Source organism: Gymnoscopelus braueri, assembly GCF_963280865.1.
Source record: "Gymnoscopelus braueri genome assembly, chromosome: 12".
Classification (NCBI taxonomy): Eukaryota; Metazoa; Chordata; class Actinopteri; order Myctophiformes; family Myctophidae; genus Gymnoscopelus; species Gymnoscopelus braueri.
The window spans coordinates 35,853,536-35,997,714 of NC_137614.1; the positions used below are offsets into that span (position 1 = coordinate 35,853,536).

At 41.6% G+C, this 144,179-nt stretch overlaps 8 protein-coding genes across 12 annotated transcripts in view; 4 read left to right on the forward strand and 4 right to left on the reverse strand.

Annotated features, from left to right (window-relative positions):
* Positions 1 to 10,326: 10,326 nt before the first annotated feature.
* Positions 10,327 to 12,699, forward strand: LOC308096524 (CSC1-like protein 2; the record flags this gene model as incomplete). Its single annotated transcript, XM_080443944.1, has 1 exon — positions 10,327 to 12,699. The coding sequence occupies one exon, from the start codon at positions 10,327 to 10,329 to the stop codon at positions 12,697 to 12,699; it is 2,373 nt and encodes a 790-aa protein (XP_080300070.1).
* An 11,593-nt stretch (positions 12,700 to 24,292) lies between these two features.
* dennd2c (DENN/MADD domain containing 2C) lies at positions 24,293 to 56,704 on the reverse strand. 2 transcript variants are annotated; one of them, XM_080445036.1, is made up of 20 exons: positions 56,173 to 56,704; positions 54,454 to 54,558; positions 51,149 to 52,247; positions 48,566 to 48,699; positions 45,814 to 45,932; positions 45,046 to 45,204; positions 43,787 to 43,859; positions 43,081 to 43,131; positions 42,428 to 42,612; positions 41,993 to 42,102; positions 41,524 to 41,593; positions 40,544 to 40,621; positions 39,794 to 39,934; positions 32,103 to 32,251; positions 31,208 to 31,385; positions 30,381 to 30,422; positions 26,818 to 26,926; positions 26,328 to 26,570; positions 26,154 to 26,240; positions 24,293 to 25,274 (listed from the first exon to the last, which is right to left on the reverse strand). In XM_080445036.1, exons 3-20 carry the CDS (start codon positions 52,006 to 52,008, stop codon positions 25,243 to 25,245), a joined length of 2,820 nt encoding a protein of 939 aa, XP_080301162.1. In that variant the 5' UTR covers positions 52,009 to 52,247; positions 54,454 to 54,558; positions 56,173 to 56,704; the 3' UTR covers positions 24,293 to 25,242. The 2 variants fall into 2 exon arrangements, with proteins under 2 accessions (XP_080301162.1, XP_080301161.1); XM_080445035.1 differs by lacking the exon at positions 54,454 to 54,558.
* A 1,675-nt stretch (positions 56,705 to 58,379) lies between these two features.
* On the reverse strand, positions 58,380 to 76,158 carry ampd1 (adenosine monophosphate deaminase 1 (isoform M)). 4 transcript variants are annotated; one of them, XM_080445039.1, is made up of 15 exons: positions 76,140 to 76,158; positions 70,532 to 70,697; positions 69,785 to 69,935; positions 68,856 to 69,027; positions 68,218 to 68,440; positions 67,868 to 67,997; positions 67,295 to 67,489; positions 66,914 to 67,045; positions 65,489 to 65,652; positions 64,659 to 64,785; positions 63,300 to 63,463; positions 61,717 to 61,837; positions 60,327 to 60,500; positions 59,416 to 59,526; positions 58,380 to 59,312 (listed from the first exon to the last, which is right to left on the reverse strand). In XM_080445039.1, exons 2-15 carry the CDS (start codon positions 70,681 to 70,683, stop codon positions 59,157 to 59,159), a joined length of 2,172 nt encoding a protein of 723 aa, XP_080301165.1. In that variant the 5' UTR covers positions 70,684 to 70,697; positions 76,140 to 76,158; the 3' UTR covers positions 58,380 to 59,156. The 4 variants fall into 4 exon arrangements, with proteins under 4 accessions (XP_080301165.1, XP_080301163.1, XP_080301164.1 ...); XM_080445037.1 differs by lacking the exon at positions 76,140 to 76,158 and adding an exon at positions 74,597 to 74,742; XM_080445038.1 differs by lacking the exon at positions 76,140 to 76,158 and adding an exon at positions 74,579 to 74,676.
* Positions 76,159 to 80,933: 4,775 nt separating this feature from the next.
* LOC308096525 (dehydrodolichyl diphosphate synthase complex subunit nus1-like) lies at positions 80,934 to 81,788 on the forward strand (the record flags this gene model as incomplete). Its single annotated transcript, XM_080443945.1, has 1 exon — positions 80,934 to 81,788. The coding sequence occupies one exon, from the start codon at positions 80,934 to 80,936 to the stop codon at positions 81,786 to 81,788; it is 855 nt and encodes a 284-aa protein (XP_080300071.1).
* Positions 81,789 to 86,217: 4,429 nt separating this feature from the next.
* Positions 86,218 to 87,225, forward strand: LOC308096526 (RNA pseudouridylate synthase domain-containing protein 1-like; the record flags this gene model as incomplete). The annotated part of the gene is made up of 1 exon (XM_080443946.1): positions 86,218 to 87,225. The coding sequence occupies exon 1, from the start codon at positions 86,278 to 86,280 to the stop codon at positions 87,223 to 87,225; it is 948 nt and encodes a 315-aa protein (XP_080300072.1). The 5' UTR covers positions 86,218 to 86,277.
* A 3,651-nt stretch (positions 87,226 to 90,876) lies between these two features.
* On the reverse strand, positions 90,877 to 98,281 carry LOC308096527 (uncharacterized protein; the record flags this gene model as incomplete). The annotated part of the gene is made up of 6 exons (XM_080443947.1): positions 90,877 to 91,029; positions 91,424 to 91,522; positions 91,962 to 92,125; positions 92,955 to 93,011; positions 94,914 to 95,276; positions 98,170 to 98,281. The coding sequence occupies 6 exons, from the start codon at positions 98,279 to 98,281 to the stop codon at positions 90,877 to 90,879; spliced, it is 948 nt and encodes a 315-aa protein (XP_080300073.1).
* A 35,166-nt stretch (positions 98,282 to 133,447) lies between these two features.
* Positions 133,448 to 139,722, forward strand: LOC308097317 (uncharacterized protein). Its single transcript, XM_080445048.1, has 8 exons — positions 133,448 to 133,540; positions 134,616 to 134,694; positions 134,905 to 134,981; positions 135,298 to 135,448; positions 136,822 to 136,937; positions 137,229 to 137,307; positions 137,396 to 137,504; positions 138,437 to 139,722. The coding sequence occupies exons 4-8, from the start codon at positions 135,347 to 135,349 to the stop codon at positions 139,387 to 139,389; spliced, it is 1,359 nt and encodes a 452-aa protein (XP_080301174.1). The 5' UTR covers positions 133,448 to 133,540; positions 134,616 to 134,694; positions 134,905 to 134,981; positions 135,298 to 135,346; the 3' UTR covers positions 139,390 to 139,722.
* A 3,515-nt stretch (positions 139,723 to 143,237) lies between these two features.
* The window catches only part of LOC308097314 (uncharacterized protein), a 5,393-nt gene continuing 4,451 nt past the window's right edge, over positions 143,238 to 144,179 (reverse strand). Inside the window, exon 6 of the mRNA XM_080445045.1 lies at positions 143,238 to 144,179. This exon is cut by the window's right edge and continues 1,377 nt beyond it. The gene's annotated coding sequence lies outside the window, so the exon portion shown is untranslated.

Below are 144,179 nucleotides of genomic sequence, written 5' to 3' on the forward strand. Positions count from 1 at the left end.
AAATGTACTTAAAGTACCAAAAGTAGAAAGTACCTACTCATTATGCAGAAGGTCCCATCTCACAAGTGTATAAAAATCTTTTGATAAGTAGCAGATCTACAAGCTCACAATGCGTCGCGTCGCGAGCTTGTAGATCGGCTATTTTCAAATGGATGAAATATATGGCTGAAGTGGGTAATGTATGTTTTGTAATAATAATCAAAACCTACAAGTACAAAGTAACTAGTAACTCAAGTTTTTAAATAATTGTAGTGGAGTAAAAGTACAATATTTGCCTCTGAGATGTAGTGGAGTAGAAGTAAAAGTACAGAAAATTCCAGTAAAGTAAGAAATACCAGAAAATGTTACTTAAGTACAGTACTTGAGTAAATATACTTACTTACTTACTTACTTCCCACCACAGCCGCCGTGCAGAATTGCACGGGTGTTACTTGACAGCTGAGACCTACAGGAGAGTTGACCGGGCAGAGCGGCCATCGCAAGCCTTGTTGTGAATCCTCATTAGCTACGGGCGCAAAGGACATGCCATGTCTCATAGAGCAGTGGTTCTCAAACCTTTTTGTGTCACAAGGACCCCAAAATGTATATATATATATATATATTTGGCCGCAGAACTCCCCCATCTGAAAATACTTTGTGCCAGCGACCCCCAGAAAAGAACATTTTGTGTTTAAAAAAATCTAAATTATTTGAAATTCTTCAAACACTTCGAAAATGTTCAAAAATAGCAGATGTATGTGATGAAGGTATGTATGATGAATAGCCAACGTATACAATATGGATAAAGGGGTTATTATATATGTATTAACAAATTTAGCTGGGGACCCCCCCAAAGGACCCCACTTTGAGAACCAATGTCATACAGTTCCACCCCGGGGTTGATGAGTCTACCGTTTCCTCTCTAGCTCGATTGCCTACAATCTCCCTGTGGAGGGAGATTGTGTAATAAGTGATCACAGACAGAGATGGAGGTGACACAATGTCTTATTAGAGATTACCCCCTGGGGCAGTGCTTCTCAGAGTGAAGTCCTTGGGGGACGGGGGGGGGGGGGGGGGGGGATACAGGGGTTCCCCAGCAAAATGAGGGACGGTTTCTTTCATTTATTTCGACGTAATTATTTCACAAGCTAAAAGTTGTGTTGTGAAGATGTGAAGTTGAGTAAAAGTGGTCCAATAAGATAATGTATACACTGACTATTCAGAATTCAGATCACTCTCTCTGCTTTCATCTCCTCAGTATATAGACGGTTGTTGAATGTTGCACAAAATCTTATCTAACAACAAAAATATATTCCCTGCATGGGACAAAATATTTCAATTTGGGGGTCCTTGACACAAAGATGTTTGAGAACCAACTGCTCTGGTTTAAAATACCCCCCCCCCCCCAACCCCCCCCACCCCCGCAACACATCCTTTAATTATGGGTCAAATGATTTCAGGGGTGTAAAACCACTAAGTACAGACAATAGAGGAAGGGAATTCTTGCATCTCATTTCAAAGTCAAGTTTCATTGTTGCAAATGGTCATCAGGTTGCAGCTGCGCATTGTGACGACTTGGGGATAGTGAAGGTGGCGCGCACAGCTGACATGAGTTAGTTAAACCGTTGGTTCTCAAAGTGGGGTCCTTGGGGGGGGGGGGGAGGGGGGTTCCAGGGGGTCCCCAGCTAAATTAGTTAATAAAGCGTCACAATATTTTTTAACCCCTTTATCCACATTTTATACTTTGGCTATTCAAAAATAGCAGATGTACAAGCTCATATGGCGGCACCGAGTGCCGCGCTATGAGCTTGTTGATCTGCTATTTTTGAAAAATCTTGAAAATGTGTACAAATCTTTAAATCTTTTTTTAGGTGGGGGTTTACGTGGGGGTCTGTGGCCACATACATATCAATTTGGGGGTCCTTGGCACGAAAAGGTTTGAGAACTACTGAGTTAAACCAACTCAAATGAGCTAGTTTCAACTTGGCCTCATTATAGGCAAAAGTGGTCACAAAATGGTCAAAAATAGAAAACGAAAATAGCCAATCAACAAACGAATGCTGCATCATGATCAGAGCTTGTTGATCGGCTGTTTTAGCTGTGTGACAACATCATCCGACAAAGTATAAAATAACAGGGCTTAAGTGGTTAATAATGTGTTGTGTTTATTTTTTTGTGACCATAGAAAATACAGTCTATCTTGCTGTAGGATGAATGTAACCTTTTATAAATGTATATGCAATTATGTAGGCTCACCTGTGCGCCTACATCAGGGGTGGGCAACTCCGTAAATGAATGCTGTACTTTGCCATTCTATGTCACACAAAAGTTGCAAAAATAGCTGATCTAGAAGCTCAAAACGCGTCGCACTGCAAGATCGGCTATTTTTGCTATTTTTTAATTGGAATGCTGAAAAGTAAAAAAATTATTTAATTTCAAATGCATTTAGTTATACTTATGTTAACTTTATGAACTTAAATACAAATACATTGGACATAAAAAAAAGACAATTACATTTTAATTCTAGTCATTAAACAACCAATATAGACTGAAGTAATTAAAGCGGGTCACGTTTGCACGTTTGGAATTAATTGTAATTGCAAATAATATATCAGTATTCCGATATTAACCTGCGGGCCGCATTAAGTGAAGGTGGGGGCCGCATGTGGCCCCCGGGCCGCCAGTTGCCCATGTATGGCCTACATTATACTACTTGGACCTTTCTGTAGAAAATTGGTGCAATAAACGGCAACCTAAACACGATTGTAGCCACTCCAGCCACAACAAACAATAAAAGCGATTGCATGCATTTGTGTTGTGAGTGTGACTGAAGGCAGCTAAATGAGGACTCCGGAATGTAGTGCATTTACTCAAGTACTGTACTTAAGTAGAGGTAGTTATTTCTATTTCATGCTATACGTACTTACTTCTAATACACGACATTTTCAGAGGGAAGTACTTTTTTAGTTTGAGTCAATAGTTACTTTGCAGATATACTGTAGATTATTATTACAAATTATAAATCAACTAATGAATGTTATATAAGCTAGCAGTATTTAGCCAATATTAAAAGGAACTCCACCTTAAGTAATGAACACATAAATAATCAATAATTATTGTCAAATTACACACATATATATATATATATATATATATATATATATATATATATATATATATATATATATATATGATTCTTAAATGAACATCCTGCAAAATGACTACTTTTACTTCTCTATTTAAGTATATCTTGATGCTAATAATCTAGTAATTGGACTTGGAGTAAGGAATTTTCATTGTAACAGAGTATTTCTTCACTGTGGTATTGGTGCTTTTAATTAAGGAGAAGACCTGAGTGCTTCATCCACCACTGCTCATGGTCACTGCTCACTAGCCTGGGACCAGACGAATCTGCGAGTGCAAAAAAAAAATTTCACTCTGGGATTTGGGTCTGGCACCGCTCCATAGAGAATCCATTTCCTGCTCCAGAAGACGTGGGTAACCAATCAGGGCCCAGTATTCGAATATGGGAGACTGTAATTGGTAGTTGGTTTGTAAGTCTAACCAATTGCGTCGAGAGTCATTGTTTTGATCCCGCCCCCTTGGAAAAAAAACTTCCTCATAGAAGCACCAGACTCATATCCACGCAGTGATATAGTCTGTCTACGCCAGGCTAACTGCTCACTGCTCATGGCCTTTGCTCAAGGTATTGAACAAACGCCTTGCAAAGGAGTTCAAAACAGGACATACATACTCATATCGGGAATAGTGATTTACAAGTTTACAAGGAATCAATTTAGGTCATATATGCCTATCTTCTCTCTTTAATCTTTATGACCAGCGGTGTCTGCAACTTGGAAGAAGGGGTGTGTGACTGTGTGTATACATTCCAACTAAGTCCCAATCAATGATTGATAATGACAAAAAGCTTTATTCTGTGTATCAGTGGTTCTCAAACTTTTTCATGTCAAGGACCCCCAAATCGATATATATTTGGCCATGGACCCCCATCACAAACATGTTTGATATTTTTCAAAAATAATTTAAAAAAATAGCAGATCTTGTAGATATGCTATTTTTACATATTTAACAATATTTAAGTTAGATTTCAATAATAAACATTGTACAATCATTGCAGAATGGTTACTGATAGGAACCCATTCTTACAAACAGATACCGTGTTTTCTATTCCAAATTTTTTTGTTTGTTATTGCTGCAACAATGTTGAGGAAGCAAAACCAAAGAATTTTACAAATCTGGAATCTTCTAGCAATCTTTGTCAGTAGCACTAGGCACAGAACATCCTGTACCTTTGTGTTGGTACAAAGCCAGTTTACTTCAAGTCTATGCTTTCACGTGGCCAACCCAGTGATTATTGGTCACAATGAAAAGCATACGCACGCGTGGGCAATGACGGGCATACTTGGACTGGCGTGATTGGGAGGAACGGTCTCCCTGATCTGAACCTGAGTGGTGGCTTGTTATTGCACTTCTGTGCTAGTCATGGACTGACAATAACAAACACCATGTTAAAACATAAGGATGCTCATAAGTGTACTTGGTACCAGAGTACCCTAGGCCAAAGATCAATGATCGATTTTGTAATCGTATCAGCTGATCTGAGGCCGCATGTTCTGGACACTCGGGTGAAGAGAGGGGCGGAACTGTCAACTGATCACCATCTGGTGGTGAGTTGGTTCAGATGGCGGGGGAAGCCTCTGGACAGACCTGGCAAACCCAAGCGTGTAGTGTGGGTGAACTGGGAACGTTTGGAGGAGACCTCTGTCCGGAAGGAATTTAACTCCCACCTCCGGCGGGACTTCTCTGGCATCCCTGTGGAGGTTGGGGGCATTGAACAGGAATGGGCAATGTTCAAAGCCTCTATTGCTAAAGCTGCGGCTGTGAGCTGTGGTCAGAAGGTCTTAGGTGCCTCAAGGGGCGGTAACCCTCGAACACCCTGGTGGACAGCGGTGGTCAGGGAAGCCGTCCGACTGAAGAAGGAGGCCTATCGGGGTATGATATCCCAGGGGACTCCGGAGGCAATTGCAAGGTACCGACAGGCCCGAAGGGCGGCAGCCACAGCTGTGACGGAGGCTAAGCAGTGGGTGTGGGAGGAGTTCGGGGAATCCATGGAGAAGGACTTTCGGGCGGCACCAAAGTTGTTCTGGACGACCATACGGCACCTCAGGAGGGGAAAGCGGGGAACCATCCAAGCTGTATACAACAAGGATGGGGCTCTGCTGACTTCAAGTGAGGAAGTCGTAGGGAGGTGGAAGGAACACTTTGAGGAACTCCTAAACCCAATGACATCAGACCCACCCTCCCTGACAGGAGCAGAGCCTGAGGATGATGGGGGATCGGCGTCAATCTCCCGGAAGGAAGTCACTGAGGTAGTTAAACAACTCCACAGTGGCAAAGCTCCGGGGGTTGATGAGATTCGTCCAGAAATGCTGAAGGCTCTGGGTGTTGAGGGGCTGTCTTGGTTGATACGTCTTTTCAACATCGCGTGGAAGTCTGGGACAGTACCGAGGGAGTGGCAGACTGGGGTGGTGGTCCCACTTTTCAAAAAGGTGGACCAGATGGTGTGTGCCAATTACAGAGGTATCACATTACTCAGCCTCCCTGGGAAAGTTTACGCCAAGGTACTGGAAAGTAGGGTCCGGCCGATAGTCGAACCTCAGATTCAAGAGGAGCAATGTGGTTTCCGTCCTGGTCGTGGAACAACTGACCAACTCTTTACTCTGGCAGGAATTCTGGAGAGGGCCTGGGAGTATGCATATCCGGTCTACATGTGTTTTGTGGATTTGGAGAAGGCATATGACCGGGTCCCCCGGGAGTTTCTGTGGGAGGTGCTGCGGGAATATGGGGTGAGGGGGACCTTGTTGAGGGCCATCCAATCTCTGTACGCCCAAAGCGAGAGCTGTGTCCGTGTGCTCGGCAGTAAATCGGATTCTTTTCCAGTGGGGGTTGGTCTCAGACAGGGCTGCGCCTTGTCACCTATCCTGTTTGTGATATTCATGGACAGGATCTCGAGGCGAAGTCGTGGCGGAGAGGGTATACGGTTCGGTGAGCTAAGGGTTGCGTCACTGCTTTTTGCGGATGATGTGGTCCTGATGGCACCATCGGTACGGGACCTTCAGCTCTCACTGGATCGGTTCGCAGTCGAGTGTGCGTCGGCTGGGATGAAAATCAGCATCTCCAAATCTGAGGCCATGGTTCTCAGCAGGAAACCGGTGGATTGTGCAGTCCGGGTAGGGAATGAGGCTTTTCCCCAGATGAAGGAGTTTAAGTATCTCAGGGTCTTGTTCACGAGTGAGGGGAGGACGGAGCAGGAGATCAGCCGGAGAATCGGAGCAGCAGGAGCGGTATTGCAGTCGCTGTACCGCACTGTGGTGACGAAAAGAGAGCTGAGCCAGAAGGCAAAGCTTTCGGTCTTCCGAGCAATCTTCGTTCCTACTCTCACCTATTGTCATGAAGTGTGGGTCATGAAAAAAAATAGCCGATCTACAAGCTCACAACATTTCGCGATGCGAGGCGTTGTTGTGACGCATGTAGATCGACTATTTTCACGACTTTTGCGCAACACTCTTGTATGATGAAGTAGGGCATTTACGCCAAAAAAAAACCCCATAAAGGTTGAAAAGGTTGAAAACGCTTCATGGGGTGTGTAATTGATAGAGAATAAGTAATCTTTTGGGGTGAACTACTCCTTAAATGTAAATTAAAATATCATCTCTGTCGGGTGGAAACCTCATATGTACAAAACTGTTACTTTTCAGGATTCAAAAATAGCAAAAGTAGCAGATTGACAAGCTCAAAGCGCGTTGCTTCACACAGCGTTTTGAGCTTGTGGATCTGCTACTTCTTTTTATAGATATTTTTGGGGGCTTTTTCTGTACTTATTGACCTCCACTGGTTTGACAGGAAACAGGGGGAGAGAAATGGGGAGTGACATGCAGCAAAGGTCGTTGGGATGGGGATTTGAACCCTCGACTCGCTGTCAGGCCGCATCAGAACCTCCTGTTTGTGGTATGGGCCTGGACCGCTAGGCCAGCGGGCAGCCCAGGATCTGCTACTTTTGATGCTGTTGTGTGATGCTGTAGTATGATCAAGTAGGGCATTCATTTATGAAAAAACTCAAAAAGTTAGAATATGGAGATAAGAGGTTTTTGCCCGACGAACCAAGGGCTGCGTAATGGCCAGAATTATGTTCATAATAGTACTAACCACTAAGATATTTGCTCCTTTGTGTTAACCAAGCCCACCTTATTAATAGTTAAATTAATTGTCACAATAGAAAAAAGGAAACAAAAGACCAAAATAGAGAAAACCGAGTATCAACGATGCTTCAAGTCAGATCAAACGAAACATAGAAACATATTTGGCTTTGCATCAATTACACAGAGAGAAAAAAAAAACATGACTGATAATGACTGGCCATCACATGTAGCAATTTGTAGATGTATTGGTCCTTAAATGTAATTACAGAATGATATGTATTTGGCCCCTCATTTGTAAAATAAATGTACTTATAAAATATATACAAAAATATAAAATAAATCAATATTTTGAAAAATGTTGCCCAGTGTTCTCAGGGGCCCACTGTTCCTGTTACACTGAAATCAATGCAGCATACACAGCATGTACCTTGTGAGACCTGTAGTCAGTGACATAAAGTAAACTATAAGGACATGACTTGAGTTTTTCAATTTCTTGATACTTGATACTTTTACTTCAGTACATCTCACAGGCAAATTGCTGTACGTTTTACTCCACTACATGTATTTGACATCTTTAGGTACCAGTTACTTTGCAGATATAGATTATATAATAATTAATCAAATTAGTAATCAGAAATAAATGTGAAAATGGGCAATCTACAAGCTCACAGCACGTCGTCCAAAATCTGAGTAGGCCTACTTCTTTCACCACTGCGTGTAGTTAATTTCTTGAAAATCCAATCCCATTACATAGAGTCAATGCTGACAGCATGTGGAGACACTGCCATCATGTGGTCATTGTTGGTATGTACTTTCAACATGCTTTTCTACAGACTTTCAGTGTGAAATTAGTTTTTGCTTTCATGAGCCTCCCAAGAGTCAGGATGTGTCTAAGCGCAACTTACTACGCTACTTAAAAGCCACCAAGCAGAGGTGGAAGAATAATAAGTGAAAGTATCACTTCAATGTACAAATACTCTGTTACAAGTAAAAGTCCTGTATTCAAAAGTTTACTTGGGTATAAGTAAAGCATATTGGCAACGCAAATCTTGTATGGGGTCCCTGGAACGTGACCAAATACACATTCATTTGGGGGTCCTTGCCCCAAAAAGGTTTGAGAGCCCACTTCTCTAATGATCTTCGCCACAGTCTTTTCCATGACCTTGTTATGGTGAGACAAGATAAGATATTATTCATCATATTATTCAGTCGCCAAAGGCAGTACAGCAGTTCAGATACAGTTACAGGGCAAGAAAAAGGTACTGGGTTGGTGACAAAATGGGCTTGACATTGACAAGATGACAAATTAAAACATATTTTTAATATCTTATTTTAAAGGCATGTATCAGGTTTGTTAAAATGTAAATTTTGTAGGTTGTTGGTTTCACTTAATTTGAAAAGACATTTGCACAATTATTGTAAAGAAAATGACAGAATGCGCCTGAAAATGACAAATAGTGTAACCACATAAAAATGATATTGAATATTTTATCCACTTGAAGTGAATGAAAGTTTTCTCAATTTTTTAAACTTTCTTTTATTTTAAAATATGAAATGTATTGTCTTGAAATGTTTTTAACAAGACTGTACACGTTTTCATTGTGTTTTGTTGTGTTGTGTTGTGTTGTTTGTTGTGGACCCCAGGAAGAGTAGTTGCTACTTTGGTGGCAGCTAATGGGGATCTGAATGAATAAAGAATACAGAATACAGAGTGCACGCATGCATTTATTTGCACAGCACATTTGCACTTTTAGTAATTTGCAGTTCACCTTAGTGCAATATGGAGAGAGTGCAATATGTTTGTAGTGTGAGGTTTTATTGTGGAGTTTGATTGAATGCTTAACATTACCTTTTGTGTTTCAGCAGATTGGGCTGGACCTTTATGTATTTATTGTGTGTTTATTTATGTATTTATGGTATGCTCTCTCATTTAGACTACACCCCGTAGAATGGTATAGTCCAGGCTCATTAATTCCAGCTGGGTATAAAAGGCTGCCATTTGCCACTGGGCTGGAGTTTCCAGTGTTTGTCAGTTGGTATTGTTCATTTGCTGAATAGATATACCGTCTGGTTGAACTTTACCATGCCTCTGTACTGAATTCCAACCGCTAAAATCGGGCATTCTCACTCTTGGATCTATGGAACTAAACATAGTAGCCTATATACTTTAAGTTCCCATTCATCGGTATCACTACGGAAACTACATATTTATTTTAATATAATAATGTTATATTATCATTGAAATCTTTAGTTTTGTCAATTATTTGGGGGCCCACCTGCAATATCCTCATGGCCCACAGGTTGGGAACCACTGTCATCTTGAGTCTCCATACATCTGGATAGCTCGCCAGTACTTTACATGCCTGCATCTTTAGTACGTCCACGTCCAGGGATGCCCTCATGATCGCTTGTTCCCACAACAACACGAGTTACTGACATAATTATTACTGGCCTAATCGGGGCCATGCATGTCGTGAACGATGCAATTCGGGAATACAATACATGTTATGACCTCCTCTCTCCTCCATCCCAACATTATTGCCATTCTTCCATAATATGGCCTTTGCCTACTTTCCGTTCTATTGCTTCGTTACTATCGGCTATGCGGCATAAACGGTACGCGAAGCTCGGCCAATCACTTAAGCCGACAGGTCAGGTTAGCAAATCTCTGTCAGGTCAGCCGATTTATACTGTTTAGCACCACAAACGTGACGTGACACACACAGATTACTAACTAGACAATATCACATAATTAATATACTGGAATATTATAAAAAAAAAACAATTGGAGTTAGGGGCCGAGCCGCCTAGAAGAGGGTTTGTGTGCGTGCACTCGCATGTGTGTGTTGCTGTAACAGCGCCGTCACCTGGGACAGTAGAGCATGACAAAATTGTGAAATGTGATATATTTGGAAACATTGACAATGTGTCAGCCAATCACAACGCAATCTCAGCCAATCACAACGCAAGGTCAGAACTATGTGTGACATCCGCTGCCTATATATAAGCTGCTGAATGAGCAGCTAGTGTTCTTTGAAGTTTCCATTCACTAGAGAGAGAGAAGAGAGTCATCAGCGTACTGAGGTTTCCAGAAATGGCTTATTTCCAGAGAGTGCTAATTTTGATGATGGGCATTTGGGTGGCACAAGCCCGCATTAACAACTCACAAGGCCACCACGAAGTATGCACCAATTCAACCAAAATCCACAGTGACCTTCTTAAAGGCTTGAACTTTGGAGGGGTGCTCACTGTCCTCGCGCTGGACTTCATAGTGTTCTTGTTTTGCTTGGTTGTGTTCTCCTGCATGCAAAGACTTGGTGACCATGGACGTCTTGCATTGGTGCGTGATGCAGAGAACGTGGCCTACTCCACAAGTTTAAATATACCTCAAGAATACGAGGAGCCTAAAGAGGTCGGCAACTCGATCTCCAGCTCAGGAAATGTAAACCAAGACCAAAACCCAGGCTTTTGTTCCTGGCTAACTGCCATGTACTGCATCAGTGACGAACAGATTCGGGAGAAGTGCGGTGAGGATGCGGAACACTACCTGTCCTTTCAGCGCCACATCATTCAATTGCTGGTAGTGTTGTGCTCACTGTCTATTGTCATCGTCTTGCCAATCAACTTTTCCGGAACAATATTTTCAAAAAATAACCCTTACAATTTTGGACGAACAATGATTGCTAATTTAGATGCCCAAAATCCACGACTATGGCTGCACACAATCTTTGCATTATTTTACGTGTTACTGACACTGTACTTTATGAAACGGCACGCATCCAAAATGCACTACAAAGAGAGTGAGGTGGTGAGACATACTTTATTCATCACTGGACTCCCTAAAGATGCAACGGAGGCGGAATTAGAGCAACACTTTGAGAAGGCGTATGAGGAGGATGGATGTAAAGTTGCACAGGTTAGTTTATGTTATGATGTGTCTAAGCTGATGAATCTACAATCTCAAAAGAGGAAGGCAGTGCGCAACAAGGTGTTCTACAAAGAAAAGGAGGATAAGCAGGGCACGCCTACCATGCTCAACCCAAAGTTATGGAGTCTCAACCCAAAGTTATGGATTCTCAACCCAAAGTTATGGACTCTCGACTCCATCTTCGACAAAGGTGTCGTAAAGGAAGAGGCTGTGAGCTACTACACCGAGCTGGAGAACAAACTGGGAGAGGAGTTTACGAAAGAGAAAAAGAGAGTAAAAAAGAAACCCATAGGAATGGCCTTTGTCACCTTCAAAAGCGAGGCCATGCCTAACACGATCATGAGGGACTTCAATGCTTGCAAGTGTTTTGGCGGTTACTGTCGCTGTTGTCGGACGCCAATTTCCTCTCAGTTCAGTAGCAAACTCAACTTGAACAACCCGAGTGTCTGTGTTACCTATGCCCCTGATCCGCAGAACATCTACTGGGCGAATCTGTCATGTAATAAGTACGTGTGGTGGGTGCGCTGGCTTGTCATCAACCTATCCCTATTCACCATGTTGTACTACCTCACCACCCCAGCCAGGTTTATCACCAAGCTGGACGAAATTGCTGTAATCGATGACCTAAATCCAATTCTCAAAATGTTTCTCCCCACCATCCTTATGGCTGTCTTATCCTGTACTCTCCCCATCGTCGTTCTTTACTCTTCTGATTTGGAGAATCACTATACGCAGTCGGTAACGAGAAGGGAGGCCATGTACAAAGGCTACATTTTCTTAATCTTGATGGTCCTGGTGCTACCCTCATTGGGAATCTCCAATCTGGAAGTGTTCTTCAAATGGTTATTTAGCGACACCCTCGCAGAGGACTTAGACAGATTCGAGTGTGTGTTCCTTCCCCACATTGGAGCCTTCTTTGTGAATTACGTCATTGCTTCAGCCTTCATTGGTATTCCCTGTGAACTGTTGAACATCATGGGTTTTATAACATACATGATCCGCCTTTGTCTGGCCCGTTCTGATGCTGACCGCAGGCATGTCAAGAAGCACCAAGCCGAAGAGTTCGACTACGGGACAGCTTACGCCTGGATGATGTGTGTCTTTACTATAGTCATGGCCTACAGCATCGCCTGCCCAATCATCGTCCCCTTTGGACTGATATACATGCTGCTGAAGCGCTTCACTGACAGGTACAACATGTACTACGCATACCTGCCCGCCAAACTCGACAAAAGGATCCATTCTGCCGCCGTGACCGCCGTGGGGATGGCCCCCATTATCTGTCTGTTCTATGTGTTTTTCTTCACCTTCACCAAGGGGTTTACGTCTCCGCCGTTCATATTCACGACTGTAGTTCTGTGCATCGTCTTCGTCGTTGTCATCATGCATGTCTGCTTTGGGAATTTTACATGCCTGAACGTCCCAAAAGACAGCAAGGCGAAGGATTGGAGGATCCTGGACGACTCGGCCACCGATACGTACAAGTACATTCCTCCGATACTAATGGAGCAAGATCCAGATGATGTTCGAGAGCCAGACAGCGAGGAACTACTTGTCAGCAGCCATAGCTAGATACAGTAACATTGACAGGTCTCCAAATGATTATTAAACAGTCAGGTTTCATATTCCTCCCCAAGGGCTGTCAATACGATGGATCTATCTGTACATTCCACCACTTCATAAATCTTACTAAAGTCTTCATAAATAATGATATATGCGACAGAGAGAGACAGAGAGACAGAGAGAGAGAGAGAGAGAGAGAGAGAGAGAGAGAGAGAGAGAGAGAGAGAGAGAGAGAGAGATTTTGCAGAAAGTCACCCAGGCAAGATGTCCTGCTTGCCACTGTCCAAGAAGCAGAGCTTGTCAGGAACAGAAACGAAGTCAGTGTTACAAACCAACCACGTGACACAAGAAAATAGCAACACTGCATACATCCACTTAAGCCCTATTTAATTGTGAAAACTAGAAAAAAGCGGCCTCTGGCCGTTTACCCCTGTCTCGGCTCCACCCACTACCTTCTCTAATTGCAGTATAAAGATAGCTGATCTAAAAGCTCACAATGTGTCGCTATGTAACGTGTTGTAAGCTTATTTTTCTACATTTATGGATTTTAAAATTTTATTTCTGAAATTATTTTGAAAAAAAGATTTGTAAAAGGATTTTGCCAAAAGATTGTATGAAATGTTAAAAAACATGGATATTTACTTGCGACCCATAAACATGGGTCCCGACCCATGTTTTAGGAAACAGTGGCCTAATCATTAAGAAATATGATACCTGGCAACTTTTACCTCATTTGCAGGAATCTCCCATCTCACATGATTCAATGATTGATTATCTGTATGATCTCACACACTCTCTCACAGTAACATTGCGAGGAACGCTCCTATTTACTTGATTTATTTATTTTGAAACCTTTTTTTTTCTACAGCGTGGCTCTGCAGGAGTATAGCCGTCTAGAAGAGGGTCTCTTCTTGACCAGCTGTTAATCAATATCAGGTGTGTGGCAGGGCTTACGGGTCTGTAACTTAACTGAGTCAAGGGAGCACTGAGGATTTTACAGTGTAGTTTGGGGTTCCAGTGTAGTTGAGTTGGATGCGAGAAGAGTGGACACCCTAAACATTGAGGGCACCTGAATGTTAATAAATTGGCTTTTTATTCCCCCAAAATGTAAAATTGATAAATAAATGAAAATAAAAATAAATGTAGGCTATGCTTTGGAAAATTGTATAAATTAAGGTAATATAGATGATTTCAACATAAACGGTACATCATTATCAGAGCTAAATTTACCTTGTTATTGCTACAAACTGGTCTTGTAGCTATTTGTAGCAATTGTAGAAATACTAGGCCTTAAATGTCAAATGTTCAAGCATGTTCAAATCATGTATACTTTACATTATTTCAGACCATGTTCCAAAGTTAAATGAAAGGAGCTTGCGCACCTATTCCCCCCCCCCCCCCTTTTTTTTTTTTTACATTTTAGAAGGATTGTGTCCACAATGTTTAGGTGCCCACTCTTCCGGTTATCGTTTAGCTCAGTAATTCTCACACTGTTTAATTTCAGGGACCCCCGGTTGGATATGCATTTGGCCACGGACCCCCCCATTTGGTTCCATTTCTTTATCTCTGGGACCCTAGCCTATACTGTAGAATCCTCAGTGTTAATTTAACCCTCAGAGGACCCCCTGCTGGTCCCTGTGTGTGTGTCTGTCTGTCTGTCTGTCTGTCTGTCTGTCTGTCTGTCTGTTTGTTTCCGTGTAACGTGTAAATGGCTAATTTCTTTTCACGTTTAAAATTTCAAAAAATATTTAAATTGATCAAATTAAAGTTACACTGAATAAAAAATAATAATAAACTGCACACTGTCTTCACATGCTCAGTAAAAAGCTCAGTTCGGATGCCTGAAGAAGGTGTTTTGAGATCCTTTGGGTTACCTATCAAATTAAAGTTAAAATGTAATAGATGAAGGCTGGCCATATGAAGTCTGAGAACCATGCTGTTTCTGTGGGTCCCAAGATCCACATGATTATTTTATTATTATAATGTTTTTATTATCTGTAGATGATATATTCAATGACTCAAAATGTATTAATATAAGAAATCCTTGATTCTGAGAATTAACTCATCTTAATACAACAAAACTGCTAATGATTCATATCCCAACTAGAAAAGTGCGCTCCTCAGAGTGCAGATCCTCGCCAGGCCAGGTGCCTACCCAGACTGATACATCTTGATCACATGACCCCACAGCTAATATGTACCCATTTGTGTGAGTTTTGTACGTAATTTGTAGGAGTAGTAGCCAAAAGTGGGTTTTGAAGAAAACTGAAAATGTAGTCTTACACAAATGGCTGGAGTGTGAAGTCATATTCTAAGGAATCCATAGAAAAAGGATTATGATTGTATGACCTACGGTTCAAGAGGTATAAGCCAAAAGTAGTGAGCTGTTATAGCGCCACCATGAGGCCGATTTGAAAGGATTGGTGTGACGGTTCTTCCTTCAATCGCCAATCAGAACAGATGCATTATGATCACGTGACCACAGCCATGATGCGTACCGATTTGCGTGAGGACAAAATCTGTAGGAGCAGTAGCACAAAGTGTGTTTTGAATAAAACGCAAAAGTGACGAATATTGTCAGGCGGAAATGGGCGTGACCTATGTGGGAAGTGCCGTTATGATCCAATGATTGTTCGCCCTATGGTTCTAGAGTTATAGGCCAAAACGTGAATTGGCCTGTAGCGCCACCATGAGGTCGATTTGAAGAATTTGGGGCAGAGGTTCTTCCTTGGCCTACTGGGAGTGTGCGTGCACAGTTTCACGTGGATCGGTCCAACAGCACCGGAGATTAAATGTTCACAGACGGACGGACAGACAGACAGACAGACTCGCATAAGTGAGTACATTCCGGCCTTGTTTCTGACATTTTCACTAGAGAGAAAGAGAAGAGAGGAGAGAGTGTCTTCAGTCAACTGAACAGAAATGGTTGATATTTTGAGAGTGTTGATTTTGATGATGAACATGGGTGCCACAAGCGTATACAAATAGAGCCCTTATCAGACATGAAATGCAGGCGTGCACACAGGCAGGTTGCAAAAGAACAGGACCGACCGCTCAAAGAAGTCCCGACACTTAAAAATGCATTCCATCAAACTTTCTGCTGAAGTTTTCCTCCCAGTGCAGAGGTAGAAGGCTGTTTACAGTGACCTCTCCTTTACATGATATAGTAGGCAACTTTATACTCCTTGGTTTATGTTGTGTGTAAGCGAATAAGCGATTCCCAAGCCAGTTGTCATCAAAACCCCACCTCCAGTCGCTGTGATAAGCCATACGCACAGAGGGAGCGCTCATCAGCACACGAGGCAGTAGGCCCTGTACAGTACATGACTGTAGTTCCCTTTTCCAGAAGGTGGCCTTCCTGTTTCCTGATCCAAGTCAGTTTCTCATAACCACTTTTGATTGGCTCAGCAGCAGATTTGAACTGGAAACACAGGACACCTTTGTGTGTTTCCGGTCCAAATGACTACACGCTCACAATGTGTCGCACAATGTCTGTCTGTAATCAGTAATCAGTGACGAACAGATTAGGGGGAAGTGTGGCGAGGATGCAGGTTACTACCTTTGCTTTCAGCTGATGGCAGCCATTGCTACTGCAATAGGCAAGGTAAACAAGGTGCGCTATGAGTTTGCAAATGACAGGAATGGGGTTTCGAAACATACACGATTGAATCACCCAATCACAATGCAAGGCCAGAACTAATTGTGACATCACCGCCCCGATATAAAATCCCTTTATAAACCCATTTAATTATTACTTGGGAACTTGTAAATTTGTACTTTTTAGCTTGCATTTGCTAAATTGCAACACAAGTTTGTTGATACCGTAGTTTTGCTACTTCCTCAGTGCAATCATCATGGTGTTTGGAGAACATATAAAAGAACTTAATGTGACAGAGGACGAAATCAAGAAATTCACAAAAGAACTTAATGTGACAGAGGATGAAATCAAGATATTCACACAAGCTTTCAGAGATGAAAAGTTCAGAGGATTGTTATTTGATTACGCTAGAGAGTTATCGGACCCCAATAAAAAGAAAAGATATGAAGAAGAAATCAAACAGTTGGAACAGGAGAGAGGAAATGACATAAGTTTTATCCATGTAGAACCATTTAGAGTTCTCAGGACAAGTCTGAACGGCAGTCAGAAGTGCTTCATCAACATCTGTAGCAGCGAAGAAATTGGAAAGCCTGAATTCAAAAGGGGAGTGACAGAGGATGGCAGGAGGGGGCAGCATTGGTCTCTGCCCCACAGTTTGGTCCCTGGAAGACAAGAGAGAGATTCAAAGGGAAACAAGTTCATGATCTATGATGTTGTGCTCCATCCTGACAGTATGCACCTCGCTAGCAAAGACAAACGGTTCATGAGTATAGTAGACAACACAGCCATTCAAGGAATCCAAGATGCTTTTAAAGTGACTCTTGATGAAAATAATATGAGAGAGTTGAACATCAAGTACAAAGGTAGTCCTCATCCTTGTATGATTCGAAAACCCATTTCTGGCTTTATACCCAAAGAGCCTCCAACACAGTCCGACCCTCTTGCTTTCCCATACCCTGAAAAATCCCCAGCAACAACTGAGTCAACAGAGGCTCCCAAAACAAAAAACAATAATGACACCAAAACCAAGACTCTCCACATCCAACCACAGACACCCAAGGAGATGACGACACCCATCTACACTTTAAAATACAGATCCTTTATTGATCTGCAGGACTTCCGATGTTCCAGAGACTCAGCCCAAAGCCCAAGGCCCAAGGAGATAGTTGTCACTGTTGACGTGCCCCTACTTAAGTCAGCCAGGGATGCTAACCTGGAGATAAAGAATAAAACCCTACTGCTGGAGTCAAACAAACCAGCCTACAGACTGGAGCTGCCTCTAGCATACCCTGTGGATGAGGATAAAGGCTATGCCAAGTTCAACAAACAGAAAGGACAGCTCACCATCATACTGCCTGTTTTGCCCTCCACGGAGGCTTTAAGTATTTGTCAAACTGACAGTGCTTGCAAGAGAGATGAGGAGGAGTTTGAGGCGGAGGCAAGTGGAGTGGAGGAGATTTGGAAGGAGCAGGAGAAAGAATGTGAGAAAGATGAAGACGAGGGTAAAGGGGAGCAAGAAGAAATTGTGGAAAGAAAAGAGAGCAAATGCGAGATATGTGACCGAGCAACACAATACAAAGATGCCTGCTGTACTGTTTGCCAAGGGGACGGTACTATCCATCATATAGGCCTGTCTACTGAAGGAGGAATCGCTGTTGATAATGGGAACATCCCTGCACTCTGCAATGACAATTATTACTATTCTGAGTCAAATGCTTATGTGAAAACTTCAGAGATCAATGAAAAGAAGAAAGATGAAGACAAGGTTAAAGGAGAGCATGAGGACATTGTGGAAAGCAAAGAGAAAGGAGGCAAGATTTGTGTCCAAGCAGCACAATACAAATACACCTGCGGTACAGTTTGCCAAGGCGATGGTACTGTCCATCATATAGGCCTGTCTACTGAAGAGGGAATCACTGTTGATTCTGAGTCAAATACTCATGTAAAACCAGAGATCAATGTGGTCGCAGCAGAGAACGATTATTCAAATGGAAAGCTGAATCAGGTGGAAACACAGGCATTACTTATGAATCAGATACCAAGTGAAACAACACAAATGGCATTAGCTGTGTCTGCCATGGCACTGGTCCCAGACCACAGCAAACCGACTGAAGATGGTAGCGTGTCCCTGGGAACAGATGACATCACAGAGATGCCAGCTGAGGAAAATGAGATTGATGAAGATGACCTGCTGCCACTAGGGCAGACCTTCCCATCACTGGACTGCCAAAGGAAGCCCCCGCCAGCCGTGTTGAGAGAAACCAAGAATGAGGATGGAGAGGAGACTGTCATCAATAATCATTCTGCTAGGATCACATTCCAAAATTACTTCTTGTATGAACTTGACTGACTCGTGTCTCTGTCAGTAGGTGTGATAGAATGTTTTTGTGTTTCTGATTCCATGTGTGTTCTCTGCCCCACCTAACTATCAATCCTTTCTCATTAGTGATATCATGGACTCGTCAGAACAGCAGGGCGACGGGCAGCGTTCAGAACTTGTTAAACAATCTGATGGTAGCCATTTGGAAATCTGGTGGTGAGGCATTGGATAGATTCGGCAGCGCTTGCCTGGCCCTAGTTGATTCGCTCAGCCTTGACACTCTGCCTCTCTTATATTTGTGATTCCTCTGCCAGGCTGTTGATGTATTTCAGCTTGTCCCCATAGATGCTCCTCTTTACTGTTCTGTTGACATCCGTGTACTCTTGTGCGGCTGTTTGTCACTGCTTTCTTTTTTCGTACTATTTAATCCTATGTAGAGTTTCTGTAGATATCCATTTTCTGTTTCTGCCGACCACTTGTCACGTTTATGTTATTGTATCTTTATGTCGCCACTGGTTGTAAATGGTGTCCTGCTCAAGTAGATCTTGGAGAACTTCAAATGTATTGGAATTTCAATCTATTGTTTTTCTGCTTCCATCAGTAGACTCATGTTGTATTTGTGTCTGTTTCCTGTTGCCTCTGTCTTGTTTTTACCAGGTTGTACAGCAAGCCGGTATAGAAAGACACAGCAAAAAAGGGGAGTGCCTGTGATGCTTTGATTGGTTTGAATGACAATGGGGGCGTGTCCGTCACTTTTTGACTATTGGTTCGAATGGCTGAATGACAGGCTTCTTTTCCCATTGTCCGCTATTGCTTTTCCATGCTCTGGAGGGGCGGTCACAGATTCCGCGCTCTGGAGCTCAGGCGCTGTAAGCGAGCTATTCTGCCTACTGTGGCCGTTCACAGCGATCCAACAGTGCCCGGCCCGGCTCCCCGGCCGGTCTGGGCGTCAAAGACCGCCTTCTGCAGAGGTCGAAGGACGGTAACAGGAAGAGTGGGCACTAAGGAAGAGTGGGCACCTCGATGTAAAATTTTAAAAAATATAGTATATATATATTTGGAAAACTGTCTTAAGTAATGTGAAGTATACATATTGAACAAATTGTCTAATATTTCTACAATTGCTACAAAACCTGTATATCCAATAATTTGGAGCGTAAAGAAGTTGAAGGGTATAGTACATTTAAGTATGATAATGATGTACCGTGCATGTTCAAATCATGTATCTATTATTACATTGGAGAGAAATCCGTCCTCGTTTTTCCTGTGTCATTGTTTCGCACTAAACACAACAACAACATATCACATGTCACTAACAACACAAGCCACAACCTGCGCAATTAATTTACGGGTGGCGTAGGCTACTTTTCATTGCTCACCACACATTTGCCTCCTCGGAGCATAATTAATTGCGGCCAGCACAAACTCACAACATTACGGGTCGACCATGTTATTCCCTAGCGTCAGCACCGACCACCGCCGAGCGCAACCGAAACACCGCGAGCCGGACAACATTACGGGTACACCATTTTGTTCCCTTTAGCGTGAGCACCGCCACCGACCACCGCCGAGCGAAACCGAAAGCAACACCATGCAGTCGCTATTGAAATCTCCCCACAACAATAACACACGCGACGCGACCACTTCGCTTCGACCCCTGCCGTTGCTTTCACTTTGCTCATGTCTCTCTATCACACCACACTCACGCTAATATGTCATGCACATCCCACACAAAACATTAAAACACGCCAGTGACTCAACGCAGCCGCTCGGCAGTCTGGGTTGCCACGTTGGGGGCAGACAAGCAGACAGGTCAGTGTTGCCAGATGTGCGCCAGAAACAAGCAACCACCTTCATGAAAGAAAAAAAAACAGCCGAAGGAGTCTGCGATGTTTCGCGGGGGTCCCAAGACTCCCAGGGGGTCCGCGGACCCCCAGGGGGTCCCCCATGTATTTTTTTTTGGGGGGAAATTTTTATCCCACGATTTTTGTACCCCAAAATAAGCGAGCCCTCGCTAGAGCCCCGTGCGCGCGGGCGCCCGGACCTCTAGTACTTTACATTACTTAAGACAATAAGTCCAACAGGACCCAGGCTATCAGGGATGGAGATATTAAGTCCAACTTCTTAGAAGTCAAAAAAGGAGTCCTCCAAGGATCTATACTTGGACCTATCTTATTTACCATCTACATCAATGACATCTCTAAGAATATAAAACATTGCAAAACACATTTCTATGCTGATGACACAGTACTTAACACCTCAGCACCAACCAGCAGCCAAACTATAACAAGGTTATAATCTGCTTTTAATATTATTCAGCAAGCTCTTGCTGGTCTTAAACTGTCTCTAAATGTAGGTAAGACAAAGCTTATGGTGTTTTCAAACAAAAGAAAGGTGGAAACAAGTGACCCTATATTGTCTCTGAGGGGGGCACAGATTGAGCAAGTCTCATCATATAAGTATTTAGGGGTTTGGCTAGATGAGGACTTTTCTTTTAAAAGTCATTTAACAAATCTAGCTAAGAAAATTAAGTCTAAAATTGGCTTTCTCTACCGAAATAGATCTTGCTTTTCTAAAGAAAACAGAAAGAGGGTCATTCAAGCTACAATCATGCCAATATTTGACTATGGAGATATTTTATATATGCATGCCACAGACAGCACTTTAAAACCCTTGGATGCAATCTATCACAGCTGCACTCCGCTTTATTACAGGTGCAGGTTTCAGGACTCATCACTGCACATTGTACACCTCAGTAGGATGGTCTTCCCTGGCTCTTAGAAGGAAGCAACATGTCACCCTGTTTACATACAAGGCACTACTTGGCAAACTGCCCCTGTATTTGACAAAACTGTTAGAGCCCAATACCTCAAGTCATGGTACCAGATCGCAAGATAATAACATTTTGCTGAAGGTGCCTACAACCAGTACTAAACTGGGAGATACAGCCTTCAGTGTATATGCTCCATATATATGGAACAAATGTCAAGAAAAACTGAAATTAGATGCTCTTGTCTCTTTTGCTATTTTTAAAAGATTTTTAGCTGACCTTATTTTGGAAGAAGATTTATGCACCTGCTTGGTGTAATTATGGTTTTAATATATAACTTTTGCAACCTTTTAATTTTTTTATATGTACCTTGTTGCCCACATATGTAAAACCATTGTTGTAAATGTATTTTTGTACACAGGGCACCATTGAAAAAGAGACCCTGGTCTCAATGGATTTCCCTGAAATAAAGGTTTCAATCAATCAATCAATTTTTCAAATATCAATTTTTTTAACACTTTGGACAAAATCAAATGGTGCCCACTCTTAGTGCCTACTCTTGTATTCCGAGGCGGACAGGACAAAAATACAGGACTGGCGCAGCTTGTTTCTACACAAACAATTCATTTTAGCCGATAAATAGCTTCACATGAACAATGCTGGTGTTAAGAGATTCAATAGGGGATATATGTTTTATATACACAGATTTACAAATAAAAGAGCAAGAGTTATGACAGTATAATTTTCAAGGGTTTTAGCTTACCACAAGCTGGTATAATATGACATTTCTTTATTTCACAAGGATTATTCCACACTTTCTCCTCTTCCGTCTGTGGATTACGGATTTGTATCTTAAATCATCACAGAATTTACACCAGCTGGAGATGGAGAAACATGTACGTGAAATGAAGAAATTCCATAGCGCTTTCTACGTGCATGAAGGCACAACGATCAAACACCCAGGCCATTCACACTACGTTGACTGCAAAGTGCAAACCCGAATCGTAAGAATAAGCCCTCAAAAGGACGTATGGATCGTAGGACTATAATCTTCCTATATCTATTAACTTCGGGAGATGTTCACTGCAACCCAAGCCCAGTTACCACAAGACAAACAAGCGCCCGTCTAGCGAGGAATCAGCTGTTGCCTTTCCAAGCTAACCCACCAACTAAGAGCTTCGGGCCTATTACACGAAAGGAGAATTAAATAAGCCTGGATTTAAGTCAAATCCAGGTTTGACAAAGTCTGGTCCGTACAGCCTGGTTTATTCCGTTCCATGAACGCCAAGCCAGGCTGAAAAGGAGCGACTTTGTCGAGCTAGACCTTGTCAAGCCAGGCTGTGTCGAGCCAGGATAATGAAGCCAGGCTTCACGTATTTCTATAAGACCATGAAAGTCGATAGCAGAATCCTTGAACTTGACCAATCATGGAGTCCAAAACCAGAGCGGCGTTCTTCTCTGTGGCTGAACAGCAGCACTGCAGCAGCTCATGAAATCATACAAGGAAGTAAAATGTGTGTGTGTGTGTGTGCGTGTTTGCGACGGGACGGGACAGGGGGCAACGGGACGCCCGGGGACGGGGGGTGACCGCGACGGGGGCCGTGACGGGATGCACGGAGGGGGGGGGGGGTTAGGGGGGTACCCAGATACACCATGTACCTGGGTTGACACGCAATAACCCCACATTTGCAAGACCACTTTGGTAGAGGTTTGGGTTGTGTAGTTACCTTGCCATCATGATGTAACTCCAAAGGTGGACAAGAAATACAAAATAATTTCTCCATTGACTAGAAATTGATAATTTAAAATATGCTCCTCATTGACTTACAATCAGTGAGGCTCTTTTAAACCCGTAACTAATAATTTATATATTTATATATATATATATATATATATATATATATATATATACGTCAGACATTTTTTATAATATTAAAGAAAATCTGTAATATATTATCAAACATCTAACAACAATATGAACTATAGTGTTAACAGAGTGACAATGACATATCACATGAGTCATTGTGAAACAACTATGATTCATGGTCAAACACTATTTCAGTAATATAATTAATTTGATTATATCTTATTGTATTTATTTCATTTTATTTGAATGCAGCCAGGGTAAATAAAATGAGTCCATATACAAACAAATGTTTTGAATTAACTGTGGAAAAACTTGAAGAACAAGGCACTGGATTAAGTAAGCTTGGCTGTTAGCCTGCTCCTGACCAGGCTAACTTCACAGCTAAATTGCCATGGTAACTAAGGTAGGCTTGCTTCAATTCTCTTTCGTGGAATCGGGTCATGGCTAAATTTAGCCAGGGTGAACTGGCTAAACTAATCTTCAAGATAATTCAGTTTTCATGGAACCGATTCAGCCCTAATCCTGGCTAAATTAAGCCAGGATAGGGGTTAAACCCAGGCTTTAGCTCTAATTCACCTTTCGAGGAATAGGGCCCAGGCTGTACGGACCCGACTTTGTCAAGCCTGGATTTGACTTAAGCCCAGGCTTATTTAATTCACCTTTCGTGTAATAGGCCCCTGGAGGTATAATTGGGAACACCAGGACTATCCTGAGCCAGACACCACATGGAGCATGCACACCATGCCCACCATCACCGGGGACCGACTCGCCCCACTCTCTAACCGTCTATGAGCACTCCTACTTGGCCCACAAGTGCCCCACTCTAATAGCCTTGATGGGACGTGTCTATGCCAGCTGTTGGAGGTTCTTAACTTTGGACATGGGAGAGGGAAGAAGCCCAGGGCCTTCTTGGCCCACATAACATTGCTCTTCTATGCTCTTGTTCCCAGGAAGCTATCCAGTGACCGCCAACCCCCATACTCCCCTCTACCCACCTGAGTGGCACCCTGGGCCCACCACACACACACACACACACACACACACGGAAACTATGAAAACATTTATTTAAAACATATGGCAGAGACATGCTTATAAAAATAATAAAAAATACTGTACATTATTTCCACATTGTGCAAAGTGTGAAGCTTTTACAGATCCAGTTGATAGAAAACAACTAAGAAGATGACTAACTTCTGGATGAATAAATCAAATGAATTTTCCCAAAAGTTTTTCTTCAAATTAATCTTGGTCCACGGAAACATTGCATTTATGAGATTTAGCTGTAGTCCAAAGAAAAATACCATCGCAGCATAGAGGATCTCAATATTCTAACCAGAACACATAATAACAGTAAACTTTTTTTTTTTTTTACAGGATGTGCTTAAAATGATGGACGACAAACAAGTAGAACTGAGATGTATTACAACAAACTTCCAATTGCATGGAATATTATAAATTATTTTTGTGTTCCTTAAGTACTTTAAAACATCTTCTTAAAAGTGGAGATCATAAACATTAACTGAAAAAGTCAACAGTCGAGCTGGTACTTCCTTCCAGCTAGATAGGTTTACATACATTCAAAACAAAACAGAAAAGAAAACATCTATTTGAGTAATACTTTGACCAAACAAATGACTTAATAACACTAGCATGAATAATGGTTAGTTACGACAATATGTGTTCAAGTTAATAACTTTAAGTAGCTGAAATGTTTCCTGTTGACTCATAAAGACAATAGTGTGCAGTCTAAATGTCATCACACGATAGAAATCAAATATTTGCCGTTTCTTTCCAATCACAAGTGCACCGAGCATGTTACACGTTCATGGGTGGCCGTGAGATCTGTCACCTGACAAATGAAGCTAGCTGTTAAACCAAACAGCCAGTCGACTGTGCCACTGTCCCCTCCAGTGAGATCACAACACTGCCTTGTGCTCTGATCTCCATTACGTTCCAAATGGAAATCATTCAATTTGACGAGGCTGCTGGAATTTCTCTCACTTAATCTGTAGGAACTTCATCTTGTTTCCTGAAATAGAACACACAATGATTACATGAACACTCCTAGCAGTAAGCAGGTACAGTAATTCCATGCTATGGACTATGTCGTCCAGTGTAAAACACATTTAAAAAAATGCCAAAAATGACACATGCTACACTATGTCGTCCAATGTAAAAAACATTTAAAAAATGCCATGCTACACTATTTCGTCCAATGTAAAACACATTAAAAAAAGAGACATGCTCAAGAAAATGGCTGGAAATGGTGGAAAGCAGATCCTCCTGGACAGGAACATTGATTTGATATTATTGAAGAAATATATGTCTCATGGAAAAAATGACGTATAATCTGAACTAAAGCAGTTATTTGAAAAACGTTGGGAACAATGGTATTTGTATAAGAGTAAATAGTGTATACCCCCCCGCCCCCTTGTATTTTCATTTCCATGTTATTGTATTGTATTCTATTGTATTGTGTTTGTATAGTTTTCTCTTTTTTTTGCGTCCATTTTCAATGTATATGGTGTTCTTGTTGTATCTGTCTGAAAAATAGACAGTTTAAAAAATAAAAAAGAGACATGCTACACTATGTTGTACAATTTAAAAAACATAAGAAATGCCCTGCTGCTCTGTCATCCAATGTAAAAACCATTAACAAAATGGCATGCTACAATATGTCATCTAATGTAAAAACCATAAAAAATTGCCATGCTACACTGTCATCCAATGTAAAAGCCATTTTGAAAAATGGCATGCTATACACCATGTCATCCAATAAAATAAAAAAACAATGCTACACCATCTCGTCCAATGTAAAAACCATAAAAAAGACGTGCTACACTATGTCGTCCAATGTAAAAACCATTACAAAAAAATGCCATGGATACTACGGTAAAACATGACTAACCTAGTCCTTTGAGGAATTTGTTCACACTGCTCGGTTCTGGCTCCTGACAGGAATCCAGATATTCTGCAGCTCTTGATTCAAAGAGACCTATGGGGACAGTAAGAAAAAGTTTGTGATCAAACTTGACACAGCCTGGAATAGATACGTCCAAAATGTTCTCTTTCTATTCTCTACCTTTGCCCGCGCCCTTGCGCAGCTCCTTGTCCTGGATGAATCCAGCGAACATCTGCGTGTCCATGAAAAGCTGCAGGAACTGGCGGACTCCGCGGGAAGGGTGAGACTTGCGGAAGCTGTCGCGCTGAAGCTCCCTGGCTCCGCTGGCCGACTCGGCCATGTGAAGAGGGTAGTGTCCCACGAGCTCGACAAAGAAGCGCACAAAGGCCTCCGATATCAGAGAGCTCAGCTCAGTCTGCTGACCTGTTAACACATTCATTTACTTCAACCTTGGTGTCTTCATTTTAGGTGAAACTTTTAAATAGGGCTTAAGTGGTGATGAACTGGTGGATATATTTTCATGAAAGCTCATCAGTAGGATCAGTAAAAAAATTATTTTGTTTTGAAATTTGTTCAAAAAGGACAAGGTCATAATCAAGGTTGAGACCTTATTTGATGGTGAATCATGCTGCTGCTACTGTATATATTACATGTGCAGTATGATACCAACCTCCAGAGCTGTCTCCAACCTCCTGTCTGAGGATGTCATCCTTCTCCTCCAGGACCTGCTGTAATGCTGCCTGGAGTTTATTTGGCAGAATGCAGTCTTCATCACCCAGCTGTCACATATATAAAGAGTTAATATAAAATGCATTTTATTTTTTAAACTGCTCAACTCCAAGTCATACCTGACCTGACATCATCTGACCTTCTTTATGACACGCACCCTACAGTTCAGTAAGTTTAGAGGACTGAGTGATACATCTTTTCTTGGCATGATCCAGTGGTGTGTTCAGGGCATTAGACTGAATGTTTTACTGACTAGCTCCAATTTCTGTTGACAGAGGACACGGCGTGTCACCGTGTGTGGTGAGGAGATTGCTTACACAATGCTGAACTCAAACTATTCACTTCCTACCTGCTTTAATTTATTTTTGCATTTATTCATTGAACTATTTATCTTCTAGAGAATCACACAAACTATTTTCCCACAACAGCAGGCTTATCATTAAGAAAAGCTCATATATCATTGATTACAGGACAATATAGGTTTTCACATTGCAGCTCATTTTCACTTCTAAGTCAGCATGAAATCTGCCCTTGGTAATGTGCTTTAATCCACAGCAAATAACATTTTATTTATTTATTATTTATTTAACCTTTATTTAACCAGTACAATCACATTGAGACCATAGTCTCTTTTACGAGTGTGCACTGGCCAAGAGAAGAGGCAAATAAATGTTACACAGCTCTGCCAGTAACAACAATACCATGTTCGTCCTTCGCGTGCGAAGATGACCATTGACTTCACGATGTCTTGTGGGTGCGAAGATGGCTGATGAGGCCGATCCTCGCACGAAAGGACATGACAAAGACAAACATATGACATCCGTAATACCAAAAACCTACTACCAAGGGAGGCTCAGAGAGAGTCTAAATATGTGTTTGAGACCTTATTTTATGGTGAATCATGCTGCTGCGTGTGTAACATATAAGTTAAACGGTTGTACCCACTGAACTTTGCCCTTTCAGATCTCCACAACTATTCAGGCTCGGTGGCAGTTAAACCTGCAATCTGTATGTATGTACAGTATGGGCTTCATGCAATACCACTTGTCAACCAGTAGATGTCCTACCCGACTACAGTATCAGGCCGGCAGCCATATTGGCATGAAATAAATGTGTAATGTTACAGTACTTCATAGGTGGTACCAATTATACTGATTAAGGTATTGTTCCTTTAAAATATTTCAAATTACATTTTTCTGCCTCCTCCCTCCTCTAGCTGTCACCTGCTAACTCATACTTTTCTAATCAAGGAGCCGAGAGAGAGAGGACAGGGGGGCTTGGAGCGAGGATACATCAAATGGATCCTTTGTGAAGTTTTTTGTCAGAAAGAGTGACGTAATAATTGAAATCTGTTTAGTTATTGGATACGGAAGCAGGCCGTCTCCTCTGGCTATGGGATGTAAACTACGCTGTCTGGGAGATGGGATCCAAAAGCTGCGCCGAATCGCAGACTTCAAAGTGATGATTTAGAAACGTTTATTCTGCTCGTATTCGAATAATGTAAACATGTTTATTTTAAAAGTCGATTGATGAATGGCCAGAACTAAGGGTATGCTTTACAGAGAGGAATTTGCGTGTGTGAAAGTGTCCCACTTGATTAAACTGGAAGAGAAATGAGCTATACTGTATATCTCTGAAAAACAGTGATCAATGATGTGGAAACAGTTCATTCATTCAGCAGTTTTTATAGCAGTTGCAAATTTCACTTAGATACAGATACTATTACTACAATTGCAGCTTTGTTGTATTTCAACACTGTTCATATCTTTATTTTTACGATTGTTCTTTTTTACTACACAAGTTCCCTCAGCCTTATGCTCCCTCAGCCCTATGTTCCCTCAGCCCTATGTTCCCTCAGCCCTATGTTCCCTCAACCCTAAATTCCCTCAGCCCTAAGCTGAATAACTTCCAAACAAATTCACACAACTCCACAAAACAGTGGTTGAGTATAGTCACTTAACACCACACCACACAACTTTGACACAAGGTTTGTCATGGGGCCAGGGGAAAACTGACTAATATCCACCCAAATTCACCAAAACGGGACATGGACATAATTTTCTCACTGATTGGTCTTAAAGGGGGTGTGGCCTATCACAAGAAGTTACATGATTTCATATCAGATTAATTGAACATCCATCATAACACCACAATATTATTGTGAAAGGTTTGTCATGGGGTACAACTGAATAACTGTTCAATGTTCATGCCAATTTTTTTACTTGCGCAGGCGCCACACAACTCGGGAACAATGCAAGTCAGGAATACATGCCCACCTTGCAATATCCCTCTACCTGATGTAGTCTTTATGCAAGTTGTCTGACATGTTGGAGTCTCAGGCTTATGATTATTATTATATATTTGTTTACCTTTATTTACCCACGGTAGGTATGCTGAGCACGAGTGCTCTTTTTCAGCAACGCTCTGCATCACATTCACACAGACACGCACACATTAAAACCTGGGAGCTGCCCAGTAGCACTTCAAACGAACATCCTATTAACAAGCATTAATTAACAGTTAATAATATATCATAATAATAAATATAAGTCCTTATCAGATGCTTATTAATCTTATTTGTTAATAAAACCTTCAAAATTGTTTATAATATTGACAGAATTAACAGTTAATAAGGCACCTATAAGATGTTTATCAACCTCATTTAATAAGGCTCTATAAGTGTTAATAAGTGTATTGTTATATTATAAGGCCATAATAAGCATTAATGAATAGTTAATAAGGCACTTATTAAGTTAATAATAGCATCGTAAGCATGTTTATTGTTAGATTATTAGACACTTTTTGGGTGCACCCCAGGTGCCAGTTTTTGTGTTGCTTTATTCAGTATTTAGATATTTGATATTCATTTTATCAGACACTTAACAAACCCATTGTAACTTCAAACTCCATTTTAACCCTGTTAAATTCATTGAAAACACGTCCTTCGTGGTTCTGGTGACTGATATTGTCATAATGCGTGAGAGGGACATGTTTTCTCCGTATGTTTTTTCATTAGCAGGACAATATCACCAGGACCAAGAACTGGTTTTGACTGGAATTGAGTCTAAAATGGTTAAAATGGAGTTACAATGGGTTTATATTATGAAAAAAAAATGAATATCAAATATCAATATTGATATATATTTTTGTTAGGGATTGAGGGAACATTGGGCTGAGGGAACATAGGGCTGACCAATGAAGTATACAGGGTTGACACTTTCAGTCATCTATTAGTTGGCTGCCAAAGGAACAAGCCTTCATGTTTGTCTCATGTCGTGATGGTAGAACACATTCTACTCAGCTATAAACCAACGTCCTTGAGCGATATTGCATCACATTGAGTTCTACACTGGGTGGATGGAATGTCGTGTTTTTCCGATGCTTGTCACAGAGATATTCTAGGCCAACAACAGACAAGTAGAGACCCATTCATGTATCATATATTGACACAGGGATTCGGAGCCACACCTGTCATTCGTGTTACATAATGATGTGTGTACACACCTGAACGATGAACTTGTCCGCACACAGATCCACTATGAGCACCTGGAGGAAACAAAAGAACCGTTTAATGGCCAAAATACATATCTGCGTGCCTTTCTATAATAGATCTAAAACAACTAATAATAAGTCCCTCCAGAAAATGTTTGCCACCACGAATACGGCATTGTCAACCTGGCGTCCCTAATTTGGGCGGTAACCGGAACTGTCGGTACAACAACTTAGTCGGACCCTTTTTCTTTCTGTGGAACGCTCGGTACAAGTGGCCCCCTTGGTGAGAACAGTCGGCACCAGTGAGGCGGAACACTCGGCCCACTTGTTGAGAACAGACTACAGCCCCTTATATAAAGTTGGTGAGAACAGACTACAGCCCCTAGGAACTAATTAGGCAAAAACACGTTTAAAACGACCGTGAAGCGGACTTGAGCCACGAGAGGCCGAGTGATCTCACCGTGCCGAACGTTGCGAAGTATAGGGACAGAATTGTAAATCATCGCCTCTCCCCCCCTAGTCTCTGTACCCCTGTGACGGCAAACATGGCCGGTGGTAGGTTCTGTTGGCCAGAAATACCTGGTGGGTCCGACTGCTCCGAGGTCACCGGATTTGTGGGTCCAACCATTCTGAGGTCGCCGGATTTTACTGGCTCGGACTAGGTTGTTGTACCGACCGTTCTTGTATTCTTTTGGGCACGTCATTATAGGCAAAACATTTTTTTAAATGTCCAAAAATTGCCAGTAACACTTAAAAACTGTCAACCTGGCGTCCCTATTTTGGGACAACATTAGTGGTTATTACTGTGCACGGACGGAAACAAGCGTATTTTAACTGACCTCTTCGATGGGCAGTTCCCACAGCTGGGGCAGGCAGGGCGCCAGCACCCCCATGAGGAAAGGGGTGGGAGAGCAGGTGATGTCCAGCATGCTGGTGGGTAACACGGGTATGAAGGTATGCTGCCAGGTGAAGGGGTAGAGCAACGCCAACACTGCATGACCACAGTGAGACAGAACACTGTGCAGAGGAGGAAAGAAACATGACCACAGTGAGACAGAACACTGTGCAGAGGAGGAAAGAAACGAATACAACACTTCATTTTACTTGATCGTCTCTCACAAACAGTTATAATAGCCAACTAAAAGATGGGGGGACTGTTAATTAAAGAAAAAAGGAAATAAATACTAATATGTCACAAAACGGCACAGATTAAGCCTGATTTATAGTTCATCTTACAATGGTGTCAAGCACCAAACAACATAGCCGACCTAGAATCTCACAACGTATCACACCCGCGATGTTCACCGCTTTCATATGTTGTTCACCACTTTAATGTTAATTAAACAGCTAATGTTTTGTAATAATAATCTAAATGTGCAAATTACTACTGGTAATTGAAGTTTTCAAATAACTGTAGTGGAGCAAAATGTTCAATATTTGCCTCTGAGAGGTAGTGGAGTGGAAGTTTAAAGTATTGTAATGCCGAGAGTTGATTAAATACAGTGGGTTCCCTTGATTTTATTGGAGGGAGGTGTGCAGGAGTAGTTTGGGGATAACGTTGATTAGAGAGTTCAAAGGGGGTGGGAAAAAGCGGTGCTGTAATTGCATTTGTTATTTTTGATTCTTTTGTTTTATTGTATCATTTTATAATTGTGTTTCCTTTGCTTGATGTTTTGTGTAAAGCACATTGAATTGCCTTGTTGTTGAAAATAAATGTGCATGGCCTTGCCTTACCTGAGCTTGTCGGCGATGAAGATGACCCTTCGCTCCAGCAGCAGAGATGCAATCACTTGCAGCAGCCTCCCCACACTCAGACACTGCAGCAGGCTCTCAAAGTCCACGTGCTCCAGTCTGGAGTCCACCGGCCGACACAGAGTCAGCACCTGTAATGATAATGAATTTATTTATAAAGCGCATTTCCAAACAAGGTTACAAAGTGCTTTACAGATAAAAGAGCAGCATAATAATCATACAGGTTTAAAAAACATACAAAGGGCCCACTCTGTGTGGAGTTTGCATGTTCTCCCCGTGTCTCCCAGGGTAGTTAATACCCTCACAAAAACATGTAGTAATCCTGGTCACTATACTGCCTCCCCCTGGTCAGCCAGGGCGCCTGATGGAGGGGAAAGGAACTGGTTGGAATAACGTGTTCCTTCCACGCGCTACGTCCTACCAGGGAAACTCCCCCCTGTTAGGTGATAAGAAGGTCAGTTGGCTCTCAAGGAGGCATGAGCTCGGCCCTGGGCTCCCTAGGCTGGTGGGGGGAGTGAAGTGCCCAGGATCATTTAGAAAATTGGCACGGGTGAAATAAAAGGGTTACAAAAATAGTGGGATAAAATATTCATTTAAAAAAACTAAAAAAACATACACAAAATCAACACATAAAATCAATCTGTAACAAAATTAAACAGAAATAACAGAGAAGAAAGAAAAATGAGGAGGAAAAGGGCAAAGCCAATAGGAAAGGCCTTAACATAAAAATAGGTTTTTAGAAGTGATTTAAAGGAAGACACTGAATTTGCTAGCCTCAGCTCTACGGGCAGGGCATTCCAAAGCGTGGGTCCCCGGACTGCGTGACGAGGTGAGACGTGTGGACTTTAAGGGGAGCCTTACCCGAGGATCTAAGGCAGCGCCCAGGTTCATAGGGGGTTAGCAAGTCTTTTATGTAGCTGGGGGCCAGTCCCTGGCGGGCTTTAAAAGTTATCTGTAAAATCTATTCTAAATCTGACAGGTAACCAGTGAAGTGCAGCTAGGATGGGTGTAATGTGATCACGTTTCTTAGTGTTGTGACACGGGGACACGCATATCGAGAGTTATGCATATAACTAAGGTTCTACGAATTCCGGATGACCGCCAGAGGCAGTGTTTTCAACACCTGGATATCCATCACGCGCTCGCGTATGGGTCGAATATTAATACCAACAAAGTCACTCGTGACCTGTGTGCACGCACGCCACCTATATAGGGGCACACAGCGTTCATCCTCCTGAAATCTTTTCGTCGAGAATGAGATTCCGAGTGACAGTCAACTCTGGCGGTCATCCGGAATTCGTAGAACCTTAGTTATATGCATAACTCTCGTTCTACTTCATTCCTACTGACCGCCAGAGGCAGTGTTTTCAACACCTGGATGACTAATACCAACATAGTCACGAGGAATCTGCGCTTACCGATGTCGGTTTGCAGATAGAATAAACAGACAACACCACAGCCGTCGCCACAGGATGCGAGACGGCCAGGTTGACTATATATAGGAGCGGGCAAAAGCCCATGAAAGATGAAGCCCATTCGGCTGCATCTCATGGCCTGCTCCAAGCCTGTATCACTGAGGGAGAGGCTCTGGCAACACCCGCGGTCAAGAAAGGCCTTGGGGGAACCTAGAGGCCCCCTGAAGACGTACATTTGCCTGAACGCAGCAATGAAAGTCTCCATTAAGCCAAGGCACAGCTGTGCCCTTCCTCACAGACAAATACAACCAAACTCCAGCCATCACAGCTATGTCCTGCCACAGAGCCCGGACGGGACACAATAGGCAGGTACTAGAATGCAGTTGCTCCACCTCTGGTTGAGGAGCAAACTAACAAATCAATAGGCTAGCTGACGTGAAATGCAGAAAGCCTCTGAGGACGTAAGGAGGGGTCGGCCATATGGTAAACCAGACCCATCGGAATCCCACTTTAACAGTCTCTGGCAATGGCCAGGGCATGAAGCCCATCTACTCACTTTTGCAGATGGAGCAGTGAGGACAAAGAGTACTAGCAGATAGTCATCTGAGAGCAGCCCGATGTACCGGCTGGGGACAAAGCTTCCAATACCACAGGCAAGCATCATGAAGGCACCCATGCAACCTGTGGGGGCCACACGCGGAGAGCATCTCAATGGTAGAGAGGCTGAACCCTCTATCTAACATCATCCGCAGATATCTAGGGCAGCATAAGCACAGAGCAACGCTCCAACCCATGCAGTGGCCCTTGTCCCGACTAGAGCACAGTCTACACTCGCTGGCGTGCAACGCCCTGGTGTACGATGCACAAAAATCCAGTAATTTCTGGACATTAGTTTTGAATTTCAGTGGTCAATGACGCAGCCGAAGGTTAGGAGTGAGGATGCCCCATGCACCTCCCCCCCTAACTGTGACAGGAGATCTTGTCTCTGTGGAGAGGCCAAGGCACTTCATTGAGAAGCTGCAGTAGGCCAAAGCATCTTGCCCTAACGGACTGGTCTGTCCCGGAAGGGAGAACTACAGTCAAGCACGCGTTATGCCCTCAGGGCTAACGGTACTACCGCTCTGCCATACCTATGCACGTGATCCGAACTGCTATCGGATCCAAGAGGCTTCCAGTGGGAAACAAGTCCGCAGCCTGGACTGTACACCCAACAAGCGCATTGCTATGAAATTTGCAAGATGAGGCAAGGTCCACGAAAGGAGCTTCCAAGCCTCCTGCAGAGACTGACTGGGTCAAGCGCCCCAGAAGGCAGACTGTTGACATATTGTGTTATTGAACACGGCATAAACATCCTGAGGGCCAGGTGCACTGCACGCAGGTCCAGTGCATTAGCGACACTGGCTGGAGACCCTCATCATTCTGTTGCAGTCTTGGGGTTCGAGGCCCAAGCCACAAATATATATGCACATTTGTACATGAGTGAAATTTGTCCGCTGTATTTATTTACCCATCCTAGAACTACTAGGAGCAGTGAGCAGCCATTCCCCGGCGCTCATGGGGCAATTAGGGGCTCAGACAGGGACACACATCGACCCACTTCTGGCCTGGCGTCGAACCCGGGACACCCAGAGGCTCTGGCTCATTACCAAAGTAGATAGTGCCAATTCTCTAACCATGCAAGCAAACGCCTAGAGTGACAGGCGCTGTATAGGCGCTGGATAGGCGCTGGATAGGCGCTGGATAGGCGCTGTGTCTGCGCATCAACACTCGCATGCCGGAGGGCCAGGGCGAGGTAGTCAAGGGAATGTCCAATACGTCACATTCCAGCCGCTGTGGCATGGCCCTAGTTTGCAGATCAGAGACTAACACCGTGGCCATGAGCAACGGTCATCCAGCTCGACAGCTTCATCTAGTGACACCACCAGAGAAGCAATGCTCACAGTTTACCGTTTAGGCGTTTAGCAGGCGCTCTTAATCCGGATCGACTTACAGTAAGGTAATGTAAGTAAAGTAAGCAATGTTGGCATCAACCACCAGCCTTAGGTCTAGCCATATTGGGCTGTACTCCCCATGGCTGACAAGTCCTTGGTAAGAGGTTCTGGAACTGGCCCACATGCCAAATCTCATGATGTACGGCACCGAGGGTGTACAATGACGATAGTTGTTGGACGCATCCATCTAGGCCAAGCCGTTATATGGCCAGCTGGGCTATGTACTCTCAACGCTTTCGTCCAGCGACAAGCAGTAGCGGAGTGGGACACACTTACTATGCTGAAGCTATGTTGCGGTGGTCCGCACGTGGTTCCTCAAAGCGGCAGAATGGGATACATTCTCAACGCTGACCCCTTTTTTTTTTTCCTTCCGTCCAGCGACAAGCAATAGCGGAGTGGGACACGTACTATGCTGAAGCTACGTTACGGTGGGCCGCACGTGGTTCCTTTCCTTTTCCTCTGGCCAGCGACCAGCAGCAGCGGAGCGAGACACACTCCCAATGCCAGCGGTATATTCCAGTGGGCGCACGCCGCAGTGGCGTGGTACCTCCAAAAGCGGCAGAGCGAGACACACTCTCAACGCTAATACTTTCCACTCCTTTCGTCCAGCGACAAGCAGTAGCGGAGCGAGACACACTCCTAATGCTTACGCTATATGGCGGTGGGCCGCCCGCCATGATTTCTCAAAGCGGCAGAGCGAGATGCACTCTCAACGCTAATCCTTTTCCCTTCTGTCGTCCATTGACAAGCAGTAGTGGAGCTACCAGCAGCAGCGGAGCGAGACACACTCCCAATGCTAGCGGTATATTCCAGTGGGCGCACGCCGCAGTGGCGTGGTCCCTCAAAAGCGGCAGAGCGAGATGCACTCTCAACGCTATATCGCTGATCCTTTTCCCTTCTTTCGTCCAGTGACAAGCAGCAGCGGAGCGAGACACTCCCAATGCTAGGGGTATATTCCATTGGGGGGCACACCGCAGTGGCGCTTACAAATGCAAAATACAGCATGCAGCTGGTATAACATGACTGTCAGTCATTATTTCTTGTTTCCTTTTTTCCTGTCCAGCCTCATCATGATTTGTGTGCATGGGGATCTCATCTTAAACAAGCTCAGTGCTTAATGAGTTTTCCAATTTAGTAGACCTTGTACTGTGAATTTGTACTTCCATGTACTGCTTTCAATTCAGTGGCCCAGAGTTCGTCATCCTGATAATTCCTCTAGCTGAGAAAGCATCCTGAGGGCTCAATGCTAGCATCCCTGTGGGAGGCAAATCAGCCACAACCACGGCCAACCCAGTCGACCTTTCTGCCAGCAGTATGCTGCTGCAATTAGAGCCGAAACATTCACAGCCATAGCCTGTGTCAGGCACCATAGTCGGGACATGACCGGCACAAGTAATGGACCTTCTCTTCTGGGACCAGAGGGGACCAGCAATTGTTGCAATAATCCATGGGCAACAGCAACAGAGTGAGACACTCAATACTACTGATGACGTAGCCGTAGCAAAAGCGAGAATCATTCAGGCTACAGTGTCAAGGACACAGTATGATAGTCAAGAAGTGGCAAAGCGAAACCCACTTCAGTCGTCATATAGAATTATTTAAGAATATTTCACTACCAAGCACATAGCACAGTATACTGCATATGTTGAATAGCCGTAGTGAGTACCAGGTACACACAGTATTAGTGGGTAACAGCAGCAGAGTGAGATACACTTAGTGCTATTGGTAACGTAGCCATAGCAAAAGAGCGAGAATTGTTCAAGCTACAGCGTCAAGTACATATGTACTTGTTAATGTATTGCGTCTTGGACACAATTAACACAATTAACAGTAATGTTAATTAATGTTGTCTTGGACCCCAGGAAGAATAGCTGCTGGTTTCCCTTTTGCCGCAGCTAATGGGGATCCATTGCCAATAAACAAAGCTTATTGATTATCAGTACACAGAGTACAATGTTACTAATATGTAACTTCGTCGTAGCAAGGAGCAAGAACCACTCAAGCCACAGTGTCAAGTCATGTGTCAAGTACCCACAGTATGATAACCAAGTGATGGCAAGCAAGACACACTTGAACCATACCAGTATTATAATTCCATTTTACTACCAAGCACAAAGCCGTTTAACCTGAATAGCAGCAGCGAGTCACACTCAAGCTATGATACACACTCAAACTGTGAGGTTAAGCACCCACAGTGGCAGTATTGGCATATCCCTGTATGTCACGGGCAAAATATGCTGCTTAAGTCAGTAGGCTACTACTGAGCAGCGTTCTACCACTTGACATGTGTTCTGGCGCTCAGGAGCTGGGACATGTAGCACACATCAGCTTGGTAGTGTGTTACTCTCTGAACATAGCACCAAGTACATGCAGTAATAGGTACACAGTATATCGTCCAATAACGACAGAGTGAAGCACACTATGGATGCTAAAAAGCATTATTTTACACTTTGGGCTATTCAAAAATAGCAGATCTACAAGCTCATAGCGCGGCACCAAGTACATGTAGTAATAGGTACACAGTATATCGTCCAATAACGACAGAGTGAAGCACACTATGGATGTCCTTTATTAGCTGCAGCTAAATTATATTTGGACTGGTTAAATTGGGGTTTGAACCAGGGACCTACAGACTTGCAGGTAGACAGTGTACTGACTGAGCCATTGGATAGCAATCAAGCTAACAAGCGCCATATGTCTGGTAGATAGAATGTCTGCGTCAGAGTGAGAACCACTTCCAGCAAAAACATTCACAGAAGCGCTCATATAGTGGTGTAAAGTAACTAAGTACATGTACTCAGTACTGTACTTAAGTACAATTTCGAGGTATTTGTACTTTAATGGAGCCCAGTTCTCTGCCACTGCGCTCATTAACGCTTTGGTCGTCTCCTCGAGGCGAAAGAACACCTTCTATGAGACACAATAACCAGTCAATCTGGCTCCACCGCCGTCGTGTCATCGAGGCGAGAGAGCACCTCCTGTGAGACATTATTCAGGCAATCAAGTTTCGTCGCGGTCTTCTCAAAGCGGCAGAATGGGATACATTCTCAACGCTGAATACTTTCCCCCCTTTTACTTTATTTGTCTGTAGACAGCACAATACATGCACTCACCGTCGCCAATGCACAGCTATGGCTCCCAACAACGGTGGAGCGGGGAAAGCCTGTTATTGTCGTTAGCTCCAATGCTAGCAAGCCGCCCGTCGCGTGCTTTTTTTTTTTTTTTTTTTCCTTGTTCCTTTCCGACAGCCCCTATGAACGGGGTAACGTAATTCCATGGTAGCAGGCTACGCAGTCTCTGGAGGACGGACCGTAGTCCGTAGCCCCAACCGTGTTGGTTACGAAACTTTCACGCGCAGCTGCAAGTATCGACCTACGCTTTGGAGGCGAAAAGATGAAAGAGGATGAACGCTGTGTGCCCCGCCCCTATATAGGTGGCGTGCGTGCACACAGGTCACGAGTGACTTTGTTGGTATTAATATTCGACCCATACGCGAGCGCGTGATGGATATCCAGGTGTTGAAAACACTGCCTCTGGCGGTCAGTAGGAATGAAGTAGAACATTGCTGTCGGGGGGGAACCTTGTATGTCCAAATCTGTTACTTTTCAGGAAATGATAAGAACCTGCTGTTCCAATGGGCATTATTTAGTCACAAGCTCTTCTTAATACTTTTCATTGGTTTAATATTTATAAAACAAGGATCAAAAGAGGCACGCACATCCATATACCATTTAAAGGCAGGAGCTGAACTTCAAAATATCAAACAAATAATAAAAGTTTGTTTGTGAGCTTGTAAATCTGCTATTTGGAGATGAGGTTTGGGCCCTACAGTAACGATATACACATGCAAATGTTTTACTTAAGTAATAGTAGCATTACCAAAATATAGAAAACCTCTGATAAAAGTATACGTCCTGCATTAAAAACGGACAAGTAATTGACATTAAAAATATTTACAGTACCAAACTTTAAAGTACTCATTATGCAGAATGACCCGTTTCCCCATCATTAGTACATGAATGTGTTCAACACTTTAATGTTGCCGCTGGTAATGGTGGGGGCTGATTTTAATTACTGTGCTGCTGGTTAGCATAACCTATAATAATATGACACCCTCGTCCTCCCCCTAGACAGCTTTTGTTTTCATCCGTGTCCACTGTCCACATCCGTGGGTCTCCGTGGATCGTCAAAATAAGGTAAAACGCTGGCAGTGGCGGATGAATGAATGAATACCTGGCAGTGAATGTGTTAAGTACAACAAATTTACCTCATTCCCTGAGCCGGGCAGGAAGCTCTTGACTGTGATGGTGCGTCCGGGGGCGGGGAAGGGGGCCTCCATCACGCTCCGCATGAAGGGGTGCACCAGCGCCGGGGACATCTCCCTACGCCTCTCCACCTCCTCCAAGATCTGCACACATCCACATAGAATGATGATGGAGAGGGCCACTATATTTCCACACTCACTCCAGAGGGACACATTTTAGCTATTTTTTAATTGGAATTCAATTCAATTTCAAATGCATTTAGTTATACTTATGTTAACTTTATGAACTACAAATACATTGGACATAAAAAAGACAATAGAATTGTAATACTAGTTAATAAAATGGTTCCATACTTTAACCCATTAAGAAGACCGGGAACGCATCTTGTGTCATTTTAGATTTCTGGCTATTCAAAAATATTGTTTAAAAATCGTGACTCAAACATTTGTAACTCAAATCTTTGCTTCTGGGGGGGGGGGTCCCTGGAACAAAATATTTTGAGATGGGGGTCCGTGGCCAAATACATATCATTTTGGGCAGTCCTTGACATAAAAAAGTTTGAGCACCACTGATATAGAAACATACGTTTTTCAGAAAACTGTTAGGATTTAGAAGACATTTTGTAGACTCGGCCCTCAGGTCTTAATGGGTTAAAAGGAGCTGCCTGTAAGTGATCATTTTTGGTTCAAAAGTTCAATTTTCTGATCTCAGAGTTCATGCTATCTTGGTCTGTTGCTGTCATGTTGCGTTACCTTTGCAAACAGGTTGAAACATCCCAGTCTGCTGACAATACAATGCACTTCAGGAAGCCTCTTGCCCTTCCCGCTGGGCTGGAAGAGAGAGACACACACACACACACACACACACACACACACACACACACACACACACACACACACACACACACACACACACACACACACACACACACACACACACACACACACACACACACACACACACACACACACACACACACACACACACACACACACACACACACACACACACACACACACACGTTTGATGGGGACTCATAAAGCATTGACTCATGAACTACGTCTTAAAAGTAGCCTATAATCAAGACCCGTGGTTCTCGACCTTTTCTGGATCAGGGCCAACGTGAAAATCTTGAAAGCGTTCGCGGCCCACCCATCTGACCACTTAACACGGCGACCGAAGTGGTCATATGGGTGGGGCCGCGTGCGTTTTCAGAGCATGTTTATTCTAATGATCAATCCATCGACTGTGTTCCGGCTTGGATCAATGGAACTAACGTAGTGTACTGTAAGTTCCTATTTAACGCCGTCACTATGAAAATTCATTTGTCAATGTTTTAAAGGAAGTATAGCATATTACAATGCTGATTGGGCTCACGGAGATTTAAAAAACAAATCATATAAAATGGGGGTCTGTGGCTTAATGCATATAACAGGGAGTTCCTTGAACTAAAGAAAAAAAGAATTCTCCATCAGAGAGGGAGGGGGATGTGACATTGGAGAAATCATGAGATTCTTCTGGCTCTCTGTCATCAACGCACAAGGTTTTTATGGCCAGTGATTTAAAAGCCCTGGTCCTCTGAGGTGCTGAGTAAGCACTTGGCCGCCATGCCGTCTTCACTCATACACACAAGCGCACATGCATGCATGCACACACACACACACACACACACACACACACACACACGAAAGGACGGTGACTCACACACGCACAGCTAAACATACACACTCACCAGGATCTTACGACAGTAACCAAACCACCGGCTGCCGTCCTCTCCGGTTAGAACAAAGGAGAAGGTCTCGCTGCAAAACAGTTGACGACGCAGAGATGAGACAAGCAGTTGATTTGGTTCATTTAACCCATTCAATCCAGGAAGGCACATACTGTAGGCCTACTGTCATTTTAGATTTTTAGCTATAACCATTTATTATTAAATTTATTATTAAATATCTGAGTTAAAGATGTTCGCTTGAAAAAGTACATATATTCAAAGATTTGCACAAATGTTCAAGATTTAAAAAAAATAGCAGATCTACAAGCTCGTAGCTCGTAGCTATGAGCTTGTACATCTGCTATCTTTAAATAGCCAAAATATAAAATATGACTAAAATCTAAAGTTACACAAATGCGTTCCCAAATTGAATGGGTTAAAAAAATATATATACACTGTGGATCAACAGGCTGTGCTGTGCTGTGCTGACCTTGGTGCGTCTGCTGAGGGCCTCCAGTCCTCGGCATCGGGGAAACAGAACATAGGAATGACCCTCAGCCGATCCTCTGCCTCCCTGGAGTTGCGAGATGCCTTCTCGAACTGGGGAAAGAGATGGGAAACCGGTTAACAAACACCCTGAATATAAAAATAACCCAAGAGACAACAACATTAAAAAACGGCTTCCAAGTTATTTCTTCAGCTGGCGGAAACACCGCTTTTACTGGATGCCCCTCTCCAGACGTCGACAGTACATATTTGTTTCGTACCGTCAAATGAGATTACATCTAGTTTGGACATGGAATCGTACTCATTATGTACACAGAGGTTCCACTCAGCTAATGTCATTTGACCAAAGCTCAGTCTTCGCTGAGCTGAGGTGGGGGGAGGGGAGGGGTGGTTGTGGCTGTTAAAAAGTCCATCTTACAAATTTGGGGAATTGCTGTGTGATCTGTGGGGAGTACGTGTTCCCCGGGGAGCCCTTCCGCAGAGACACCACCACGAACAGCTGGAAGAGCTGCTGCTGTTGGAGCTGGATCAGGTCTCTCTCCAGGGTGCGGTAACCGGGCCGTCGCTTCAGCGTGGACTGGATGTACACCGACCGCCTGGAGCCTGGTGCACAACACGTGGGAACAAAACGGGAAAAGAACTCTCAACCACATGAACTCCAGCATCCCTATTCTGGAGGGAACATTCAGTAGTGTTTGATAAAGCACAAAATCAGCATCGTAAATGCATTTTGTAATAAATATTTCTATTCAAGGCTACCAATGTACGCTATTTTTTAACTATGCTTTATTTCAACTTTGAAATTACACTATACATCAAGTGTGGGGCTGCCAAAACATTTCTCCCATAGAATCCTGGTATAAAGAAGTTTGAGAACCCCTGTTCTTGATCCTCTAGAATTCAGTAAGTAATTTTCAAAGCTCACATTTGACTACCGAATGATCAAACCGGGCACGAGGGAAATATCCGCCATTGGCATTCAATATAAATTTATATCAACAGCGATGTGTAACTTTTGACCTAGATGCAGATTTGATCTCTGCCGAGATACTGTACATGTCATTGTGGTACCTCTTGTGCCGTCCTCGGGGTCGCTCTCCGTCCCGCTGGTCTCCTCCGTCTCTGTTGACAGAGACAGTGAGAGGAGGAAGAGATCAGGGAGGGGCAAACAGATGGAGGGGGGAAATAAAACGGGATGAGACGCCACAATCAGCCGCAGACAACCCGTCTTTGTTCGATAAGCAGGCGCTGGCCCTGTTGCGGCTGGCCTTACACACATCATCAAAAGCTGGGTATTTCCAAAGAGAAGCCCCACTTAATCACATTAACCCTGCCGTCCTAATTTGGGGCAAATTTTCTAAACGTCTCCAAGATTTTCAACATTGTTCAAAAATGTCCCAAAAAAAATATTTTACATTTTCTATTTTTATTTATATTCTTTCCCCAAAAGAAATAGCCAAATTATTTGTCATACGACAAAGTACACCGACAGAACACAATGATTACATTTAGTCTATTTTCGATAAAATATTTAAATATGGGTTTCTCCCCAGATTTTTCTGCTCAACCGTAACAAAATGTAACGTAACATAACTTACTGTGGGATCCAATTCTAAGTTGTGAGGTGGGTTTTGCATACAGTATTATGTAATTGTGGATCACTTCCCGTCATTTTGTGGGCAACATTGTGACTTCCTTCTTATCTGTTTACCAAATTTTGTCCAATGTGTGTGTGTATGTGTGTGTTGAGTAGGTACAGTATGTACACATGTCACACCTCGTACGGAGCCCTGGCTCTTTACTCTCTTCCCTCGCTTGGCGTCGAAGATCATCCGAATCCTGCTGACATACTGGGACACACGACACACATGCATGGACACAAAGGTTCATTATTAGAACAAATGACATGCCATCATGATCATCATAACCTGGTGGTGTCCAAAATGTTTAAAAAAAAATAGCGAAAATCTACAAGTTCACAATGCATCAACGTGTTGTGCCCTTGTAGACTGGGTATTTTTGCTGCGATACCATCACACAAATGAAGTATAAAATAGGGCTTAAGTGGTTAATAGTGGCTAAGTACATAATGATATTACGGATGTCAAGCATACTTCACAATTACATTCCCACATTTTTGCTGTTGCTTTTCTTATGGCATCAGAGGAATGCAGTAGAATGGTTGATGCTTGGTACAGGTCATGACACAACAGGTCCTGCACTGCTGCTCACAGCCTGGGAAATTAGTTCACTAAACATGCAGAAACTATGGCGCACACAGGACGCTGAAACATATCTTGAAAGGGGCACAGGTGCCTTTTGAAAGCTATCAAACTAGTCGATTAAATGATAAAATATGTATGTATTGATTTAAATTAATTCAATTTAAAATGTTCTTATTTCATTTTCTTCTTCTTATTTATCTATTTATTTAAATGTTTTAACTACAGCAGCATAGATGGGCCATGAAGTCAAAGATTTTCAAAAATAGCAGCTTTAATTCTTTTAAAGCAATTAACCATCCTTGCTAGTATCAATTCTATCTGCATTACACACGGCCTCACAACTCATCATATACAGTACACACACGCGTACACGCCAGAACTCCTGTGCTGTTCCTTTTCTTTTCTTTTAACCGTACCTCATCTTGTGCATTCCGTTCTTTCCACACCCTTTCCACGTCCATGGGTTGTGCATCTGAAATCATGCGTTCTCTTCCCGCTCCCCTACAGTCTCTCTAAGAGCTATCTATTTCTCGCAGTTTCCGCTCCTTCCTGCACTGCAAGTCACCACCGACTGCAACACATTCCCATTGCTTCACGTCATCTTCTACACAAACTGGAGCGCTTGTAGATCTGCTATTTTCAGCGCGCAACACCCTCACGCAACTAACTAAGGCTTAAATGCTATCTATTTATCTCAGTCTCTTCTCCTTCCTGCTCTACAAGTCAGCGCTGTCACATGGGTTCACAAACTAGACAGCAGTCCAATTTTGCCAATTAATAGCAGATTCAAAAACATGGGATTATTGCTTACCAGAGGCTGCCTTTGTGTTTTTTGCGTGCTTGTGTGTCTTGGCGTGGCTGGTTTGGAGGCATCTACCAGGGTTGAGGGACTGGGTGATGTTACCATGTTGGGCTCCTTCCTTTCCACTTTACCAGCATAGTATTGCAACGTCTGGGGCTTTGGTGGGAGCTGTAAGACATGATGTTGCAATAGGATCTTATATGAACATATGGCACCACTGGACTGGGCAGTTTTGTTTGATTTTGCCGACATGGTTGATTTGCACAGACTGTAGCTGTCTGCAAAACCGATAATCTAAAGCGCACATTTAACACCATGCATTTGCTCAAAGCACAACACAAAAAGTTGGACCACCAGTACTAATACAAAATAAATACATTACTACAACAACAACAAAAACTACTACTACTAAACAAGTTGAGGAACACTGGTTTGAACTGTCGATTATTTTTGATAATTAATTTAATGTATGCAATTAATTTGAGACCATAAAATAATTGTAAAATAAGATAATAAGTACCAAATAATAGCAAATGCTCATCACATGTTAACTGAATACAACAGACAGCATCAAATTGCGTTTACCCAACAGTCAAAAACATTACTTTCCATTGTATAATATTCAACAAAGAGAAGCATTCATATTTTGTTTACGTAGACATCACTAAACCCATTATCCAATTGCAAAGTTGAAACTTTGATTGTTTTTCTTTTGAAGGATTCAATGAATCGTTTCACCCCTACTATGTAATATCAAGCTATTCTGATCTCCATTACTTTTGGTGCCTGGTGGGGGTTCAGCCTTTGAGAAACTGTCCACGGTTTGGGTCTCCCAATTTGGACACACGTAGGGGAAAACTTGACATCCTCATAGGGGTTCTCTCTGGTCACGTCACCTAAGGGGAGATGGGTGACAGTCAATAGTAGTTAAGACAGAAGAGATCAGCAGAAGTAAATACTACATAGGTTCTCCGTTTTGAAAAGGAAAAGGCGACCACACTGGCTTCCAGTATTTAAGGCAGTGGTCCAGGAAGTTGCCAGCTTGATTTATAGTTAGGAAACCAAACGGACCCTTACGGGTCTGTAACTCTGGGAGGGTACAGATGGACGCAATTCCATTTGTACACTCCCAGAGTTATGGGGGTCCTTGGCCTTAACGCAAATCAAACTGGGGGTCCTTGAAATGTTTACGTTTGAGAATCCTTGATTTAAGGAGATACACAGTGTTGCAGTACATACTGTCAGAACAGTGAAGGAGCAGATTTTGTATCTCTTGACATGGGATAATAATACATAATTAAAACATCATTGTCATATCTTTCAAATTATTCAATGCATGTTAACTGCTTATTTGGTTCCTTTCGTTGTTTTTATGTTTGCACAAATATAACCGGATAGAAAACAAGGAACCCCGTGAATTAAACAATAAACAATATCATGGCTGCAGCAAGAATCATTTTTGAACTGAAGAGGAAACTCTATCCATGATTACTGAAATGAAGAATATTATGAACATCCTTCATCTCCGTGAGATCAAACTCAAGTGACACCATGTAGGACAGGACTTTGGAGTTTTACGTCATGTCCTTGACGAGAAATTAAACTATTGACTGAATCGTATAATTTAGGGCTTGTTCTATTTTCTTGTTTCTTCTATTTTCGCATTACTAGAGGGCATGCAAACGCATTAGTTGAATTATTGCCATAACCTGATTATTCCCAGTTATCGGATTTATTGTGTGCATTGTAAACTTCCCTGTCAGTGCCCTTAAAACGCTTCGCTGTAGCAGTAAAACAAGATTTATAAATGGAACTTTTAACAGCAGTTGAAGCTGTGTATTCGGCCCCCGTGACTAGAAGCCAATGGTCTTTATGGCTTCCTGTCTTTGTCTGCTTTTAATGAGACCCCTGCTAGCTTCGGAGGTCAGAAAAGGTGACAAGTTGGCATTAGAGCTGGGTGACATGACGCAACCGATTTTAAACCTGCCGTCCCTATTTTGGGCACGTCATTACAGGCAAAAAATCCAAACATTTAAAAAAAAACAGCAGATTTACATGCTTGCATGTGGCGAGCCGCGTTGTGAGCTTTTAGATCGGTTATTTTCCTTATCTTGTAAATGGGGTTTTTGAAGTGTTATGAAATGTATATTCAATCTGCCTCCATCACTGACCGTTTTGTCTAAACGTCATTAACTACACACTCTAACAACGTATCACCGTGTTTGTTTACGCCTTCATCTACTGAAATCCCTCCCTCTTTGCAACACAAGGTAAAGGGGAAGCATTGCAACGCAGACAAAAAAGGATTTAGCATTTATTACTTTCCCATAAACTGTAGAAAAGACACTGAATCCTCCATAACCTAGCCTATCACGTTGGAGGATATGAAATATCGCACAGCTCTTGGCATTCTGTGAATAGTCAGTCAATTCGCAACGCCTCTAAATAAAAATACATTTAAAAAGGTGTTGAGGATTAGAGCTGCAACTATCGACTATTTTCTTAGCATTTCTTTCTATCCATAACCTTTTTTTTTTTATAATCGCAAAGTGCATCAAATAAACACATCAAAATTGTGACGCTTTGTGAGTTTGTAGATCTGCAGTACTTCAGCTATTTTTTGACAAATACTAAATACTAAAAGGGTTAGTAAAAATGGGTTGCTTATCTTTTATAAATCAGCTAAATTGAGTAGTTAGATTAAAGCCGCACTATGTAACTTTCGTCTTCTACCCCGGATTTGAACCCGGATTCCTGCGCAGACATTTTGACCATTGAGCTAGCAAGAGTCTGCCTGCTTGCTCAGGGGATGAATTGAATCTTTGACCATCAGGTCAAAATTCGTGTCAGGTCCTGTGTCTATAGGTGAGACATGACCTTTTGACACGATCTAAATGTCTCGACAGAAGAGCAGGGAGACAAAATACAACCACCCCAATTGTATAAGTTATATTGTGTTAGTATACTCTACCATACAGATTGGACAGAATTACATTTTATTCATAAAAAAAAAGAGTTACATAGTGCCACTTTAACCCATTCAATCCGGGGGACGCATCTCATTTTTAGATTTCTTTGGGCTATAAAAAAATAGCAGATATACAAGCTCAAACTTGTAGATCTGCTATTTTTGAAAAATCGTGGAAAATATTTGCAAATCTTTAAATATATATAATAAAAAAAGATTTAAAAAAAAAGAACATTCGTAACTCAAATCTTTGCTTCTGGGGGGGTCCCTGGAACAAAAATATTTTACAAATGTTAAAAAATACATATATTAAAAGATTTGCGCACATTTTCACGATAAAAAACAAACAAAAAAAAAAACAGATCTACAAGCTCATAGCGCGGCACTCGGTGCCACGCTATGAGCTTGGATATCTGCTATTTTTTTTGAATAGCCCAAAGAAATCTAAAAAATGACATAGATTCTTTCCCGGTTCTAAATGGGTGAACTGTCGCAGCCATACTGAGGACTGCCACACTCTGGAGCCCACGGCCCCGGTGTGACAGAGGAAGTGAAACTCACTGTCAGAGACTATGTCCTCATAAATGCTGTCGTCGGAGAAGGCGTGGTAGAGGCCGGAGGAGCGCCTGTCCTCGCCTCCCAGCATGCCCTGCTGGCTCGTCAGATGCACCGCGTCCTCGTACTCAAAGGACTTCCTGCGTTGGACAGAAGGAGGGGAAGAGGCCCGGGGACAATGAGAAACAAAAGGCCTGGCTGTTGTCCTAAAAGATAGCCTAGATCAGTGGGTTCACAACGTGGGGTCCAGGGACCACCGGGGATCCTCGGGCAATACAGCATCACAATCATTTTAACCACTTTATGCATTTATACGTTGGCTATTCAAAAATAGCGGATCTATACAAGGTCACAGCGCAGAGTCAGTGCGAGCTTGTACATCTGCTATTTTTGAAAACATTTGACAAAACCCAAAACATTTTGAATAATTTTGCATTTTTTAAACACAAAACATTTTCACATGGGGGTCCGCAGCCAAATACTACATCCTTGACATGAAAAGGTTTTAGAACCACTGGCCTAGATCAGGGCTTCACAAACATTTTCAGCTTGAGGCCCAAAAAGGTACATTTGGCGTCTCCCTGAGACCCAAACGTACCAAAATATTTTATGAATTCATCAATTAAATTAAATTAAAAAATGTGTTAAAAAAGCCGATCTGCAAGCTCACAATGCGTCGCGATGCGACACGTTGTGAGCTGGTAGATTGAAAATGTATGGAAATGTAGTCCTTTTGAACATTTCTGAACTTCCTTTAAAAAAAAAATATTTTTTGTAGAATTATTATTATTGAAAATCTTTTGAAATAATTTAAGAAAAATTGTAAGGAAAGATATTTACCCATGACCCATAAAAATGGACCGTGACCCATTGTTTGGGGAACATTGGCCTAGATAGATGCTATTGTTCCCTCTATTGTCTTTGAGGTTTGTCCAAAGAGCCACTCTATTGGCTAGACTTCCATATGTTGATATCCAATCCAATTCAATCCACTTTATTTATAGAGAACATTTAAAACAACAGCGTTGAACCAAAGTGCTGTACACTCAGTAAACTAAATATAAAATACTGCGAGTAAAACAACAAACAATAGACAGGGGGAAAAAAACACATGGAATCAGCAACTCTCATCATGGAGCACTAGTTTGGGTTGGGCTGGGTTATGTTATCATAGGCAAAGATTTTCTAATATTTTCAAAAGTAAAAAAAAGCTGTGAGCTTGTAGATCAGCTATTGTCGCTGCACGACACCGTCGTGGGACGAAGTATAAATCAGGCTTAAGTGTTGGTTAACCACATGAACCCTAGCATCCCTATTCTGGGGGCGAATATTCAGCAAAATGTGTCGAATGTTCGCAGATATTTTCGGCAAAGATATTTAGTGTAGAGGGAAAAATTAGGGGGCTAATTTGACTCCTGCGGTAATCCAGTCAACTATAAAGTATAGAGGGTTTAAGTGGTTAATACACATTCACATTGAGGCTAAACACAGAACTTAAAGGAAGCAATAAGCCTCAAGAGACCGTGGTTTATAATGAATTTTAGACCAGTACTGATACATGCGGTCCGGATGTGTGGTTTACAAACGGTGTGCCGTGAGACAAGTCCAGGTGTGCCTTGGAATTTTGTGACACCACACATTAGTACTGCATTAATATACATCTATACAAAAGTTATTAATAATTCTTTAATTTACAACGGTATATCAATACTTTGTGTTGCCCATTTCCCAATACAGAGGCAAATTATCCTGTATCTACAAGCTCACAATACATTGCATCCCAAGAAAAGAAAACATGTTGATGGCAATGATACCAGCAGAGAGTGGAAATGGCCACAAAGCAGGGAACTGTACTGCTGGAAGATGAGTCACCAAATCAGAGTCATCTGTGTATGAGTGACTTAATGCCCATTTCCCTATGCCTTGATGGTATCAGTGGCTAATTGAGTGACTGAGTGTGTCTGTGTACATGGGACGAAACGACCAAAAGTGACCCCGGTATCCTTGGCTGCTCCACAACTAGGCCATGTCCAGACAATGGAGTGCGATGCTGCCACAGATCATGTGACACCGCTCCTGGAATCCGGCCAGCAGCCAGACTCGGACAGCACTGTCCCTCACAGAGCTCTCGACCCCCCCACCCACCCTTTTAAACCAAACAGGAGTAGGATAGACCCCAGGGCCCCTGGGGCAGACCAAGAACCATATGGGGGGGATTATATCTCCACGCTGGCCTTGGAACACCTTGGGATCCCCCAGGATGAAGTGGCTAATGTTGCCCTGGAAAGGGAAGTCTGGAACTCCTGGCTGGAACTGTTGGCCCCGCGACCCGACTCCGGATAAGCGGTTGAAGTCAAGATAGATGAATGGAGTAGGATAGAGGTGATATTCTGGTGCGTGCGTGCGTTCGCGTGCGTGTTTCTTTCAGCATGTATTTTGTGAAAAAACACATAATCCAGATCAAAATGACTGTGAGAGTTCCCCCTCCACTAGGAAATGTTATACAGTCATGTTTCCTTCATAACAACCAATATGAAAATGCCGTACTACTTTTACCATACAGTACTTTACCAAAGCGTCATCGCTCACCTGTTCTTTTTGTGTCTCGAGAGGCCGTTGGTCTTGCCAGCAGGACATGGAGGCGGTGGGAAGCTAGGTGGCTGAGCTATTCCACCTCGCTTAGGCCTTAATCTGCGGTCCCACTGCGCCAAACATTGCGTCCTGTCGCCAGCTCCCCGATACTGGAAAGTTCGTTGTGGTTTGCGTGGAGGAGGCTGAAGTTCTCCAGAGGAATCTCTAGCTTTATCCCATAATAATTTGTCCCCCTCCAGTCTCCGCCAGAAACCCCTAGAGGTGTAGAAATTCCCCGAAGGCATGTTGTCCTCTTGGTCATCCGCTAATGGAGGCAGGAGCTTCGAAACTACCTCGTCATCCAAGACGCAGCCAACCTTTGGCTCGCCGTTGGTTGTAATGATTCGTTTCACAGAACAGTTAGAAGCGTCTGTGTCCACTTTGGGAGAGGACTGTGAATGTGCTACGAGTGGCTTTATTTGTGGAACCGTGGTTGCGATTTCGTTGGGACAGTTCTGTGGCGGCTCAGACTTTCTGACAGGTCCAGTTCGAGCTTCCCGGAAATCTAAACCTAGGCTCTTTGCTTTAGAGAGGACAGCTTTGCCTTGGGGTTCCCTTCCCGAGGCGTCAGCGCAGAGTCCGTCCCCCAGCCCGTCCCCCGATACAGTTCGCGATAGGACCGGAGCGTGCGCTTTGACGTCGGCGTCCAGGCCGCAGCGGCCCTCCCACTGGGAGATCTTCTGCCTGATGTTCATGGCCTTGTCGTGAGCATGGGGCTTTGCCGTGGGAGGGGCCTGCCAGGCCAAAGTGGTCCGTACCTGCAGGCCACTGACCCCTCTCCCCCCTCGCCTCACCTGCTCAGGCCCCAGAGCCAGCATGTTGAGAGGGGGCTAGCAGCAAGCTCACCCTCACTTCTCCATTGCTGCACGCATGGCGATAGTCCTTTAAAAAAAAAAAAGAAGCTGTACAGAAACACTGTTGACCCAGTGTGTCTGTCTGCTATCATTTATTCCAGAGCAGAGAGGTATGGTAAGTACCATAGGGTTTCAACTTTTTTACGTGCAGCTTGTTGTTCTAACACACGTCGATCTTCCCCTCGTCTCCGTTCACAAGGAACCTGAAAAGCAGACAAGACACAAAAATTACTCATCGATCACTCACTGCACTTCAAAACAAGTCACGACAGCATGCTGGTGGGGGCCGGCCAACGGCATTACACTGCGATCTAGGAGGAAGCTGCCAGTCTTACAAGAGCACTTGAGGCCTTGTGTAGGATGTGCATGGACCCACAGTGGACACCAGGAAGGATGGACTCCTGTCAAGGTCATCAGCCAAAAATAAATCCAAGCGGCCGTGCGGCAAGAGTGACATGCGACCGTGTCTGTCTGTCTGTCTGTCTGTCTGTCTGTCTGTCTGTCTGTCTGGACTCTGGATCTGACCACAGCCTCCTCTAACCCATGAGAAACAGGCCTCCCTGTAACTACTTCTCAGAAGCCACGCAGCTGGCCAATTATGCAACGATGCCAATGATAAAATAAAATAAAACATTTAATCAAATTTAGTCTTCTCTCAAAAGATGTCTTTCAGGCAATTTGTTACAGTGGCTTAAAATGGGGTTTAGAGGCAGCAAAGCGCATGCATATTGAACACACGCTTAGAAAGAGACAGGCAGTGACAAACACATGGGGCCACAATGGAGGTTTCGGGTAAATAAAACACGACAACCACACCTACCTACACAAGAGGATCAAAGCTATTTAAAAGCACACTGCAGATTCCCTCTGACTGAAGCTAGTATGTAGTCTATGTACTTGAATTATATGTAAATATGAAGATATTGCAAACCAAGCTGGTTTCCATCTCTTAACGTTATCAGAGGCAGCCCGTCGTGCACAGATTTTCAAAGTAGGGGAGCAGCGAAGGGGAGCAATTTGAAAGTAGTGGGACATGAAAAATAAATAAACAAATGTCATACTATATTATATACTATTCAAATTTAACCACTATGCACGCTTTCAAACTTTTACAATTTCAAAAATATGTACAAAATATGTATATATGAAAATAGCATAAAAAGGATATAAAAGAATGTGTCACATTGCAAAAAGCGTTGCATTTTAGCGAGAAGGGTATAATGTCTATTTGGGGGTTCTTTGGCATGGAAAACTTTGGGAAGCACTGCATTTCAATGAAATGCTGCAGCGTCATCTACTGTGACTCACGTCCCCTACCTCAGCACCGACGTGGTTACCGTGTGCGCTTGTTATGGCAGCAACTTGCACGCTGGAACGCAACCCAACCACTTGGACACGTTGCACATTACATCCAAAGCTGTAAGCATTTACTGTACTAGAGAAGGGGAGACGGGGTAAAATTCCACGGCAGCAGCTCATGATCATAATAATTCTATGCGCCGCATTCCAGCAGGGCGGTCGCACAGGGAGGAGGGAAAGCTGCTGCCCAATACATTTTACCAGAGACAGTCGGTCAGTCAGGCCTGCGAATGATGTCTTTGTTTGGGTCTGACTGACCTAAATCTAATGTATGCCCGCTGGAATGTCACTCAATCACTGACAGGCCCCATCCCACAATGAAAATGCCACTACTACAACTCTCTCTCTCTGACCCACTTGCATTATTTGTCTGTGTGTGTGAGTGTGTTCGGTATGTTACACAGGAAAGCCTGACTTGCGTTTCCTGAGATACAGGAAGAGGGATCGGCGGACAGTCCATAATTATGGTGTGGGGAGATTTGCACCCAGTTACTTACAACCGCTGATTTTTGAGCTATGTTTAGGTCAGCGCATATCCCAACCCTTTTGACCAAATCAAACGTTTCCTCTGAAGTAACTCTACAAATACTTCTGGCAACTTTCAAAACTGAGGCCAAGATTCACAACACAAACATGAAACCATCCATTCTTTCCCATGGCTTGCAGCTGCTAGTGGATTTTGACACACTTTAACATAGTCCCAATGCAGCACCCACCGCTCAACAGGGAGGCTCTAATAGTCCATTCCCAACATTTTTCCTGCAGTGACCCACCTGTGGAAGTACTTTTGACCCAGGACTCACCAAATGTTGTGTGCATAAAGGAATACATTCTCATTGCTCGGCTTCAAATGTTGTCAAGCATAAACAATACTCACTGAAAAGGTACATAACAATATTTGTGCAATTTGTTTCTCTACATAAAAAAATATTAATCATGTGGATCTTGGGATCTACATGGGAACGAGGTGGCTCCAATGTGGATCTCGGACTTCATGTGGCCATTAATCATTATGACATAACATGATCTTTTCTAAATGGGTGGACTTACTTTTTTGCCCTACTGACATCATGCACGAGAACTGACGCGCTGATCGGTACAGCAGTTTTTCGAGGTGAGCTCTGGACACAAACCCTCTCATAGACGGCTGGCCTCCTGCAGAGCCATGCAGTACAAAGAGTTTATATGGCCATTCCTGTGTAACCCACCTGGCCCCCTGCTGCGAGCAACCCACTCATGGGTCGTGACCCACAGTCTGAAGACCACTGTTCTACAACGCCAGATGATGACTCATAACCTGAAGGAGGGGCCATAATAGGTAGTATTTAAGCACGTAAGTAAGTAGTAAAAGTTGTGAACTGGGGGACAGACACCCTCTGGGCTTTTTAGTAAGACTGCCTCATTCAGGTACGAACCAGACACACAAAGCTATGAATCCCCCAGTACCTTGTCATCACCTGGCAGCTAAATTAAACCTAATTGCACCTTCAAAACAGCCACAAAACGCCCTCCTGGAGAAATGCTGCGTGATGAAACTTGCCCCTGAAGGTGGGGTGCTGGAAGAGTGTGGTTTACCATAAACAGTGACGGTTAATGCCATAATGAAACTAAACTTTCAGGTTTAATTAACTGCCCGCATGAAAGGAAACTTGTGCCATCACACAGTGAACTTGCTACAGAATGTGTCATAATGTGAGACACCTGAAACAGATACTGTATGACACAAGTGTCTAGAATTCTGCTGGGTAGCCGACAGGTTCACAGAGGGGTGTGATGTTCTTATCATGTGTAACTCTGAGACAGCGAGGGTTGAAATGAACTGTGCATTCCATGAGCAGTAGGTGTGAGTAAAAGGCTGACGAGCACAAATTCATATCAGGACCCAGTGCAACAACCTCCTTCCTGGGCTGAAACGTACACGTAATAATAAAGTGCTAACTGAATTGAATCTACTGTACATTCAATGTATGTTTTTAATGTGGCAGACAACAGCACTGCCATCTGACAGACAGACAGATCATGAATTTAGGCACTTCTGCACTGATTGGTTTTCGACTCAAATCAGCTGATTATTGAACAGTTAAAAAGAGCCTTATAAGTGCTTAATAACAACAGACTTTCACACTCATACGGTAGTAGTAGCCTACTACTGTAGACGAACATTTGAAAAATAGGATAATTAAATCACTAAAGTAGTAATAAGGAGCCGAATCTATTCAAGCAACAATCTGGAACGTTATTTTAACCTGAATCTGAATGGTAAAGTATAGAAGTACTGTAGCACATCTGAAGTCAGTGGCTGGAGGTGGTCTCCCTACTGTTCCATTGAGAAATCTAGACCCTGGTGTCGGGTAGGACACTTTAGTTGACGAGTAGTACTACCTTGAGCTCATAAGCCCAATGACCCTGGCCAGATATTTTTTACTTTGCTGGAGTATTTGTTGTTATACACTTTTGAAAATAGCAGATCTACAAGCTCACAATGCGTTGTGAGCTTGAAGATCTGCTATTTTCAAAAGATTACATTTTATACATTTGAAAACTTGTGAAATGGGACATTATGTGCATATAATGAGTACTCTCTACTTTTGGTACTTTACGTATATTTTCCAATACTTTTGTACTTTCACTGAAGTAACAGGCCTTTTACTTGTAACAGAGTATTTCTACATTGTGGTATTTCTACTTCTGCCACCACTGGTGTGTGTGTGTGTGTGTGTGTGTGTGTGTGTGTGTGTGTGTGTGTGTGTGTGTGTGTGTGTCTGTTACCTCTGTGGGTGTTGAGAGATGATGAACATGCACTTAAATATTGTCCACTGATCGCAGCTCAGATTCTTAACGGTTATTATTCAACAAATTCACAACAAACGGTTTGAACCAGAGGAACAAAGTTCATCTTCTTCTTCCTCCTTCTGCTGCTGCTCCCCGAGGCTCATCATTATCACTATGATGAAAATCCCACACAAACAACCGTTTCATTCCGCCGTGTCTATAACAGCTTCTCTGTTATTAGTCCAGCTTCATTCCATCGCTCTCTTTCTTCTTGCTTCTTCTCTCAGTCGGCCGAGGTGGGAGGAAATATTGGCATTAGCTGGAGGCTAAAAAGCGCTAGCGCTGCTGTGGCTTAAATCACAAAGAACTACACTTAAAGTGTACTGTAAAAAGTCCTGGAGATGGAGTGATAATAGATAATGTACTCCTTTTGAAGGAAAACTCGCGTTCCAAAATGTTGTATTCCTTCCAGGAAGTGTATAAAGGTTTAAGGTACTCCAGCAGCCAGACAGACAGTCCTGTGTGTGTGAGAGAGAGTTTGGTTGGGAAATCTTCCACATTGATCCAAGAGTGACGTCACCACCATCGCCATCATCATCGTCATCTTCTTCATCATCATCAACAGCTGTCACCGCTGGGCTGGCAGAGAGCCACCAGTGATGGAAGAAGTCTTCACATGCTTATACTCAAGTAAAAGTGTCAAGAAGTCCGGAATTCAAAATTTTACTTGAGTAAAAGTACAAAAGTATTGGTAGATTGTCTCATTTCACAGGTTCGAAATGTATTAAAAAATCTTTTGAAAATAGCCGATCTGCAAGCTTGATCTGCTATTTTCAAATGGCCAAAATATATATAGGGTGAGTGGTTAGTGTGTTTTGTAATAATAATAATCATATAATTATAGTGGAGTAAAAGTACAATATTTTCCTCTGAGATGTAGTGGGTTAGAAGTGTAAAAGTATTGAAAATTGTAAATACTGGAGAAAGTAAAAAATACCTCAAAATTGTACTTAAGTACAGTACTTGAGTACATGTCCTTAGTTACTTTACACCACTGAGAGACACCATCCGTTCATTTAACTCTGAGAGCAAAACAAATTGACCCTATTTGTACAATCTTGTAGTTACAGACTTGTACATTTCCAAACTATATCAGTCATTTAGGCGGGAACCCCCTGGAACCCCCCCAAATAGTGATGTCACCACTATCATCTTCTTCTTCATCACCACCATCATCATCATCATAATCATCATCAACAGCTGTCACTACTGGCAGAGAGCCAGCAGTGACAGAGACCAGCCCCAGTAGATGGCCACTGTTAGGGCAGTGATTCTCTTTTTTATCATTCAGGTTGTTTATTTATTAATCTTTCACTTAAAAGGCAAGTGTACAAAAGCCACAGGACGGATTAACGGCCGCAGCAGCCAGAAAAAACAAAACGAAAGCTCAGACCGAACAAAACAAAACAAAACACAAAACATGGTACATACTGTAAGACAAAACATGAACACAAAAAACACCAAACACTTGATGAGCACACACACACACACACACACACACACACACACACACACACACGCTTGGATGGTTATGAAACATTTCTCCATGGAAATGTTGAAAAGCATTGAAAGCAGTGAAATGTTTGTCTGGTAGCACGCCTGTGATAGTCGGATGATGCAACCAGACCTCTGAATCACACTGAATTCTACACTGTAAAGTCCTCAGTGTTAATTATAACTCTGAGAGTGTACAAATGGAACCAAATGGACCTGGTTCCATTTGTACACAGAGTTACAAATGAATAAATGGATAAAGTGCACTTTGACTATTTATATATACACCTGTTAATACCTCAATGTCTACATCTAAGTCTCGGCCGGGCGGTCCAAGTGCAGAGGGCCAAACAAGAGTTGTGTACTTAAAATCTCCCTTGGTTTCTGTTACTGTATTCCTAATCCCTGTGTTTCTACCTGTTCATTGTTTTTAATACCCGTTCAGTCTTTTTTATAATAATAATGATTATTTTACAACTTGCTGTATCTCTTAATGTCCTGTGTTCAGAACTGCTGTATTGTCATGACAACTGAAATTCCAATAGATCAATAAAGATCTAGTCAGTCAGTCAGTCAGTCTGTGCTTCAAATAAACTGTAAACACGTTAATGTTAGAAAATTCACATTAAGATGGATTTTTTTATCTTATTTATTGGTTTCATTCTTATACATGGTGTTGCTCCACAAGACACATTGCCACACTGACTTAATGCACGTACTGTATAGACACAGGAATAGGCCATATACAAAACACTTAAGATGTGCGGACAATACACAGCAGGGGACAGGGTTGGGCAACTTTGATGATGGAGGGGGCCACTAAATTTACACACTCACTCCAGGTGTACTGTACACCCCATCACTCAAATCTATAATAGTCACAGATGCAATAATAAAGGGATATTAACAATTATTATTCAGTGTAACATTTTCATTGAATTTCAAATGCTTTCAGTAATACTTACTACTAATACTACTACTACTAATATAAACAATATAATCTAACACAATGGACTGTAATGTAAACTTGCATGCTTGGAATTGGAACAGCTGAAATCAATAATATATATATTTGGATATTGACCAGCGGGCATTAAGTGAAGGTGGGGGCTGCATGGGACCCCCGGGCCTCCAGTTACCCATGTATGATAATACAGTGTATAGTGACTCTTAAAATAAGTTTACTGGACGGCACTTCAGCTTTCAATGGAGAAAACATCAGTATAGAAGGCATTTTGCTTATGATTCCATTCCTTGAAGGCACATAATCGTTATGCGTACAGGCACAAATCAAGGTGCTTTGCTTATGATTCCGTTCCTTGAAAGCACATAACCTTATGCGTACAGGCACACATGACGGCTATCCATTTCTGGGTTGGTGAAGGGCTAGTTTGACTTTGCAGGGAGTTTTATTGTGGGCAGACTGTTTACTCGCCCTTCAGGCTCTCCTTGATAAGGTTGAGCTCGTAGCACAGGGTTTCATAGCGGTAGGCCATGCGGATCTGTGCCACGTTGGTCTTACGGATGTCGTTGCCCTCCGGACCTTCCTTGAGATAGTGGGGACCCAGGAAGTGAGCTTTTTCCTGTAGTAAAGAAACCACAGGGCCAAAGGTATAAGTGCTAACTACACAGCAAAAACACTGATTGTCAATTTTTTTTACCACACAGTCAAGTCATGTTACTTACCTGGTCTGACAGGCCACTCTGCAGGACACTGTTCCTGGAAATCTCACACATGTCACAGGTGCTAAGCTTGAACACCTGGGCTGCAATGGCATACTCCTCCATCAGGGGCTCCTGTGAGTAGCACACAGATTCAGTCACACTTGCTGATAAAAGTGTGCGTTAGTAAAGTTAACTAAAACGTATACAAAAATGTAAGCATGTAAAACACATCGTTTCATTTTTTCCACCATCATATCTGATGTCAAGAGTTCTTTCATCCCACCTTTTACCTATAAATAAAAGCATTCCTCATAATAGATGAAAAACGAAATAAAAACTAGTCCATTCCTAAAACTAAAACTACTTATGCACTCGTAAAACTAACAAGAACTAAACCTAAATCAAACAACAAACTGAAAAACTAAATACAAACTAATAAATATTGCTCATTTGATTTTCCTATTTGTCTCATCTGCTTAAGAAAGTAGGTAGCTGATGTATTGCACTTTTACCTTAGCGCTATACTCTTAGTTGCTTGTTTTAGAAGAGAATGCACTTAAGACCTCTGGTGATTAGTAGTTTCCTTGCCTACCTATACCTATGTTGAATGCACTTACTGTAAGTCGCTTTGGATAAAAGCGTCTGCTAAATGACTGTAATGTAAATAGTTCAAAACTATAATAACTCTGCATTGTACAACATGCTCTCTTCTGAAACTGAGACATCACAGCCCCCACGAGCCCCTTGTAAATCGGCTATTTTCGGTGCATGACACAGCATGCAACCACATAAATCAGGCAATACGGTAGATTTCAACATCTCCTAAACTAACATTGCACATGCATCTTGTTATATGTGATGGCAAATGCCTTTGCTAAGCTAGAGTGATACCCAATAGCACACTACTGTACGTGCAAATGACTGTCCCTGACCTTAGTGTAGTGGAACTGCATGGGGTCGTCAGTGGATAGGGAGACCACCAGGCCCTTGGAGTGGAATTCCAACAGGGGGTTCTTGGCATACTCCAGGAACAGGCTGTTGTTGCTGAGAGGGGACATGGCGATGGGGAGCTGGGTCAGGAAGTACAAGTACTGCAGCACGGGGCTCTGGTGGGGTAGAAACAGCATGGTTAGCACCAGCCTGCCATGTTTAGATGTCACGGTAATATTTTAGATAAGTTGAATGCTTCCACTTTTAACACACATATGAATTAAAGCTGAAGTCTATAACTTTTTTGTGAATAAAATAAAATGTTTTGACTTCAAGTGGTTGTCTTTGGCGGCCCTAACTCCATCACCAGCCTAACTAATGGCCCCTGTCTGCTAAATGTACACAGTGTGGTTAAGAATATTGGGGTATATTTTGGACACCTCCTTGGAGTTTAACAAACAAGTCTGTAGTGTTGTAAAGGGCATTTTTTGTTGGCTTAGGAACAAAGCCAAATTGAAGTCTGTTTTAACTGGAAACAGGCTGGAAACAGACATCTCGACTGGACTACTGTAACTCCCTGTATTTGGGGTTGACTCAGTCCACCCTCCATTTAAAGATGGTTCAAAATGCAGCACCTTTCAGTTTCTGAAACAAACTCAAAACCAAAAGGTGACCGCTGACCGGTCTTTCTCTGTTGCTTCCCCTAGAGCTAAAAGCAAGAGAAAAGGTGGGTGTTTAAGTTGGATTGGGAGATGGGATGGGAGGTTATCCCAGAGTCTAGGGCCTAGAATAACCTCCCATCCCATCTCCCAATCCAACCTTTTCTCTTGCTTTTAGCTCAGTCTGAGGTTGACGCATGATTTATGTTTCGTCAAGTTCAATGAATGCATTTAATTTGAACCTACTTTTATCATCTTACAACACTTCCATCAGTTGCTTGTTTGGTTCAGCTCTCTCTCTCTCTTAACTTTTTCATTTTGCTACAGTGTTTTTAATTCTACAATTCTACAGTGTTTTACATTGTAGTCTTCCTTTTGTAGACTATGATTTATTATGGTTCATGTGTGTTCTTGTTTTGTCATCCTTGATTGGAAAGCACTTTGGGTCAACTCCAGTTGTTTTTGTGCTACTTGTATTGTATATAAATAAAGATGACTGGACTTGACTAATACAATATACAGTAGGTGGTCTCCCAGCTCTTCTATTGGCACATTTAGATGCTGTGGTCATGATTGGACACCTACTGGTTCACAAGAGGTATTGCATGAAGGTCAGGGAGATCATATTACTAAAGCTAAAGCATTTTTTGCTACTTTAAAAATAGCACTTAACATGCAAGACAAAATGATGAATTCTGTTAATGCTCTATTTGAGGAGGTATTGAATATTGACCTTCTTGAGATTGAGGCCGTGGGAGATGTTGTCGGCCGTCATGAAGCAGGCCAGCAGATGTGTGACGGCACCAGCCTCTCCACAGTGAGGCCTGAACAGGAAGGTGTTCATCCCCCTCTTCCTGGAAAGCGGAAGAAAAACGATAACACGCCATCATGAACAGATTGACAGGCAACTGCCATAATAATAACTGCGGTTGTGTCACAAAAATGGGAAGTGGTCTGAAGAATTATTGAGGTAGATAAGAATGATTGCCTTGTTGTTCCCGTCATAAGAGCACTTTCTATGAGATAGCGGTGATTATTATGATCCTGTGTGCTTAACCCCTTAAGCCACAATGAACTTTGTGCTATGACAAATAGCAAGAATAGACTGTAGATCGGCTACTTTCACTACTTAATCCTCAACTATTATGAATTACATAATCCTCAATTTATTATTTTGGGCATTACATTTTTTTAAATATTCTTTTCCTATACTGACATACCCAAAAAACATCACAGTTGTGCGAATGTATCCATATATACTGTCTATAGTATATATATATATATATATATATATATATATATATATATATATATATATATATATATATATATATATATATATATATATATATATATATATATATATATATACATATATCTCAACTTTATTTATATAGCACCTTTCAAAACTGGGTTACAAAGTGCTTTACAAAGGAAACAACAAAAGAAAAGACAAAACAAGAAAAAAGAAAAACAGAACAATGCAGAAAACAATGCAGATAAATAAGTACATACAACTTTCATACTTCATACAGATAGATTAGAATCAAGAGGAATGGGCATTAAAAGCTAAAATACAAAGGTGGGTTTTAAGGAGGCATCTAAAACGGGGGACAGACTCAGTGAGCCTGATCTCCAGGGGCAGGGCATTCCAAAGGGTAGGGACTCTTAAGGCAAAGGCCATGCGACCTTTTGTATTTAACTGACCTTTAGGAATGTCCAGGAGTGCTTGGTTCGAGGATCTCAGACTACGGTGCTGATACGTAGGGGGGGTGTAGGTCCGAGATATAGGCTGGAGCAAGACCTAGCCTGGCCTTACATGTAGTGGGTAAGACTTTTAAATTAATTCTGAACTCAACTGGGAGCCAATGCAGGGATGCTAGAATGAGTGTGATATGATAAATGAATAAATAAATACCAGTTAAAAGACGGCATTCTGAACTAATTGAGGACTTTTTTGAGAGTCAGCTGTACAGCGAATTACAGTAGTCTAGACGCGAGAAGATGAAGGCATGAACTACTTTTGTCAGGTCGGAGATGGTCAGGAATTATTTAATTTTTGATATTATTTCTGAGGTGATAGAATGAGGATTGAACGACCTTCTTGACGTGATGTTGAAAGTTGAGGTCGGGTCAAAGGTGACCTAGGTTTCTAACAGTGGATTTAAGGTTCGGAAATAGTGGGCGGAGGTCGTTTTCAATCTGGGCTCTATATAAGTACAGTATATGTGTATTCATATTTACACAAATTGTAAATACCAAATAGATCAAAACAGATGAGCAATGTGTGCCATAATTGAACAGAAGGATACTCACCTACGGAGCTGGTTGAGCAGAGCAATGTTAGCATACATGTAGTAGATGTAGTAAGTGTAGGATGGGTTCTTGACACTGTCCCACTCCTCTGGCTTGGGGCTTTTGGTGCAGAACATATGGCCACTGTGCTTGGACTCATCATCCACGCTGTCAAAACCTGTCACCTAAAAAGCACAGGAAGAGAGAGCGAGATTGTCCATTAATATGTGACGTCGTGCTCGTAACCACATGAACCCCAATGTTCGCCCCCCTATTCTGGGGGTTAACATTCGGCAAGAACAGCCAATCTGCAAGCTCTGTTTTCACTCTATACTAAATATCTCCACTGAAGAGAGCCCATCTACAAGCTCTCAACATGTCACAAAGCAACACGTTGTGAGCTTTTAGATATCTAACATAGTAAAAATAGAATGAAACTAGAAGATGTGCTCCTCGGATCACAGGTCTCCGCCAGGTCAGGTTGCAGAACGTCCTGCAAAGCTTAGCCTATGGGCGGAGCCGGAGATTAGCTGGTGACAGACGGACACACACACACACACACACACACACACACACACACACACACGGACGGACGGACAGGGGGTAAAACATACTCTCCCCCATACCTTCGGAGACAAACAGGAGGGGGCTTAGGACAGAGCCCTGGGGGGTCTCCGGTCAAAGTTAGTACATAGGGTTTAATTGGTCGCCCCTCCTGTCTCAAACATTTGTGGCCTCTGTACCCCCCTTTATCTGATTTCTGAATCCAAGTACTGAAGTACAATACCCAACTACAATATTTTGTTTAGAAAACTGAGAAAACCATAGCTAGTATATGATGCTAATATGAATTAATAATAACCTACCTACCTAGAAAATAACTTAACTACAAATAAGAAATGGAGTCTAAGAGTTGCAATCAGTAGTTGGTGATGGTAGGGTGAAAGTGGTTAACCCATTAAGACCGGGAACACATCTATGTAATCACTTTAACCATTATTTTATACTTTGGCTATTCAAAAATAGCAGATATACAAGCTCATAGCACGGCACCGAGTGCCGCGCTATGAGCTTGTATATCTGCTATTTGTTTTAAATCGTGAAAGTGTGTGCAAATCTTTGAATATATATATATATTTTTTAAGCAATCATTTTTAACTCAAATCTATGCTTCTGGGGCTCCCTGGAACAACATATTTTGAGATGGGGGTCCACGGCCAAATACCTATCATTGTGAGGGTCCACTGAGAGCCACTGATGTATAGCAACATACGTTTTTCTCAGAAAACTGTTAGGATTTAGAAGACATTTGTAGAATCGGCCTCAGGTCTTAATGGGTGAACACTGGTGTCATGTTTCCTGTGCATCTGTTTGACTCACATGATTGAGGAAGAGGCTGAGCTCAGGGTTGGAGTGCGGGTCAATGGTGGCCTGGAAAATGGGCAGGAAGATGTTCTCCAGCATCTTCCCGAAGTGGGGCACGAAGTCCCTGGCTCTGAAGACATCACTGACGTACAGGAAGGACATTACATCACGAGTTAATTCCAAAAAGTAGGCCCAATAAGTACACAAAGCATAGAATGTCTTGTGGCAGGAAGCTATCTATAGCATCATAAATGTGTCCTGCTCTGAGGTGGCCGTCTTCACACTTAAGGTGTTTAATTGATATTATTTTGTTGTTTAAAAGTTAGCTCCAGCTCACAGAATACATTTTCAGGTCGGAACACCAATTTTAGCCAATTAGGAGAGAGAACCGCACAAAGATAATTTAGTAGCTTCAATTTATCTATTATGTTTCAGTTCCAATTTTGTCTGCCCACATTTAGATTTTGTTCCATTACTTTCACAATTACTTTATCCTGTATTCCTGAATGAGTTCTCTTTCCTGATTGGATAAAATTGGTATCCCATCCTGAAAATGTATTTTCTGTTTACTAAAGAGCTGGAAAGACGGGGTGAACAAACACTCTACAGTCTACAACAATGATTGCCATCGTGTGAGGGAGTCGCTTGCCAAAACGAACAGATCGCATATTACACATCTATCGCATCAGTTCTTTTTGGCAGGTGACAGTCATACTAGAGAATAAAATAGGCGTTACTCCCTACAATATCTCCAAATTAAGGTCAAATAAAATAAATAACTAAAAAACTGCACTATGACTGCACAGTAAAATCCTGGAAGCAGAAAACAGGGAATGGACACTTACTAGATCCTGGGCACCTGAATCATCCACTTGAACTGCGGGGAAAAGACTCTGTGCTTGCAAAACCAGCTGGACAGCTTGGCCCACTCGTCGTTTTTGCAGCCATAGATTGACAGACGTGGTTCAGCGTACTGGTACTTGGCATCCTCAAGGTCACCGGCAACTTCCTGTTTGGTATAAATGAACACTGTTATCCCACTCCACAGTTACATTATATCAATATGTGATGAATCCATCTGTTTTTGCTGATCAGTTCAACACAGTGTTAATTTTGGCGACTAAAGGCGGTTACACACCGGCGAATATGCGAATATACGCAAAATTCGGACTCGTTCCGAATAATTAAAAGACGCTTTTTTCGGTCCGCGAAACTGGTGTGGAAGCTTGCATTGACTTTATAAGGTTTTTTAAAAAAACGTATTATTCGCATGAAAAAAATCGCCCCGGTGTGTAAGGACCTTTAAGACTAAAAGACTAAGGTTTTGATATTTAGTCGACTAAGACTAGACTAAGACTAAACAATTTCAGAAGACTAAAATGGGACTAAAACTAAATGGTGTGTTATTCAAAAGACTAAGACTAAATCTGCATTTGCTGTAAAAATTAACAAATGGTTCAACACACACTGAATGAATGATGGTTAGTGTTTTGCACACATAGCCGCGGGAAGACCTTTTAGGTTAGGGGTGCGGTATGCACACCTCATGCACGCGCGTGCAGCGCGCGACCGCGCGTGCATGAGGACCCCCCGCGCGCGTGCGAAATTTTTCAGCGGTTCTGGGCGGATTGGGTTCGTTTTTTTACCAGTTTTTGGTTTCTTTATTTCGGTTTTAGGGTTAGGATTAGGGTTAGGTTAGAGTTATGTTATTTAATTCTTATTTTCGCCTGATTTTACCGATTTATTATCAAAAAATAAATAAATCTCTTTCTTGATGGGGGGGCGGTAGGGGGTGCGGTACCTGGGGGGAGGGGGGGCGGCCGCACCCCCAGCACCCCTACTTCCCGCGGTACTGTTTGCACAATGCACATCCAGTATACATTATTGTATTGTTTGACAGATTGTAATCTATTATTTATGTATATGTAATCCGTATTAGTCTCACATAGCCAGGGCGATCTCCCCCTACTGAAACGTCTGGTGACATCTACTATAAATTCAATGTAGGGCTATAGAACACGGTGGAAACAAGTCGGACATTTTGAAACAAACCAACCAATGCAAAGAATTTAGGGTGGTCTTTCATATTGGGATGGTTTCAGCAAAGCAGTAGGCGTAGGTTTGTCAGCTGCCTTTTTCTCCACTGTTCTAGGCCATACATTGAATTAAGATGTCTCAGTAGATGGAGTTCTCTGATCGTCTGGCTACACAAGACTATATGTGTATCTAGACTCTAGAGTACGAGTAGGACATGCAGCATAGAGCCTGACCTTAATGATTCTGGCAAAGTACTCTCCATTGATATGGTTCTCTGTCTTCATGTACAGATCACGCAGCTCGCTGGCTCCCACAGGGTTGTACTTGGCGTTGAACTTGTCGAAACGCTGGAAAGTTTGTCTTCCCTTCAGAGAAAGAGGATGAGAAAAGAACATTGGCCGGGAGTTTCAAGTTTACGCCAAAACCTTTCCTACATTATTGTGCTTTCACCTGACAATTAAAGGCAACCAGAGAATGGAAATTCTGTCACCCTTCAGAGTATTCATACATTGTTAGTATTAGATGTGTGATTTTCATTCAAACTGCTTTTTAATGCTTTAATTTGGCTCGATACTTTGGTCTCTGACCCAGCAGCCCATCCAACCAGAACTCACGGCATGTACGTCCAGGGAGTCAACAGTGAGGTCGTAGGGGTGTAGTTTGAGGTGCTCGAACAGCTCCTTCATGGTGACCTCCTTGCCGTGAAGTTTGTGCACGATGCGGTCTGCGTCCACACGGTAAGACTTCTTGATGAAGCGCAGGAGATGCTTTTGGTTCATACAGGCAGCTGCGTGGATGTGCGTGTCAACCTGCAGCGAGAGTGGGTAAGAAGAGTTTTTATTTGATGTAATTATACTTTGTCAGGTAGTTCAGAAATGTGTCTTGCAGCAGCAGAGGTGTCAGAGACAGTGTTGTTAGCAGGTACTGTATGTTGTTATGGTAGACTGATTCATAGAGTTTCTCTATGAATTAGCTGGTTTGCCTCTGTGTAAGTACTGAACTTAGCCAAAAGAGAGCTACAGGTATGCACACAAATTGTGCCTTCCATGCCTTAAACATGGATTTCTATCAGTATCAGAAAATGTCCGGCCTCCTGTTAGGAAACTGTGGATTAATTCCTTCATTCGTTAACCCATTCCCATAAACCCTGCAAGTTCATTGTGTTGCCGTGATCAGGCCTACAGTACCTTCCTGCAGTTGTAGAAGTCCCTGTGTGGGTTCTGCTTCAGTTCCTTCATCTCATCCATCTCGTTAAGCATCTCATGCACGCTGAACTTGGACATGAGGAACTTCAGACGGCGATGAGCGTAAGTCTTCCTGCCAGCCAGGGAGAAATAAATCCACACATGAACTCGCATCTATGTAATTAATTCACAGTAAAATCTGAACTGTTACTTTAACTATACAGCCGCACTCAAATAACAACGCTTGATTATCCTTGCGTGGTGTGATGAAGTGGGCATGTGAAAACTACCTGCGCCCATAAAATATTCAATTGATGCTTGTTCTGAGACTTGACACGTCTCAAGGGACTCACATTGGGCCCAGTGCAATGAGGGAAATGAGGAAGTTCATGTCATCGATGAAGGTTTCGTAGTCAACGAAGGGCAGATCCCCTTGGGGCTGGTGGTTGTCAGCGGCCGCAGCGTCGTCGTAAACGTAGACGACGCCGCCCTTCATACGGGCAACCCAGCCCTTGTTCTCAGGGAGTTTCGTGGCATCGAAGGGGTCTTCCCCGTCCTTGGGAGGTGGGTAGAAGACTGAGGGGGAAATAGTCTCCCGATGTTAGCTTAGCACATATACTTCATGTACAATATGCAGCGGTGGAAAAAGTAATCAAATGTTTTACTTAAGTAAAAGTATCAATACTGCAATGTAGAAGTACGGAATTCAAAATTTACTTGAGTAAAAGTACAAAAGTATTGGTATCAAAATAAAGTAAAAGTACTAAAATGTTTGAAAATAGCAGATCTACAAGCTCACAACGCGTCGCGATGCAACGCGTTGTAAAAATTACTCAAAAGTAAATGTACTTAGTTACTTTAAACCACTGCATGTACAATATGTATACATAAACAATTTAGAAGGCAGGCCCACATCACCAGGAAGGGAACTTCTAAGCGTGGCTATAGGTGTCATTGTCTGGCCAACCAGTAGGTGGCCTTACATGCGCACCTGGCTGGAGCGGGATGATGTCCTCCTCCGTGAGGGTCTCTCCCTCGATGTCACGGAGGTACTGGGAGGCGGTGTAGGGGAACCGCTGGTAGGCCAGCCTCATGTACTTCTCTCTGATGGTCAGAGCACGGTACAGACCCTTGCAGGAGAGCTCAAAATCATCCATGGTTACCTAAAGAGTAAGTTGGGACGTAAGTAAAGTAGGGACGTGAGTAAATAAGTAATTCACTATTCTACATAATGAGCACTTTTGCTTTTGCACTGTAAGTAATGCATTAAGTCTGTATTTGTACTCAAGTAAAACTCTCAATGAAGGACTGCATCTACGTAATTCTTCCATCAATGGTTACCTATGTGTAATTTGCACTTATAATACTGCACAGTAAAAATCCCTAGCGTTAATCCAGGTCCAGTGGGTTTCATTTGTACACTCTCCGAGTTAAATTGACACAGAATTGTACTATTAGTTCGTTTACAGGCATAACTGGGACAAAAGTCGTCCCTTTAAAGATAATTTCTCCCTCCTTAAATGGTCAAGCTTCACTCTGGAAACCTAAGCTCAGTGAGCTGCTTTCGATGGACTCCTGGGGTCCACATCAAATCACAAGGTCCTACATCTATTCCTGTGAGGAAGGGCCTGTCGCAAGAGGTCGTGACCTCAGATATTGAGACTAAAAAATGTGGGCAAACATCACATGACACCAACTTGACCCATAGGGCAGGCTTGAATCTGCTCCATGCCACATAAACAAAGTCAGAGTCCAGCTTTGTTTAGGTAGGGGCTGGGTGTGGACATCACACACGTGTGTATGCTGTCGACATGTTGATGATAACAGCACTCTATGTTGTTGAACAAGCGACCACATCAAAGTTTTCTCACTTTTTCTTTTAGTTATACTTATTGCATTATAGCTAAAAGAGAACCTTACCCCAGAGGCGTAGTCTCCGATGATGGCCACTCGCTGGAAATCGGGTACTTCCAGGTAGAGCGGTGTTTCCACCTCCACCGCATGTACAGGGGCAACAGAAGCATTGGAACCAGCCACGGGCACAGCCATGGTGGCGCGACAACGCTTCTTACTGCGGGCAGTGTTACACAGCGGGCTTTAGTGTCTTTCTTCTCTTTTTCCCCAAGAATAAATATTTTCTCAAGTACATTTGTATTGTTCTTCATTCGTCCTATTCATCATATGTAATGTTCTTATGGGATGGATAATGCATCGAGTAGAACAGAAAGTCTTCAAAAAGGGATGGCAGCATTCAGATCGAAAATGGCACAAAGCACGTTGACTATAGACGCTGCAGGCCACACTTGAACGCTAGCATCCATTTTCTGGGCGAACATTCGGTGAAAATAGCAGACCGACAAGCTCACAACGCGCCGCAACATGACACGTTGTGAGCTTGTAGATCAGCTATTTTCAGCGAAGAGATTGATTGATTGATTTAGTACTTCATTAACATGATTATTAACCGTACAGGTCAAGGGTTATGCTAAAGGGATAACACAAAAAGCCCCAGGGGGCTTATTTCCATTGTGGTCCATTTGATTGGGTGTAGGCTACAGAGGGAAAAAAAGAGCGGACCACTTACAGAGCCATCTCAAGTACAGAGGTTTTAAGTGGTTTGACAATTTTAAAATTGAGTATCACTGAAACCCTGTACTCGTATCTCACCGTTTGGCCTGGTCTTCATCGTCGTGCAGATGGTGAGCCATCTCCTTGTGGAAAATAGGCATGTCATCAGACACATCAAACAGGGAGATCTCATCGTGGACGCCATCTACTCCGCTGTCCGATGCAAAGACCTTCTCCGCGAAGGCGCGCATCTTGTCATCGGTCTCTGTCAGGCAGACGGGGGAAGTGATTTTGTAAGGACTGAGTCGACCATTGGGCACTTTGTTTTAGCAAGTCTATAGCAGGCTGCAGAAAGGTGAACCGATGAACAAATACAGACGACAAGAACCAAAGCATGCAAGATTTATCCCAAAACAGATAATGACCATGGGACAATTAACCCATTCAATCCGGTAACGCATCTGTGTCATTTTTAGATTTCTTTGGCTATTAAAAAAGCACTCGGTGCTGCGCTATGAGCTTGTATATATATAATATATAATAATTTTTTAATAGCCAAATGCGTTCCCTTAATGGGTTAAAGTCATTCAATTCTAACGCATAGGAGATGTCTTACAGTAATACTACAGATACTACATTACTGCATGACGACAGTACATACTCCAGAACATGCATTGTATACATGATCAAGACATACTAGCCTACTTGGTTCAAGTCCAAATCCACAGGCCCATGCATCTACTGTACAACAGCATGATGTAATACAGATGGTTTGACTCACATGGCTACTAGCATGGCAGGTCAACGGTCAAAGTTCATATTTGGTCTAAAAATAGCTCTTCTACGCATTCAAGCTCGACAACATCGCCACTGATCGTGGCTCTAGGCATAACTGCGGAGGTCAGGTCACATGCACTGTACGTGAACACGCGTACAGGACAGCATCTACGGTTTCTAGGAACCATTTAGGTAGGCATTTTATCGTCTCATTCATTGAGTTCATTCATTTGCCATATCCACATACGGCATGTACTATTCTACAACAAATATATGGATAAATGAATGAAGTCTTTCTATGCTGAGACAATTATATACTTACTCTCACCACCTGATTATGTATTTTCCCAGCAAGTGAAGGACAACCCAGAAAAAAGAGAGTTATAGGTTAGCAATGAAAAGGTTAAAAGGAGTTATAAACATGTAAATGGTGTTACACATAAAGATGGCATGTAAAGCAACACATAGCTGTTGTGAAATGTTAACTAATAGCTCTTGTACGCATTCAAGCTCGACAACATCGCCACAGGTCGTGGCTCTGGGGTCTCTAGGCATAACTGCAGAGGTCAGGTCACATGCACTGTACGTGAACACGCGTACAGGTCAGCATCTACAGTTTCTAGTCAACAACGGTAGGCATTTTATCGTCTCATTCATTGAGTTCATTCATTTACCATATCCACATACGGCATGTACTATTCTACAACAAATATATGGATAAATGAATGAAGTCTTTCTATGCTGAGACAATTATATACTTACTCTCACCACCTGATAATGCATTTTCCCAGCAAGTGAAGGACAACCCAGAAAAAAGAGAGTTATACTGTATGTTAGCAATGAAAAGGTTAAAAGGTGTTATAAACATGTAAATGGTGTTACACATAAAGATGGCATGTAGCAACCCATAACTGTTGTGAAATGTTAACTAACAAATGGACAGTATTACCATGGTATGACGCAACACAAACGTCTAATTAACAAAGTGTTAGGTTTATGGGAATTAACAATTATGACCCAGTATTCAATGATGAGGTCCCTGGGTAAAAAACAATGCACTGGAGGTTACAAGTACAAACAGACATGAAATAGACATAGTATTTGTTGGTAGATGGTTTAAACACATGAACCCTAGCGTCCCAATTCTGGGTATGTCATAGGTGAACATTCAGCTAAACGGGCAGATACACTGGCCAAGTACATAGCTTGTTGGACCCAAGTGCAGAAGTGACGAGACAGAGGCAAAGCAGTCTAAATTCAAGGATACTTATTAACAAATGAACAGGAAACCCACGGACAAGCTGAACTATACTGGGAAACACTAATCTAACGACATGTAGATACAGAACTGGAACAGACATACTCACAGCTGACAATAACTAATACCCTAGCAAGCATCACTCACAAACACAGGGCCTAAATGGACACAGGTCTAACAAGACAGGTGAACTCAAAGAGCTGGGAGGCTAACAGGACACAGGTGGAGAAAAGAGTAATCACAGGGAGGTGAGACAAGACAGGTAGCAAACACTAAGGCAGACAGAAAACACTAGGAATAATACTACACAATAAAGGTACATTCTCACTATTTTTGTAAAGTTTGAAACAAGTATTTTAGCCTCAATCTAATAAACTCTACCTATCCACTGTTATTATTTACCCCCCAATCACTGGTAATAAAACCGTTCATTTACAGTCTGTGCAGGTAGGGAGGAAACCTGTGGCCACATCACGATTCCACAGCCACTACAGGTACTCATGTATATAGTATATACACTGTACACACCGCCCATAACAGGTGTCACATCAGGTCAGTAAACTCCCTAGCGAGCAGCTTTGTGGACAGTGGACAACAATGTGTAAGTATGCCAGTTGGTCACGTCAGCTGGAAGTGAGCCTATATTTAGAAACCACTTACAATGGTCTCAGAAATGTATGCTCACGTCATGTCATACAGTGTCTTTCAAGGAAACTTCAACAATGTAGCTATGATTTGGAGCAACGCAACACCATTAAAGGGCATCAAAGTGTACTATAAAGTCAACCACGTTTTTACCATTCTGCAGTTTTCACAGGAAAACAAACTACAAAATCGGCCCAGGGTTTCATCCCCCTTTAACTAGTCTAGATGACATTACTTGGTGAATAATAATCTCGTATGCAGGACAGGTCACTGCGGTCACTCGACATGGGAGAATCTGCTGACTGGCCACTGTCTTCAAATATCATTACGCAACCACTTACACAGGGAGCCCTGTAACAGTGTGCACATGTAATGTCTAAGTTTCAAAGGTTGTAAATATAGTCACGGTTATTCAATGACCCTTAACCATTTTGAACCTGACATCCTTATTAGGGACATGCCAAATAAAATAATAATAATAATAAAATACCTAATGTCAGTTCGTTTTTTGTTAACTTACGTACGGAGGCTTATTACTACCAAGTGACCAGATCCAAGCTGAAGCTGTGGTTTATGGGAAAGGAAATCGGTTCACAGTGATTTTGTCCAGTTGTCAGTAACGTATCATAATCTACAACTAATGTTTATAATTACTTCTATCTAAAGACAACGTTTAACCCATTTTGGGGCGGGAACCCCTATTTGTAACTATACCTTTCAGGACGGGAACCCCATTTGGGGTTCCTGTTGCTATGTACAGTATATAGCAACATACAGTTGTTGTAATTTTTGAATAAACATTTGAAGTTTTTCAGAAAACTTAGGTCAGGATTTAGAAGGCGTTTTTAGAATCGGCCTCAAGAAGTTACAGAACATATTTTAAATGTTTTAAGTTAGTTACTACTTTGTGGATTACTCCATCTGGACCTCAAGTTAGAACATCTAGACCCCTGAGTTTGGACGCTAAAGCCTTGAGAGCAGTTCTCTCCATGCCATCTGATAGAATGTCACAGGGGGAAACAGATGGGGAAATTTATGGCCTCAACAGTTGCTGAGGGTGTGCTCCGGTCCGGAGGATGTGGCGTGTAACTCCATCAGTATGGCTACTGTAAATGAAAATGTCCAAAACCAAAGTGAGAGGGCTCTATCAGAGATATTAGTCCTCAAAAGTCTGTTTTTAGAATAGGCATGGGGTGCTCACTCGAGTGCGATGGTATAGGCTGTACTGTACATTTCTGTTTATAAAAGTGACCACGAGTTTGGCAAATAGAATCCACAGAAAAGAAGAGAAATACATCTTAATAAATGTCTTCCCTAAGGTCTTTAAATGTTTTAACTAACAAGGCACAAACATAGGCTACATTTAAAAACACCAAACGCTATTAAAAAAAAATTGTGGAAGAACATCCATCAGCAAAATGTCCTTAATGAAAAAGCTGCTCTTTCCAAGTAGTGTGAGGGAGAACAACTGTGCCCACACTTACCTGGTACTATGACTTTAGGCATGTTGACGCTCTTCCAAGACAACCCTTCCTATAGGACTGGCAAGTGGTGGTCAGCTACTGGACCTCTGCAATGGCAGTGTGGATCACTATCCCTGCAATATTAAGCTTTTCTTTAGACACCCCCAACTCCCCCCCTGTAACCAGAGCCTGCAGTGCCCACACTAGATATGCCTAGGCGCAACAGGCAATAGTGTCCACAGCTCTATTTTTAAGTTGTACATGTATCGCGGAGGACTCCCTGTCAAGCTTAACATGTAGAGCGAGAGAGAGGGGTGTGAGAGGTGTGGCATGAGGTCCGATTGCTGTGCCTCTTCTGCAAGCACATGGACGTTCACATGGAAAAGATCAATACAAATCTTTTCATTCTTCTTACAATATTTTTTTTTCATTCAGAGAACATATCTATTCAAATACAGACTTATAGCTGTAAGAGTCATCAGACTATTATGCACCTTTAACGAATCAGTTCCAAGAGCCGGCGTGCTGTTTCGGTGTTGTCACCAACAACAAAGCATACACTAAGCTCCAAGTTTCTAGCCAACAACAAACGGAACAAAGCTAACAGAGTGGAGGAGAATGAAAGAGGTATTAAAACGATAGACTTTGATCAAATTTCTCATCCAATGAACCCAGTTATCCTTCTCTATTACATCTGTATAGATATTAAATCCCTTTGTTAAGACGGGACATACACTGCTGCCCTGTTTATCCTTTTTTATCCTCTGTAAATATGTCTTTTTTGATGACATGTATGTACATATATGTACATGTTAATATTTTATTCTCTGTTGATGAATTGAATACATAGGACCGTAATGGAAACAAGTCCCCAGGACTTTTTAGTGTTATCCTTCTAGCCCTAACTGTACTTCCGTGCTGTCTACATCTTTGTATAATAATGTATTCAATCAATCAATGTAGGCTAATGCATCTAAGCTATTTTATGGCAAAGTAGAGATCATGATGATGGGATATATGTGTGCTTGCATCAACCTGTTCCTTGTGTTAAACCATTTGTCTTCCAAAAACGCCATGAACGCAACATCCAATCAACCCAACATTGGAATTGCATGTTGAGGGGACTCTGTGTAGAGCATACTTCCAAAATCACTTTCACTTCTGCACATAGGGGGCAGCACAAATGCAAAAGGTTGAATCATATGTCATAGAAACACTATTTCCCCTCCTTGCGAGTTGCGTCCAGCTGAATGAAACCCATGACTGACACAGCCCTGGGTAGGCCACCCAGCCTGGCAAAGACCTGCACTCTGAACGCCTGTTTAGTTTAGATTTGTTTTGATTGAACACAAATTATAAGAATGTTATTTAGATAGCATGTTCTTTAGGCAGACCTACCAGCTGTCTCCATCATCTTTGAGTGTAATCTACAGTATATTGTATAAATGTCAGCAGCAATGTTGTGCAAAAAGCAGAAGTCAGTAGAGAATTTGTAATGAATGCAGAATTTTATTTTGTTATCAACACAAACTTATTACAAAATGTGTTTGAATTAATCACTTACAGACAATTAAAGCAGCTCCAAACAATGTCAGTTATTCCCTCTTCATCACCCACAATGAAAACGCGGCTGGTTCTTTCCCCGGGTGGTAGAGCTGTCCATGAGTCAACAGAGGCTGAGGCAGGTAGATGCCACCTCGTTCAAACACTTGACCCTGAACTTTGTTGATGGTGATTGAGAAAGCCAGCATCAGCATGACACCATCTTCACTTTGCTACTGTCTGGGTGTAAAGGTCCTTCATGGCTGGCAGCTCAGTCCTGGTGATGTGCTGTGCTGTTTTAACCACCCTCCGTAGAGCCAAATTGGCTTGCAGGCATGAGTGGAGCTTCTTCCGTACCAAGCAGGACCTTTCTGATGTGAACCCAGAGGAAACTGACGCTGCTCACTTTCCCCTCTAGCGTTGCGGATGTGAATTGGGGCAAGTGCTACCAGCAGATCCCTGCAGATGGCACGCACATGATGCAGTCGGGTGGCCCCCTTGTGGCCATAATATGGGTCAATAGTGGACTGTTTTCTGCTAAATGTACAAATTGCATGCAGGTTGAAAGGAGGGAAGTAGCCTGTCCAAAGGCCAGACCCCTGAGCATGCACGCGCGCACACACACACACACACACACACACACACACACACACACACACACACACACACACACACACACACACACACACACACACACACACACACACACACACACACACACACACACACACACACACACACACACACACACACACACACACACACACACAGTATTGTTTGTTGACTAGGTCCGGCCCAGGGTATGCCATGTCATTTGATTTTGTACTTGTATGTCATTCTGGATCACAGCGTCTGCTAAATTAATTGCAAATTGTTCATCTAGAATAACCTGATGACAAACTATTCTGTGGGCAGGTGGTCCCTAAAGCGAACACGTACGGATTGTGTTTACACTTGGCTTGGCTTTGACAATGATCCGATCATAACGTATGCCAGACCACGTCCCCCGGACATGTTCTGCCTGATCTGATTACATCCCGATTGTCACGTGTGCTGCTGCCTGCTTGCGTTAATATGCCTTTTTCCTTATCCAGATACAGATCACATTTCGATTAAAGGTATAAATGGAGTCGTGACAGTCAATATTTTTTGTTTATTACTAGATCTTTATATGATGGCACTTTGGTATCATACAGACTCAGAGCTCGAAATAGAGTCACTGTTGCTAATGCTTGTTCTGATGTGTGCTAGTTATACTGTAGTTTGTAGTCTGAATAAAGCATTAGCGTTGTAGGATTGGGTGTAAATGCAGCAAATTCAGTCTTGCACACGTGGTACTACCATGTTACTAGTTAGCCTAACTGGCTAGAGCAGTGGTTTCCAAACAGTGTGCCAATCCAGGAGACACGCCAATACACCGGAATTCATGTATGCATGTGTCCAACATGCTTCTGCTCTTCTAGTGCAACCTAAAATTCTGCTTTCGAGAGACTAAGCCATTTATTTTTAAGGAACTTGATCCTAAAGGTCAAGGTTCCTTCGTGGTACAACTAGTTAAAGAGATCGGGTTCAAGCCATGTCTGCAACGAGGAAGGAGTACATAGCTTGGCAGCAGCAGTAACTGAGTCGTGTATTATCTTAGTGCCTTGGCCAGTCCACAGCAGTGGCTCGCAGCTAAATTAAGCTACGGTACGGTCTCAGACTTTCTCAACCTCGAAAGGCTTCTTCTTACAAGAAGCAAAGAGGTCAAGGCAAGTGACGTGGTACAGCACCACGTGAAAGCAAAAACCATAAAATGTGGCATTCTTTGTCCACACAGGATAGAATATTCCACACTGGAGCAGGACCATGTCAACACCTCTCGTATACTCCTATAATTAATACCTCTTAACCGGATTGAATGACACTAGCATATTGCAACAGGTGCATCCCTGTCCAGTCACTGTCATGTATGTCTGGGCAGTATTTGGGCAGACAGATACTTAGGCTTTTTTTAATCCAATCAGTTTTGACCACTTAAGACCTATTTTATACTTCATCTTACGACTGTGTCGCAAATAGCAAAATCGCTAAAATAGCCAATCTACAAGCTCACATGTCACTCGCAACCTATTTTTACATTCTATCTTTTTCTACATTTGACTTAAAAAAAAAAGAACTTCTGAAAACGTTTGAAATTCTTTAGCATTCACGCCTTGTGAGCTTGTAGATGTGCTATTTTTGCTATTTTTGAAATTCTATCAAAGTTTGGGGAAAACTTCTAAACTTTCCACAATGGCGTCGCAGGAGAATAGTGAAAATAGCTGATCTACCAGACCAACATGACATGAAAATAGGCCAGGTTGAAACAAGCTGAAGAAAAGATGATATGGAAAGAACAACAGTGAAAAGATTTTCCATAACCTCAAATCCTTCAGCTGTGCTTGACAGAGGAAGAACTTGCGCTTATCATCCTCAATCTTGTCCCTGGATGAGACACAGAACTTGTTGTTAATGTTTTTGCTAATGTTAGGATAGAATATAGATAGTGCTATCCAGAATTAACTGGCCTAATGTTTGTCATTACTTTGCTATGACAATATGACATACACACATGGTTAGGTTAGCAATAATTAAAGAAAATGTGTATCTGTCAGTCCTTGTCCCTTTTACGCCCATATATGGAGGTCCCTGATGTCATCAGTTATGACCATATATTGGGATGCCCATAAATATGGGCACATCGGTTGGATCAGCGGTTCTGGACAACTGGATATCTATATATGTGCCTATTATTTGAAGATATTGGTCGGATCGGCGGTTCTGGACAACCGCATATCCGAACTACTCGGCGGCGGGCACCGAACTCCCTTGAGTCCTTGCCGATGCACGCATCGAGTTTGAAGTCGGTCGGACACATTTATGCACATGACCATATATGGGCATAGCGGTCAGATCTGTGGCTCTGGACAACCGGATCTCCATATATGCCTATACTGTATATGGGCGTATCAGGTTTGTTTATGGTTATGTCTGAGTCAGAGTGACGTGGCCGTGGTCAGCCGCCCACCCTCCCATTAGCCAATTTTAATAATAGGATATTAGATCACACATGTTTTACTGTACAGATAACTGTAGACCATCATGTCTGGGAGAATTTGAGTTGCCTTTTCCAGTCAGCCCCTGTCCTTTATCAATAAATGTACAAACTAGTTCAATGGACCTTCCTCTTTCTGGTGACTTAACTTTTTTGACTAAAGTGTAGTACCTCTCGTAGGCAAGACCTGCCTATCTATTCAGTAGCAAATCTCTATAATGTTCCCAATATGCAGTGGTGGAAAGTAACTAAATACATTTACTCTAGTACTGTAGCCTACTTAAGAAAAGGTTTGAGGTACTTTTACTTTACTTTACTTTTTTTTTTTTTAATACTTAATTTCTACTCCACTACATCTCAGAGACAAGTATTGTACTTTTTACTGTACAATTACTTGTCAGCTTGAATTACTAGTTACTTTGCAGATTTTGATTATTAATACAAACTACCCAGAAGCACATAATTAACATCAGCCCCACCTTTACCAGCTGCAATAAATGATGAATACACAGTAATGAATGAATCCTTTAACTTTTTGTACTGATGTACAAAAAGTAAAGTATTTTGATGCCAATACCTTTGTATTGCAAGTAAAATCTTGAATACAGGACCTTTACATATAACAGAGTATTCTACATTGTGGTATTGCAACTTTTACACTGTATTTCTCCCACAACTGTAAATCTCATACATCACACAGCTGTTTGTAAAACTCAAACTATTCAGCTCAAAGCATTGAAGGGAGTGTACAGTAGACTATATCATACATACCTGATTTTAGCAGGGGATTTGATCTGGCATCTGGTTAGAGGTGCAGTTACTCAGTTATTCCACATGATGGCCCTGTTAGACATCAAATCACAAGTTTTTCACACGTTATTATTAAGAAATAATATATGATGGCCTATAAATACAGTCTTGACTTTTAACATTTGGAGATTGTCTTTATTGTATTTTATTATTATTATTTTACATTTAGTCTTCTAAGGGTTTTATTAAACAAAGCTCTCGTTCTTAAAATCTACTAATCAAGAGATATCAACTTAGTATAGAAATGCTCCAAATATTTCCAGCTTGTGGGAATATAATCAAAACAAATATTGGATAAAGGTGTCAAATTATATAAGCTAATGTTGGTCACATACCAAAGGCTTATAACTGGGAGAATGCCCCAAAAAGGGGCACGGCTTTAGCGGTGTGACGCACTTGCTGGTCTGGTGTATATTCAGTATATGACTTATGTTACTTAGCACAAGGGTTCCCAAACTTTTCAGACTGTGAACCCCCAAAATAATCACATTTGAACTGTGGTCCAAATATGGAGTTCCACAGGACACCAAACTATTGCTTACTGTAATATTTCCGAAATGTATTTCACGTTCCATTGAGTAGCTAGCTACTACTCTTTCGGACATACTAAACAGTCTCACATACTAATTTAATTTGGCATACTAAGTACTGTCAACCTATGATTTTGCTCTTATCCACCAACACAAATATGGAGGTCCACACTGACATCATCAACATGACATCATCAATCCACCTTTCAAGCCACTCAATTCTGGCTTTCTCACATTTGGTGGCAGTGGTCGGATCACAGCCGGAGGACCGAGGTGATGGCAGCAAGGTTACACCAATGGAAAAATAGATTAGGGCGTATGTGTCACAATGTACTACTGAGGCAAATGTAGCTGTGTTGTGACTTCTAACCACTGACACTCTACCGAGGAGGGTTAAATCATGGTGCTCATCTACAAGCTGGTGTGGTGGGTCATGCATGTATTCCTTCACCTCCATAGGATGCTAATCACTTGGTTCCGACTCCAGCTTCAGAACTGGAATGGATGGCTGTGGGAGTGGGCAGTTGCCATGCTTCTCATGCCGATCGCACTTGCCGGGTTCCCGGACCACGACAAGAAGGTTGCCCAGACGATCGGTAAACGCTCGGGAAGTCGCTGCCGTGTTCAGTTCAGTTCTGACGGTAAACCTCTGGAGAAGCTGCCCCTTCACATTGGCTTGTTGATAGCCGAAGAGGAGCTGAGCTACACGGACATCGCAAACCTCGTTGTTTGGTGCATGGCTGTTGGCATACCTTATGTCAGCGTGTATGATAGTCAAGGAGTTTTCTTGAAGAACAGCTCCCGCCTCCTAGAGGAGATAGAGAGGCAGCAACAGGACCTGCTGGGACGAGGGGCTTCTAACTATAACATGCAGTTCCTCAGCAATGGGAATAACAAGCACCAGCACAAAGTGCTGTCCCGTCGGCCGGTAGTGACAGTTCTGTCACCAGCGGACGGAAAGCAGAGCATCGTTGCAGCAGCCCAGAAGCTGTGTCGCGCCGTGGAACGGAAAGAGAGGAGCTCCAAAGACATCAACGTCGCCATGCTAGATGCACTACTCAGAGAGTCAAGGAATATTCCAGACCCAGAGCTGGTGGTGAAGTTTGGCCCAGTGGACAGCACGCTGGGATTCCTCCCCTGGCACATCAGACTCACTGAGTTCATTTCCCTGTCTTCCCATATAGACGTGTCTTACAAGGACTTATTGGGTGCTCTGCAGCAGTATGCATCTTGTGAGCAGCGGCTAGGCCAGTGATTGGCAAGATGCAAGTTAGGAGGACCCTGTCCTGTGAACCAGAGCCGTTGAGAGAGAGTTACAATGCTCTCATAGACTTCTGTTAGAATGGAGAATATTCATATAACAAAATATATTGCCAAAACTAACTTACAGTTGATGTGGAATTAGTTTCGGTGGGCTCAGAGATATCATGGAGGATGCGGAAGTAGGCCCAACTTAATGCACAGGCTTTAGGGACAGCAGACCAGGACACCAAGCTTGGGAGGGCACCAAAAACCTGGCCAAAAAGAAAGACCAGACTTGCAGGTAACGTCCCCAGAATTCTGTCTGGGGCAGTCAGAATATCGCTAAACCGGTGCGTAAATGCGTCGGCATGCACCGCTCGCCCTGCCGATGAAGCGACATTTTCAGCAGCAGGAACTCGGGACTGATTTCTTTAAATGGTCATCTGCTCTGCCAAAATTGCCTCTACACAGTTCTCATCCATGCAAAAAAGGAAGTTGTCCAAATCAGACAAAAGTAGGCAAGAGCTAAAGGGGCATTCGGTTGGGGCAGGGGTAAAGTTCCCGCCCAGTTCCTGGTTAGATTCCTCCATGGTGCATTGGGCCTGGCCATGCAGGCACTCCAACGAACACGATTGTCTGTGGTCGCTGGTGGAAAGCCAATCTCTGTCACTGTGCTAGCGATTCCTACATGTTGGTCAGGGCGCCTGACTGCCTGTTCAGCACGGAGTGGAACTGGGAGGGATAGCGCGTTCCTCCACACACACACACATGTCAGGTGAAAAGAAGCACTGCTGGCTAGTGCCTACTCCATGTATAATGGAATATACATGGTTGTCTACAACCTCCCCAGACCAACAGTACAGGGTCACTGGGACTATAAACATCGGGGGAATTTGCGTAACGACTGAATTGGTAGAATTATATATTAAATACATAAATACATAAATAAATTAATAAAATAAAATGATAATTTGATTGCTTAAAGAGAACAATCTTTTTTTTCCTCTCTCTCTCTACCGGCCCTACCACTTGTATAGAACTGTGTGGAACTGTAAAAAGATATTAGACCTTATAGCCATGGTAAATGGTTAATGTACCACACCTATCAACAAATCAGATGTGTGATTTAACTAATCCATTTATATACATTATACGTTGTTAACATAATATATTCTAAGTTCAGGGTTCATAATTACTCATAAGCCCCATTCTGAATGTGATGGAGGCCGCATAAATGAGCTCCTGAAACCTAATATACTGTACTGTAAAATGATATAATCCAACACGTGAGAGGAGGCTCTCAAATGAATTACATAGGCATATTACACTACAGTATGACATTTCAAAACCATTAAAACATTAGTAAGTGTTGAACCATAAGGAGCTCTAATGTGCAATGCTGTGTGTTCCTGTGAAGGGGATCAGACCATGGTGATGGAAGATCACTTCAAAACTCAATTTTTTGAAGTGCATAGTCCTATTTATAGGTTATTAATGTCATCATGTGTCTCGCTAGCCAATCACAGTGCTGAATAGAGTCAGCCAATAGAGTCAGCCAATCACAGTACAGCTAGGGGTGTACTAATGAGCCAATCACAGTACAGAGAATGAGGTGTCCCAACCCCACTTAAAGGGGCGGCTACACCGCCCAAAAATGGATTGAGATTGCAGTACCTTCTCAATGTCCTTCTGCACCGTGCATAGCATGACTGAACCTCACAATTTCCCCACTGTGGTGATATCTTATTTTGCTCAGTGTAACCATGGCAACCAGGTGTCGTAGTGGCATGGTGGACCAAACACATAAGTACTCCCTCATTCCTCAGGAGACATGCTGTAAACACACAGACACAAAAATAATTTAATCTAAAAAAATCTAATTTCTTATTAAAACTGACCTCACCTGGGTGAAATATTGCACAACATTTACACTACTTCAACTATAACACTACACTTGAGAACGCGCGCGCGTCTGTGGTATCTGACAACCACAGACTTAAAGGTTTCTATTGCTTTGGTAGTTGCCAACAACGCCCTATTGCAGATAAGTTTGTTGTCCCAGAGATGAGAATGAATGGTTGTAGAATGAAGGAGTCATCACTAGTTAGTGAGGTTTCGTTGCTTCCAGTTTATTCAGACAGTACAGACAGTATAGAACAGCCAACCATCTCCACAGCCCAACGGCCTGGAGTGGCACACACACACTAAGATGCATTTCAGTATGGTTCTTTATAGCAGTGGTCACATTTTGAATAAGAGGAGGTAACATGTATGGGTGTGTCAGCCTTCAAAGGTGAGCCCCCCACCTCCCGGCCCCCACATTTGCAACTGTAAAGGGCAGGAAGGGGATGGAGACAGACCTCCTGTCTCTCAGGTAGAACAAAAGGCAATACTGATTGTAACCCCCACTCAGGGCCAACAGCCACCTCTTTGAATACGCTCCCCTGTCTGTAGGCTACCTGTGAAGCAACCATATGGAAATATACAGCAGACCCCCCATGGGAGACTTCAAACGTCTTCCACAAACACGTATATTTCAAAAGAACCACAAAGAATCCGCCCCCCATGAAAAGCGACCGGAACACCAACCAGGAAAAAATAAAACATTCAGGAAAACTAAAACAGCAAACAACATCATACAGAACAATGCACATACAAAAACCAGGATTACATAGTACAGCGACACGGTGAATCACATCAAATAGACACATCTCCCTAAACTAATTAGCGTGCAGGATCCCTCTGTTAGCCTTTTAAACTCCAGGATAAAACATTACACAGCCACCCAGTGGAAGCTGACAGCATACAGTCGAATCACGGCCACCAAGCGATAGCACCACCCCCCAAGATCAATGTCCCCGCCGCCCAGTCACCAAAATATACTCAAAGATAGCCTAATTCTTATCCCTAAGTTTTACACCGTACCATCAAGCATATATGACAACTACCACGAAAGTGCCCACACGGAAAAAAGAAGGCAGCGTACCCCCCAATGAAACAATAACCCACAAAGTAAACTCACATTAAACACAGGAGACCAGAAAGTAAAAAAATACCCTCGCAACACTTCCCATGGCAGCTATAGCCCCACAGTTTAACCCACGCTCATCACAAAAACATAACCCCAGGTCCCATACGCGCAGTGTCCCGTTCGATAATGTCTCTCTTGCAGTCTCCCTCAACGTCATCTTCTCACCCAGCCGTGCTCCAGCGCCGTACCCAGATTTTCCAACAGATAGCTGCATGTTTACAACAGAGCGCTCCACTAGCGATCGCTGAAGATGTGTCACCACACTCTTCACGAAGAACCCCATCATCGCAAGTCCTCCACTCTGCCGGCACCCGCTGTCCTCACCTCACAACATACCCGCCACGAAGAAATTCGACACACCAATTTCTCCGCTCTGCCGTCTGCACTGCAGCGCGCCCTTCTAACGATCGCAGAAGATATGTTGAGCAGCCAGATGAGTCGTGCAGCCGTCCTAGACCTGGTCATGAAGTCCTCTCCTTGTAGATTCTCGAAAAGTTGTCGTCACGTCGTCCCGATGTCCCGCCGCACGTTCTTTCGACGCCTGGCTCAGTATCCCTGGAGACTTGCGCCCCCAAAAAAACAAACCAACACGACTGCCGACTTCGACGCCATAATGTGGTATCTGACAACCACAGACTTAAAGGTTTCTATTGCTTTGGTAGTTGCCAACAACGCCCTATTGCAGATAAGTTTGTTGTCCCAGAGATGAGAATGAATGGTTGTAGAATGAAGGAGTCATCACTAGTTAGTGAGGTTTCGTTGCTTCCAGTTTATTCAGACAGTACAGACAGTATAGAACAGCCAACCATCTCCACAGCCCAACGGCCTGGAGTGGCACACACACACTAAGATGCATTTCAGTATGGTTCTTTATAGCAGTGGTCACATTTTGAATAAGAGGAGGTAACATGTATGGGTGTGTCAGCCTTCAAAGGTGAGCCCCCCACCTCCCGGCCCCCACATTTGCAACTGTAAAGGGCAGGAAGGGGATGGAGACAGACCTCCTGTCTCTCAGGTAGAACAAAAGGCAATACTGATTGTAACCCCCACTCAGGGCCAACAGCCACCTCTTTGAATACGCTCCCCTGTCTGTAGGCTACCTGTGAAGCAACCATATGGAAATATACAGCACGTCCTCTGCTGTGGCTGTGCTCCACTCTCCTTCAGCTATAGCATGAGACTCACACACCAGATATAAACAAAACCCCTGACGTGTTTGCCAGACCCAAGGGGTCGGGCTTACATGAGGCTTTGTACCTGTTTCGTCCATACATGGGCAGGGGCCATTTGTCCTCCGGCCCCAGCCAAAAAAAAGTTTGTGACGTCCCCTTTCGTCACGAACTATTCATGACATCATGAACTTCAGTTATAAAGTGGTTTGTAGGTGTGTTACATACTAGGACTTTCCACGTGTCCTGTGTTCATTTTTTTTACGAAGGACCAAGAGAGTTGAGTTTGTCAGTCATTGACCATGGCAGCCACCACAGAGCCAGCCTGCAGTCTGGATGGACTGCGTGTACTGCATCAGGACAATGACTACATCGTGGTGGACAAGCACTGGGACATCCGCATTGACAGCAAGACGTGGTACGAGAATCACACGGTGCAGGCGCAACTCAGACATCGCTTCCCGGAGCTGGCCGATCCTGACACCTACTATGGCTTCAGGTTATGTCACCAGTTGGATCTTTCCACCAGTGGTGCTCTGTGTGTGGCCCTCAACAAGGCAGCAGCCGGCCGAGCGCACCGATGTTTCAAGGACCGCACAGTCACCAAGGCCTACCTCGCCTTGGTGCGTGGCTGGGTGGACGAGGCGACCAGGACTCTGGACTTCTCTATTGGAAAGAACTCCACAGAGGGAAAGACACACATGATGTGCATCGAGGGAACAGAGGGTTGTGAGAACCCTAAGCCATGTCAAACTGAGGTCACAGTGCTGGAGTATGGGACGTATGATGGAGACCCCGTCACCAAGGTGCTGCTCCAGCCTCTCACTGGCCGGACCCACCAGCTGAGGGTCCACAGCAGTGCGATGGGCCACCCCATCGTGGGAGACTTCACCTACAGCTTGGGAACAGACGACGCCCCATACCGCATGATGCTGCACGCACACTTCCTCCACATTCCGTTGGAACCCCAGCCCCTGCTCGTTACCGCTGGAGACCCCTTTCTGCCTGCCGTTGACCCCAAGTGGCTCCCGCAGCGCTCGCTGCGGCCTCTGGAGGGCACCGTGGAGGCCATTCTGGGGAGCAGGATGGAGGAGCTAGAGAGGAAACGGAGGGAGGAGGAGGCAGAGAGAGAAGCGAGAGAGGAGGGGAGGAGAAAGGGGAGAAGGGGACAGAGGTGTGAGGAGGAAGAGGAGAGTGAGGAACAGAGGATGAAGTGTCAACAGTGGCTGAGTGAATGGGCTGGGTACTGACGTTACTCAGTAGCACCAGCTTGTGGTTGATCTTCTGTGTCTTATTTTTGTATTTATTCATATGAATATACTGTAAATGTAACAACGTGAAAGATTTTTGCTGACTGCTTGGCATGTTGTGTGCTACTGTAAGCCAAATACTACATGTGACAAGCATATTGTTATGATTATTATTAAAATACTCTCTTTCCATGAACAACAGGGAAACAATCGCATCATGATGACTGAATAATACAAGTGAAAAGCAGTGTCTCCATAGTGAATAGGGTCTATGCTCCCAGTTCTTGCACCAATACCTGGAGGAAAAGGAACAACTGTGTATCATTTATTGTGGTGTTGGACAGGATAAAAAAAACAAAAGAAAATCATACTTGAGAAATATTACACATTTAGTCCTGAATATCACACTACACTTGAAGACCATAAATAGGGATTCACAAATTACCCGGTAGTGTAATGAATGACTAATACTATTAACATGTTAATGTTGCTCCATGTTTTGTCACTGTAATTCACGGCTGCTTAGAAATGAACTTGTGGTCGTTGTCTTCATGATTCAGAACCTTGACCAAAGACGTTCATTAATACATTGTGTCGTTGTCTTACCTGTGTGAAGATGTGAAGGTGTAAGCCAGCAGTGTCCACAACTAGTGTGAGCAGAGACTGTAGGAGTAGAGAAACGGGGTCCATGATTCCAAACATCAGGGCTGCATGTTCACGCTAGTTGCAGTCTGGTATCTGGAGAGACGAGCTTGGTCATGAAGACAAAATAAGGTCATGAGAGACTGGCTAACACCACAATGTCTTCTGTGTTTATTTTAACGGCAGTGGACAACAGTGCAGCGAGAAAATTAAACCTGCTCCTAAGACAAATGTTACATTGACATATCATACATGGAAGTACAGACAGAGTCTACGGAGTACATAGACTGTGCGTTCGCCGTAGTCCCTGGGACAGATATTTGTGGCTTCCAGTTCTCTGAGACCGCAGGTCTGACCTAATTGCCACTCTGCACTGCATACCCGTATCATTTTATGGCACACACGCAGAGTTTGAGGCCGTTCAAGTCGGACAGCGCCCGAGTTATGTCAGGGACACACTGACGGATATACATACTGTACACACACACAGGTTTTGTAAATTAATAGGTAGATATCTGGACTGGCTGATCCGACCAACTTCACTCATTCGGCTCATCGGCAACACACCCAAGTTGGAATCGGTCGGACGGTTCTCAAGATATGCGGGACACAAATAAACACATGGATACACAGAGATTCTGTGCATTTATAGATAGACTCGGCCAATGTCAATTTGGAACGATGCCCGTTGGTAACGCATGCCTCTCCGGTTATGCAATGCCCGGCATTGTCGGAGTAATTAGTTCAGTACCCATAATCATAGTACTTGGAGGTCACTCTATGACGCCTGTACTATGACGTCATATTGATGACATCAGGGATGTCCATATATGGGCCTAAAACGGACACATACCGACAGACCGCTTAGAGATCTCTGTATATGGCATAAAAGGGGCACAGACAGACTGACACTCACTCTCACTCACTCAGACTTCTGGACAGATCCAACAGACTTAGCCATTAGTACACCCCCCATGGTTCTCTGTAATACACACAGCAAGTAGAAGCAACACAAAACGATGAGTGGCAGTTATAAATCCCTTTATTGATCACAGTCGTCTATACATGTTTTCATATAGTGAACATAGATAATTCAGAGCAGACAAAGGTCACATTCACTCATTCATTCAAATAAATATAAAAACTGGCACTATTGGTGTGCATATGTTCACAGACAAACAACAGAGGCACATAAATACAGAGTATATATTTCATACTTCACACTGCATACTGTATACTGCCAGTGCTTCATGAAGTATGAACTGAGGCAGTCTGAGAAGGATAGCTTAAGCCAGCAGTTTTCACACCACAATCACCATAAATGTTGCGGCTGACTTTCATCATACTGTACTTGCATGCATATGTCAGTAGTGTACATTTTTAGAAGCAGGTTTAATTTTCTCGCTGCACTGTGGCCCAAATTGTCATTAGATGAACACAGGAGAAGAGACACTGTGGTGTTGACACAGTCTTTGGATAAAAGCGTCTGCTAAATGACTGTGTATGTAATGTAATGTAACGTAATATCTCTGATTATCTTTTTGTCTTTTTTACCAAGCTCTTCTCTTCAGAAACCAGACAGCAACTAGCGTGAACATGCAGCCTTGATGTTTGGAGTCATGGGCCCCCATTTCTCTACCGCTGCAGTTTCTGCTTACACTAGTGGTGATTACTACTGGCTTACACCTCCATATATTCACACAGCTACACCTCCATATATTCACACAGCTAAGACAACGACACAAACAATCAGTGTATCAATTATACTCTGTGGTCAAGGTTCTGAACCATGAAGGACCACAAGTTAATTTCTAAGCAGTCGTGAATTACAGCAACGACAAACACGGAGCAACACGTTAGCAGTGGATCACTTGTGAATTCCTGAAGGCATTTAAGTGTTAGTGTTAGAGTTAGCGTTTGTGTTAGTGCAATATTTTGTCTACGAGTACAGCAGGTCTCCTGAGGAATGCGGGAGTACTGATGTGTTTGGTTGTGGCGGTGGGGGGGGGGGGGGGAATGGTGGGTTTTTAACATGCTATTCTCATGCACAGTGTACAAGGAACTACAATGGGGCGTTCAATGGGAGCAAATCTCCACCAGGAGACAAGCTGGCATTGCAGCGTGAGGCCTATGGGGGAAACTAAGGTTATGATAAAGGATACTGATCTTTAATGGCTTGTGTCAGTTATGTTTGTACAATGCGCAGCAACCGGTTGATCAGTCAGTCAATGAAAGTAATACGAAACATTATATCAATCGATCAATCAATCAATCAATCAATCAATCAATCAATCATATTACATGGCTATGAAGTCTAATGTCTTTGTACAGTTCTACATCACTCCGTGGCTAGGAAAAAACTAAATGTAAGGTGAACTTCATCTCCATGGAGTAAATAGAGCAATGTGTCTGGGGAAAAGTCTACCTGAAAAGGTTGATGCTTTAATGCCTGGTGTCAGAAAGTGTTAAATCTTCAAAAAGCATCAAAGGTGTGGTTTAATTACCTTTTTTGTGAGATTTCTATGCCACAATGAGATAGAAGAAAATCTAAATGTAAACGTTGCATATAGCAACCACCTGGTTCATAAAGGCAGAGGGACTATGTTCTTGTAAAATGATTAATGATGAATTAAATTGTTATAAAAAACTGCTGTAATTGGGATATGTCTATGGTTTTCACGTTGGCACATTTGGTAACCATTTTATAAAAGCAATAACTCCAGTTCAGGCTATGGTATATTGCTGAGCCTCTAGCTCACAGGGATTAATTTATAATTGGTTTATAATTGGTTTATCTCATTAAAATTGGCCATGTTTAATATGAACATCTGACATTGTAACATTATATAAATTGCATGACTGAATGTCCCCATATAAAGCACATGCCGATTCCAGGTCTGATCCGACATAAAAATCGGTTAATTCCCTAAACATCAGTGCAAACTCGTGAAGAGACTTTTGAGGATGGAGGAGATTCACACCGATGACACTCCCACAAACTCTGAACCCTTACAGGAAGTTGAGTTTGTCTGAGGTGTATACGTGCTCAGAAGTGGAAGCACCTGAGCTGAGGGGGAACTGGACGTTTGGGAGGTCCTCCGGCTCAGTGGCGGGGGCGGAAGGCATGGTGTAGCGGGGACCTGTGTCATCCAGACCTGGATCCTGTACAGAGAGAACCAATACTTATTCATGATTATTTGGGGCCATATTGAGAGCACGATTAACAATAAAAATGTCAACTAATGTAAAAACTTCTCTTTTTACAAAATCTGGGTCACGGTTTTATTTAGGTACATTTTGAAGGGGAACAAATGTATTAAATAAAATAATACGATTTTCCTATTCAGACAGTATGACAATATTGGACAGACCTTCTTTTAAACAACAACCTGCAACAAGAGATGTGACCCAAGGTTTTGAGTTAAGGTAAAGACTTCCATTTAAAGTGCTGGTTACCGTTCATATGACCAAATGTCCCTGTTAGATTGAGTGTTAAGTGAAATGGGACGGTTAAGGAGAGGGAATGACAGGACAATGAAAGAGAAGCAGCTCTTACCTTACTGAAAGCTGGATTTTCCTCATAGCTGGGAGGGCAACTGTCATCTGAAGTAAAAGTGAAAGTTGGCAGGTTGGGAGGAGGATGTTGCATCGATTCCTAGCAAACAAGAACACAGTTTGACCATTTTTGTTTTTACAAAGCTACAAGTCAAGCCGTGATCGGTTTAACCTTAGGAGTAAAACCAAAACAGATAGAGAGAAATTTTAAACTTTGGCTGAGGTCCTAGTGTTAAGAAGAGATAGTGCATGCACATCCTAATCAAAAGTCCAGTCACTGGACAAAGGGCAGAACAACAGTAAAAAATTATTAAGTCTGCACACTGGTTCTCAGCTACACTTATTTTTATTGGTGTTCAATGTTTGGTTCTCTCAATCTTCATTGACGAGAGATCAGCAAAAGCTATAATCTATAAGCTAGAAAATTATTCATATTTTTTTGTTTTACATGCAGGCCTTGTTGCATTACACGTGAGAGACAACGTCTGAGACTTTTCTCAGGTGTTGGAAAGCGCATCAGGCACAGTCCTATAGTATACCTCCTCTATCTGGTTGGAAACCGGAGGTGGTTCTGCATCTTCGGAACTTTTGGAGAAGCACGTTTTCAGACACAACAGCACCTGTACGACAGCGAAAGCGGGCACCAAATGCTTCACAATCCACCATACCACGGTATTGAGAAAATGGTTGAATAAGCTGGAATCTGAGTGGGGAGTGAAAAAATTGTGTTATGAGCTAACTGCAAAACAACATGCTGAACACTAAAACTTTTTTATTGATACTTAAAGCTGCACTATGTAACATTCCTGTTTAACCCGAATCTTGTGTGCAAGTGCTGACATTGTTACCACTGAGCTAATAGCTGCTTGCTCTGGGGAGAAATAGAATGTTGACCTTTAGGTCACAATTTGTGTCAGAAACAGGGTTGTGTCAAAGGTTGTGTCCAACCTGGACGCAGGATCTAAACGTCTCAATAAAAGACCAGGGAGTCCAAATACAACCACCCCAATTGTGCAAGTTATATTGTACATACATACAACATACTAATAGAAAAGATCACCAGCACTCACTTGGTCCTTTTAGGATTTCTTGTTTATTTAGTCAAAAGCCCCGGCAGCAGATACGACAGACGTTCCGGCTAGCGGCCTTCCTCAGCGTGAATCTTAACATACTCTACCGTACAGATTGGACAAAATAGCATTTTATTCACTAAAGAAAATTACATAATACAGCTTTAATGACGGGAAAACAATTGGACACACTTCGTTTACATTGTTAGTCGGTTTTGTCATTGGCAAGCATTGAGCATTTAAAAATTAAAATACAGATTGCTTTGAAAAGTCTAGCCGCCGTAGTCCTTGGGAAAAAGATTGTTTAACGGAGGGACATTCAAATGTCCATGACTTATTAACCTCACAGTTATGTTTGTTCATACTATATAGTATGAACAGAACGTAAACAAACACAAAGTCTACAAGCAATTAACAGGAAAATGGGGTCCAGGGAAAAAAATGACCTTCTCTTCAACATACCAATTTGTGACACATCCTCATGGGTTCCTTTGTTTGTGGATTGTTTGTTTACTTTTGCTGGAAGATAAAAAGAAATGTTACAAATTAACATTCTCTGGTTTAGTCAAACTGACCAAGCATGTATTGTTCAAGTGAACTTTGATATCAGGAAACTTAATGTGAATCCAGGTTTTGGATTCTGAGGGCGTAAAGGTGTGTACATGGGACTAGTGGTCTTCACGGGTTCACCCGAACCGAAAATACCAGACAATATCCAAGACCTGAACCGGGTCCGGGTGTCCGGGTCGGTTAGATTCTACTACGTCCCGGGACTGTTTATCATTATGTGTAATACCTGAGTGGATCCGAGCAGACCCGTACTCATCAGAAACTCATGTCTGCTGTTACTGAAGAAAAACTCAATAGCAATGATTGCTATCAGAATATAGAGCTATTTAAGACTTTAAGACTGAGGGGATCATACGTTTGGCCGTGTGTGTGTGTGTGTGTGTGTGTGTGTGTGTGTGTGTGTGTGTGTGTGTGTGTGTGTGTGTGTGTGTGTGTGTGTGTGTGTGTGTGTGTGTGTGTGTGTGTGTGTGTGTGCGCGCGTGCGTGCGTGCGTGCGTGCGTGTGTGTGTGCGTGCGTTAGAGCTGAAAAAGTTAATAAACTTCTAATGTTGAAATTGCCATTGGATTTCTTTATTTTTTTCCTCCATGAATGTATTGAGTAACAAATCTAATGATGCAAATCTCGTCCTTCCTTCCTGGCCTATCGGCTTTTGTCATGTCAAATGTGATCAACAATAAACTCTGATGTCGTTACAACACGGACCGGTGGCTCTCAACAGCCCTGGGGGCGGTGGATGGAGAATGGTGGATGGATCTTGCTGTTACAATAAGAACCATCTCTAAAAGTGCCACACGCCTACGAAGAATACTCCGTATACATAGGCAAGATCACGTCAGTACTGAAGAGCTGAGATGAAGCCGCTGAGTGAGGAAGTGAAGCTGCGTAGATGGAAGACGATTGGACACATGCTAAGGCAGGACCTCAACAATGACTGCAACATAGCAATGACATGGGCACCAGAAGGGAAAAGAAGAAAAGGAAGACCAAAGACCACCTGGAGGCAGGATGGAAATCATGGTCTGAAGTGAGGACTGCGGCAGCTGACCGTGAAAAGTGGAAGCGCTCTGTGAAGGCCTTGTGCCACAAGTGGATAGGTAACAGGTAAAAGTACCACACACGACACCCCACAAGTATCATCGACCTTGCCCGCAAGTGAGTAAGAATGTTCAAGCACAGCCGTTTACAAAGTAGCACATATAGTTTTTACTAGGTGGATTCACCTGTCACGTTATGAAATTGACCTTTATCAAGGACCTTTATAGTAGCTATATTTTGGTATTCATTGGAACGAGGATCTTTAAAGTAATTAACTATATGGTTTGGTGTTCCTTACGAGGACATTTACAATAACTCTATAGCAGTGGTTCTCAACCTGTGGTTCGGGACCCCCAGGAGGGTCCCCACATGATCTTTTTTTTGGGGGGGGGGGGGGGGGGTCCCAGATGACAGTAAAGTGGCAATTAAAATGTTTAATACCTAAAATTAAATTAAAAAAAAGACCAATAATGCATCAAACGTAATCGACAAACTACTATAAAACTGGTCAAACATTGGCCAAATTGTCAAATAATATGAGAAATAGACAAAAATAGCTAATCTACAAGCATCATGTTGCATTGTGAGCTTGTAGATCGTCTATTTTCACAATATTTATCTGTGGAACAGAGTCAAACTAAATGTAACGCCTCAACTCCCGAGTTCAAATATGATTATTTTGGGGGGTCCCAGTTTGGGAGGTCACGGCCTGAAAGGTTTGTGAACCATTGCTCTATGGTTTGGTGTTCTTTGGAACAAAGAATTTTACAGTAACTCTTCCTGGTGTCTGATGTGAGACTGAGTGTTGTGATTACCTTTCACAAAGATCTGGAACTTATAGATCAGCCTGCCATCTTCTCGCCGGACCACATACGTGCCCTGGTCTTTTTGGGTTGCTCTCAATTTCCGGACGTACCACAGCTCTCCTTCCTTGATTCCGTCCAATCTAGTTGCCCATTTGGGGCCAGTTTCAGCCTTAACAAACCAATGGCACTCATAGTCTATTCTGGTACACCGATCTTCACCGTTGGAGGGATTTTTAGAGCTCCAGACCTCAATCCCATTTGTGGTGTTTATGGTGGGGTTGTTGGCGGGGTAGAAAATCAAGAGGGTGGGTGCCACTTTCACTTTGAAGTCCACCTGATCACCGTTGTTCAACTTCCTTGTGTCTATGCATTCTGTGGAGTGCAAGGAACATCAGTCTTGCTACATTCGAAGAAATGTGGACTCACTGATATTTACTTCCTGTTCACTTAAAAAAAAGTCAATGTCAATATTGAAATGCAACTTTTTATTTTAAAGACATCCGGGCCCGATTCACTAAGATGGTTGTAAATAACGTGTAAATAAAGTGACTAAAGGAGGGTGTATTTTCTCTAAGCAAAAACCGACGTGCAATTCACAAAGGGGTGTGTAAATCCCTCAAATGTGCGGATCACAGTTGTTCCTCATTTTTGCCTGAAGGTCAGAGGCGTGTTCATGTGGGAGATCATTTGCATTGCCCCACGCCCCATTTAAGACCATAAAAGGCAACCGGAAACAGACGAAAAACGACACGACTCTCCAAAAGGGACAGATCTTTAAAGGGATATTTCACTTTCAAAAAGACTTTTGGTCATTTTATCGTCTACTCAGGCCTTTGTGAACCCCCCCGACAGTTTTTAAGTTGCTTGATTCAGTATTTAGATATTTGATATTCATTTTAACACGCCCCCTTCCTATACAAACCCATTGTAACTTCAAACTTCATTTTAACCATGTTAGATTCATCAAAGACACCCGTCCTTGGTTCTGGTGACTCACCCTGCCCTCCTAATGCGTGAGGGGGCCGTGTTTTTCCGATAATTTTTTTCATTTATTGTATTTAATTTTTTTATTGTATTTTATTTTTTTCATTTTCCAAAAAGAATATAAAAAATAAATGAAGAAAGTAATTGAAAAAACAAGGCCCCCTCGCGTATTAGGGGGGCGGTATGAGTCACCAGAGCCAAGGACGGGTGTTTTTGATTAATCTAACATGGTTAAAATGGAGTTTGAAGTTACAATGGGTTTGTATAGGAAGGGGGCGTGTCTGATTAAATGAATATCAAATATCTAAATACTGAATCAAGCAACTTATAAACTGTCTGGGGGGTTCACAACGGCCTGAGTAGATGATAAAATGACCAAAAGTTTTTTTGAAAGTGAAATATCCCTTTAAGCTTATAACGCGGCACGACGCACCGCATGACAACTTGTAGGTCAGCGGAAGTCCCTCACGCGATTAAACGTTTATAAAGTAAATAGCCAACTCTCACATGTAATGATAATAAGGAGGTTGTTTACAAAGTCTAATAAAACTTAGAATGGACATTATATAAGCCCTTTCTACTGAATAATCGCTCACTCAGCTTAGCCAAGGTAAAAAGATGATACTGCTGGAATGTCCGATAATTTTGATCAGAGCTTTATTGATTAATCAGGGGATTCCGTCCTTTGGACGAACCCTCCACTACATCGGAATTGGAAATGTAGTAATGGAGACAGCTTTCATACTGTATCCTCATCAAGGTAAGACTGCTTCATGTGATGTGGTCAAATCAATATTATAAATTAATAGCGCGATAGTTGGCCAATTGCAAAACGCCCAATTGAAAGCCCAATTGCAAAACGGCAAACACGCCGAGGGAACTAAATCATTCGGCTCTAAATGCGTCAACTGAAAAGAAAAAGAAAATGTGTTGAATTTGCATCATGTCTATAATATGCATCCAAGCAATAGATCGTTGACATCTTTTTTTCGTTCTTTTTTATATGTGTTGACAAATGTTGGGCACATAAATATTTTATTTGAGGTTTGGCCAGTGGTGTAAAGTAACTAAGTACATTTACTCAAGTACTGTACTTAAGTACAATTTTGAGGTACTTTTGCTTCACTGGAGTATTTCCAATTGTCTACACTTTTACTTCTACTCCACTACATCTCAGAGGCAAATATTGTACTTTTACTCCACCACAATTATTTGAAAACCTTAGTTACTAGTTACTTTGCAGATATAAATTATATATTAAATATTGATAAAACATATATTAACCACTTCCACTTTAGCCCTATTTTATACATAGACTATTTGAAAATAGCCAATCTACAAGCTCACAAAGCTTGTAGATCTACTATTTTCAAACATTTTAGTACTTTTACTTTTGGTACTCTAAGTACATTTTGATACCAATACTTTTGTACTTTTACTCAAGTCAATTTTGAATTTGGGACTTTCACTTGTAACAGAGTACTTCTACATTGCAATATTGATACTTTTACTTAAGTAAAACATTTGAGTACTTTTTCCACCACTGGGTTTGGCACTGTTGTCATTGATTTTTCATGAAGAATAAGGCATTGTAATGATATACGCATGCAGGCTTTGGTTCCATGTAAGTGAGCCTCCAAGCAGACGTGAGAAAGAGTGGACCTCCCGCAAAATTCACAGACAATTAAAGATCAGTGAATCAGACTACTAACGTGGGAAGTTGCGTAAATTCCTTTACGTTCAAAATATGCCGTAAACAGCTTAGTGAATCGGGCCCATTCGTCTTTAATGTTGTACATATTCAGTCTTCACTTGCCATTTGGGGTAAATATATTATATTTTACATTATATAATATTATGACACTTGGATATGAACTATTTCTAAGTAGTACGTATAAGAAGTAAGTAGGTCGGAGAGGCGGGTACCAGCCAGAGTCTATCCCTGTTTCACAATGCGCTAGACCCCTGGGAGATGGATTGCTTAGGTGGAGCGCAACACCTACCATCAGCTCCCATTAATTACCGCACTACTTGCCACACGTAAGCTTGTGGTCAAAAGGCGAGTTCTCTACTGTATACCGACTGAGCTACCCAGACATTATTTCTATTACATTGCTATTAACATACATTTTAAAATACACCTCAAAACGGATACAATTCCATAGTCATCTAGTCCGAGACTGAGACCTGAGACTGAGACTGAGACTGAACGGCTGTGGTCTTGAGACGGGACTTGACTTGGCTCAATTAACAGTGGGGATGTTACTTAGTGTATGCTTACCTGTAACAGTGAGTCTTAGGAAGGTAAATGTGGTAGTGTCCCAGCCATAAGACGTTACTTTGTATTCTCCAGCATCCTCTTTTGTTACATGTTCAATAATAAGTGAGCCCATACTCCACACTACACCAGGAATCTCACACACACACGCACGCGCACACACACACACACACGCACACACACACACACACACACACACACGCACACGCACACGCACACGCACACGCACACACACACAGTATAAAATACATATACTGTGTTTATATCATATAAAGAGAAGGAGAGAGATTGATTAAGAACATGATACAGTACATCAAAGGGATCAAGTGTTGTGTGATAACTTACTGCGTTGCCTGGATATATCTCAAGAGAAGCTCTTGAATAGCTTGGAACAAACCACACCTTTTTTGCTACGTCCCATGCTTGTTGTACTGTCATAGCCAGAGTAGAACCAATACAGACCGTTTGTTCTCTTGTAGATTTTTTAGACACTGAGACAAAGAAAGAAAGAAAGAATAAAAGAAAGTAAGAAAGAAAGAAAAGACATAACAATTTTGTAAACAAATCCTCATATGCCCTAATGCAAGTGTTATGTTATCTTTATGTTCTGTGGTTTAGGCTGTAAAGCAGAAGCAGTGGAATTGTGTGTAATTAAACTTAATGCTTTAATAAGACATACAATATAATAGATACTTATAATATAATTAAAGATATGTCATTAATGAAACGTAATACTTCATTAAAAAAAGACCCAGTTCTCCCTCTGACTGTACCAAAAGGCCGCTACACACATTGCTTACCTCTGGACATGACAGGAGAATGATCATCACCAACAACAGCACCAACAAAAACCCATGTAAGTGTGGCCTACGGAGAGAGAGAGACAGACAGTCAGAGAGAGAGAGAGAGAGAGAGAGAGAGAGAGAGAGAGAGAGAGAGAGAGAGAGAGAGAGAGAGAGAGAGAGAGAGAGAGAGAGAGAGAGAGAGAGAGAGAGAGAGAGAGAGAGAGAGAGAGAGAGAGAGAGAGTTACCGCCAGATGTGAAGACCTTTGAGCTATATAAGAGAAGACATGCCAAAGCCTCTGCATGAACTTGTAATTGTCTCGTAATTGTCTCCGCCAGGCCGAAGGCATGGCCGAGACTATGTTTTGCACCCTGTATGTCTGTCCGTCCATGTGTGTATCCGTCTGTGAAAAGCTAATCTCCGGCACCGTTGGCCCGATCGCAGCGAAACTGCTGTGCACACATACCCTAGAGCAGAACCTCTGCCCGCATTTTTCAGATTTCAGCCTGTTATAGCGCCACAAGGAAGCCGATTTTTGCAAAACACCATTTTTTATATTGCTCCTACAGATTTTGTCCAAACATCATGCAAGTCGGTACACAGTATCTCTAAGGTCATTAAACCAAACAAGTCTTTCAGATTTTTCATATTCCATCCTGATTGTCTAAGATTGGCTTCCAAAGTTTGCAGGAATGGTCCGTTTCGAACAAAATGCCTCATGAAAATGAACACAGCGTGCGATTGCCGTGAAGCTTTGCACACACATTGCCACTAGGCCAAGGAAAGAATGCCACCCTGCATTTTTTAAATTGGCCTTATGGTGGCACTATAACAGGCCGATTCGTGTTTTTACCTATAACTGGACCGATCTGAGTGAAACTTTCCACGCACATTCCCTAGAGGCCAAGGAAATACCTCTGCACTGCATTTTTCACATCTGCCTTTTATAGCGCCACCAGGAGGCCGATTTTTGCTAAACACATATCTTAATATCACTCCTACAGATTTTGTCCAAACATCACACAAATCGGTACAAATGATCTCTATAGTCATGTGATCAAGACGGATCAGTCCGATTTTTCATATTGCATCCTGATTGGCACATTTCGAACATTGCTGGCCCACAATAACCTACCTGACCTGGTGGAGACCTGTACGTGTTCCGAGGAGCACTTTTTCTAGTTTACGATGTTCTCTTCTTGACATATCACTGCCTTTCTATAAACAAATCCTGCACACTGTAAAGCAGGGGACTTCAACAGGAGGTTCGGGACCTAGGGGGTCCTCAGACTTACTGCAGGGGGGGCACCAAGTTGTTGGGTGATAGGAATGTTTTTTGTTTAGTTTTCTTTATAAAAACATTTTATGTCTGAAAATGTGCATGAATCCAAACTTATTAGCAAAGATAATTTGAAAACAAACAAAAATGCACACAACACTTATAGTGCTGTCAAATGAATCTATGAACTTGGAGGCATCAAAGCTGCACTTTTTTGTGGAATGCTTCCAAGCTAGTCTCAAATATCTCAACTGTTAACAGACAATGATGAGACAATCAGCTAAATGTACTGTAGTTAGCTAGCTACAAGCTCACAACAAGGCTGCATAATTCTTAATATTATGTCTATCCATCTTGCAGAATAATTTATGTATGTACTGTAGATAGGCTATCTGTATCTCGTACTACAGTGACAAGCTGACAAGATCCTCATACTCACGATTTGAAGAATGGATGTCTGGTACATTTTTATTTTCTGTGCAATGTGCTGCTGGCAAACAAGACATAGGTGTTGTGCCGAGATCTGTGACCTGTCAAGTTGTGTGACTCCAGATGTCGCTGTTTTGCAATCATTATTTTGATCACAATCATTGGTGGACGAAGTACCCCAGTACTGGAGTCAAACTATAGATAGGCCTACTCCTCGTCAAACATTTCTCAAGTTTCTCAGTTAAAGGAGATGTTTCTGTTTTTGTCACATTCCTAAACTAATAATTTATTGGCTTAGGAATGCGACAAAAACAAAAGAATATCCATGAATTCAAGGCTTCATGGGGCGTGTATAATATAGGCTATAATATAAAATAAGTCATTTTTGGAGTGAACTAGTGTTTTAAATTTGTTCTTGATTTAAAGTAGGCTACTACTGGAGTAGCCTGCTTTTAAAAATACTTCAAAGAACCTAATTATGCAAAAGCACATTTTCTTTTTCATATCAATCAACACGTTGCTATATACTAGCCTATAAAATGTTGACGTTTTTCCATTAAAACATATATCAATAATATTGAAAATAGCTTGTAGGCTACTCAAGTAAATGTACTTTGTTACTGTCCACGAGGGCATAGCAGTGGTGGCCATTTTCTGGTTCCACTTCAAAATACTCAATGCATTTTTCCCATTGACATTTCCAAAAATAATTTTTATCAATTCATATAAGCCTAGAATCAAGCCATCCAGGGTTCTGGTGAATCATGACCATAAAACGTTTGATTCTGTGAAAAAACTTTTTTGAAAACGGCAAAACAACAGGTATTTATTAAATATAGTATATCATATAATTAAATATAAAATAAAATAAAATCACAGAAAAAAATGTTTTATGGTCATGATTCACCAGGACCCTGGATGGCTTGATTCTAGGCTTAAAGGGGTATTTCACTTTCAAAACAACTTTTGGTGATTTTATCATCTACTCAAGCCTTTGTGAGCCCCCCAGACAGTTTTTAAGTTGCTCGATTCAGTATCTAGATATTTGATATTCATTTTATCAGACACGCCCCCTTCCTATACAAACCCATTGTAACTTCAAACTCCATTTTAACCATGATAGATTCATCAAAAACACCCGTCCTTGGTTCTGGTGACTCACCCTGCCCTCCTAATGCATGAGGGGGCCGTGTTTTTCCGTGAATTCTTTTCATTTGTTTTATTTTATTTTTTTATTGTATTTAATTTTTTTCATTTTCCCAAAAAAATATAAAAAATCACACCCTGTGTGAAGTGGGCGGTGTCTTGCTAGCTAATCACAATACTGAATGGAGTCAACCAATCATGTACAAAAGATAAATACATTTATTGAAACACTCTTTATGATGGACGAAACCATAACTTGAAAAAAACAATCTTTTGGTTTTTTTCAAGTTATGGTTTCTTATATAGGGCTATGCACATGTGTCATGTGACACTGGCCAATCACAGTCCTGAATAGACTGTGATTGGCCAATCACAGCGCAGGATAATTGTACAAATTTCCTGGGCCCAGATCACAGCGCAGGAAAATGTACATTTTTCCAAATCTCACTTATAGGGGCGGTTTCACCGCCCAAAAATCACACCCTGTGTGAAGTGGGCGGTGTCTTCCTAGCTAACCACAATACTGTGGAGTCACAATACTGAATGGAGTCGATCAATCATGTACAAAGTACAAATAAATACATTTATTGAAACACTCTTTATGATGGAAAAAACCATAACTTGAAAAAAACAAATTCATGTTTTTTTTCAAGTTATGGTTGCTTATATAGGGCTATGCACATGTGTCATGTGACACTGGCCAATCACAGTCCTGAATAGATTGTGATTGGCCAATCACAGCGCAGGATAATTGTACTAATTTCCAAACTTCACTTTTAGGGGCAGTTTCACTGGCCAAAATATTTGTACATTTTTCCAAATCTCACTTATGGGGGCGGTTTCACCGCCCAAAAATCACACCCTGTGTGAAGTGGGCGGTGTCTTGCTAGCTAATCACAATACTGAATGGAGTCAACCAATCATGTACAAAAGATAAATACATTTATTGAAACACTCTTTATGATGGACGAAACCATAACTTGAAAAAAACAAATTTATGTTTTTTTTCAAGTTATGGTTTCTTATATAGGGCTATGCACATGTGTCATGTGACACTGGCCAATCACAGTCCTGAATAGATTGTGATTGGCCAATCACGGTGCAGGATAATTGTACAAATTTCCAAACCTCACTTATAGGGGCGGTTTCACAGCGCAGGATATTTGTACATTTTTCCAAACCTCACTTATAGGGGCGGTTTCACCGCCCAAAAATAAATGAAAAAAGTAATTGAAAAAACACGGCCCCCTCGCGCATTAGGGGGGCGGTATGAGTCACCAGAACCAAGGACGGGTGTTTTTGATGAATCTAACATGTTAAAAATGGAGTTTGAAGTTACAATGGGTTTGTATAGGAAGGAGGCGTGTCTGATAAAATTAATATCTAATATCTAAATATTGAATCAAGCAACTTAAAAACTGGCTGGGGGGCTCACAAAAGCCTGAGTAGACGATAAAATCACCAAAAGTTTTTTTGAAAGTGAAACACCCCTTTAAATGAATTGATATAAATATTTTTGGAAATGTCAATGGGAAAAATGCATTGAGTATTTTGAAGTGGAACCAGAAAATGGCCGCCACTGCTATGCCCTATTGTGTGTGTGTGTGTGTGTGTGTGTGTGTGTGTGTGTGTGTGTGTGTGTGTGTGTGTGTGTGTGTGTGTGTGTGTGTGTGTGTGTGTGTGTGTGTGTGTGTGTGTGTGTGTGTGTGTGTGTGATGCACACGCATCATTATCAAGTAGTGAAGCTACTGGGAAATGGAGTTAAACAATAAAGCCAGTTTTGGAATGCGGGATATACAAACATAATTACAATATGTAAAGAAAGAAAGAAAGAAAAAACTAGTAGTAGCCTAGCTATAGGCCTACCCAGGTAGCAAATCATGTCAGATTTCTAGTGTGACGACGTCTCCACGCCCCGCCGACCGGAGCGTCCGCTCGTCGCGAACCGACGTCTCCACGTGACGTCCTTGATCAGCGTTTACCGTGCGCTGCGCCGAGCAAAAAAAACAAAAAAAAAACACTATAGTGTTTTTTTTTTGTTTTTTTTTTAAGGTTGAAGGCTGCAGAGATTGCAAATATATTTTATGATTTGGGGGAAAGATAGGCCTAACAAAAATGGACAATAGCTGTATACGGTTTAAATTGCAAATGGTTTATAGTCAAAATTTCTAATAATATCTGACCAATACAATGAATTACAAATAGTAAAGGACAAAGACTAAACCTTCTGTGCGAACTAGAGCCGCACAATAACGCATTGCCAGTGTTTTACCCAAATCTGTGACCCATCGATTTGTGTGACTGCAGGTCAACCAGGTATTTTGTTAAAGACAGTATAGCACAGTGTAACTTACACGGGAAAACAACAGGTGTGACTTCGTTACACAAACACACAATGGCATAATTGTTAAGAATTGCGTTAGACTTTAGAGTTAGAATTTAGAATACTACTGGAGATGAATTTATTATGTTGTTATAACATATACTATACACTCCATGTAAGGCAATAAATACAAAGACTTCTCAGGATTTTGCTCTTCGATGGCATGAACTGATTATCAGGGGTGTTAAGTAACTAAGTACATTTACTCAAGTACTGTACTTAAGTACACTTTAGAGGTACTTTTACTTTACTTGAGTATTTCCAAGTTCCAATACTTTTACTTCTACTCCATACATCTCAGAGGCAAATATTCTACTTTTGATCCATTACAATTATTTGGAAAACTTTAGTAGGCCTACGTTACTAGTTACTTTGTAGATTTTGATTATTATTACAAAACATACATTAACCACTTCAGCCCTATATATTTGAAAATAGCCAATCTAGCTCACAATGCATCGCAATGCAACACATAGTGAGCTTTAAGATTTCAAAATATTTTTTTACACATTTGAAAACTTGTGAAATAGCACTACTGCCTACTACACTCCATGTAAGATTACAATAAACATCTAACCACCGTGCACGTGAATGGACCGACGATATGTGGAGTCACACATCTTGACAAGTAACCGATTTCGGCGCAACACCATATGCTTTGAAGGCTATAGTATAGAAGCAGAAACCAATTAAAATGCACCAGGCATCCGCTCTTCAAATTGTGAGTATGAATGAGCCTTTAGATTGATTTATGTTTTACACTTGTCACTGTAGGTCTGATATTAGATCATAATCATATTGCTTAACGTTATCTACATGCGATCTGCAAGAGGGACGGACTATCTATGGGCGTAGCCATCATTTCAGAAGCGAGGGGGACAAATAATTGTTCAATGTTTATTGAATTATTAATTGAAAGTTCGCCAATTTGATATTCTCAAACATAAATCAACAGATTTAAAATAACCCGTATAGAATTCACCTACACAAAATAAATTCTAAAGCCTGTCTTATTTGTTGAGCATAATAGCCTATTTATGGCATGTTGTAGCACAGTGTTTTTCAACCGTTTTCATATCAAGGTCCATTATTTATTTGCATTTGAGCCACGGTCCACGACCACCATTTGATAAGATTTTAGACTCTCAGACCCAAAACGTAGAATGTTTTGTTATCGTTGGGTACGATTTTGTCCACATCCACGTCACGATGCTGTACTGATGTGGTGCCATAGCCCCATTTGGAACCTCTCCCACCGCTATATAGCTCCGAGATGAGGTCCCACTGTAGCGGCTACCGGCAGAGGTAGAGTCCGTCAAACGTAGTGTGGATCACCTTTTTTGCCACGTCGTGTCCAAAAAGTAAAGGTAGTCCCCGAAACCTACAGATGTTTGAGGCTTTTCCGGAAAGTAAATCTTTTAGGACGGGGTTGAAAAAACGTTTAAATCGCTTATTTAGTCGGCCTGTGCCATGTTTTCCGATTGTAGCCGAACCGGGAGCAGTACTGGCACCTGCCGTAGGGGGTTCTTCCGGGTTGAATGGGAAAACATGGCACAGGCTGACTAAATAAGCGATTTAAACTTTTTTTTCAACCCCGTCCTAAAACGTTTACTTTCCGGAAAAGCCTCAAGCATCTGTAGGCGTCTAGGACTACCTTTACTTTTTGGATACAATGTGGCGAAAAAGGTGATTTTGAAAAGGTGACGTTTGGACGGACTGTACCTCTGCCGGAACCCGCTACAGTGGGACCTCATCTCGGAGCGGAGGGAGAGGTTCGAAATGGGGCTAAGTGGTGCCATAGAGGAGAGATATCAGGCCAACGTTGGATCAAAATAACAATTATTCTACGTTCTCTAATTGTGTAGACTTATTGTAAATTAAGTCATGCAGTTGTTTAACAATAATTTAAACTCTTGAGCGTAACATGCATTTTACACTCAAGAGTTAAAGATCTAGGGTCCATTTGGTTACCAACTCTCCATCATTTAGCTGGGGACCACCTGGACCCCCCTCAATCCCCGGACCACTGGTTGAGAACCACTGACCTACACAAACTAAATTCTAACGCCTGTCTTATTTGTTGAGCATAATATAATAGCCTATTCATTCATGTATCTCCAAAATGTTCTATGCACTTGTGCTAATGGCAAATAAAGTCTATTTTATTCTATTCTATTTTATCTCCTAATAGCCGCATTGTTTTATTCTTGTTTTTTATATATTGTTCAAAGACTTGACATTTAACAACACTGAATTAGACCTACTTTGCTGATTATCTTACACTAAAAATGTAGGCCCAATGCCATGTTTATGGGAAATAAAAAATCCAAAATGTAAAAAATGTAATTATTTATTAAGCTAAAAATCTTGATAACCTAATAATAAATAAATCAATTCACTGTCAAGTATGGAGTCTGCCCATAATATAGTGACGTAGGCTGTAGCTGAGAAGCCAGTCTGCTATTGCATATCTCTGTGGATCAGTGGTGGAAAAAGTACTCACATTTTTTACTTAAGTAAAAGTATCAATACTGCACTGTAGAAATACGTTTTACCGTGTTTGGGGGACATAAGCCATGCAGGTATAGGACCATCTTTGTTGCTGCACTAGTGACACCTGGCTGGGGCAGCACCCTGTGTTTAAAGGGTACATCCTCTAGTGTAGGCTCCTCACTGACAGGAGACCACAGACCTTATCATAAACAATATGGACAGTAAATCTGCAGTAAGTAAAAGGAGGAGTATACAGTCAAAAACATTTAACAGTAGTTGCCTTAGCAGGCTTCTAAAGTGATGCCAGTGAAAATCCCAGTGGTCCATGAGCAAAAAGCACCAAAGTCAGGAGCGTCAGGTAGTTTCATGCACTGCCAACTCTTATCTTCACTTTGTAGACGAGAGACAATGGCAAGAACCAAGCAGACTGCTCGCAAATCCCCGAGGAAGTAGCTCACCAGCAAGGCTGCTCGTAAGAGTGTGCCGGCAATTCAGGCTCTAAGAGAGATCCGTTGTTACCAGAAATCTACCAAGCTGCTGATCCATAAACTGCCCTTCCATCTCATGGGAGAAAAAAAAGCTCTAGACTTCAAGACTTGCGCTTCCCGAGCTCAGCAGTCATGTCTCTCCAGGAGGCCAGTGAGGCTTATCTGGTCGGTCTGTTGGAAGCAACCTGGATGCCATCACTGCCAAAGACATCCAGCTAGCCCGTCCGTTGAAAGCGTGTTTAATCTGACCTTGTTGCCTGGCCACCAGAATAATAATCTTTTAACCAGTTAACTGGGGTTTTTCGAGCATAATATACGGACCATAGTGTTGCATTCCCATACTTCTTCATGCTTAAAAAGGCTTAGCCAGGCTTAGCCAGGCTTAGTCGGGCTTAACGTGTCAGATGACACGATGACCTTCATCATACCAGTCCTGGATGATTCACCTGTTTGGGCCTGCCTCCCAAAACACTTGACTCTGCAGAGAAGGTACTTCCATATCATTGGGATACCAACTGATTCCGTCACTACTCTAGAGGCGAGGAGAGAGGAGGCCACTCGAAGAGAATTTGATCCGACTACTGAGAGAAGGGACCAGTCCACTGATCCAGACCCTTTCTACAAATACATGAGATGGAAGTCCTTCGGATTATGGATCAGCTGCTTGGTAGAATTCTGGTAACAACGGAACAAAAGAAAACCTTTTACTGTTTGATGTTTTTGACGTTTGATGATTTGTGTTTTTTAAATGTTATCTTAGAGCGATCCTCTTTAATCTGTAAGAAACATCATATTTGTTATAATGCAATGACGTTTTCGAATAAATTCGAAACTTAAACATTTTAAACATATTTTTAAAATACAAAATGAATACTAAGATAGAGAACTCTCTCTCTCTCTCTGTCTGTTTGTCTGTCTGTCTCTCTAGGCCATGCTTGCATGGGTTTTCACGGGTGGTGCTGTTGGTGGTCGCCCTGGTAGAGGTAATGTGTGTGTTAAGTGCACATAGAGGGCACTCAAGTGGCGCAGTGGTCCACCGCGGTGCATCCAGCTTTGTCGAGCGTCTATATGAACACAAGTGGCCTGTGTTCCGGGGACGGAAGCCGAGTGGGGAGGGTGATATTTGGCAGGTTGGGGCAACAGGAAATGTTGAATGGGAGTAGAAAGGAGGTGCTACGTTCTGGGGACTCCTCACTGGCAGGTGAGCCAGTAGGGTACAACAGCAGTGCTGAAATGTGTGCCAAGAAATGTATGCCAAGAATTTATTGGCATAATGACTAAATTGGGGGTAAAAAGCTAAAATAATAATTTGATATGAGAATCCAAAAGACTGGCACATCACTTCTCTCCACTCCAGGATTTCACCCACTCAAAGGACTCGTTTTCAATTATTTTCCTGTCATTAAATATCAGTATGTTATATACTGTAGACCAAATCATCATCACAACCAAAAATCAATTTCCGGGTAGATAATGCCAGCCACGTCGCATTGCTGTAGTATTATTCATTAAGCTTATTTCTGGAAGAACAGGACACAATATTGGTAATTGGGTTTTAGAAATTAGAAATATATATATATATATATATATATATATATATATATATATATATATATATATATATATATATATATATATATATATATATAAAAACTAAATAAGACTCGTGCACATCTTTGTTGGACCCCGACTGGAGGTGCAGGTCAGCGCAAGAGATATATAAAACTAAAAGAAGAAAACCTTCAAAAGAAGTGACCGCACAACTCCAGGACTGGTTTTGCTTTTTTTATTGTATGTTGCACAACGCGTTTCGCTTCCGCTTCCTCAGGTGCTATACAGCAGGTGTCAGTCTGCTAATCCTGTGAATAAATTGAATAAGTCATCAACATTTTGAAAAAATATTTTTTTTGGAAAAGGTACATAGATGACATTTTCATGGTGTTTGTTGGCTCGGAAGATGAGCTATTCCAGTTTAGAGAGTACATCAATGGTACACATCACACTTTAAAATTTACTATGGAACACAGTAGAGTACATATTGATTTCTTAGACTTACTGATATCAACAGACAATGAGGGAAACCTGCACACCACTATTTTTCGCAAACCAACAGACCGTAACACTATTTTACATGCACAGAGTCATCACCCCAGACGTATGGTGGAGAATATCCCATACGGACAATTCCTGCGTCTTAAACGCATATGAGACGTAGCCTGCGAGTTAGTTCAGGCAGCATACTCGAGAGGGTACATACTGCGGCTATGCGGGTGCATACAGAGTTATTACAACACTATTACGCAGTCTTACGTCAGAGCTGACGTGACAATCAGCTGACCAATCAGCGGGTTATTTAAGCTCACCTCAGTCTTCGTTCATTCTCTGCTGTCATTTGTACCCCTGGTTGTTGGAATGCAACTGTTACTCCCACCACCACCCCAGCACCACCAGTGGGCTCTGCTATTGGTGCTGTTCCCCATGGGGGGTTGTTATGTATGTATATCTATCTCCCTGCTCTTAATGGTTAATGATGTCTGTATGATTGTGCCGAGCAGGGAGAAAAATATTTTGCAGAGCCGAACGCCAAGATAAATTATTATATACACACTTGTATTCACATTCATAATAAAATATTGGTTCAAACTATTCGTGAGTTATCTGACTGAACTGTAGTGATCCTGCAGATTTAGAAAAGAAGGCAGATGAAATTAGTAACAGGTTTAAACAGAGGGGATACAAAGCATCAGTTGTACACACAGCCAGAAATAAGACAAAACATGTACAGAGGGAGACCCTTTTGGAATCTGTCAAGAAAGACACCCCAGGTAACAGAGTCACATTTGTCTGAGAATATAGTACTTAAGTTGTTAAAAACATTATTTATAAACACTGGAACATACTCAAATGTGACCCCCATTTAAAAGATATTTCATCATTACCACCAAGATTCTGTTTTAAAAGAGGAAAAAACATAAGGGACTCTGTTGTCAGTTCTATGTATAAAACTCCCGTTGCAAGTCATTCAAACTGGTTAAGAACAGAACTGTGTGGTAATCACCCATGTGGTCGATGCACCCATTGCTCAAACACCATGAACACGAAGGTTTTCTACCATCCACAGTCTGGACAGGAATATAAAATAAGGGATTTTATTAATTGTAACACTACACATGTCATTTACATGCTGAAATGCCCCTGTGGTAAGGTTTATGTTGGGCAAACAAAAATTAATTTGAAGGTGCGAATAGCGAACATAAGGCAGCTATCAGCAATAATATGGAGTATGCCATTGCCAGACACTACAAAGAGAGAGATCATGGATCTACAGCCTCTCTGAGATTCATGGGAATTGAGAAAGTCACCTTGCCACCTAGGGGCGGTGATATAAAAAAACTTCTCCTACAGAGGGAAGCTTATTGGAACTTCACTTTAAATTCTGTGGAACCCCATGGCTTAAATGAATCCCTTGAACTAAATCCATTTTTGTAACCACTACCTCAATAGTCTCAAAGTGTTTGACGTACACAAAGGGTACGTTAGATTTGGCCCACTCCATTTTATTAATTCCAGTTTTCTCTTTCTTTTTCTTTTTTCTTTTTCTTTTTCCACTAGGATTGAGCCTCTCCATTCGGATTGAGGCTCTCCTTTTGGTTTGTTTAGTAGATTTCATTTAAAGTTTTTACACAGTATATGATTAATATTAAAGTTCTGTGTAACCTTTATCCAATAGGATTGAGTTTATATATTCATGTGGTTTCTATGCTATCTATGCATTACATCTTTTAAAATGATGAAATGAAATGTAATAATTGAGGAGCCAATGAGCTTGGTATATTACGATGTGGGGGTGGAGCATTTTGTATAAAATGATGATCACTGACACCTGCTGTATAGCACCTGAGGAGGCGGAAGCGAAACGCGTTGTGCAACATACAATAAAAAAAGCAAAACCAGTCCTGGATATATATATATATATATATATATATATATATATATATATATATATATATATATATATATATATAGTTCTAAATATTCACTGGTTGACAAACAAGTCATTGCTGATGTTCTGGGTCTGTGTACTTTTCTATAGTGTAAATATCCATAGACATTCTACCTGGAAATACTGCCCTACACATTTGTTTACAAACATTCTGGTCTATAGACAAACTGGGTTCAGGATATTGTTTTGAAACTACCTAAAGAAGGAAAAAAAAACTTGCACCCTGGGTACTATGCAGGAAAGTGATTTATCTCTTGTTTTACTTCCCATTCAGACGATGAGCCCATGATAATGTTCATTGGAAAGCGTCTGGGGGGCTTACTCCTTGCCATAGGTGTCCTGGTTTTTCTGTACACGTGTTGCTGTGGTGGCGACGACAGCGATACCAAACCTTCAGAGGATGCAGAACAACCTCCACCTTCCAACCAAGATGGAGCGGAGGTAAACTCTTATGTCAGCACAACATAATATGCCAACAACATAAATGGCTCCTACAATGTTTTTATTTTATAGATACGTACTTTTGGTGATTGATTGCACAAGGTAACATCTGGTTAAGTTTATTTTTGTTTCACTCAAGAGGTTAATCTGAACACAGTTTGACTTGTAAAAACAAAAATGCTCAACCTGTGTTCTTGTTTGCTAGGAATCAAACCAACTTCATACTACCAACAAGCCAACGGTTCCTTCATACAACACTTGCCCTCCCAACCCTCCCAGCTATCAGAGTCCAGGATTCAGTAACGTAAGAGCTTCTCTTTCAGTGCAAATGTCTGTTCATTCCCTTTTCTTAACAGTCCCATTTCACTTAACACTTAACACAACAGGGACATTTGTTCATATGAATAGACACATTCATATCAAATGGAAGTCTACCTAAACTCAAATCATTGGGTCACATCTCTTGTTGTAGGTTGTTGTTCATATGAAGAATGTCACTCCTCCTCCTGTGACCGTTCCTTATAAGGTTTGTTAATGCATTAAACACACACAAACTATACAAAACATCCATCCCAACAGGCCAGTTGATCTTCTGTTTGGTGATAGTCTGTTCTTTATAATCATCTACTGGTGGTCAGACTCGTCGAAGAATAACTTTCTTTTTTCAGTGAGCATTCAGTTGTTGTTTTTTTCCTGACATTTCCTGAGACTTTGTGAAATGATCTCACCATCTTATCAAAAAACTAATTTAAGACTGAATATATAACAGCTTAATATGGATGCAACATGATGAGAGTACAAAACCATTTATAAACATGAATTCAGAAAAGCACTGAAAACATGTACATCCTACACACAGCATACTCTGCAATACATTCAGGAGCTAACATTTACAGCTATGCTATTAGCCTCCGTACTATGCTGATTTGTTCTATTGTTGTTCAACACAGCTCCCAGCGCCTGTGGTGAACAATCATGGCTTCAGTACTCCACGGAGTCCACGGAGTCGGAGTCCAGTCAGTCCAAGTCGCAATGGGATTGGTGCCTCCTCATCGTTCCGACAGGTACTGTGTCTACAGCAATGGCTCTCAATGTCGGGTCCGTACGGAGACCACCAGGGGTCCAAATGTAACAAAAGTAACTCAGAGAGTGTAAAAATAGATTTATAGCCCAGAAATAGAATAGGCTGCTCTGCAACACATTCAGGATCTAACATTTACAGCTATGCTAGCAGCCTCAGTATACTATGCTGATTTGTTCTATTGTTGCTCCCGTCACTTGTTTAAATGTCATTGCACTAAGAGGAAGGATAGCGCACCAGAGGAGTCAGAGCGCGGTGGTAACAAAAAGTGTTTCTATTGTTGCTCAACACAGAACCCTGTGCCTGTGGCGAGCAGAGGCGTTACTCCACCCCCTCCACGGAGTCCACGGAGTTCCTCACCGTTCCGACAGGTACTGTGTCTACAGCACTGGTCCTAAATGTCCAGTGTAGATCTGCTATTAAAAGAAATAATCATTCATTAATGTGATATTGATTTGAAGTCATATCGCCAGGCCCTGGATGACGCGATCAAATGTGAGATCAGTCTTGCCCAAATATGGAGTTCCACACGGCTCCAGACTGACCTCCAAGCACTCTGGTGTAATGGGTGCTGCCTACAGTAGCATACTGTAAATGGACTGTGACAGTACTGTATATCATATTAACCAACTGAGTCGAGGATGAAAACTCAAAAGTTGATTCACTGATATGAATGAATTCATAAAAAAATGTGTGCTTCTCGATTATTCAATTAATCAAAAGAATCGAAAAGAACCTCTGTGTCTTTTGAGGTTTCGTTAATTTCATATTAATATATTATTTCTTTTTAAATTATATTGTTTTGTATTATGTTTGCTAAACATTGTTTTGTAATTCAGTATATATTTTTGTCTGTTTTATCATCCGTGCGCATAGAAAACCCTTCAAACGTAATAGACTGTGGAGGTGTGTCTAAGGCCTGTCCTGGACAGGAGTCTCCGGACGTAAAAACAGATGATGATGTGCGTTTGATTCTCTCTGTACAGGGTCCAGGTCCGGTTGACGACGGGCCACGCTTTGAGCCAAAGGCACTCCAAAATGTCCAGATGCCCCTCCACTCAGACTCTGCCACCTGTAATGTGTACACCTCAAACAAACTCAACTTCCTGTAAGGCAGCGGTTCACAAATGTTTTAGCTCGAGACCCAAAAGAGTAATTTGATGTCTCCCCCGGGACCCAAAGTTGTGAAAATAGCAGATCTACAAGCTCACAGCGCGTCACAATGAAAATTTCTTTTTCTAATTTATGAAATCTCTTAGATTTTTGTATTTATCTATGAAATTCTTTTGACATTTTTTTTTTTTAATTCAAGAAAAATTGTGAATTACTTTGGACATTTTTGGAAAATCTTTTGAAATAATAATAATGAAAAACAAAATAGAAGGGATATTTAGTCGCGACCCATTAAAATGGGCCTGTGACCCACAAATGGGTCCCGACCCACTGTTTGTAAGGGGTCAGGGTTTGTGGGAGTGTCATTGGCGTGAAATCAGGTATCTGCTTTAAAGGGGACCTACTGTATTCAAATCAAAATGTTTACTGCACTGAATGCTGCTAGGTGTTTTTTTTTAAATATACTTTCAAAATGAGCTGCCGGCAACTCGTGATAGATTACTTTTTATTGTTGTTATGCAACGTTTATATTTACAATTTACTTAAAGTTAGACTTCATAGCCATGGTACACCTATCAACAAATAGATTGCAATCTTGTTTTATATTATGCATTATAAGTTGTTGACATAATGTATTCTAAGTTCAAGGTTCATAATTCTTTGTAGGACTCATTCTCAGTGTGATGGCTGATGGGAGGCCGCTTAAATGAGCTCCTGTAACGTACTGTAACATAACATAATGCAACGTGAGAGGAGGCTCTCAATTTAATTATTGAGGCATCCTTATTATCTCCGCCAGGCCAAAAGTGCTGGATAATAAGATAGTGAGATAATAAGATAGTGCTGGAGAGTATGTTTTTGTCCTTGTCTGTGTGTCTGTATGACTGTGTGTATTTGCTGAGCTAATTTTGCAAACCACTGGATCAATCACCTCCACATTGTTTGTACACACTGCCAGTAGGCCAAGGAAAACACTACATTTTTCAAATCGGCCTCATGGTGACGCTATACCAGCCTGATTAAGTTTTGGCCTATAACTCTTGAACCATATAGGTCATACAATCCAAACCTTTCCCCTGGATTCCTTGGATCATTTTGGAACTCCCCACATAGGGAAATCCTTTTTCTGCCTAAATAGATTTTCTGCCATTTTGTATTTAATTTAAAACACACTTTTTGCTACAGCTCCTACATATTTTGTCCAAGGCTCGCTACACGTTATCTCTGGAGTCATGTTATGAACACGTATCATGCAGATGTTTGATATAGCCTATACCATATTGCTATAATTGGCTTCTAAAGTTTGTAGGAGAGGCCTATTTACAAATTAATGTTAGAAATACATTATCCAACCAACCCCAAATTTGACTGTCTTATTGAGGGGCCTCTATACACAATGCGTCTCACACACACACACACACACACACACACACACACACACACACACACACACACACACACACACACACACACACACACACACACACACACACACACACACACACACACTCTAGGTGTCTAGGGAGGCATCTGGATTCACATCCATTCCATAGGGTGTAGTTCCAAAGCTGTTGGGCCAATCTAATCAATGCCTCTTTTTATAGCTCTGATTCTCTACTTTTATATGAAAGGAAAAAAACAAAAATTATAACATTTTGAATGATCAAGACTTATATACCAAAACAGTTATCTAATATAGTGACACCATGATGCCGATTGGTGTCACCATGATGCCAATTTTTCCCTGCATATAAGGCCTCAGATTGTGAACCTCGCGATTACATTTTGTGGTTGAATAAATAAATAGGTGCCGTTAATATACTGTGGTTACCTAAGGGCAACCTAAATATAATATTGGTATCATAACTGTATGAACACGCATTGCTGCGTGTTCCCATAAAAGGGGGGAAGGCCACAGTGATCATAGGATTGCTGCCGTAGATGAGGAACTGCTGGAAGTTTTTCTTTGTAAAAATGGATTGAGATTGTTGTATCTTGCTGTACCTCAATGTATTCCTTCTGCACTGTGCATGACAATAGCATGACTGAACCGAACATCATCATTTCCCACCACCACGACCAAACACATATACCCCCCTCAGGAGACATGCTGTAACTAAACACCTAGTCAAAAACTGTGTAAAGAGTTTAATTTCTGGTTGAACCTCACCTGGATTAGCCTACATATTGCACTAACACTACACTTGCCTTAAATAGGAATTCACAAGTGACCCGCTAATGTAATGAACTACTAATACTATTACTAACTACTATTAACTGTTAATGTTTGTCGTTGCTTAATTCGCGACTGCTTAGAAATGAACTTGAGGTTGCTGTCTTCATAATTCAGAACCTTCACCACAGAGGTTAATTAATACACTGATTGTTTGTGTCGTTGTCTTACCTGTATGAAGATGTGAAGGTTTAAGCCACTAGTTTGAGCAGAGACTGCAGCAGTAGAGAAATGGGGTCCATGACTCCAAACATCAAGGCTGCTCAAACTAGTAGCTGTCTGGTATCTGGAGAGAAGAGCTTGGTAAAAAAGACAAAAAGGTCGTGAGAGACAACACCACAGTGTCTTCTCCTGTGTTTATTTAACGACAGTGATCCACAGTGTAGTGAAAAACTTTAACCTGCTCCTTAGAGAAATGTTACATTAACATTTCATGCATACATGGAAGTACAGTAGGCCACGATCAGGATTTGGGTGATTGTGGTGTGAAAACTGCTGGCTTAAGCCATCCTTTCCAGACTGCCTCAGTTCATACTGTATCTGTATTTACGTATGTGCCTCTGTTGTTTGTCTCTGTATAGAGCACACCAGCAGCGTCATTTTTTATATTTATTTAGAGTCAATATGACCTTTGTCTGCGCTGAATTCTATATGTTCACTATATGAGAACATGTATAGACTCTGTGATCAATAAAAGGGAATTCAACTGCTACCCATTAGTTGTGTATTGTTTGTAAAAGCCACAATGTTTCTTGGGTTGTTGTTGAAGGCAAGTATTATTATTTTTAACTTTCTAATTGAAATGCAGAAATAATACCTGTAATACCATAAATCTGGTTGAGCAGCTCAAAGGGTGTCAGTGATCCTAAGAAAGTGGCACGATATCCCTTTCAGTTGAAAAAACATTTGTTTTCCAAATCTTCAAACAGATCCTTGAAATATGTTGACCAATCAACACATTAGGTGTTTGAAAAATCCTATACCTTCTTTGACCTGACCCGATTAATTGAATTCGATATAAAGAGCCACATGACAGAAATGTTAAGGTGGTTAGTGTATCTTAGACGTTTAGAAATGATATTCAATCTAGGAACTGCAGGAAGTTTTTCTTTGTAAAATAAATGCATATAGGGCTGAAGGTTAGTGTGTTTTGTAATAATAATTAATAATTTAAACTCTTGAGAGCGTAAAATGCATTTTACGCTCAAGAGTTAAAGATCTATAAGGGTCCATTTGGTTACCAACTCTCCATCATTTAGGTGGGGACCACCTGGAACCCCCTCAATCCCCGGACCACTGGTTGAGAACCACTGACCTACACAAACTAAATTATAACGCCTGTCTTATTTGTTGAGCATAATATAATAAAATAAAGTCTATTTTATTCTATTCTATTTTATCTCCTAGCCGCATTGTTTTATTCTTGTTTTTTTATATTGTTCAGAAACTTGACATTTAAAAACACTGAATTAGACCTACTTTGCTGATTATCTTACACTAAAAATGTAGGCCCAATGCCATGTTTAAGGGAAATAAAAAATGTAAAAAATGTTATTATTTATTAAGCTAAAAATCTTGATAACATAATAATAAATAAATCAATTCACTGTCAAGTATGGAGTCTGCCCATAATATAGTGACGTAGGCTATAGCTGAGAAGCCAGTCTGCTATTGCATATCTCTGTGGATCAGTGGTGGAATAAGTACTCACAGTATCAATACTGCACTGTAGAAATACGTTTTGCCGTGTTTGGGGGACATAAGCCATGCAGGTAGGGCCATCTTTGTTGCTGCACTAGTGACACCTGGCTGGGGCAGCACCCTGTGTTTAAAGGGTACATCCTAGGCTCCTCACTGACAGGAGACCACAGACCTTATCATAAACAATATGGACAGTAAATCTGCAGTAAGTAAAAGGAGGAGTATACAGTCAAAAACATTTAACAGTAGGTGCCTTAGCAGGCTTCTAAAGTGATGCCAGTGAAAATCCCAATAGTCCATGAGCAAAAAGCACCAAAGTCAGGAGCGTCAGGTAACTCTTATCTTCACTTTTTAGAGGAGAGACAATGGCAAGAACCAAGCAGACTGCTCACAAATCCCCTAGGAAGTAACTCACCAGCAAGGCTGCTCGTAAGAGTGCGCCGGCAATTCAGGCTCTAAGAGAGATCCGTTGTTACCAGAAATCTACCAAGCTGCTGATCCATAAACTGCCCTTCCATCTCATGGGAGAAAAAAGAAGCTCTAGACTTCAAGACTTGCTCTTCCCGAGCTCAGCTGTCATGTCTCTCCAGGAGGCCACAGTGAGGCTTATCTGGTCGGTCTGTTGGAAGCAACCTGGGTGTCATCACTGCCAAAGACATCCAGCTAGCCCGTCCGTGGAAAGCGTGTTTAATCTGACCTTGTTGCCTGGCCACCAGAATAATAATCTTTTAACCAGTTAACTGGGGTTTTTCGAGCATAATATACCATAGTGTTGCATTCCCATACTTCTTCATGCTTAAAAAGGCTTAGCCAGGCTTAGCCAGGCTTAGCCAGGCTTAGCGTGTCAGATGTGTAGACCCAAATATACATGACCTTCATCATACCAGTCCTGGATGATTCACCTGTTTGGGCTGGCCTCCCAAAACACTTGACTCAGGATCTGGAAAGTCTGCAGAGAAGGTACTTCCATATCATTGGGATACCAACTGATTCCGTCACTACTCTAGAGGCGAGGAGAGAGGAGGCCACTCAAAGAGAATTTGATCCGACTACTGAGAGAAGGCAGGGACCAGTCCACTGATCCAGACCCTTTCTACAAATACATGAGATGGAATTCCTTCAGTTTATGGAAGAGCTGCTTGGTATATTTCTGGTAACAACGGAACAAAAGAAAACCTTTTAATGTTTGATGTTTTTGACGTTTGATGATTTGTGTTTTTTAAATGTTATCTTAGAGCGATCCTCTTTAATCTGTAAGAAACATCATATTTGTTATAATGCAATGAAGTTTTAGAATAAATTCGAAACTTAAACATTTTAAACATATTTTTTAAATACAAAATGAATACTAAGATAGAGAACTCTCTCTCTCTCTGTCTGTTTGTCTGTCTGTCTCTCTAGGCCATGGTTGCATGGGTTTTCACGCGTGCTGTTGGTGCTGTCTACACTGGTAGAGGTAATGTGTGTGTTAAGTGCACATAGAAGGAACTCAAGTGGTGCAGTGGTAAAGTAACTGTCCACCACCGCGGGGTCTAAGGGTTCGAATCCACCGTGGTGCATCCTGCTTTGTCGAGCGTCTATATGAACACAATTGGCCTGTGTTCCGGGGACGGAAGCCGGGTGGGGAGGGTGATATTTGGCAGGTTGGGGCAGCAGGAAATGTTGAATGGGAGTAGAAAGGAGGTGCTACGTTCTGGGGACTCCTCACTGGCAGGTGAGCCAGTAGGGTACAACAGCAGTGCTGAAATGTGTGCCAAGAAATGTATGCCAAGAATTTATTGGCATAACGACTAAATTGGGGGTAAAAAGCTAAAATAATAATTTGATATGAGAATCCAAAAGACTGGCACATCACTTTTCTCCACTCCAGGATTTCACCCACTCAAAGGACTCGTTTTCAATTGTTTTCCTGTCATTAAATATTAGTATGTTATATAGGCCTACTGTAGACCAAATCATCATGACATCACCACAACCAAAAATCAATTTCCGGGTAGATAACGCCAGCCACGTCGCATTGCTAAATAACTAAATAAGACTCGTGCACATCTTTGTTGGACCCCGACTGGAGGTGTAGGTCAGCGCAATTGATATATAAAACTAAAAGAAGAAAACCTTCAAAAGAAGGGACCGCACAACTCCAGGACTGGTTTTACTTTTCCCCTCTTGAAAAAATATTTTTTTTGGAAAAGGTACATTTTCATGGTGTTTGTTGGCTCGGAAGATGAGCTATTCCAGTTTAGAGAGTACATCAATGGTACACATCACACTTTAAAATTTACTATGGAACACAGTAGAGTACATATTGATTTCTTAGACTTACGGATATCAACAGACAATGAGGGAAACCTGCACACCACTATTTTTCGCAAACCAACAGACCGTAACACTATTTTACATGCACAGAGTCATCACCCCAGACGTATGGTGGAGAATATCCCATACGGACAATTCCTGCGTCTTAAACGCATATGAGACGTAGCCTGCGAGTTAGTTCAGGCAGCATATACTCGAGAGGGTACATACTGCGGCTATGCGGGTGCATACAGAGTTATTACAACAATATTACGCAGTCTTACGTCAGAGCTGACGTGACAATCAGCTGACCAATCAGCGGATTATTTAAGCTCACCTCAGTCTTCGTTCATTCTCTGCTGTCATTTGTACCCCTGGTTGTTGGAATGCAACTGTTACTCCCACCACCACCCCAGCACCACCAGTGGGCTCTGCTATTGGTGCTGTTCCCCATGGGGGGTTGTTATGTATGTATATCTATCTCCCTGCTCTTAATGGTTAATGATGTCTGTATGATTGTGCCGAGCAGGGAGAAAAATATTTTGCAGAGCCGAACGCCAAGATAAATTATTATATACACACTTGTATTCAACATTCATAATAAAATATTGGTTCAAACTATTAGTGAGTTATCTGACTGAACTGCAGTGATCCTGGAGATTTAGAAAAGAAGGCAGATGAAATGAGTAACAGGTTTAAACAGAGGGGATACAAAGCATCAGTTGTACACACAGCCAGAAATAAGACAAAACATGTACAGAGGGAGACCCTTTTGGAATCTGTCAAAAAAGACACCCCAGGTAACACATTTGTCTCAGAATATAGTACTTCATCTCAAGTTGTTAAAAACATTATTTATAAACACTGGAACATACTCAAATGTGACCCCCATTTAAAAGATATTGCATCATTACCACCAAGATTCTGTTTTAAAAGAGGAAAAAACATAAGGGACTCTGTTGTCAGTTCTATGTATAAAACTCCCATATGGTAGATGGTCATGAAAAACGATCAAGAAATCTCCTCCTGGGATTTTTGAGTAATCTACACGAAACCTTTTACACATGAACTTTGGACCTATGCCGACTCAACGATGCAGCGGATTTTCCATAAGTGAAAAAATGAAGCTTTAATGAGCCAATGAATATTGCAGTTTTATGACAATTATTCATATGCCCCTAACACATACATGCAGACTCACATTTCTTTGAAACTTTGAGGTAATATTGAGGGTCATTCCAAATATCACTGAAACCAATCTTACTCCAATTGGTCAAAGGGGGGCGCTATAGCGATTTTATGAAAATGCAAACTTTAAACAGGCAAAAGTCATGCCTCGTTTGGCCGACAGCCATTAAACCTGCTTACACATGTGCCTTGACTCATGAGGAACACATGTATCACGTTGACCAGTAAGCTCCGCCCTTAGATTGTCCTTAATTTTGAGCAGTTTGAAAAACACTTAAACCCAGGATTTTCCAGCTATTTGCGTGAAACTGTATCATCTGTGTGATCTCTTTTTTCACAGTTTTTGTCTGTTGGTCCAATGCCTTCTCCCTTAAACAAATGCCTCACAGCACCAAGGTTGCCAGTTCAAGTCTCACTTGATGCAGGCTTCATTAAAGTTGCATTGCACACAACATGACTGTATCAGTGAATACATGTGCAATTGTTAAACATAACATGAAATGCTTAACAATATTTGTTTGTCAATTTTCTGACATAATTATGTTCTTGTAGAAAGTGAGCAACAGCAACAGTCCACCTGGCCTATTCCCATGGATTGGATCTACCCACCTCACCTGCTGTCATTCCCTCTCAATCCATAATCACACCTGCCCTCACTCACTCACTCACTCACTCACTCCTCATTAGTCTCACTCACTCCTCATTAGTCTCTCTCTCTCTCTCTCTCTCTCTCTCTCTCTCTCTCTCTCTCTCTCTCTCTCTCTCTCTCTCTCTCTCTCTCTCTCTCTCTCTCTCTCTCTCTCTCTCTCTCTCTCTCTCTCTCTCTCTCTCATATTCACCAGGTCAGGTCTGTTGGTCCAATGACTTCTTGCTTAAAGGGCAAGACCACTTTGGTAGAGGTTTGGGTTGTGTAGTTACCTTGCCATGATGTAACTCCAAAGGTGGGCAAGAAATAAAAAAATATTGCTCCATTGATTAGAAATTGATCATTCAAAATATGCTCCTCATTGACTTACATTGTATGGTAAAACTGCTCTCAAAGTCACTCTTTTAGCACAATAACGAACGCAAACAAAGTTGATTCAGACAATATAGAACATCACCAAACCCAGTACTGTTTTTTTTTTAAATGAAAATGTCAACTTCCTGTTGATTTTGCCATTTTTAATAAGTAGAAAACCCGGACTGGATCGGCGGATCCGGATCCAGATCTTCAAATAGTAAAATCAACAGGAAGTTGACATTTTTATTAAAAAAACAAACAGTACTGGGTTTGGTGATGCTCTATATTGTCTGAATCAGCTATGTTTGGGTTCATTTATGTGCTAAAAGAGTGACTTTGAGAGCTGTTTTACCGTACAATGTAAGTCAATGAGGAGCATATTTTGAATTATCAATTTCTAATCAATGGAGCAATTATTTTTGATTTCTTGCCCACCTTTGGAGTTACATCATGGCAAGGTAACTACACAACCCAAACCTCTACTAAAGTGGTCTTACCCTTTAAGTGTGTGCCTTAGAACCTCAAGGTTGCCAGTTCAAGCCTCACTGATGCAGACTTCATTTAGGTTGCATTGCACACAACATGATTGTGTCAATTAATGCAACTGCAATTGTTAAAGATAACCTGAAATGCTTATTTGAGAGTATGTCTTTTCAATGTATGACATACTTCATTCTGAAAATAGCCGATCTACAATCTCAAAACTTTTCAGATAGCAACGTGTTTCTGAGCTTGTAGATCGGCTGCTTTCACTGGTTCAATTTTATCTTCAACAGACAACCTCAGCATAGACAACGCTATAGCACTATAGGTAGTGTTGCAGCCTGTCAATCCGAAGGTTGAGGGATCGATTCCTGTTAATGGCAATAGGTTGAGACGTCCAATCAATCCATTCTGCTTCCATCTTTCTCTCTCTTCAATCTATTATGTTTCCATGTCTCTCTCTCTTCAATCTATTCCGTTTCCATGTCTCTCTCTCCGCCCTTAGATTGTCCGCAATTTTGAGCAGTTTGAAAAACACTTAAACCCAGGATTTTTCAGTTATTTGCGTGAAATGTTATCATCTGTCTGACCTCCGTTTTCACTGAATCAGGTCTGTTGGTCCAATGGCTTCCCGCTTAAGTGAATGTTTTACAACATCAAGGTTGCCAGTTCAAGCCTCACTTGGTGGAGTCTTCATTTAAAGTGCATTGCAAACAACAAGACTGTATTATTTAAAGTGCATTGCAAACAACAAGACTGTATAATGAATGCATATGCAATTGATAAAGATAACATGAAATGCTTATCTGAGAAAGTATGTCTTTTCAATGTATGACATACTTCATTCTGAAAATAGCCGATCTACAAGTTCAAAATTTTTCAGATAGCAACGTGTTTCTGAGCTTGTAGATCGGCTGCTTTCACTGGTTCAGTTTTATATTCAACAGACAACCTCAGCCTAGACAAAGCTATAGCACTATAGGTAGTGTTGCAGCCTGTCAAACCGAAGGACGAGAGTTCGATTCCTGTTAATGGCAATAGGTTGAGACGTCCAATCAAGCCATTCTGCTTCCATCTTTCTCTCTCTTCAATCTATTATGTTTCCATGTCTCTCTCTCTTCAATCTATTCCGTTTCCATGTCTCTCTCTCCGCCCTTAGATTGTCCGCAATTTTGAGCAGTTTGAAAAACACTTAAACCCAGGATTTTTCAGTTATTTGCGTGAAATGTTATCATCTGTCTGACCTCCGTTTTCACTGAATCAGGTCTGTTGTTCCAATGGCTTCCCGCTTAAGTGAATGTTTCACAACATCAAGGTTGCCAGTTCAAGCCTCACTTGGTGGAGACTTCATTTAAAGTGCATTGCAAACAACAAGACTGTATTATTTAAAGTGCATTGCAAACAACAAGACTGTATTAATGAATACATATGCAATTGATAAAGATAACATGAAATGCTTATCTGAGAAGGTATGTTTTTGCAATATATGACATACTTCATTCTGAAAATAGCCGATCTACAATCTCAATTTTTTTCAGATAGCAACGTGTTTCTGAGCTTGTAGATCGGCTGCTTTCACTGGTTAACTTTTATCTTCAACAGACAACCTCAGCCTGGACAAAGCCATAGCACTATAGGTAGTGTTGCAGCCTGTCAATCCGAAGGTTGAGGGTTCGATTCCTGTTAATGGCAATAGGTTGAGATGTCCAATCAAAAAACCTAGACCACACCACTGGATTGAGCCTCTCCATTCGGATTGAGGCTGTACTTTTGGTTTGTTTAGTAGATTTCATTTAAAGTTTTTACACAGTATATGATTAGTATCTTGTTCACGAGTGAGGGGAGGACGGAGCAGGAGATCAGCCGGAGAATCGGAGCAGCAGGAGCGGTATTGCAGTCGCTGTACCGCACTGTGGTGACGAAAAGAGAGCTGAGCCAGAAGGCAAAGCTCTCGGTCTTCCGAGCAATCTTCGTTCCTACTCTCACCTATGGTCATGAAGTGTGGGTCATGACCGAAAGAATAAGGTCGCGGGTACAAGCGGCCGAAATGAGTTTTCTCAGACGGGTCCCACTGGGAGGAGACCCCGGGGCAGACCAAGGACCAGATGGGCGGATTACATCTCCACACTGGCCTGGGAACGCCTCGGGATCCCCCAGGAGGAAGTTGCTAATGTTGCTCAGGAGAGGAAGGTCTGGAGCTCTCTGCTGGAACTGTTGCCCCCGCGACCCGACTCCGGATAAGCGGTTGGAGATGGATGGATGGATGTTTAATATTAAAGTTCTGTGTAACCTTTATCCATTGGATTGAGCCTCTCCAACTGGATTGAGGCTCTCCTTCTTGTTTAGTAGATTTCATTCAAAGTTTCTACACAGTATAATATAGCAAAACAATTAATATGCCCGATATGGGCTTTATTGTGCCTTCAATTTGAGGTGCATTAGTTTACTGAAGGGGTGCTGTGTAACCTTTGTAGGTGTGATTTTAATTATTAGTCATTTCTTATGACTTGGGTTTTTGTCACTTTTTTCTGTGTATTATATATATATTTTTTTTTTCAAAATGAGTTTATATATTCATGTGGTTTCTATGCTATCTATGCATTACATCTTTTAAAATGATGAAAAGAAATGTAATAATTGAGGAGCCAATGAGCTTGGTATATTACGATGTGGGGGTGGAGCATTTTGTATAAAATGATGATCACTGACACCTGCTGTATAGCACCTGAGGAAGCGGAAGCGAAACGCGTTGTGCAAAAAAAGCGAAACCAGTCCTGGAGTTCTTTTGAAGGTTTTCTTCTTTTAGTTTTATATATATATATATATATATATATATATATATATATATACTCTTTTATATATATATATATATATATATATATATATATATATATATATATATATTGTTCTAAATATTCACTGGTTGACAAACAAGTCATTGCTGATGTTCTGGGTCTGTGTACTTTTCTATAGTGTAAATATCCATAGACATTCTACCTGGAAATACTGCCCTACACATTTGTTTACAAACATTCTGGTCTATAGACAAACTGGGTTCAGGATATTGTTTTGAAACTACCTAAAGAAGGAAAAAAAAACTTGCACCCTGGGTACTATGCAGGAAAGTGATTTATCTCTTGTTTTACTTCCCATTCAGACGATGAGCCCATGATAATGTTCATTGGAAAGCGTCTGGTGGGCTTACTCCTTGCCATAGGTGTCCTGCTGGTTTGTCTGTACACGTGTTGCTGTCGTGGCGACGACAGCGATACCAAACCTTCAGAGGATGCAGAACAACCTCCAGCTTCCAACCAAGATGGAGTGGAGGTAAACTCTTATGTCAGCACAACATAATATGCCAACAACATAAATGGCTCCTACAATGTTTTTATTTTATAGATACGTACTTTTGGTGATTGATTGCACAAGGTAACATCTGGTTACGTTTATTTTTGTTTCACTCAAGAGGTTAATCTGAACACAGTTTGACTTGTAAAAACAAAAATGCTCAACCTGTGTTCTTGTTTGCTAGGAATCAAACCAACTTCATACTACCAACAAGCCAACGGTTCCTTCATACAACACTTGCCCTCCCAACCCTCCCAGCTATCAGAGTCCAGGATTCAGTAACGTAAGAGCTTCTCTTTCAGTGCAAATGTCTGTTCATTCCCTTTTCTTAACAGTCCCATTTCACTTAACACTTAACACAACAGGGACTGATGGAGCTGTTTTTCCCTATCACCCACACAAAGTACCAGCCACTTTCATAAAGAGGCGATAACGAAAAACCAGACTCAGAACACAGGTATCCATTGGGTATAATGAAATATCTTGTATTCAGACCGAGAGAGAATGGAAGGTTACAATGTCACAGGCATGGTAGGCATCATCGGTCGTGTCTCTCTCCCGTTTAACAGAGAAAGCACTGGCCTTTAGCACTGGCCTTTAACAGCGTCCGTTAACAACTGAAAATGAAAAACAGCGACCTCTGCTGTTTGTTCTATGTCAGAATCTGTTCTTGAGAGATTACATAGGATGTGACATAGATGAGTTTCCGGGCGAAGGTAGACTTCTTGGATTGGATGAGAGTGATGATTACGTCGACGTCGTCAGATGAGGATGATGATGGTAGATGATGAAGATGATGGTGTGACAGTTTATCTTTGGACAAACAGCGTCCCCATGTCTGGGTCAACACGTTGACATCGGCTCTGACCTGTCACTGGTCAGTGTTGATTTCGTGACACTGCAAGAATGGTTAGCGTAGAGAAGAACACCTAGATACAGTGTTCTCAAAACAACAGATAGCCACAGAAAGCCTGTAGCTAGTTTTGACCTTGACCTAGATAGACGCAGAGAGAATAGGAGTACAGAGTACATTTAACATGACTGATTTAGGCCAATATGAAACCATTATATTAAATTGACATTTTAAGCAGGTTTATGGACCCTAGACACATTATGATAATTAAGATAACGAGATTAACTCTATCAGGGACATTTGTTCATATGAATAGACACATTCATATCAAATGGAAGTCTACCTAAACTCAAATCATTGGGTCACATCTCTTGTTGTAGGTTGTTGTTCATATGAAGAATGTCACTCCTCCTCCTGTGACCGTTCCTTATAAGGTTTGTTAATGCATTAAACACACACAAACTATACAAAACATCCATCCCAACAGGCCAGTTGATCTTCTGATTGGTGATAGTCTGTTCTTTATAATCATCTACTGGTGGTCAGACTCGTCGAAGAATAACTTTCTTTTTTCAGTGAGCATTCAGTTGTTGTTTTTTTCCTGACATTTCCTGAGACTTTGTGAAATGATCTCACCATCTTATCAAAAAACTAATTTAAGACTGAATATATAACAGCTTAATATGGACATGCAGTACATCTACCCCAACCAACAACACGCAACATGATGAGAGTACAAAACCATTTATAAACATGAATTCAGAAAAGCACTGAAAACATGTACATCCTACACACAGCATACTCTGCAATAAATTTAGGAGCTAACATTTACAGCTATGCTATTAGCCTCCGTACTATGCTGATTTGTTCTATTGTTGTTCAACACAGCTCCCATCGCCCAACAATCATGGCTTCAGTACTCCACGGAGTCCACAGAGTCCAGTCAGTCCAAGTCGCAATGGGATTGGTGCCTCCTCACCGTTCCAACAGGTACTGTGTCTACAGCAATGGCTCTCAATGTCGGGTCCGTACGGAGACCACCAGGGGTCCAAATGTAACAAATGTAACTCAGAGAGTGTAAAAATTGATTTATAGCCCTGGATTCAGAAATAGAATAGGCTGCTCTGCAACACATTCAGGAGCTAACATTTACAGCTATGCTAGCAGCCTTAGTATACTATGCTGATTTGTTCTATTGTTGCTCCCGTCACTTGTTTAAATGTCATTGTACTAAGAGGAAGGATAGCGCACCAGAGGAGTCAGAGCGCGGTGGTAACAAAAAGTGTTTATGCTCAACACAGAACCCTGTGCCTGTGGCGAGCAGAGGCGTCACTCCACCCCCTCCACGGAGTCCACCCAATGTAACTGATGCTTCCTCACCGTTCCGACAGGTACTGTGTCTACAGCACTGGTCCTCAATGTCCAGTGTAGATCTGCTATTAAAATAAATAATCATTCATTAATGTGATATTGATTTGAAGTCATATCGCCAGGCCCTGGATGACGCGATCAAATGTGAGATCAGTCTTGCCCAAATATGGAGTTCCACACGGCTCCAGACTGACCTCCAAGCACTCTGGTGTAATGGGTGCTGCCTACAGTAGCATACTGTAAATGGACTGTGACAGTATATCATATTAACCAACTGAGTCGAGGATGAAAACTCAAAAGTTGATTCACTGATATGAATGAATTCATAAAAAAATGTGTGCTTCTCGATTATTCAATTAATCAAAAGAATCGAAAAGAACTTCTGTGTCTTTTGAGGTTTCCTTAATTTCATATTAATATATTATTTATTTTTAAATTATATTGTTCTGTATTATGTTTGTTAAACATTGTTTTGTAATTCAGTATATATTTTTGTCTGTTTTATCATCCATGCGCATAGAAAACCCTTCAAACGTAATAGACTGTGGAGGTGTGTCTAAAGCCTGTCCTGGACAGGAGTCTCCGGACGTAAAAACAGATGATGATGTGCGTTTGATTCTCTCTGTACAGGGTCCAGGTCCGGTTGACGACGGGCCACGCTTTGAGCCAAAGGCGCTCCAAAATGTCCAGATGCCCCTCCACTCTGCCACCTGTAACGAGTACACCTCAAACAAACTCAACTTCCTGTAAGGCAGCGGTTCACAAATGTTTTAGCTCGAGACCCAAAAGAGTAATTTGATGTCTCCCCCGGGACCCAAAGTTGTGAAAATAGCAGATCTACAAGCTCACAGCGCGTCACAATGAAAATGTATTTTTCTAATTTATGAAATCTCTTAGATTTTTGTATTTATCTATGAAATTCTTTTGACTTTTTTTTTTAATTCAAGAAACATTGTGAATTACTTTGGACATTTTTAGATTAAAAAAAATAATAATAATAATGAAAAACAAAATAGAAGGGATATTTAGTCGCGACCCATAAAAATGGGCCTGTGACCCACAAATGGGTCCCGACCCACTGTTTGTAAGGGGTCAGGGTTTGTGGGAGTGTCATTGGCGTGAAATCAGGTATCTGCTTTAAAGGGGACCTACTGTATTCAAATCAAAATGTTTACTGCACTGAATGCTGCTATAGTAGGTGTTTTTTTTTATATACTTTCAAAATGAGCTGCCGGCAACTCGTGATAGATTACTTTTTATTGTTGTTATGCAAAGTTTATATTTACAATTTACTTAAAGTTAGACTTCATAGCCATGGTATATGGTTAATATACCACACCTATCAACAAATAGATTGCAATCTTGTTTTATATTATGCATTATAAGTTGCTGACATAATGTATTCTAAGTTCAAGGTTCATAATTCTTTGTAGGACTCATTCTCAGTGTGATGGCTGATGGGAGGCCGCTTAAATGAGCTCCTGTAACGTACTGTAACATAACATAATGCAACGTGAGAGGAGGCTCTCAATTTAATTATTGAGGAATCCTTATTATCTCCGCCAGGCCGAAAGTGCTGGATAATAAGATAGTGAGATAATAAGATAGTGCTGGAGATTATGTTTTTGTCCTTGTCTGTGTGTCTGTATGACTGTGTGTATTTGCTGAGCTAATTTTGCAACCCACTGGATCAATCACCTCCACATTGTTTGTACACACTGCCAGTAGGCCAAGGAAAACACTACATTTTTCAAATCGGCCTCATGGTGACGCTATACCAGCCTGATTAAGTTTTGGCCTATAACTCTTGAACCGTAGGTCATACAATCCAAACCTTTCCCCTGGATTCCTTGGATCATTTTGCAACTCCCCACATAGGGAAATCCTATTTCTGCCTAAATAGATTTTCTGCCATTTTGTATCTAATTTAAAACACACTTTTTGCTACAGCTCCTACATATTTTGTCCAAGGCTCGCTACACGTTATCTCTGGAGTCATGTTATAACCACGTATCATGCAGATGTTTGATATAGCCTATACCATATTGCTATAATTGGCTTCCAACGTTTGTAGGAGAGGCCTATTTACAAATTAATGTTAGAAATACATTATCCAACCAACCCCAAATTTGACTCTCTTATTGAGGGGCCTCTATACACAATGCGTGTCACACACAGACACACACACACACACACACACACACACACACACACACACACACACACACACACACACACACACACACACACACACACACACACACACACACACACACAGACACACAGACACACAGACACACACACACTAGTGTCTAGGGAGGCATCTGGATTCACATCCATTCCATAGGGTGTAGTTCCAAAGCTGTTGGGCCAATCTAATCAATGCCTCATTTTATAGCGCTGATTCTCTACTTTTATATGAAAGGAAAGAAATTATAACATTTTGAATGATCAAGACTTATAGACCAAAAAAGTGATCCAATATAGTGACACCATGATGCCGATTGGTGTCACCATGATGCCAATTTTCCCCTGCATATAGGGCCTCAGATTGTGAACCTCGCTATTACATTTTGTGGTTGAATAAATAAATAAATAGGTGCCGTTAATATACTGTGGTTACCTGCGTGTTCCCATAAAAGGGGGGAAGGCCACAGTGGTCATAGGATTGCTGCCGTAGATGAGGAACTGCTGGAAGTTTTTCTTTGTAAAAATGGATTGAGATTGTTGTATCTTGCTGTACCTCAATGTATTCCTTCTGCATGACAATAGCATGACTGAACCGAACATCATCATTTCCCACCACCACGACCAAACACATATACCCCTCTCAGGAGACATACTGTAACTAAACACCTAGTCAAAAACTGTGTAAAGAGTTTAATTTCTGGTTGAACCTCACCTGGATTAGCCTACATATTGCACTAACACTAGCACTAACACTAACACTACACTTGCCTTAAATAGGAATTCACAAGTGACCCGCTAATGTAATGAACTACTAATGCTATTACTAACTACTATTAACTGTTAATGTTTGTCGTTGCTTAATTCGCGACTGCTTAGAAATGAACTTGAGGTTGCTGTCTTCATAATTCAGAACCTTCACCACAGAGGTTAATTAATACACTGATTGTTTGTGTCGTTGTCTTACCTGTATGAAGATGTGAAGCCACTAGTTTGAGCAGAGACTGCAGCAGTAGAGAAATGGGGTCCATGACTCCAAACATCAAGGCTGCATGCTCAAACTAGTAGCTGTCTGGTATCTGGAGAGAAGAGCTTGGTAAAAAAGACAAAAAGGTCGTGAGAGACTGTGACAACACCACAGTGTCTTCTCCTGTGTTTATTTAACGACAGTGATCCACAGTGTAGTGAAAAACTTTAACCTGCTCCTTAGAGAAATGTTACATTAACATTTCATGCTACATGGAAGTACAGTAGGCTACGATCAGCCGCAGGATTTTGGTGATTGTGGTGTGAAAACTGCTGGCTTAAGCCATCCTTCCCGGACTGCCTCAGTTCATACTGTATCTGTATTTACGTATGTGCCTCTGTTGTTTGTCTCTGTATAGAGCACACCAGCAGCGTCATTTTTTATATTTATTTAGAGTCAATGTGACCTTTGTCTGCGCTGAATTCTATATGTTCACTATATGAGAACATGTATTGACTCTGTGATCAATAAAAGGGAATTACAACTGCTACCCATTAGTTGTGTATTGTTTGTAAATGCCACAATGTTTCTTGGGTTGTTGTTGAAGGCAAGTATTATTATTTTTAACTTTCTAATTGAAATGCAGAAATAATACCTGTAATACCATAAATCTGGTTGAGCAGCTCAAAGGGTGTCAGTGATCCTAAGAAAGTGGCACGATATCCCTTTCAGTTGAAAAAACATTAGTTTCAACAGATCCTTGAAATATGTTGACCAATCAACACATTAGGTGTTTGAAAAATCCTATACCTTCTTTGACATGACCCGATTAATTGAATTCGATATAAAGAGCCACATGACAGAAATGTTAAGATGGTTAGTGTATCTTAGACATTTAGAAATTATATTCAATCTAGGAACTGCAGGAAATTTTTCTTTGTAAAAGAAATGCATATAGGGCTGAAGGTTAGTGTGTTTTGTAATAATAATCAAAACCTACAATCTACAAGTAACTAGTAGGCTAACTAAAGTTTTCATATAATTGTAGTGGGGTAAAAGTAAAAGAATAGAAAATGGTAGGCCTACATACTGAAGAAAGTAAAAAAAAGTACCTCAACATTGTAAGTACAGTACTTGAATACATGTGATGTACTCAGTTACTTTACACCACTGACTATACTGTTTATTTATTATGTTGTTATAACTACCCTATACACTCCATGTAGGCTACGGCAATAAATACAAAGACTTCTCAGGATTTTGCCCTTCTTCGACGACATGAACTGATTTCACATTCGGTTCATATATTAGCCCATCATATAGGGTAATGTGTGTGTGTGTGTGTGTGTGTGTGTGTGTGTGTGTGTGTGTGTGTGTGTGTGTGTGTGTGTGTGTGTGTGTGTGTGTGTGTGTGTGTGTGTGTGTGTGTGTGTGTGTGTGTGTGTCATGCTGTACCTGCCAACTCTCCTGTTATTTCACCATTTCTGTTTTGGGGGATTCCACAAGCCATCCCCTCACTGATATGTGGTCTCTCTCTCTCTCTCTCTCTCTCTCTCTCTCTCTCTCTCTCTCTCTCTCTCTCTCTCTCTCTCTCTCTCCCTCTCTCTCTCTCTCTCTCTCTCTCTGATTCTGGCACACAAAAAAACTCTCTTTCTGAGAGAATGGGAATGTTACTCTTTTGCTGTCGCTTTATGTATTATGTCTGGATAAACTCCAGTCGCTCCCCCCAAAACACAGTCACCCCGGGGAAATCCAGCGACCTCAAAACGGTCCTCCACCTTGTAGCCTATTCATAAACGTAACCTCAGTAAACTATGTCTAAACTAAACCTAATCTTATTTATTCCTAAACGTAACCTCAGTAAAACATTGTCACGCCCTAACCTTATTCCTAATCTTAACCTCAGTAAAACTATGCCTATTAAACCTTTAATTTATTCCTCACGTAAAACACTCTTTTTCGAGCGGTACACGAAAATAATAGGCTCAATTCACGTGACGTCAGTTCACTTCCGGGTTTAGTGTTAGTGGTGATGTACTGGGATTTCTCCGTCAGGCTAAACAGTGTGTCTCCAGAACAAAGCCAGCAACTATTCGTGTTTTATGGTAAAGTAAATTCTACTACTGTTTTCTGTTTTATCATCTTGTTTTCTTGAAAGAACTATCGTTTTTTTACATTTTAAAATTCGGAAATTGCCTTAGATTGGGTTGAGAATGTATGCTAGCAATGCTAATAATATTAGCCCTGCTGTCTGCCTGCCTGTGTAACACTTTTTTTTATTATTTTCTTTTTTTATAAATGATGAAGTGGCGATGCCAGGGTGTAGGTTTTGTTTTAAAACTACAATGTATTTGTAATCAGATATAACATTAGTGTATATCCATTATAACCCAGTGTGTTATCCTTTGTATCTCACTGTGTGTGTACATATAGCTATAACCAAATGAACCCGACGTATTTTCAGTGGTGGAAAGTAACTAAGTACATCTACCCAAGTACTGTACTTAAGTACAATTTGTAGGTACTTTTACTTTACTGGAGTATTTCCAATATTCATTACTTTTACTTCTACTCCACTACATCTCAGAGGCAAATATTGTACTTTTACTCCACTGAAATTATTTGAAAACTTTATTAACTAGTTACTTTGCAGATTTTGATGATTATTACAAAACATACATTAACCACATTCCTACTTCTACAAGCTTGTGAGCTTGTAGATCTGCTATGGGACATTCTGCATAATGAGTATACTTTCTACTTTTGGTACTTTTTAAGTACATTTTGATACCAATACTGTACTTTTACTCAAGTACATTTTGAATTCCAGACTTTTACTTGTAACAGTGTTTCTACATTGCAGTATTGATACTTTTACTTAAGTAAAAGAATTGCGTACTTTTCCACCACTGCATGTTTTAACATCCCTGTGAAATAAGAGATGATTAGGAAATAACCTGACTTGATGCATTTCATGTTTACATGCAGATCTGAGAAGTTGAATGATAGACAAGTAGAGTATTTTATCAGGCGACACTATGGAAATGATATTGCATGATTTCAAAGCCTAGCTCTCATGAAATAATTTGTGAAGTTGCCAGAGCACTTATGCTCAGCTAAGGTTTTCGTTGTACACCTGCAACAACTGATTATTTACAACTGATTACTCCTTCCTTCAAGGTACCGGGCAGGACTGCATGACAGTGGTGTGTCCTCCTCCCTGAGCCAAGACAAGGTTTAACCTACCTCAACTATACAGGTATATGAATTCTTTGATTAACTGATAGAATGATAGACAAGTCAGATATTTTTTGAGGCGACACTATGGAAATGATATTGCATGATTTCATAGCCTAGCTTTCATGAAATAATAATTTGTGAAGTTGCCAGAGCACCTATGGTCAGCTGAGGTTTCCGTTGTACACCTGCAACAACTGATTATTTACAACTGATTACTCCTTCCTTCAAGGCACCGGGCAGGACTGCATGGCAGTCGTGTCGTCCTCCCTGAGCCAAGTCTGAACTTGACCTACCTCAACTATACTGGTATATGAATTCTTTGATTAACCACTAATAAGGTACATGAATCCTCAGTGGATACTGGATATCGATAATTTTTTATCATGTTTCTAAAAATGTATAGTCACTCACCATACTGACTCTTAATCTCCTGATTGATTACGTTATTAACATTTAGAAAAAGGTACAGTGGTACGATTATACAGTGAAGCTAAAAGGATAACACAAAAAAGCCCAGAGGACTTGTTTCCATTGCTGCCATTGTATCACTGGAAAGATTGTTCTCAAAATCTTAATCTAAACCATTTCCATGCAGATCATTATTGTTGCTATTTCTTTTCAGATTATGGAATTCACCAAGTCCCTATCACATCTGCCGCAAATGAGGTTCAATGATGTTGAACGACTTGTTGCCAAGTTTTCCCATACACCAGGTTCCAAACAGGAAAAAGGCTACAAGTTCTACTTCGAACAGTACCTGTTTGATTTTGAAGGTAAAGTGCTTTTGTCTTTTTTTATGTTGTCTTTCTGTTTTCCAAAATAAAAACATTGCATATAGCATACCATATTATTGATCAGGTTACTGTAGCACCACCTGCAAACTAACACCTTTCCATACTACTGGGGTAGTGGTTCTGAAATGTATAGGCCTACATATTAAGCCGTGGACCCCCATCTGAATAGGTTTTGTGCCAGGGACGCTGCAGAAGAGAAGATTTGTGTAAAAGTTTTTCATAATAATTCTTAAGATTGTAAGTACATATTTGAAGATAGCAGATCTACAAGCTCACGTCGCTGAGCTTTATAGTGGTTAAACTGATTTTGATACTATATTCATTAATTTTGCTGGCGACCCCACTTTGAAAACCACTGAGCTATAGACGAATCCACAGACGCGCTGTCTGCAGGCCGTCATAACTGCTGTGTCAAGCGGCTGCCGCTCCGCGACACTGCAGTTATGACGTGTCTGTGGAATCGTCTATAGAATATGTATCATAAAATATAAGTCAGTAATATGCCTGGTTAATCTTGCACACTTCTTCCCAAACAATGGAACACAGTCTCTAATGTAGTTGATCATGGTGTGGCGGTGAGAGGACGATGTTACCGGTCAATGAAGAAAAATGAGGAAGCTCACTACCTACAGGTTTCTCAGATTGTTAACCTGCAGATGGTTTTCCTGCAGTTGGTTTTCCTGCAGATGTAGTTCCCTGCGTTTGCAGATGTTTTTCCTGCAGTTTCCTGCGATTGCAGATGAGACTTTGCAGTGTTCCCACAATGTTGCATGTACTTCAGTGTGTTTCTCAGTCTGTCAATGATTTGTGTAGCTAAACTCCCCAAAACAACTTCATACATATAAGACATATATTTAAAAACATTAGTGTCTTTTTTTGGTGGACAAATAAAAGACTGAGAAAGATTCTGTGAGATCCAAATATATTCATTGGGCCCAGACAGCTGGCGTAGCCGTCTGGGCACCTACAGTAGGCTGCTAATGCCGCCTGACAGCGTATCGCAGGTTCGACTCCCGATCCCGACGACCTTTGCTGCGTGTCACTCCCCATCTCTCTCTCCCCATTTCCTGTCAGTCTACTGTACCTATCAATAAAGGCAGAAAAAGCCACAAAAGATACAAACTGTATATTCAAGTTTAAGGGTTGTTCACACCAAGCAATATAACTATAACGATAACTATTGTTCACCATTGTCTATTATAGTTATGATGTGGACACTGGCATCCACTTGAGATTGAACTTTTTTTTTGTGCTTGGTGTGAAAGGCCCTTATATACGGTATACACTCAACTTTTGATGTGTAAATGTAACGTGCACAGCAACAACACTCATTGTTATTTCCCTATTAACAGGTGACACTTTCGCAAAAGGTTCCTGTGGAACTGGAAAGCACGTCATGCTCTTGCGCTGCGGGCAAGGCACTATGTAACCACATAGTGGCACTGCTTTTTCAAACGGCACACTACAGGTACGTCCCAAAAAGTTCATTAAAAAAGTGAAACTTTCATATATTCTAGGTTCATTACACATAAAGTGAAATATTATATGACATGAATGAATGAATAAATATAGGGAAAAAACGTTTCAACAATATACATTTTTTTGGGATGCCAGCACACAGAGGAAGGCTTGACGCAGAAGACCTTGGGGTGCTGGCTATTTTTCACATTTTATGAGTCTTTTTGAGCTGTGCACCTGGCAAGTTGTATCTAAAATGTACTGAGTGCTTGTTTTTCATTTCTGTTATGTACCTGTATAGTACCCTAGGAGTCAAGTCTGTGCCATTGCCTCTGGCATGCACCAGCTCCCTGCAAAACTGGCACCGGCCACGTACACAGGTCAGATATGGATTTTTGTTTGATGTTGAACAAGTTCAACCGTTTGTATTGTCTTGTCTATTCATTATTCAACATTATTATATTATAGGGTATTGCACCAGAGGCGACAAATGACATGGAGGTGCGGAAACCAGTGCGAAGGACAAAAGACAGTGTCAGGACCGGTGTGAAGTGCACACTGTACAGAGCATATGCTGGTGAGTATGAGAATGAGCTCCCACCTGTACAATAATTCTAATGCATTTCTAACATACATTAAATATACCTTTCTTTAGGAATTTATGATTTATTATTAGTACCAGGGTTTGGCGGAACCCTTTTTTATAAAATGCAATATTTCAGGGACAGTTTGCATGTAAATGAAGAAGAAAGGCCAGCACTCACAAACGAGTCTTTCTGAACTTTTTAGTCATAATATCAAGGCCTGTGCCATGATATATAATGACAAAGTTCAGGACTTGTTTGAGTGCTGGCCTTTCTCTTTATTTACATGGATTTCTGTTGAACCGTGCACCTGGTAAAAATAAAGGAAAAGTGTATTGGACTGAATTGTGCACGTTTTGTTTCCTCCTTTGGCAGTTTTCATTACAAACATGTACAGGGAGGTGATAACTTATAAGTGTAGGTGTCTGCTTTAGTGTAGCCTCGATCTCCAGACTTTTTAAGCCTGGACCATCGCGTCGGTGTACCCGGTATCAGAGCCATAAAGAGAGTTCTGACACTAGCGTCGACTCCCATTGTAAGAATGGAATGCGGAAGTGCTCTGTCTATCTCAATGAGATAGTTCCAATGTTTGGAACTATAGCCCATAGGAGCCCGCTTTGCGGCGAGATCAAAGCGTGTCGTTAGTCTCTTTTCTACACTCTGCCCAGTATGAGGAAGTGTTCATTTCCCCAACCAACCAGAGTGCAGTGGGCGTCACTCGTAATGTTGTGTTAACGGGGCGGGGGTTGACGGACAGATCGGTGAACCAATGGGATCAGGCGCAATCTCTCTCCGGCTCTATACATCTATGCCCCTCTATACACGAAATCAGGAGCGTTGGGGCAGCCTAGCTTTAGTGTAAAAGAGCAGGTGTCATAATATTATGATAAATCTAAATTTGACCTCTCTCCCTTTTTTCTGTCAGGGCCACTTCCAGATACAGATGTCTTGGCGAGCGGGGATAAATTAAAAGACCGGCGTCCACAACCCGGCATTTGTAAACTGCTCCATGGGCTTAAGGACCTTCAGATGGTCGATTCAAAATTTGGCCCAGTGCCATTTGGGTCTGTTCTGTCTTATCAGTGCCCTCCCGAAGTAAGCGGAGACATTATTAAACATCCTGGTGGCCCAGAGTTCCCTCTGTTGCCTGTAGATGGTTACGCCTATACCTGTACATCTTCAACAGCTTTTCAGCCCAGCTACAAGCAACAATGCCACTTGGACAGCTTACAGGTGTCAAGGGAGGTGTCTGCTTCTATTGAAACAGAAACCCGCCAGCAGTCCGAATGCAAGCTGTGGACCGAGGTACGCAAGCCTAGACTTACAGCCAGCAGATTCCGGGAAATATGCCATGTTCGTGGGGAGTCGTCCGCGAAAGCCTTGGCAGCCCGCATTCTAAAAGGAACTCCACAGACAGCGGCCATGAAAAGAGGACTGGATCTGGAACCTGAGATACTGAGGCAATATGCAGACTTTCGTGATGTATCTGTGACACAGTGTGGGATCATAATCCACCCTGACGCACCTCACCTTGGAGCTAGCCCTGATGCTAAGGTCTATGACCCAAAAGTAACACCACCATTTGGGCTGGCTGAGGTAAAGAGTTGTGATGTTGAATGCAAGGCACAAGTTAAACACCTGAACACAGTACAAGGCAAGGCCTACCTTAAAAAGAACCACAAATATTATTATCAGGTTCAAGGTCAACTAGCCTTAAGTGGTCTTCAGTGGTGTGATTTTGTCACAGATACTCACACTGAATACACAATTGAAAGGATTTATAGGGATGAGGAGATTATCCAGTCAATGCGACAGAAACTTGATGAGTTCTATTATAATGTGTACATGGATGTGTTCTTAACCTGTAAACCTAAGTAAATGTACTCAAGTTTCTTACTTTACCTGCGTTTCTCTCTTCTACTTTTCCGTTCGGCTCTTCCCTTCAGGGGTAGCCACAGAGAATCATCTGCCTCATCACACTGTCCTCTGCATCTTCTTTCTAGTATTTAAAATCCTCCACCCCTATTTGTATGGTTATAAGCTTTGCTGAGAGTTGCACCCCACACTGTTTGCCTCCAAATTGACCAAAAATTGTGTCATTCTTTAGTGCTAATTGAGCTCTAATTTGTGCCGTTGAAATTAACAATTGTGCTTTTTTAATTTTTTTTATATCAATATTTATATGGTTATAAGCATTGCTGAGCGTTGCACCCCACACTTTTTGGCTCCAAATTGACCAAAATGTTCTCATTCTTTAGTGCTCATTATGTATAACAATTGTGCTATTTTTTTTTATTTTGTATAAATATTTATTTACATTTAAAAGGAGGTATTTAATGAGTGACGTCATTCTCCATGCTTCATTCAGTTCATTAGTGATTTCATTGCACCTGTTGCCAGTGTGCATCCATTAAAAAGTAAGTAATATTAGTTTCTGGATGCATTAAGGCCTAGACCTTCTTTTTTTTTATCAGAGTTTATTTTATGTAAAGGCTAAATGTCTTTGTTTGATATAATTAGCTACTATGATACACATGGTCTTATCCAGTATCAATACCACAATGTAGATATACTCCGTTACAAGTAAAAGTCTGGTATTCAAAATTTACTTGAGTAAAAGTACAAAAGTATTGGCATCAAAATGTACCCAAAGTAAAAGGACCCATTATGCAGAATGTCCCATTTCAAGTTGTATACAGTATGTTTTGTGATAATCTAAATCTGAAAAGTAACCAGTAACTAAAGCTGTCAAATGATGTACTGTAGTGAAGTAAAAATATTTGCCTCTGAGATGTAGTGGAGTAGAAGTAAAAGTAATGAAAATTGGAAATACTGAAGAAAGTAAAAATACCTCAATTGTACTTAAGTACAGTACTTGAGTAAATGTACTTAGTTACTTTAAACCACTCGTCTTATCTGTTTTTTCTATATTCTTTCATATAGAAAATCACACAGGTATGTGTACCTGTATGGCATTTGGAATCTTCACAGTGTGTGAAAAAAATAAAATAAATAGGCTACAAAGGCCTTGATGAATAAGATGATGATTCTATGATGGGGCTGTTTGTCACAATGTGTCAGAGTGCATTGCTGGTTCATAACAGGCTGTTGAAATAAGTTATACGAATGGAAGTCATACCCATTTCAACCCTAAGACATTTCATGTATCGTTTTCATATCAAAGATACTGTTTCAAAAATGTATTCAAAGAAAAAAATCACACCCAGTGTGAAGTGGGCGGTGTGGTCACAGTGGTCATCACAGTGATGGAAGTTCACTTAAAGAAAAGTAATATTGTGGACCAACCATTGTACACCCCTAACTTAAAAAAAAAACCCACAAATGTTTTTTTTTTAAAGTGCATAGTCCTATTTATAGGGCTATGCACATGTGTCATGTTTCACTAGCCAATCACAGTCCTGAATAGACTGTGATTGGCCAATCACGGTGCAGGGTTAGGGGGGTACACTGGTGGCCAATCACAGCGCAGGGTTGGGGGGGTGCAATGGGTGTCGAATGTCCAAACCTCACATATAGGGGCGGTTTCACCGCCCAAAAATCTGCATTTTAACATACAGTATATGCTGGTAGTTAAGGCCTATTAAAGTGAAAAGAGAACAGTTTTGCCTTTAAGAGATGACATTTATTAAGAAATTGATTTGGAAATTGACAATTGAAATTGATTGGAAATCAAAAATATGCAGTTCAAAATAATTTAATGGTGCAGTTTCCTTGCAGAAATAAAGTTTGCTAAACAAAAGGCTTCAGAAAATCATGTAATGGCAAATTTTGCTCTGATTGTCTGGCTTTTAACTATCTGTCCTGTGAGAACAACACAACATTTGGTTGTATTTTTGTTTTGTCAGGTACTTTTGTGACACGAGTTGACAGCTTTTCTCAATGAGGCCAGGTTGGGTAGGTGGCTAGGCCCTGGGTCACCAGCATGCATGGTTTTGAGAGCCTCAGCAGCTCTCCATATGTGTCTGTTTTCGACCTTCACAGAGTTCCTGGGACGCTTTTGCTCTCAAATGACAACTTGTGCTAAGATTTTCCATTGTGGAGAGACTCATCAATATTATTGATTATGCATGTATAAGACGCTGTCTTGTCAATCTCAGGGATGTTGTCACTGGTAATTCACAGTTTTGCATCACACTCAGTACAGTGTCCTATGATGTCAACATACTTTGTGGTGTCATTTGGATACACTTTTGCCGTCTTGAAACTCAATGTACATGAAGATTTAACTTTTCCCCATATCTCCTCAGGACATGAGCCTATCTGCCACATTTTAAGACATGTATTCTCTTTCACTTGAGTGTGACAACTTATTATTGTATGTGACTTTCTCATGCCACATTTCTGTCCATCTGTCCAAGTTCAGGTCATAAGACAAGATTTCATTATCAAATGAGTGGGCAAAACCATACCTATATTTAAGGAGTAGTTCACCCAAAAAAATACTTAGTTTTTATCAATTGCACACCCCATGAAGCCTTTAATTCTTGGATTTTTTCCCCCGCCAATTATTTGATTACCGGCGGAAAGAGGATAATGTATTTGGTAGGAGACACAAAGTAGACTCTTTGTGTCTCCTACCGGAAATACACCCGGTCATCAAATAATTGGCTTAGGAATGGGACAAAAAAAGAAATAATCATGAATTCAAGGCTCCATGGGGTGTGTAATTGATAGAAAATAAGTAATTTTGTGGGTGAACTACTCCTTTAAATTGTTTATTAGGTCAATATTCTCGGCACATACTCAAATTGGGGATATTAGACTTATTTTCAAATTATTCGATTTGTGTGCAAAATATTCCATTAAAAAGCCATTTAAGCATATGGAAGTATTGAATAAGTAAAATAACCTTTCCAATCAATTCCCCATACTTGAATTGATTGGAAAATCATAGGTTTTCATAGGTCTCTACACAATAATGGCTCAAAAGTTGGTCATATATTGGTTGTAACAATTTGCGTGTGATAATATAGGGGTCCACATATTCAATGCATGGTCACTACCACTAAGCTTCTAGTCTGCAATGGTTATCATGCAAAATTGTGAAGTAGAAATGTAAACCAAGTTAAAAAATACCTAGCTTTGCCCACCATTGATAATCATGGCTCAATTTTGGGGCTCTGGCTCATGGACTAAGAACACAGCTCAACTAAAATAATACCAATGCTGTAATCAAAATATTCCAATAAAACAAAATAAATAGCCTACATGTGAAATAATAAAAAACAATCTTATATAGGCTAGTGCTTGGTGTGAATGGGACATTAATGCAAACTTGAAATAGTGACACCTACAGGCGAAATAAAATCATTGCACAATGCACCTCACCTCTGCTGATGCATCTTGGGAACCCTGTGTTCATGAATCATACTATAGGTAAGTAGTACTATTGAATTGAATTGTTGAATTGCCAAAAAAAGCATATTTTTAACAATATATTGATTTAATTAAAGTTTTCATTAAACAGATTTAAGTTTAAGGCAGTTCTGTTTCCCATAATTACATGTACATTAAGTAGTTTATAAGTCCTGCAAGTTGATGGAAACTAAACCAATATCATTATAATACTGACAAAACATTCTTGTTTCTATCAGATGCCAATTTTTGGAAAAGAAGGAACTGATTTCAAGGTATGTACAAGTGAATGGAATAGCAAATATGTTATTTATTAGTTTTTGACATTACATTTAACTGATTTGGGGGTTTTCAACACAAAATTCACACAACAAAACACAAACAAATTTTGAATGCAGTTCTGTTATACATAATGCATAATAGTTTTGTATGGGAACAACAATATGTATACATCAAACAGAATTAAAATACAGTATGTCCTGTTAGTTGATGGAGACGATGCCATCGTCATCATAATACTCACCAAAAAGAAAATCTAGAAGTAATTACATCAGTGGTAACTGACTATTCTTGTTTTGTTCAGATGCCAGGAAGGGTGCCTGCTTGCAACAAGGATGACATTCTAAAAGTCATCATTGCTGCAAGAGAAGAAGTCCTCAAGGGCGAGTGTATAGCAGTGCCAACTGAACATGTGTGGACAGAATTAAGTCAGCAACTTGGAAGCAAGATGACACCAAAGAGCCTCTACACCTTTGTAAAGCTAAACAGACACAATGTATTGCAACTAATAGGATTTCAAACCGGTGACACACAAGAAATCTATGAACATGGTGACAGCCCCGATGAAAGCCCTGATGAAGTTGAATTTGTTCCCTCACTGCAGTGCAAGGAGAAGATCTATGACCTGAACTTTGAACTCACAATACCTTATGAACGATGGACAGAAATGTGGCATGAGAAGGTCAGATACAATAATAAGTTGACAAACTCTAGTGAAAGAGAATACACTGTCTTAAAACGTGGCACTTGGGCTCATCTCCTGAATGAGGAGATAAAAAATAAAACTTCATGTACTTTGAGTTTTAAGAGGGCAAAGGTCTATCCAAATTCCACCTCAAAGTACGTTGACATCATAGGGCACTGTACTGAGTGTGATGCAAAACTGTCAATTACCAGTGACAACATATAGATTGACAAGCCAGTGTCATTCACATGCATGATGCATAATATTGATGAGAGTCTCCACACTGGAAAATCGAAGCTGGAAAATCGAAGCGCAAGCTGTCTGGCCA

Bases quoted from the DNA above. Each gene is read 5' to 3' on its own strand.
- dennd2c (XM_080445035.1), bottom strand. From the start codon at position 52,008: ATGCTGGCTCTGGGGCCTGAGCAGGTGAGGCGAGGGGGGAGAGGGGTC. The intron at 42,613-43,080 runs GTACCACAATGA...GTTGTGCACCAG, and splicing joins CCCCGAGGACGGCACAAGAG to GCTCCAGGCGGTCGGTGTAC. The intron at 40,622-41,523 runs GTGAGTGTGTAT...TCTCTCTTCCAG, and splicing joins GTTACTGTCGTAAGATCCTG to CCCAGCGGGAAGGGCAAGAG.
- ampd1 (XM_080445037.1), bottom strand. From the start codon at position 74,618: ATGCCTAAAGTCATAGTACCAG. The intron at 69,028-69,784 runs GTAAGGTTCTCT...CTTACTCTTTAG, and splicing joins TCGGAGACTACGCCTCTGGG to GTAACCATGGATGATTTTGA. The intron at 59,527-60,326 runs GTCAGGGACAGT...TGCTACTCACAG, and splicing joins TGCAGTTCCACTACACTAAG to GAGCCCCTGATGGAGGAGTA.
- LOC308097317 (XM_080445048.1), top strand. From the start codon at position 135,347: ATGATGTTGAACGACTTGTTGCCAAGTTTTCCCATACACCAGGTTCCA. The intron at 136,938-137,228 runs GTACGTCCCAAA...GTACCTGTATAG, and splicing joins TTTCAAACGGCACACTACAG to TACCCTAGGAGTCAAGTCTG. The intron at 137,308-137,395 runs GTCAGATATGGA...ATTATATTATAG, and splicing joins GGCACCGGCCACGTACACAG to GGTATTGCACCAGAGGCGAC.